General features: G+C 35.0%; 18 protein-coding genes and 1 long non-coding RNA gene across 29 annotated transcripts; 15 read left to right on the forward strand and 4 right to left on the reverse strand.

The window, feature by feature from the left end:
• The first annotated feature begins 900 nt into the window (after nt 1-900).
• LOC111807402 (protein STRUBBELIG-RECEPTOR FAMILY 7-like) lies at nt 901-7,291 on the forward strand. The gene is made up of 16 exons (XM_023693114.1): nt 901-1,158; nt 1,546-1,678; nt 1,767-1,838; nt 1,921-1,986; nt 2,624-2,695; nt 2,791-2,862; nt 3,243-3,314; nt 3,398-3,463; nt 3,550-3,612; nt 3,709-4,007; nt 4,753-5,036; nt 5,386-5,657; nt 5,793-5,925; nt 6,408-6,544; nt 6,624-6,780; nt 6,873-7,291. Exons 1-16 carry the CDS (start codon nt 1,062-1,064, stop codon nt 7,020-7,022), a joined length of 2,145 nt encoding a protein of 714 aa, XP_023548882.1. The 5' UTR covers nt 901-1,061; the 3' UTR covers nt 7,023-7,291.
• A 215-nt stretch (nt 7,292-7,506) lies between these two features.
• LOC111807082 lies at nt 7,507-10,426 on the reverse strand. Its single transcript, XM_023692659.1, has 8 exons — nt 10,387-10,426; nt 9,969-10,339; nt 9,815-9,879; nt 9,629-9,727; nt 9,426-9,473; nt 9,097-9,160; nt 7,818-8,012; nt 7,507-7,724 (listed from the first exon to the last, which is right to left on the reverse strand). The coding sequence occupies exons 1-7, from the start codon at nt 10,424-10,426 to the stop codon at nt 7,890-7,892; spliced, it is 810 nt and encodes a 269-aa protein (XP_023548427.1). The 3' UTR covers nt 7,507-7,724; nt 7,818-7,889.
• An 838-nt stretch (nt 10,427-11,264) lies between these two features.
• On the reverse strand, nt 11,265-14,440 carry LOC111807561 (O-fucosyltransferase 36-like). Its single transcript, XM_023693331.1, has 3 exons — nt 13,140-14,440; nt 12,481-12,730; nt 11,265-11,449 (listed from the first exon to the last, which is right to left on the reverse strand). The coding sequence occupies exons 1-3, from the start codon at nt 14,360-14,362 to the stop codon at nt 11,273-11,275; spliced, it is 1,650 nt and encodes a 549-aa protein (XP_023549099.1). The 5' UTR covers nt 14,363-14,440; the 3' UTR covers nt 11,265-11,272.
• A 1,282-nt stretch (nt 14,441-15,722) lies between these two features.
• On the forward strand, nt 15,723-17,329 carry LOC111807170 (RING-H2 finger protein ATL3-like). Its single transcript, XM_023692760.1, has one exon. The coding sequence runs from the start codon at nt 16,059-16,061 to the stop codon at nt 16,866-16,868; it is 810 nt and encodes a 269-aa protein (XP_023548528.1). The 5' UTR covers nt 15,723-16,058; the 3' UTR covers nt 16,869-17,329.
• Nucleotides 17,330-17,417: 88 nt separating this feature from the next.
• On the reverse strand, nt 17,418-23,490 carry LOC111807169 (pumilio homolog 23-like). Of its 2 annotated transcripts, XR_002816920.1 has the most exons (12): nt 23,349-23,490; nt 22,425-22,686; nt 21,937-22,300; nt 21,393-21,692; nt 21,070-21,237; nt 20,294-20,437; nt 19,974-20,093; nt 19,688-19,873; nt 19,074-19,222; nt 18,561-18,743; nt 17,792-18,414; nt 17,418-17,670 (listed from the first exon to the last, which is right to left on the reverse strand). XR_002816920.1 is itself a non-coding variant. In XM_023692759.1 (11 exons), exons 2-11 carry the CDS (start codon nt 22,622-22,624, stop codon nt 18,027-18,029), a joined length of 2,202 nt encoding a protein of 733 aa, XP_023548527.1. In that variant the 5' UTR covers nt 22,625-22,686; nt 23,349-23,490; the 3' UTR covers nt 17,418-18,026. The 2 variants fall into 2 exon arrangements, 1 of the variants encoding a protein (XP_023548527.1); XM_023692759.1 differs by having other exon boundaries at nt 17,418-18,414.
• A 6,105-nt stretch (nt 23,491-29,595) lies between these two features.
• On the forward strand, nt 29,596-32,763 carry LOC111807492 (pectinesterase-like). Its single transcript, XM_023693234.1, has 3 exons — nt 29,596-30,186; nt 30,929-31,451; nt 31,915-32,763. Exons 1-3 carry the CDS (start codon nt 29,647-29,649, stop codon nt 32,604-32,606), a joined length of 1,755 nt encoding a protein of 584 aa, XP_023549002.1. The 5' UTR covers nt 29,596-29,646; the 3' UTR covers nt 32,607-32,763.
• Nucleotides 32,764-38,366: 5,603 nt separating this feature from the next.
• LOC111806589 (alanine aminotransferase 1, mitochondrial-like) lies at nt 38,367-45,161 on the forward strand. Its single transcript, XM_023691965.1, has 15 exons — nt 38,367-38,495; nt 38,646-38,696; nt 39,699-39,749; nt 40,361-40,426; nt 40,505-40,566; nt 40,887-40,965; nt 41,044-41,148; nt 41,265-41,375; nt 41,478-41,615; nt 41,695-41,769; nt 41,884-42,004; nt 42,112-42,266; nt 42,953-43,027; nt 43,425-43,628; nt 44,610-45,161. The coding sequence occupies exons 1-15, from the start codon at nt 38,439-38,441 to the stop codon at nt 44,724-44,726; spliced, it is 1,467 nt and encodes a 488-aa protein (XP_023547733.1). The 5' UTR covers nt 38,367-38,438; the 3' UTR covers nt 44,727-45,161.
• A 1,621-nt stretch (nt 45,162-46,782) lies between these two features.
• Nucleotides 46,783-59,176, reverse strand: LOC111807414 (1-phosphatidylinositol-3-phosphate 5-kinase FAB1B-like). Of its 5 annotated transcripts, none has more exons than XM_023693132.1 (14): nt 58,534-59,176; nt 57,537-58,208; nt 56,421-57,164; nt 55,080-55,233; nt 54,601-54,945; nt 53,294-54,175; nt 52,867-53,198; nt 51,852-51,975; nt 51,605-51,775; nt 49,494-50,963; nt 48,883-49,149; nt 48,446-48,793; nt 47,928-47,995; nt 46,783-47,528 (listed from the first exon to the last, which is right to left on the reverse strand). In XM_023693132.1, the coding sequence occupies exons 2-12, from the start codon at nt 58,142-58,144 to the stop codon at nt 48,452-48,454; spliced, it is 5,439 nt and encodes a 1,812-aa protein (XP_023548900.1). In that variant the 5' UTR covers nt 58,145-58,208; nt 58,534-59,176; the 3' UTR covers nt 46,783-47,528; nt 47,928-47,995; nt 48,446-48,451. The 5 variants fall into 5 exon arrangements, with proteins under 5 accessions (XP_023548900.1, XP_023548899.1, XP_023548902.1 ...); XM_023693131.1 differs by having other exon boundaries at nt 46,784-47,528; nt 48,262-48,793; nt 57,537-58,194; XM_023693134.1 differs by having other exon boundaries at nt 46,784-47,528; nt 48,262-48,793; nt 51,605-51,772.
• LOC111807416 lies at nt 46,946-47,938 on the forward strand. 2 transcript variants are annotated; one of them, XM_023693135.1, is made up of 3 exons: nt 46,946-47,187; nt 47,426-47,550; nt 47,656-47,938. In XM_023693135.1, exons 1-3 carry the CDS (start codon nt 47,017-47,019, stop codon nt 47,792-47,794), a joined length of 435 nt encoding a protein of 144 aa, XP_023548903.1. In that variant the 5' UTR covers nt 46,946-47,016; the 3' UTR covers nt 47,795-47,938. The 2 variants fall into 2 exon arrangements, with proteins under 2 accessions (XP_023548903.1, XP_023548904.1); XM_023693136.1 differs by having other exon boundaries at nt 47,706-47,922.
• Nucleotides 59,177-69,778: 10,602 nt separating the features above from the next.
• Nucleotides 69,779-71,346, forward strand: LOC111807399. The gene is made up of 2 exons (XM_023693110.1): nt 69,779-70,807; nt 70,950-71,346. Exons 1-2 carry the CDS (start codon nt 70,605-70,607, stop codon nt 71,155-71,157), a joined length of 411 nt encoding a protein of 136 aa, XP_023548878.1. The 5' UTR covers nt 69,779-70,604; the 3' UTR covers nt 71,158-71,346.
• A 1,007-nt stretch (nt 71,347-72,353) lies between these two features.
• On the forward strand, nt 72,354-79,634 carry LOC111806920 (AT-rich interactive domain-containing protein 4-like). 4 transcript variants are annotated; one of them, XM_023692446.1, is made up of 17 exons: nt 72,354-72,852; nt 73,253-73,386; nt 73,486-73,957; nt 74,040-74,228; nt 74,586-74,639; nt 74,779-74,867; nt 74,966-75,242; nt 75,332-75,388; nt 75,527-75,558; nt 75,779-75,914; nt 75,999-76,169; nt 76,507-77,148; nt 77,316-77,453; nt 77,545-77,643; nt 77,835-77,935; nt 78,845-78,935; nt 79,065-79,181. In XM_023692446.1, exons 3-17 carry the CDS (start codon nt 73,805-73,807, stop codon nt 79,179-79,181), a joined length of 2,346 nt encoding a protein of 781 aa, XP_023548214.1. In that variant the 5' UTR covers nt 72,354-72,852; nt 73,253-73,386; nt 73,486-73,804. The 4 variants fall into 4 exon arrangements, with proteins under 4 accessions (XP_023548214.1, XP_023548215.1, XP_023548216.1 ...); XM_023692447.1 differs by having other exon boundaries at nt 73,266-73,386; XM_023692448.1 differs by lacking the exon at nt 72,354-72,852 and having other exon boundaries at nt 73,115-73,386; nt 73,602-73,957.
• A 4,308-nt stretch (nt 79,635-83,942) lies between these two features.
• LOC111806919 (subtilisin-like protease SBT1.5) lies at nt 83,943-86,788 on the forward strand. The gene has a single exon (XM_023692444.1). It carries the CDS (start codon nt 84,204-84,206, stop codon nt 86,565-86,567), a length of 2,364 nt encoding a protein of 787 aa, XP_023548212.1. The 5' UTR covers nt 83,943-84,203; the 3' UTR covers nt 86,568-86,788.
• Nucleotides 86,789-93,231: 6,443 nt separating this feature from the next.
• LOC111806921 (ethylene-responsive transcription factor RAP2-12-like) lies at nt 93,232-96,004 on the forward strand. Its single transcript, XM_023692449.1, has 3 exons — nt 93,232-93,698; nt 94,609-95,550; nt 95,699-96,004. The coding sequence occupies exons 1-2, from the start codon at nt 93,422-93,424 to the stop codon at nt 95,499-95,501; spliced, it is 1,170 nt and encodes a 389-aa protein (XP_023548217.1). The 5' UTR covers nt 93,232-93,421; the 3' UTR covers nt 95,502-95,550; nt 95,699-96,004.
• A 1,663-nt stretch (nt 96,005-97,667) lies between these two features.
• Nucleotides 97,668-99,663, forward strand: LOC111806923. The gene is made up of 3 exons (XM_023692450.1): nt 97,668-98,463; nt 98,590-98,682; nt 99,548-99,663. The coding sequence occupies exons 1-3, from the start codon at nt 97,924-97,926 to the stop codon at nt 99,608-99,610; spliced, it is 696 nt and encodes a 231-aa protein (XP_023548218.1). The 5' UTR covers nt 97,668-97,923; the 3' UTR covers nt 99,611-99,663.
• A 1,937-nt stretch (nt 99,664-101,600) lies between these two features.
• Nucleotides 101,601-103,811, forward strand: LOC111806924 (GDSL esterase/lipase 5-like). Of its 2 annotated transcripts, none has more exons than XM_023692451.1 (4): nt 101,601-101,892; nt 101,981-102,102; nt 102,194-102,308; nt 102,784-103,811. In XM_023692451.1, the coding sequence occupies exons 1-4, from the start codon at nt 101,628-101,630 to the stop codon at nt 102,894-102,896; spliced, it is 615 nt and encodes a 204-aa protein (XP_023548219.1). In that variant the 5' UTR covers nt 101,601-101,627; the 3' UTR covers nt 102,897-103,811. The 2 variants fall into 2 exon arrangements, with proteins under 2 accessions (XP_023548219.1, XP_023548220.1); XM_023692452.1 differs by having other exon boundaries at nt 102,194-102,275.
• A 7,002-nt stretch (nt 103,812-110,813) lies between these two features.
• LOC111806958 (phosphoinositide phosphatase SAC2-like) lies at nt 110,814-117,884 on the forward strand. The gene is made up of 16 exons (XM_023692515.1): nt 110,814-111,340; nt 111,868-112,072; nt 112,151-112,316; nt 112,952-113,174; nt 113,490-113,566; nt 113,852-114,039; nt 114,127-114,224; nt 114,385-114,518; nt 114,613-114,741; nt 114,885-115,245; nt 115,658-115,779; nt 115,868-115,981; nt 116,155-116,331; nt 116,448-116,618; nt 116,840-116,930; nt 117,215-117,884. The coding sequence occupies exons 1-16, from the start codon at nt 111,245-111,247 to the stop codon at nt 117,317-117,319; spliced, it is 2,457 nt and encodes an 818-aa protein (XP_023548283.1). The 5' UTR covers nt 110,814-111,244; the 3' UTR covers nt 117,320-117,884.
• A 2,103-nt stretch (nt 117,885-119,987) lies between these two features.
• On the forward strand, nt 119,988-123,589 carry LOC111806356. Its single transcript, XR_002816795.1, has 2 exons — nt 119,988-120,365; nt 122,846-123,589. It is a non-coding gene; the product is annotated as an uncharacterized LOC111806356 (long non-coding RNA).
• A 2,699-nt stretch (nt 123,590-126,288) lies between these two features.
• On the forward strand, nt 126,289-126,715 carry LOC111807083. The gene has a single exon (XM_023692660.1). The coding sequence runs from the start codon at nt 126,338-126,340 to the stop codon at nt 126,713-126,715; it is 378 nt and encodes a 125-aa protein (XP_023548428.1). The 5' UTR covers nt 126,289-126,337.
• A 6,758-nt stretch (nt 126,716-133,473) lies between these two features.
• LOC111807303 (dnaJ homolog subfamily B member 6-like) lies at nt 133,474-135,107 on the forward strand. Its single transcript, XM_023692970.1, has 6 exons — nt 133,474-133,771; nt 133,841-133,934; nt 134,018-134,085; nt 134,278-134,334; nt 134,745-134,960; nt 135,033-135,107. The coding sequence occupies exons 1-6, from the start codon at nt 133,586-133,588 to the stop codon at nt 135,099-135,101; spliced, it is 690 nt and encodes a 229-aa protein (XP_023548738.1). The 5' UTR covers nt 133,474-133,585; the 3' UTR covers nt 135,102-135,107.
• Nucleotides 135,108-138,672: the final 3,565 nt, after the last annotated feature.

The following is a 138,672-nucleotide window of genomic DNA, read 5'->3' on the forward strand; positions in this document are numbered from 1 at the left end:
AACCGAGAGAGTATTTTTGAACTAAAAATGTATTTTTAAAAATCCATTAAATGTTGTATGATAGTTTAAAAATAAAATATAACGGTTTTCATTCAAAATAAATGTCAAATGTATTATTAAAACTTTAGAAAGTTTATGGACATTTTTTTTAGACAAAATATAAAAGGTATTTTTTTTTTTAATTTAACCCTTTTTTTTTTTTTTTACTTTGACAAGGCCAAGGGTAACGGTGTTGACACCATCAACATACAAAACATTAGGTAAGAATAATTAAATTGGTACTAAACAATAATTAAAAATTAAATGAAAGAAAAGGAAAAAAAAAAAAAGGTTTGGAACGGTGTGTTCCTTTGCTATTTTTCTTTCAACCAAACTGATAATATAGAGTCATACATAAGTTTCTGTATGGCAGTTGAAATTAAATGTTGAATTATTAACATTAATACCATCAATAATTGTTGGTATTATTGTTTTATTGATTTGGAGGCTTAGGCTATTTAGAGTCATATCTTAGTAATTTCAATTGTTAATTGTTAAATAATCAAAAGCTTGAAATCTTATTAAACACATTTCAAATTATGAACAGAAAAAGAGAAAGAAAGAAATCACTGTGAAAGAGACCGTTTCTCACTTTCCTTTTTACAAAATTTGTTCCCATCTAATCTACTACGTTTCCTGCGATCCAAAGTAGATTACTTGCACCTACCAAGGCTACTTTTGTCTTTTCACATACTATATATATATATATATATATATATATTAATACACTAAGAGAAAACTGTGATGGAAACAGACAGCTTTTTCCGTGGCTTTTGATTCTTCCTGACTAATCGTGCCTGCCAGCTTCACTTGAGCGAGGCTGTACAGAGTATTAAAAATTAAATAACTTTTTTCTAAGTTTCACAGGAGAGAGAGAGAGAGAAGAGAGAGAGAGAGAGAGAGAGAGAGAGAGAGAGAGAGAGAGCGAATGAGATTCAGGAAAAGAGGCTGATTGATTTGAGGCTCTGGTTCCTGTTCTGAGCAGAGGGAGGAGGGTGGGTTTTGGGAAGAGATAGAGAAGGATGAATTGGAGGTGGAGGGAGCTGATATCTCTCATCCTTCTTTGCATTCTAGGATGGAAGCCTAGCTCCATTCAAGGAGCCACAGATCCAACAGATGGTCAGCTGCCTTCCCAATTTATTATCCTCTGCTACTATGGATTACTTGCTTCTACTATTTTTTTCTGTGCATTTCTTCTTTACTTCCACATAACTAGATTTTTTCGAAGATTGCGTATATTTCCCCTAGCAGTTTTCCTACGCCTCCTGCATATTGTTTGTACTACATTACGGCGATTCTTGCGGATTTGAAGATTTTTGTACTTGTTTCAAAAGAAAATGGTTGTTTTTGTTTACGGTATAATAGATTTATGAGACGAAGAACACAAGTTGCAACACTGATTTGACTTTTGGGATGTGGGTGTTTGACTACTGATTGATTGCATTCCTTATTCGCATTATACGGTTTGTGTAAAATTCTGTTCCTCATGGCAATTTTAATTTGCAGCCTCTGCTTTAAGAGTTTTGTACTCCAGCTTAAACTCGCCGCCTCAGTTAACCAAGTGGAACGCAAATGGCGATGATCCTTGTGGACAATCATGGAAGGGGATTACTTGTTCTGGCACACGGGTTACGGAAATGTAACTACAATCCTGATTTATACTGCCCTACATGTTCCCATATGATATGACATTGATGCTTATGAATGTTTGCATTCCTTATTGTTAGAAACTTATCTGGCCTCGGGCTCAGTGGATCGCTCGGGTACCAGCTTGCAAGTATGACATCGGTAACCAACCTGTAAGGTCCATAGCCTTTTGGTGGACTTCATATAGTTTCTTCTCTACTTCTTATTGATGTGGATAATTCTATTATGTTGCAGAGATGTGAGCAATAACAATATTGGAGGCGAGATAGTCTACCAACTTCCACCTAACCTGAAAAGACTGTATGCTTCTTATGTAACTTAGCTTTATTTTCTGCGTTTTACATGAAGTTATGAATTGTACACAAGCTAAAGCTTCCACTACTTACTAAGAACTAAGCCTATCCCTATGTTCCAAATGGCCAAAATCAATTACATAAGAGAGTAAGTAGTGTATGACCAGGACAGAAAATTAATAATTAAAGATATAGAGGTTTCGACCAGAAGAACCACAGAACAATGTTTGTGTAACAGCCCAAGCCCACTTATAACAAATATGGTTCTCTTTGGGCTTTCGGGCTTCCTCTCAAGGTTTTTAAAACGAGTGTACTAGGGATAAGTTTCCACACCCTTATTATCATCGAAGGATCAGAAAAAAATGGGTCCGGACCTCCCCCGGGAATGATTTGGAAGATCCAAAACAAAAAATAGTGGTATTTGCTAGCAACAACATAATGGAGGCAGTCAATCAATATAGATTGATCCGAAATCTGATTCAAATCCAATGAGGAAAGGAAAACAATTGCTAGAAGTGTAGAAATCTTTTCAGGTTTCTCACCGTTCGAATAGCTTATGAAGCATACTATAAGTTCAATAATTGCATATATGCTCAATGACTACGTTTTACATGTTATTCTCACGCCCATTCTTCTATCTGCAGAAATCTTGCTAGAAACAACTTCAATAAAGGCATCCCTTATTCCATTTCCTTGATGACTTCTCTTCAATACTTGTAAGCAATTTTTTTAACCATCAATTGGCATGCTTGTTTTACCAAAGACTTTAGCTGTTATTGATGTTTTTTCCTCTCATTTATTGAAATTGTAGAAATATCAGTCATAATCAGCTTCAGAATCCATTGATTGATATGTTTGGGCAGCTTACTTCCCTATTCACATTGTAAGATATCTTCCCCTACTTATTCATTTCTTATGAGAATTTGAACGGCTGCTGATTTGAGCTGACCGAATATTTTTAGGCCCAGACTCTTTCAAATATATCTCTATTGCAATCCCTGTTTACATGGCTTGTATGCACATTTTTATACTTGGTGGGCCAAACAATTTTAAAATTTTCCATCACCTGATAAATTCTATGCCTACTCTATTTAATGACATTTTCGTCATAGTACTTCGTTCTACAATGAGAAATTTACCATAATGCCTGTCAAGCATTGTCTTCTCACGTTGCTGAAACATATTCTTCAAGACAAAGTATGAGAATGATTGAGTTTGTTGTAGTCTTCTCGCTTGATGTATTGAAATTTGTATTTCAATCAGGGATCTGTCTTTCAATGCTATGTCAGGCAACCTGCCTCAGAGTTTTAGCTCTCTTTCTGGCATCAGCACTATGTAAGTCTAATTCATTCCTATGCTATTGACACCTGAAGTAGTATTGTCCTTTTTGCTGATTCCGTTGATCAACTTTTAAACAGGAATTTGCAAAACAATCAGTTCACTGGCACAATTGATGTCCTTGCAACTCTTCCTCTTGATAACCTGTGAGTTTAAAGCATCTAAGTTAACATGGAAGATATGCTTCTTTTCCACCATCTTATTGAATGCATTGGGTTTTTATTTTTTCAAGGAATGTTGAAAATAACCGTTTCACTGGCTGGATCCCTAATCAACTGAAGAACATTAATCTGCGGTGAGTATATCTGACATTATCATTGGCTGGTAATTCTTTTAATTGCGTACTGATTTTGACTCCATTAGCCTTCAATATGATTGAAAATTTTATCAGGAAAGATGGGAACTCCTGGAGCTCAGGTCCTGCACCCCCTCCCCCACCTGGTACACCCCCAGCCACCAGAAGGAACCGGAGTCACAGTTCTGGTGGCAGTCCATCAAGTGGTGGTTCTAGTGAAGGTCAGAAATCAGGATTAAGTGGTGGTGCCATTGCAGGAATTATCATCTCTGTGCTTGTCGTTGGAGCGGTAGTAGCATTCTTCATCGTCAAGAGGAGATCGAAGAGATCATCTTCAGACATTGAAAGGCTTGATAATCAACCCCTGCAACCTCTTAAAATGACTGCAACACAAGGTCGTGTTCTACACTATGAGATTATTATTTGCATTTTCATATTGTCTATATTTTCATGCCTTAATTTTTCCTTTATAGATTCCGTCATTTCTTGTTCAAAATAATTTCGTTAGAATATGAGAGAGATGGTCATGAAAGAACATTGGAATTTACTGTTTACAGTTGTGTTCCCTGTATCATAGCTTCAGCCTGATTTTTGGTGCACAGAATAAACTAAAAATTTAAATTTTAGGCTGTCATATCGGTTGGAGAGGGGAACGAAGCATTCCTTATAAGGGTGTGGAAACCTCTTTCTAGCAGATACGTTTTAAAAACCTTAAGGGGAAGCCTGAAAGAGAAAACCACAACCTTGAGGGGAAGCCCGAGAGGGAAAGCCCAAAGAGGATAATATCTACTAGAAGTGGGCTTAGGGCTGTTACAAATGGTATTAGAGCCAGGTTCTGGGCGGTGTGCCCAGCATCAAAGGGTGTGAATTTTGAGATCGAAGCATTCTTATAAAGGGTGAAAGGGAAAGCCCAAAGAGGACAAGATATTTGCTAGCGGTAGGCTTGGGCTGTTACAAATTTGATGTTATTTGAAGCCCGAAATGTAAAGTCCAAAGAGGACAATATCTACTAGCGATAGGCTTGGCTGTTACAAATTTGATTTGTTGCTTGTTTTCATATATTGTTGTGTAAAGTTCTAATTTTATGGCATTAAAATTTACTTTTAACACCACTCAATGCTTTCAAACATTGTAATGCAGAAATGAAGTCAGAAGAGACTTCCTCCACATTTTATCCAACAGCATTTGACACTTCTGCTGCAATTAATCTCAAACCCCCACCTATCGATCGTCATAAATCGTTTGATGAAGACGACTTCTCAAAACGAGCACCAGTCGTCAAGAAGGCCAGTGCAGCTCCTATTAATGTAAAGGCATATTCAATAGCAGACCTGCAAATGGCTACAGGCAGCTTCAATGTTGAAAATCTTCTTGGTGAGGGATCATTTGGACGTGTATATCGGGCTGAGTTTGATAACGGAAAGGTTACTCCCAAACTTAATTTTTCATATCGAACTGAGATAGGAAAAATATAATATCTAATGATAGATCTCTCCTACATTGAATATGCTAGAGATTTATTTATGAATCAAACTATTAGATCCCACATCAGTTGGGGAGGAGAACGAAACAAGGGTGTGGAAACCGCTCCCTAGCAGATGCGTTCTAAAAATTTTGAGGGGAAGCCCGAAAGGGAAAGCCCAAAGAGGACAATATCTGCTAGCGGTGGGCTTGGACGGTTACACACACATATTATAGCCTTAGCATAGTCCGAGCTGATTTTGTGTTATCTTTTTTCCTCCAAACTGCTTCTGATGTTTTGAATTGATTCAGGTTCTTGCCGTGAAAAAGATAAACTCGTCTGCACTACCGAGGGAATTGGCTGAAGATTTCACTGACATTGTTTCTCAAGTCTCCCAGTTACACCATCCCAATATAACCGAGCTGGTGGGTTATTGCTCAGAGCATGGACAGCATTTGCTTGTGTATGAGTTCCATAGAAACGGCTCGCTTTACGACTTCTTGCATCTATCAGATGAATACAACAGACCTCTAATATGGAATTCCCGCATTAAGATTGCCTTGGGAACAGCGCGCGCATTAGAGTAAGTTTTGGCAGGCACCAAGCCTTTTTAAATGACTCTTGAACTGTTCTAGTTTGCAGACATTAATGAATAGAAGTAGTGGATAAATGATTCATGTTGTTTGAAGACTAGACGCGATGATGGTAAACTTTTCAGGTATCTTCATGAAGTATGCTCCCCGTCAATTGTTCATAGAAACATCAAGTCCGCTAACATATTGCTGGATGCCGAATTCAGCCCACACCTTTCTGATTCTGGACTGGAAAGCTTTGTACCTAATGCAGATCAGGTCAATCTTGAACCTATTGAATCTTATTTTTACTTCAATATACAAATGCACACTAATGCAGCCACTCTATATTAACACTAATTGAGAAGAGATTATAAGACACTCTATAAAAACTACTACACTTCGCTCTACTAGAAACACTCGCACTTTTTATTAACACCAATCAAGAAGAAATTACAAGACACTCTATAGAAACTACTACACTTTGTTCAAGTACTACACTTTGTTATTTACAGTAGAGGCTAGACAATCTATTTCTAAAATATTCAAATCGTTTTACTAAAGATTTAGGTATCTTTATTCTTAAAATATCTAAATCATTTTCCTAAAAATAAAGATTAAATGGGTCGTACAATTATTAGGTGTGATATTTTAATAGGCACTGTAGCACGAACCTATTTTAATAGGCATTGTAACACGAACGTATTTTAATAGGCACTGCAACACGAATGGTTATTCAACTCGTATTTTGTAATCTGCAGGCACTGGATGACGGTGCAAGTTCAGGATACACTGCCCCTGAGGTCACCATGTCCGGCCAATATACGTTGAAAAGCGATGTCTACAGTTTTGGTGTGGTCATGCTGGAACTCCTGACTGGACGCAAACCGTTCGATAGGTGAATGTTTATGCACTTCAAGTATGTTGCCACATTCCATTTGTTTTCGTTCCATTGTGATGTTTTCTTGCAATTACAGTTCAAGGTCGAGGATGGAGCAATCTTTGGTTCGATGGGCTACACCACAGCTTCATGACATTGATGCTTTAACGAAGATGGTAGATCCCGAGCTCAAAGGGCTATATCCAGTTAAATCTCTCTCTCGATTTGCAGACGTGATTGCGCTTTGCGTCCAGGTATCATCATATAAGTATAGTGTAGTATAGTATCGTATTGTCTCGTCTTTAATGGTGTTTTTATTTAGACCTAAATTTATTTTTAACGACAGACTGAACCTGAGTTCAGACCTCCAATGTCGGAGGTGGTGGAAGCGTTGGTTCGTCTGGTACAGCGAGCTAACATGAGTAAGAGAACAGTTGGGAACGATAATGCAACATCTCCCAGGGGAGGAGAGATGGGTGGAGAGGACACACCATAGACACAACACAACACAGCTTCTTCAAAGCTAAAAATTGTTGGTTACTACATCATCATGAAACTGGAACACAAACTTACCTTTTTCTTCTTCTTCATCATAATTCTTTCTTCATAATAATAATTATGTTTGTTGTTATGTTGTTAATATTACATGTTTGATGTTTAGATTCCTTCTGTGGAAAAGTTTACACTCCATAGCTTTTTAGTGTATTTGAAACATAACGGTAAAACAACTCGTTTCATTTTCAACAAATATTTATTTCGATTAAATAATTCGAAGATTTTACTTGTATGAACCATTCTTGTTCACATTATTATTTGTTGTTAATTTATTATTTAAATCTTACTTGGTCGTCGAATACTATATAATAATTATGAAAGGGGTTGTAAACAATCTTTTATACAAACATTTTATTAGAGAAGATCCATGATGATGGACAATTGTAACTTTAATCTAATAATTATGTTGATTTAAACTAATTATCTACTTCAAACTCTAATAGGTTTCGATGTTAGATCAAATAGTTTAATGTTTTTAAATGATACTAAAAAACTAGATACGATGCAAAAAAATAAAATAAATAAAAGGGTAGTACTACTGACCAATATGGTTATCTGGTGCCAACCACATTTGGGTTGTATTGAGAAGAGAACTTCTTAGACGAATCCGATTGTTGTCGTCTTGGGGATGGATGAGATCGCACTGGCCAACATAATTAAAGCCACCCAACAGGGGAATCAGGCTATGCACTTCCTTTTATAATTGTAGATGTAAATTTTGAGAAGTATAACACACCATTAATCCAAGCGTATGTGATTCCCTCATTTTGTGAATTTGATCGATCATCTTTGTTTGAATGTTGCACCTTCATTCCCCTCCCATCTGAAAATTGGATCGAGCTGATCTCATTGTATCCTTAATTGTAGTTGTATCATTAGATCTCTCCATCCGACTTGGAATTTCGTCGAGTTTCTTCAATGGCTGTATATCCTAAACATAAAGATAAAAACATAATTAACTTTATCCAAGTAAGAGTGATTTCAGTTCTATGCTTGATGATCCTTTAAAATGAGAAGACAAGGATTGATGGAAAAATATGTCATATCATCAGATATGTCTCTGTAATGACCCAGCCAGATCCACCGCTAGTAGATATTATCCTCGTTGGGCTTTCTCTTTCAAGCTTTCCCTCAAGGTTTTAAAACAGGTCTGCTGTGGAAAGGTTTCCACACCCTTATAAAGATGTTTTGTTCTCCTCCCCAACCAATGTGAAACATCATAGTCCAATGTAAAATATCATAGTCTCTGAGGATAATAATCAATCAAAGAAAAAAAAGGATTGGATCAAATGTAAAATAACAAAGGCAATATATTCACATGATAGCCTATGAAATCTAAAAAATAGAAATCGAACCATTGTTTAAATACGGGGCCACCGGCGCCAATGAGGATAGAAGGGATCCAACTCCACTCATAGTACTTCTTCTCCAATCAATAATTTTAGTGTAGTTTCTATTAATTACATGCGAAGGAAAGAACAATCTGAACTTACCAGTGTGAACCTGGATATTGTTGGACTTTGTGCTCGGTTTTCATGCCATCAGAGGATGAGTAGCATATTGAACACAACTATTTATGTGAAACATTTGCACTCTTTATTAACATCAATCGAAAAGAGATTACAAGACACTGGGTAGAATACTATTACACTTTGCTTTAATTGAAGAGCTTGAGTTTCTTGAGATGAAAACCTAAGTATACAATGAAAACCTTGCTTAAATAATTTTTCTAAAATAAATATACAATGAGCTCATATAATTATTGGGCTTGACCCTATTGGATTAATGATGATATTTGAACATAGCACAGGTAAAATCTATCTGAGACCGGGTAAAATCTATCTGAGACCCACCGAAGGAGCTTTCCTATAAGTATATATGTTTACGTACATTTGAAGAGAAATGGAGAAACATTAAGAACATGCAATGAACTCTTAAAAAATTTAATAAAATCCAATGGTCAAGTACAGCTACACTAAAACATGATGATGTCCAAAAGCCAAGTACAGATGTACCTTCAGAGCTCGCCAATAAGAAAATGTGCGAACAATGAGCCTGTGGTTCCATGACAGAATTCCCCTTGTCATCAGATACAGAAAATTCACATCAGTAAGGGTCGTAGTTCTAGCTTTTGCAACAAGAATAGCTATCTAGAAACAAAAAGGACTTGAGATCATAATAAGCATTCTGTCATGGAACCACAGGCTCATTGTTGTGACCAAATCTTAAGTATACAAAATCTATAGACGTCAATTCTCGTCCCTCGGTCCAGAGAATAACACATTCTTGAATCAACGATATTTAGCCTAAAACAAACTAGGCAGATCGAAAAAAGGAAATGCACCTGAGAGAAATATGCCGTAACCTCCTGCGAACTAGCCGTGGATTCAAACTGTAATGTCGCAAGAAAACAGTGAAGTAACATAACAATTTGTGATAATAGTAACAATTTATATAATTAAGTATTGAAAAAGGCATCGGAAATGGATTTCAAGTAGATAAAGAAGCAGCAATGTTTTTAAAATAACGAAGTAAAAGAGATGAAACCTCGATCGATATGTTATTTCGACACTCGTGATATCTTTAGTTATTGACTTCAAGAATATCTCAGACGGCGTAACTCGAGATAAAAGCATCAATCCGATCCTACAAGCAGAAAAATCAATAGAGATCCAGTTGCTTTCACTAGAAATGTGACATAGGACTAATAGAATCGCGCTGGCGAGACTTTACCCGTGAAGTTTATTTTTAAACGATTTTTCAGGAGCCTTCTCAAGAGCAGTCCACGCTTTATTCATCTGACGTCCATGACGTCGCGATGTTTGATTCGATCAAAACGAATACCAGATCAAAGAAGCGAAACGAAACTGAAAAGAATATGGAGGACCTTGAAAGAGATGAAATCAGTAACAATCTCCGCATTGCTTCTACCAGTGCCGCGGGAGAGAGCGTCTGATTTGGAGGAAGAAGACGATGGAATTTTGGTCAAGAGATCCTTCAAAGTGGAAAGAATCTGAGTAGAAGCAGAATCCGAAGCGGCAAGGTCGATGGATCTGCTGAAACACCAATTTCTTCCTCTGATTGGAAACACTACCAATCTAGCTCTCCTCGTTCCAAAATTCCAATGGAGAAGAGGCTTCGTCGGTACACGAACTCCTCCCTCTGTCACATAAACACTAATCCCTAAGCAAATTGGTTTCTCTGAACCAAATGTGGAAAATGTGGAAAATGTGGAGAGAACTCGAACTCGAACTCGAACTCGAAAGTGAACGAAATGAGTCTTAAATACGCGCCGTTGCGACTACTGCAAGAACGCGGGTGAAGAGAACTCCCGCCGCATCCCATTCATTACTAATGAAATTTTATATTGCCCATCAATTTTTTATATTTACATTTTGACCCCCAAAAAATTGGAATTCTCACTTTTAGCATTTTACATTTTAAAATTCGATTTTAGTCTTTATTTAATTAATTAATTATATATATATATATATATATATATAAGAGTTTATTTTTTGGACTTTTAAATTAACACTCATCCCGTTCCTTATACAAAACCTCAAACCAAACGACCTCTAATAGCTTTTAAAATAGATCGACCTTCAATTTTATAATATATCAATTCTTTTATTCTCATAATTATAAGTACGTGCGACTATTTAAATAAATAACATATTTTTTTAGTACACGAAAGGTAAAATATATTGCTACGAGGATGCGGAATTTCAATCTTAACAAAAAGGAGTACATAATAATAATGTTTAGCTAACTTTAGTATATCCTAACTATTCATGATAATTTATTAAAACTTAAATGCTAATTTTTATTATTATTCAATGAACTTTATAACTTATAAACTACAAATGCAATAAATCTCATTAAATCTTAATAATAATTTTCACAGTCGAGACTAAATCGTTATAATCTTATAGTATAATAGCTAAATTATACATATTGATATTTATCGACTAAACTAATAGATAATTTAAAGTACATGAACGAGTAATATTACAAAAANTTTTTTTTTTTTTTTTTTTTTTTTTTTTTTTTTTTTTTGGACACGCCCAATTCTACGATGATCTAACATTATGCTACATGCCGAAGAATTTCGAGTGAAAATAGAGCAGGATTGAATCAAAGAATCGGCTTGAAACTAACAAAAATAATAATGAAAATAAAGTTGTTTTTTGGTCATTCATTTTCTGCAATAAAGTTTGGGTCCTGACCTCGACAGAGATATTCATCACATAGAGATGCTGATCGCCAGTCCTTTCTTAAACGCAAAATGTCTTCAGTAAAAGTGGAACCAGATGTTCCAATGAACACTTTCGACATTGCACAGATGGTCTTATCCAGCATGGCTTCCACCTTCCAAACATCATTTCAAAACAAACAAAAAAAACTCAATAAGTATACGTGTCTACCTAGAATGATCAGAAGTTGTGGCGTGTGTGGATTTGAACTTCCAACTATACGGAAATAAGTATACGTCAATTACTACTGAGTTAGGCTTATTTTGGCAAGGTTGATCTAAAGATTTAACCATCCCGAATAAATCCATCCTACTCGAGTAAGAAGCCATTGGTTGGCAAAATTAAGAAGCAACTAAACATTCAAATGCTAGAAATAATGCATGAGCTGTTAGGAATTACGAACCTCTATAATGGTATGATATTGTCCACTTTGAGCATAATCTAATCTCTCATGATTTTGCTGTTTATTTTCCCATAAGACCTCACACCAATGGAGATGTATTCCTTACTTATAAACCCACGATCAATCCTTTAATTAGTCGCATTACTTATAAACCTATGATCAATCCTTTACTTAGCCATTGTGGGACTCCTTTTCCAACAATCCTCAACATGAACATCATACACGAGAATCTAAGACGATTTTTTTTTTTTAATATATAAAAACCAAACTATCATTAGGAAAATAAATGAGAGAACTTTGAGGAAAACTTGAGCTATCCAAAGATATCAATCGCTACGTCTAACCCCAGTAGATGCTTCAGCCTCACAACCCACTCACCATCATCCCAAAGGGGGGGCGGCCTAAAGTACAGTGGAGGGAAAAAAAGTAATAACTTTTTGATGTCCAAAGAATGAGAAAGGAGGCGCTATGAAGAGGGATCAGTAACCATCTTCTGGATTAGATATCAATTCATAAGGTCCACATCAAAACTTTTATCCAGAAACGATTCTCTAACGCCTAATGAAGTTATCTTATACGAGCAATACCATGTGATAGCTGGGTTGGTTTGGCTATTCCTTTCTATTGAAAAGGAGTCGGTTGAGGATTTTTGGAAGAAAACACAAGGCATTTATGCATAAAATATACTACATAATTGCATTAGATCACATTCAGATTTGATTAACTAAAAATGAGTCACTCACCTGAGAATCTCCCTCAATTTCATGTCTGTAAAGTAAAGCATCCCATTTCTCAGCTGAATTTCGAGGCGGTCGTTTAACCAGTGGTATGGGCTTTCCATTCACCACAACAAGGGACTGCAGCAATCCAGTTTCGCTGTCTGCTGCGTCTGTGGAAAGATAAATGACGGGTGAATTGGACCGTTCAGCTACACTTGCAATGCAGTCTGCAGCTTGAGGAATAGGGTAAAAGCAACTTGGCCGTTTTGCATTACTGGAAATGAGCAAGAAAGAAAACTATGAGTTTTCTCAACATCAAGGCCATTCAGAAAGCACGAATGTTGTAATATTGCACACTAGGAGGAGCTGTAGTAGAAGTACAAATCTATGAGCCACATCTCCATGACCATATAATACATGCATGTCACGCAAGTGAAAAGAAAAAGAACAACAACAATGATAATGGGGGGAAAACATCAAAAACAGTTGCAGCATTATGAACATCAAAACAAAAGTCGAAAACAGATCAAGCAGTCAATGAACAACGCAAACACCAAGAGATATGGGCAGATAATGTTGAATAAAGTAAAGATGTGAGATCATAATATTTCTTAGCTATGAGATAGAATGAAAAACACAACATTAACTTAGTACAAATTGGAGCTGGGGGATGAATGAAATACCAGAACTTCAGAAATCCATGTCGTCGAAAGTGAATAGCTGTGAAATCGTTCCCCAAGAAAGTCTGAATGAAACGCTGGGCAGTGACCATAATAAGATGGCTTGGTTCAATTAGGGTCTTGCATTTGTGAGCAATAGGACCCCCTGGTTGCCCAAACCAGTCATTCTCTACATTAGCATAAAAAACATCTCCAATGGCAATAACATCAGCATCGGAAGAGAACTTGGACTCGATATCTTGAACTGTTTTTTTACTGGGATTCTTAATATCCTCATCCCAAGGAGACTCGAGTTTACCCGTGGAAACCCCTATATTGTTTAACTGCTTAACATGGTCCTCGTCCAAATAACAGTGATCAGGTTTTGAAAAATAACAGAAAAACTTATCGATCTGCAACCGTTTCTTCTGAATCTCGGAAAATTCTTCAAAAGAGACGACAACCTTCCTACCCAAGCAATTATTGACGTGATCTACATCCAACACCCTACTATACTGATAATCGACTTTGGAACTAGGAATAACCAAAAATCGATTAAGAATGGCCGCAAAGAACATGTGTTTTTCCAAGCAAATCAAATGGTTCGACATCTGTCCTGATGCGCAAATGGCAAACAAAAACTTATTCGGTTTCGGATTCCATTCTATGGTCCGTCTACGGGACAACTCCTGGTCCACCTTCCTACACCTATCGAAATCAGAACCAACAAAATCGAGCTCTTCAACGCCTACTTCATTCGATGAGTTCCCAGACTGATGTGGTGATAAAAGAGCGTTTTGGATCTCCGTATTCAGCGAAATCTGCCTAAGTAACGATAATTTGAGGTCCTCAGACGTGGAATTGGGGAGAGAACTAAAAGAATGATTCCAAATTGACAAAAGACCTAACCGCTGCTGCTTCAACAAAAACAATGCGTGCAGTTCAGATTCTCTCATTCGAAGACCGAGAGAATCAAAAACTCTGAACGACGAAGAGAGCTCCCCGGAGAAAAGACTCGTAATATCGGTAGAGAAATAGACGAGTACAAGGAAGAGAGGAAGAAAAATGGCCAAGAGATACCTCTTTCTGAACGAGAAACGACGCCGGGGGGAGCCAGAACGAAAATCGAGGCCATCGCCGACGTTGAAGACGGCGGAGCGAGGGGAAGGAGAGTTGTTGATCTCATTCTGGTGGATCAGATTCTCTCGATCGTCGTCTTCGTCGGAAGACGGATCGGGCTTCTCCATTAACGCCAGAAAACAAGGTTTTAGTGTGAGGCAGGGCTGGAAGAACAGTTTCAAGCTAAGTAGTAGCCGTTAATTGGACATTAAAATGGCAGGGGAAATGAGATCTGAAGTTGCTCAAGAACTCCCGTCGGTGACGAAAACGACGTCGTATCGGGCCACCAGACATCGATCTGAAAGCTCGCTTGTTGGGCCCAGCCCATCTACTTCTCTTCCTTTCTAGCAAAGCAAGCCTTTACGCTTCTAAATCTCATCCAATTTTAATATTTTAAATAACCATTAATTAAAAAATAATTAAATTTAATAATGGAAAAATAATTCTGAAATCAAATATGAAAATTAAGAAAGAAAATAAAATTCAAAATACCATCTTATCTAAAATTCAACCATTTTTATTTTTTATATTCTCAATTTTCGATATTTTCATACATTTCTTTGATCATTTTCGAGCATTTTTAATTTAATTTTTGGTAATATTAAAAATAAATTATATTTAATTTTGATGAATATAAATAAAAATAGTTTAGGATATTCCAAGGCATTTTGGCAACCACTCATAATTATATTGTGGAGAGTGAACTACCATCACTACTTTTAACCTCTTCAAATGCTAACGATCCTAACACGACTCAAAAAATACTCTTAAAATTTTTTAGAGAAACATTAAAACTTTTAATAATTTATTAAAAAAAAACTTCAAAAACGTTCTTACTATCACCCACGTCGAGAATGTCAACTTGAGTAACGCAAACATTGGTGAGAATCCAATGCCCCCAAAACCTAAAGGTTCCTCTGCAATGTTTGTCCACGGAAAGTGAGTCAGGGCCTAAGATAAGACCGAAAGGCGTAGTCGATGGACAACAGGTGAATATTCCTATACTACCCCTTGTTGGTCCCGAGGGATGGAGGAGGCTAGGTTAGTCGAAAGATGGTTATCGATTCAAGTACGCAAAGTGCCCCTGTTTTTTCAAGGTAAGAAGGGTAGAGAAAATACATCAAGCCAATGTTCGAGTACACTATGAAGTAACCCATGTCATACTCCCAAGAAAAGCTCGAACAACCTTCAATAAAAGGGTACCTGTACCCAAAACCGACACAGGTGGGTAGGTAGAGAATACCTAGGGGCGCGAGACAACATAGATGGAAACCGTCTATCCACACCTCATAATTTATTGGGTATTTTTTTAAATGAGTGCTAATAGTTCCACCCATATATTAATGATAAAGCTATTTTTTAACATTTTAAAAACATTCCAAGGTGTTTTTGAAGTATTTTAAAATGTTTAAATGCATCGTCGAACTTTTGGTTTGAGTGATATTTTTGAAACACGTTCGAGAGTTCGAGGGTATTTTGAAATAAAATATTTATCTATTTTTTCAAAGAAACTGTTAATATTGTTGAACGATATTGAAGTGGTGTAGGAGTCTTAAAGCAGACTGGCGGAGTCAAGAGGCAATTTCGTGAAGAAGGGGAAGACTGACTTGATGGCTTCGTGGCAAGACTTTGGTTCCTTCAACTGTCCTACCCAACAACCAAATAGTCACCACCTCTCTAACACTTCCTCTTCTTCTTTTCTGGAACTCTTCCCTTTCTTTCCTTCTTTCAATTCTTCTTTAAAGCTCCCATTTCACATTTCCAGCTCCCAAATTCCATTACCCATTTCCCATTTCTGTTCATTTCGAACCCGAGATTTTGCCAATGGAACAAGATCACGCATCGAGGATCAATCAGTTATTCGGAGGCTCATTTGCCATGGAGCTAACGGGGAAGATCATGGTTGCGACCATTTTAATACTCTTTTTGGTCATTGTCTTCGTTATGATTCTCCACCTTTACTCTCGATGGCTCCTGTCCCGCATTGACGAGTCGACACCGAATTCCACTGGTAGTCAGCGGTCTGATCAGGAATCCGCTGTCGTGCCATTGTGGAACGGGCTTGACGCTGTTGTTCTCCGGTCGCTTCCGGTGGTGGTGTTCTCGCCGGGGGATTTCGAAGAGGGGATGGAATGTGCTGTGTGTTTGACGGAGTTGGGTGAGGGTGAGAAGGCTCGGTTGCTTCCGAGGTGCAACCATGGCTTCCATGTGGATTGTATTGACATGTGGTTCAAATCCAACTCTACTTGCCCTCTCTGCAGAAACCCAGTGGCACCCAAATGCTCATATCCCACAGAACTGAACTCTGCAGAGGATTTGGCATCTGGGTCTTCAATGGAGGTCAGTTCAAGACGGGTTTGTTTGGAACAAGCTCAAACTTCATCTTCTTCAACGGCAAACACAAGGGCAGAGGGAATGGTGGTAATTGACATTCCCAACATGCCCTCTACATCTACATCCACCGCTGATGCCGGTGCCGGTGCCGGTACCGGTACCTGTTTCGCCGATGAAGAGATGAAATCAGTTGTTACTAACAAATTGAGAACATTGAGGAGGCTTTTGAGCAGAGAGAGAAGAATTGGCAACAATCCCACTTCCTCAGATCTTGAACAAGAAGGGATGGGGCAGAGTTAAGAAACAGAACAAAAAATCAGAGCCTACTACTAAAAAAACAGAGTTAGACGAATCAAATAGCATTCTTTCTGAAAATTGCAGAGTTTCAAGCCACTAACCAGAGCCTGTGACCTCCACATGGTCTGGCTGTTGCCATTGAAAAACCTGTGCAGTTCTTTCTGAAATTCAAATGGCTTGTAATCGGAAAAAAGAAAGGGTGGGTTAATTCTTCTTTGATGTGTAAAATGTCATGGAATCAATCAAAATATGAACAGAAAACTTGATTTCTCCCTCTTTTGTGGATTGATGTTGGTTTATTGTGGAAATAGTCTAAAAATCAAAACAATGATATGATGCATAAGGAATATGAACATAACCCATAAGAACTGACTCATCAGCCAAACCGAGCATAGACCATTACCATTTCAAAGATCGATGATTGATTCTCCGCTTATTGAACTAGACTACAAAGTAAGAAAGATATGAGACGGTACAAATGCAGAATTAACCAACCTTGACTTAGTAGTAAATTTTCTTTTCTACACGAAGTTGACGAAGACTAGGGTCATAATAAAAAACATGGAACTTTTTTAATATATTAGAAGGCCAAATAGGCGTCAGAAGATCTCTAGAAACTTACAAACACTGAGAATGGAAGATTTTATAGTGGAGTTGGGTCAGGTGACATCAATAGGTTGCATAATTAACGAAGAAATAAGAGAAGTTGAAAATAAAATTTAACAGAGGAAGACAATAATATGTTACTTGATTCTGCCATGAGCTGTGACCATCGCCTCTTGCACATAATGGACGAGGTCCGCATCTGTGGTGAATAAAAGACATAAACATCCAAGTCCTCCGACAACATAATCTTGGACAGTGTAAGATCACGATATCCTCCGACATGAAGGTTAATATTTTCTTGAAACATTTTGATTACTGACCTCTCATATTTCCTCTGGTCACTCGGAAGATCTTGTGAAGAATATGCTCCATCAAAATATCTTCTCCCACCCCACTAAAAATAGAAAGGCATTTCCTCAACATTCCCATGAAGTAGATAATCCAAGCTTCCACTTTCCTACTAAGAACTCTTTAAGTTCATCTTTGAAGACCTTTTTCCAGGCAATGCGTTTGTGGTGACTGCTACAGGGTACAAGGACTGTTTCTGGTTCCTAGCTACATTTTTTGTTTCCTTTTGCCCGTAGCAGCATTCTCAGACTGATCCTTATTCCGTTTCCTTTTCGAATTTTTGGTTTTCGTTTCTGAGATATCATTATCTGTGGAAGCACTAGTATATTTTTTATCACTGTGCTTACCTTTTTCTGACTTGCCCTTATTGCCAGACATCGATAGAAAGGGTACCCCAGAAGTTGTGTAATGTTCGATCTCTTGCCTCATTGTCTTCACGTCCTTTGGATGTGATTTTTGCTTCGAACTATCAGCAAGGAAACCCCCAGTCTTCAGTGATTTGGACTTGTCAGACCCAAATGTATCATGAAATTCTTTGTATGCCGATTCCCTCGATGCTTGTCTTGACCTCCATTGGTCAGGTCGGGATGCAAACCTGACATGAAACATAATTGGTAAAAAAAAGAACACTAAACTCAGCTCTAATGGCATGCTACAACATTTGATTATATAACTTATAAAAAAACATCCAACTTATGAAAAAAGGTCATAATCATAAAATGAAAAGCATCAACTGTGTACCCTTCAACATCCAACTTCCTCAAGAGATGAGGTCCTTGCTTTGTTTTGGAGAGATCGCTTTTTACAACTACCAACTCAGATACAATGGCCTCCCGTAGTGACATGTTACTGGCATCATAGCACTTTTCAACTGTAAAGGAACCTGATGACTGCATTGCAAGCTCTCCAAAGTGTCCTCGTAGCCTTTCAGTTCAGAATAGAAAAAGTTGTCATTGACCGAGAGCAAAAACTAACAAAAAATCCAATAAACTGAATGAAAGCTTCATTGATTACTCACAACCAGCAAGATTCCAATATGCATTCCAAGTCATTTGAAATTTAAAGATCATGCATCAGCAATAAAATAGATGTGTCCAACCAAATATCATAATTCAAAGGGGAGACAATAATCATAGAGAACCTTAGACATTTAGAAAGAAGATATATCAAGGACTTTAAGAAAGGCAAACTAATTCAGCGACATTATTCATAACTATATACAATAAAAGCCATCAAAATAATTCAGTGACATACTTCATAACTAATCTGCGCTTCAGTTTTGCAGAGGCGTCAGAATTTAGAAGAGCTTCAATAACACGAGCTCCACTGGAGTCTTTTGCTACTTCAAGGATATGATTATCCTCCATTGATGTGAGACTTGTAATGAAAGGCTGAATCAGTTCCTGCAACATAAAAATGCACGGTTACAGACTTGTAAACAAATCAAACTTAGAATGCACAAGAAAAGGTTCTATTAGCTAAGATTTGAATACAGGTCCACAAAATTCTATAGATGGTAGAGGAAGTTTAATCCCCCAAGTCCTTTGAACAAGCCATAGGATCCTATGAGGTCAAATTTCCCTTGGAGCAATAATGGATACTTGTTTAAAGAGATATGATCGAGACAATGCCTTAGAAGAGTGGAGAAATAGAATTCATAAAACAGAACCCCAAGGAAAAAAAAATGTAAAATCACTAATAGTAACATCAGTAACACAAATCACATAAAACCCTAAGTACATAAAACGAATGGCCAGTCCCGTAGTGTTGGGATAGACAGACCAGTAGCAGAACTGTAAAAAAATGAATGTTTTGTTTCCCTTCTAAAATTAAATAAACAAATAGCAATATCTGGGAGGAAAGCATACAGTTTGATATCGAAAAACTGCCTGTAGGATTAGAGAGCCCATGACAGGTATTTTTACTCCACAAGGAAAATTCCATTTGACTTTATCTTCGCAAGAGAAATATCTGTCAAGAAATAATATTCGAGGAACAATGCATCTTGGAGATTCGTCAGTTGAACATACAGCACGTACAAGAGCTTCACAACACTGTCAAATATCATAAATTCATAATTAGAAAAATGGACAGAAAATCAACACATCAACATTCAAATGCCTGTAAGAAAAGACTCAAAACTAAATTACAGACCTTCTGTTCATGTGTCTGAAGCCTCTGACTCGTAGCAATTAGTGAAGCGACAACTCCTGACTTTCCCATTTCAAGAAGATCTCTAACTTTTGTTCCAATCTCTGACCATACCAACTCCATCTATGTGGAAAAACATGAGCATAAAAAAGACAACTCCTTAAGTATTGACTCAACACATTCAGACTAGTCTATGAAATACAATAACGGAAAATTGTTAAAGATGCACTATATTGTGTCGCATATGTGCATGTGTATGCCTAGTGGAGGTCAAAGCCATTTTCAAATTATTACAATAAGTTTAAAAAAATGCTAATACATACTTGGTCTTTAGATCTTATGTGAGAAATTAGTGCTTGGACAGCAAAATTTCCACAGGGATGAGATGACAGCTCGAACAATGATTTCTGAAATACTTTTGTGACGAGTTCATTGAACAGATTTTCTGGAGCCACTTCCAAAATCACCTGCAAATTCAGACTAGCAGAATCAATACATCCAATTCTAAGAACGTATTATTTTTTTTCACAAGACAGGGCATGAACAAAAATTTATTGATGAAAACCATCTCATGAATGCTTCAGAAATGCAAATTAATTCTATGGAGTACATAAATTCAAAAGATGGAGCTTGGCACTATAAGTAAACATTTTTTATGTTCTCAAACCTCCTCTTTTTTTTTCTCTCTATTTTTCAATTGCAGAAGTTTGTTTAACGTTCCGATCACGCAAATGATAAAACAGAGAATTGCATAAGAAATAATCAAACTTTCACGAAATAGATTGGAGGTAGTAATCGTCCCCATATTGTTGTTTGCTTAATTCCGATCACACAAAGACGTCTGCACAAAAATATTGGTAAAACACAGTATCTATTCTGGCAGGAATGTGTAACACCTGAATGCAAAATTTTGAAAGGTAAAATAATATTCCGACCAACTCAAATTTTATGCAAAGAAAATATCATGGAATATTGGGAACTGGAGAAATCCAATTGAGTGAACAAATCGATCAACTACAAGTAATCAAATATGTGCATAGCAGGGCTAGTTTACTCCCATAAGTTCAAAACTAACTCCAACTAGGATTGTCCATCTCACCTCCATTAAATGGCTAAATGCAGTCTCTTTCATCAAATCCACAACATCTGGAACAACAGACATTTGTACATAATTTCCCTCCACAACATCTTTCTCACTACAGCCAAGAAGGATGGGTATTATATGCCTCAGCTCGTCATCTTGCCCCACCAACAACTTCAGAATAGTCTGTAAGATGGTGAAAAATAAGTCAACCATCTAGTGGCCTAATACATAATCATACTGCCTCAGCGACTACACTTCATTAAGTTTAAATTCTTCAGGTATAAATAAAAAATAATTATGAACCCACAAAATAATAGTATATTTTCATAAAACAAAACCTGAATAACCAAACTGCTGTACTGATCAACTTGCAGGATCCTGGCATTCTTTCTTGCACCTTTCAGCAACCCAGAAACAAGAAACTTCAAGATTTCTGGGAAGCCTCGACCAGTATGGAACTCACCATCTCCATTATAACGAGGTGCCTTGACATTCAACCGCTCTGCTAGAACAGTTGATTTTCTGGTATGAAATTCTGAAGACTCTGGACGTACTCCTTTACAAAGATGAAGAAGACTTCGAAGAACATGAGAACCATGACAATTACACATCACATCGAGGGGGTTTGCTACAATTTCCTGAAAAGAAATATACACTTAAGGAAAGAATTACATGTGTACAGGTATGTTTGAATGTTCATATAATAAAATATACACACACATAAATATGCAATGTCCATATTATGAAATATTCTAGTTAATGATTATGACAACCGAGAAACTTTGATGAAATGTTTTGACTGACAAATAAAAACCAAAGAAATACAAAGTCAACCTTCATGGTTCAATGCTAGGTAAAACATAAATTACTAAAATTTCACACCTTACATATTGCTGTTAAAGTATCTTCAACCAGACCATGAACATCCTCGTCCTGTAGGTGCATAGCTAAAGACTTGATAGCTGTCTCAGCAACATGTGAGCCAGATCTATCCATTGCAATAGATGGAAACTGATTGGCACAACCGTGAAGGAAATTACAAAGGTCGTCAACTTTACAACCTTCAAGAAGGCTTTGCATAGTATGACTTATGATATAATCAGTGGCAAGTTCAAACTCTTTCCCCACAGCTTCCTCTAGAGCATTACCACATATAACCGATCGCTCTTCAAAGTCAACCTCATCACTCTCAAATAAATTGGAAATCTCTGTGAAGTATTTTGTTGTTTCGGGATCAACCTGCTTCCTATAAGATAACTTCCCTCATGAGTATAGAGAACAAGTAGCTAAAAAATGCATGAAGTTGAAGAAAAGTTCAACTCTACTGCTAATGGAATGTCCAAGAATACATTAAAAAGAGGCCATGCTACCTAATGAGTGACGTTTGTGGTGCGGAAGTACTTTTATTATTGGAGAACTTATTGTTAGAGTTCAGGGTTCCACCATCCATCATCCAAGATGTGTTCTTGTGGGTGTTACTTCCATCAAAGCCATGACCTCCTTGTTCAGCCTTCCTACTCATGCCGTTTCTTTTCCTCCCACTTTTACGTGCAAATTTATCTTCACCCATTAAGCAATCTTCAACTGAGATAAAGGTTCTATGTCTTCTCAATAACCGCAACCACCTGGGCCCTGGTCATCATGTAGAAAAGAGCTCAGACCATACATCGATTTAAATCATTTGTGGCGGGGCAAAAATCAGTGCATAAAATGTAGAACTTAAGAATTTAGGTCCAATCAGATAACCATTTGGTCTTTTGTTTTTTAAATTAAGCATATAATAAACATTACTTTCATCTTTGAGTTTCTTTGTTTTGTTATCTACTTCCAATAAATATTTTCAAAATTTAAGCCAAATTATGAAAACTAGGAGAAGTAAATTTTAAAATAATGTTTTTGCTTTTATAATTTGAGAATTCAAATGTTTCAATCAAAAAGTGACAACCCTAAGAAAAGAATCGCAAGTAAACAAGAAGATGTTTCAAAAACTAAAAACGAAACCACTATGAAACTAGACCTTAGCAATTCACTCCAATTACAATAAAATTGAACAGCTTCATATTTCAAATACCAGTAGAGTTTCGATTTTGCATCAGCAAAAAACAAAAAAAAAAAAATTAAATCAATCATCTGGCGACCAACACACTTATAACTAACTACTGAAATCAATTATCATCCTTCATTCGGATAATTACGGCTCATAAATTTCGACTAAAGCATTTGGAAAACATACGAATTGAGTAAAATTCCAAGCAAACTAAACAAAGATATCAATGGCAAAAGGATAAACTTACACCGACAAAGCTTGTTTTCAGAATCCGAAATCGTGGAGCGGAAGCAAGAAGAAGATGGCGATAGACTTGGCGTAGTGAATCGCCGGGAAACTTTCGCCGTCAAAACCTCAATTCAGGGTTTAATAAAAGGTTTAGAACTTTTATTTTTCGTCTTCTATAAAAATAATTTTAAATTAAATCAAATTATAAATATCGAATGGGCTTAGGGTTTTCGAATTCTAGTGGACTTGCCGTTCCCTTCTGTTGGGCCTCTTTTTCTAATCCAATCGTTGATGGGCCTTCATTTTAATTTAATTCCCATTTTACCCTTGTAATTTGCTTGAATTTCCAAGTCTGCCCTGCCAATTATTGAACCTCCAATTTTGACCTTGACCGGCTGCTATTTTTAAATCCCCTTTTATTTTCCAAAAATAGCCTAATTTTCATTTTAAAATAATTATCTAAATCTAATAATTCGACAAATTCATACTATTAAAATTAAAGATTAGGTTTTTTTTTTCTTACAATAAAATTTTAAAAAATAAAAAATTTGATTTTGTTTTAATATTTATTTGGTTCAGTCAACTCGAAAATAAGGTTTATAAATATTTAAAAATATAAAAAATAATATTTAATGTTTATAAATATTTGATATTATCATCAATTTTAGATAAATAAAATTTTAATAATTAAAAGATAATAATCCAATTATTTAAAATTTGAGATATTCCCAAAATATTCTTTTTTTTTTTTTTCATAAATTTGAAAATCGTTATTAATTTCTAATTGTGAAGAAAATTGGTAATTCCAAAAATGTCTTTTTCGAAGATGCTTCTCTTCTCTGTTCGAAAAAGGATGAAACCGCGTCGTATTGTAAAAGAGAGAGAGAAACGTGTGGTACTAAAAGTATTCCCATAAAATATTTTAAATTAATTTTTTTATAAATAAAAAAAAATCTAAATTTTAGTTTTTTTTTTTTCAAAAATACACTTAATTTCAATAATACCTTTAAATTTAAAAAAAAAATCTTAACTTTTATAATATTATCATTTTTTATTATAAAAGTAATTAAAAATATCATTTACTTAACCATCCAAAATTTTCCACTGCTGAGTATTTTTTAAATTAGTAAGTCACGTGTTACCTCTATTTCAAGTTAAAGCAAAACATTCTTGTACAACATCGCAACTCGAGACTATGGCACATCGTATTTATTTTTTTAAATGTTTATTTATTTTATTTAATTTTTTGTTTGATTGTTTTTAAAGTTGTTTTCAAAACACGTAAGTCCATAACTGTGTTTTAAGATGAATGTGACGTTTTATGAAAATTTAATTAAAGTATTTCCATATTCCATGTTTATTATAAAATTTGAGGTTGTTACACTTTAAAATTTAAAATTTTAATTTTTTTTTTTTTTTTTTTTTGCTTTAAAATCATCGTTAAAACTTTTTTAAAAGTTTAAAAATATTATTATCGATCATATGAAACCCATTAATGGTTTAATTCAAAAAGTACTTTTAATTTTAAATTTAATTTTATTGGATTAAATAATAACAAAATTAGTTTAAAATAACAATAATATTAAATGACGAGCTATGATTTGCTGATTAGGAAGCCAACGAGATTCGGCTGTGAAGAGGCTAAAAGGGCGAAATTAGCGGTAGTTCTTTACAGTTTGCAGCCACGAACGTGATGAATTTTCATTATTTTAATTGTCGAATAAATAATTAACTTTTTAATTATTTATTATGATTAAACAAATAAAAAACAATTTTGTCTTTTTTTTTTTTATAATAACTTTGTTTTATTATGAATAAAGCAAAACCTTTTACTTTAGTAAGGACATTAGATCGATGTGCTTTTTTAACTCAAAATTGTCTCAAAATTTTAAAACAAATGGAATCAAACACATATCAAAACAAAAAAATAAAATATAACTCCGTGTTATTTCATAATGAGTAACCGCTCAAATCCGCTCCAGACAAATATTGTTAATTTTAGGTTTCACTCAAGATTTTTAAAATGGGTTTGCTATGAAGAAGTTTTTACACCCATATAAAAATGTTTAGTTCTCTTCCCTAACCGACGTGGGATCTCACAATCCACCCTTTTTAAGCTCTAGTGTTCTCACTGACACTCGTTCCCCTCTCTAATCAATGTGGGATCTCACAATCCCCCTTTCATGGTTTAGGGCTCATCTCTAATCGATGTAGATCTCACAATCCATCTCATTCAGGGCCCAACGTCCTCATATATTTAGCTTGGGTTGATTATTGTTCCCGTCTTTTACTAAAATTTGTTGTTTTTTTTAATAATAAGATAATGTTAGTATCTAATTTAATTTTAAAGATATTGTGTACTTGACAACTCGACAATTATTGAAAATTATTGTTGTTTTGTTTTTTTTTTTATTTATTTTTATTTAAATGAAAAAGCGGCTATTAAATAGTGCATATACAGTTCATTTACATTATAAATTGTGCTTAAAATCATTAATGTCACAAATATTTTAATTAAGCTGATTAAATAATCTAAAAAATTATAATTTTCTTCCACAAAATTATATATATCCCCGAATAAAGCAGGTATTATTAAAAATTAATATTATTAATATGATTAAATTAAGAGCACGACTCTATATCATGTTAAGAATCACAAACCACTCCAAATATATTGTACACTTTGAGCTAAGTTTGTTAGGAATCACGACTCTTCACAATGATGTAAAATTATATATATCCTCAATAATCGCCTCCCCTGAGGTTTATGCCATAAATTAGCCAATGTGGGACTCACTCCCAATAATCCTCCCCTCGAACAAAGTACACTATAAGCCTTCCCTGAGGCTTATGGAGCTCTCGAAAGTACACTCTAAGCCTCCCCTGAAGCTTATGGAGCTCTCGAATAGCCTCCCCTTAATCGAGGCTCGACTCCTTTCCTTGGAGCCCTCGAACAAAGTACACCCTTTGTTCGACACTTTAGTCACTTTTGACTACACCTTCGAGGCTCACAATTATTTGTTCGATATTTGAGGATTCTATTGACATAGCTCTGATACCATATTAAGAATCATGACTCTTCACAATGGTATGATATTGTCCACTTTGAGCATAAGCTCTCATGGCTTTACTTTCGGCTTCCCCAAAAGCCCTCATACCAATGGAAATAGTATTCCTCACTTATAAACTCACGATCGTTCCCTAAATTAGCCATGGTGGGACTCACTCCCAATAATCCTCAATAATCTTCCCCTCGAACAAAGTACACTATAAACCTTCCCCGAGGCTTATAGAGCTCTCGAATAGCCTCCCCTTAATTGAGGCTCGACTCCTTTCCTTGGAGCCCTAGAACAAAGTATACCCTTTGTTCGACACTTTAGTCACTTTTGACTACACCTTCGAGGCTCACAATTATTTGTTCGATATTTGAGGATTCTATCGACATAGCTCTGATACCATATTAAGAATCATGACTCTCCATAATAATTTCAATGGTTTGAAAATTTAATGAGGGGTTGTTGGAGGGAAGAAAGCGATGAATTAGGCGAAATTTGTGTTGCATGGCTTGCTGGACGATCCAAGTAAAACTAAACTTTCAAAGCAACAAATATGGAAATTATTTGGACTAAATAAATAAAACCAAATTTGCTGCAAAAATTAAATAAAAATAATTGTGGTGGGTCCCACCTTATATCTTTTCCAGCTTTTTTACCCCTATCGTCATTTCTTCTTACTTACACGCCTTCAATAAAAACAATTAATAAAATATGACGTGGCACCTACCACATATTTCTTAATTAATTAATGTTTTATATAAACTTCCATCAAACAAAAAAAAAATAATGTTTCAATTCATGTCACATTTAAGAATAACGAAGTTTCGTGATTATAAATTTTGAGTGGATTATAATTTAGAGTTATGATGTTTCATTAATGCATTTTAGGATTTTTTTATTTACGCACGTACATTGATAATGATTTCATGATTACTTTATCCTATGCAAATCGTTTGCCTGTAACTATTCAATATCCTTACAAAAAATCAATCGCATCGGAACGTTTTCGCGGTCGAATCGATTTTGAATTTGATAAATGCATTGCTTGTGAAGTATGTGTTCGTGTATGTCCTATATATCTCCCCGTCGTTGATTGGAATTTGGAAACAGATATTCGAAAGAAACGATTGTTTAATTACATTATTGATTTTGGGATCTATATATCTTGTGGTAACTGCGTTATTTACACAGTGGTTAATTATAAATGTTACATATATCTGATGTTGAGACTGTGTAAAACCATGTATGTTAACTTTAGAAGAAACACTTTAAAAATGGAGTAAAAGAACCATTTTTTTTTTTTTTTTTTTTATAGCAAATAATTAAGTTTCTTTGCAATTTTATGTAGTTTATGTTGTATGTAGAATCATTCAAACTTAACATGACCGATCTTAGCTGTAGAGTGATTCGAATCTCAAACAAGTGTTATTGTCTTGAGATGTTTGATCAGCAAGAATCATTCAAGCTAGACATGATCGATCTTGGTTATGGAGTGATTCGAATCTCAAACAAGTGTTATTGCCTTGAGATATTCGATCAATAAATTAATCTGAATCTTGCTAAAAAAAATTATATTAAATATGTAAATGTTGAGATATAATATTTTTATAATATTTTTTTTATCAGTAGGTATTAGTGGCTAGCTTGTATCCTATTTAAATCTTATGAATATTAATAAGAACACACTGTCCATCCCAATTATATTTCTGATTCTTAACCGTAAACAATATTTAATTCAACTAATTACATGAAATTCGACAAAATTTTGTAAGCAATTCTCCACATTAGTACGATATTATTCGGCTTGAGCTTAAGATATAATTAATTTGCTTTTGGTTTTCATGCAACGTCTCGTACCATTAGAGACAGTGTTGTAATGATGTTCGAGTTAATAAGTGTGACAGTTGGAAAAAGGGGAGTAGAGATGAAATTTAAAATTTATATTAAATAAATAACCTTTAAAAATTCATCCTAAATTGAGACATACAAACGTGTTAGGTGAGGAAAGGCGACAAAAAAATAAATAAAATAATGACAATGTTAAAATCATGGGAAATAATTAATTTAATATTGTTTTTTTTTTTTTTTAATGACAGTAGACCGTTGTAACCTCTGCAGTAGAAATAATAAAATTATATATTTCCAGCCAGACAATCTCGTCTTTCCATGCTATAGTTAAGTATCAAGTAAACGACGTCGTTTTCTAATAACCCTATTTGGACCGTTGTTCATTTCTGGCGGCTGAGCAGTATCCTTGTACATATTTGTCAGGTTAAATTTTCCTTTTTTCAATAAATATGAATTTATTTTTTTATTATTTAAAAAATTATTCATTATGTTCATTTTTTCTGCCAATTTTGTTTCAAAATTATATTTTTTAAAGTACTCTTTAAAAAAATAATTTAAAAATTACTTTGGAAAATAATAGAGAAAATAAATAATTAGTCGTCTAATACAAACTTGAAGGATATTTATATATATATATATATATATATATATATATATATATACTATTTTTTTTTAATAAAAAGAATATATACTTTTTAAATTAAAAAATAATAATACTTTTTCCAGGCTGTCAAGAGCCACCACTCACAAGTGGTACTTCGGATTTTTAACTTTTTTTTATTTATTATTATTTAAAAAAAGAATAATGCTTTATCTATAGTCGTGGAAAGTATTGAAAACTAAAATCATTTATTTATTTATTATTATTTTTTAAAGCTACTTTGACACCAAGTTGTCCTTAAATTATTTTATTTTATTTTATTTTTTAAAATTTTGAAAGATAAAAATGGTTTAATACCATACATCAAGTATTACTCACTTATAAATTCATTGCGTTCTACTAAATGAGTACACTAATTGTTATTGAATATAAAATATTTTAAAAAATTCAAAAATTTATTTATTATTATTCTTAGCATTGAAATTTTAAAATTTTATAATTACTAAAATCACAAGAAACAAAAAGGAAATTTTAAAATCTTGACCTTGACGCTCCGAGTCATGCATCGGCATTGCCATAATGCCATTATATAATATCTTAAAAAAAGACATGCAGTATTAAAATTTTATTTTTTTATTTATTAAATTTAAAAAAAAAAAAAACATTAAATTATTAAAAATTTAAAGTAACGACAACAATAATTGTACTGTTTCTCTCCTCCACAGTCCCTATCCTGAGTCTATATTAGCCCTTACACTCTTCTCCACTACCTCACACCACCTCCCACAAATCCCCTCTCTTATTCCGACAACATGGAACAAATCATCGCCGCCGGAATCTCAAGCTCCGGCAACCAGCTCCCAAAGCCGAAGAACAATAGAAAAAAGCTCATAATCCTAGCCGTGTCTTCAACCCTCCTTCTGGTGGGCATCGTCGCCGGAGTGGTGAGCTCGAGAAACGGCGGCGGCGAGGAGGAGGAGGCTAAAAGCCATGCCATTGTGAAGAGCACGTGTAGTAGCACGTTGTATCCGGATCTGTGCTTTTCGAGCATTTTGAGGAGCGATGGGGCGATGAAGAGAGTTGGTAATAAAAAGGATGTGATTGAGGTGTCGATTAATATTACGGTTAAAGCGGTGGAGGAGAATTATTTTAGGGTGTTGAAATTGTGTGAGTTGAAGGATATTAGTCATAGGGAGAAGATTGCTCTTCATGATTGCCTTGAAACTATTGATGAGACGCTTGATGAGCTTCATAAGGCTACTGTTGACCTCCATGAGTACCCGAATAAGAAGTCCCTTAATCAACGTGCTGATGATCTCAAGACCTTGCTTAGTTCCGCTATTACTAATCAGGTATGTCCGTTTTGAGCTGAAGTTTTGTGCGTTTTACTTTTGATTTACTCAAAACGGCTCGGATAAAGTATATTAATTGAGACTCGACTACTCTCTCTAGAACAAAATTCACCATAGAGCCTCTCCACAGACATGTGGGGCTCTCTAAACAGTGAGGCTTGACTCATTTCTCTAGAACAAAGTACATCATATAGCCTCTTCAGAGGTCTATGGAGCTCTCAAATAGTCTTCCCTTAATTGAGGTTCGACTCCTTTCCTTGGAACATAGTACACCATAGAGCCATTTCTGTGTCATGTGGAGCCCTCGTCCTCGTAATTGAGACTCGACTTCTTTTTTTAGAACAAAGTACACCATATAGTCTCTCCTTAGGTCGGTGGAGCCCTCAAATAGTCTTACCTTAATTGATGAGACCCACTCGTTTCTCTGTAACAAAGTACACCATAGAGCGACTCGTGAAGACCGTGGAACCCACAAACTTCTTTATTTAACACTTCAGTCACTTTTTTACTACATATTCAAGGCTCACAACTTCTTTGTTCGACATTTGAAGAATCTAGTTAAGGGCATGACTCTAATACCATATTAGAAATTTAGACTCTTCGTGATAATATGATATTGTCCATTTTAAGTATAAAATCTCGTGACTTTAATTTTTGTTTCTTAAATACTTAATTAACTGAATTTATTCAATTTAAATAAATTACAATAAATTTAATCTTTTATTCATATTTTCTCCGACAGGAGACATGCCTCGACGGGTTTTCCCACGACGAGGCGGACAAGAACCTGCGAGACAAGCTAAAAGAGGGCCAAATAGAGGTAGAGCGCATGTGCAGCAATGCGCTAGCCATGATTAAGAACATGACCGATACAGACATAGCCAACTACGAGGCCAAAATGGGAACAACAACAGCCAACAGAAAGCTCAAGGAAGAGAACAACGACGAGCAAATCCAGTGGCCGGAGTGGCTGTCAGCCGGAGACCGACGTCTGCTACAATCCTCCTCCGTGAAGGCGGACGTGGTCGTGGCGGCGGATGGCAGCGGGAACTTCAAGACAGTGGCGGCCGCCGTCGCCGCCGCCCCGGTAAAAAGTAGCAAGAGATATGTGATTAGAATTAAAGCTGGGGTTTATAGAGAGAATGTAGATGTGCCAAAGAAGAAGACGAATATAATGTTCATGGGAGATGGAAGAAGTAACACTATAATTACCGGTAGCCGGAATGTCGTCGACGGCAGCACCACTTTTAACTCTGCCACCGTCGGTAAGCTCAATTTTTACCCGTTTTTTCAGTAATTTTTTTTTTTTACCTATTTTTTAAATTTGTCAAATTAGTCTTAATTACAAATTAATCGATCTAAAATTGTAATTATTTTTTTAATTAATTACCCAAAAAAGTACAATTTTGACCCTCTCCACTCGATAAGCTTTTCAAAGCTTATCATTCCCAGTTGAAAGATACCTTCCATCCAATGCATGGTGGAGCGCACATGGGCAAAAGTGTCCGATATCCATAAAAATATCAAAATAAAAATAAAAAAATAAAAAAATATATTTTGTTTTATTTATTTTTTTATTTTTTATCCAGCACCGAATCAGAGTCTATTTTTATTTTTTAATCCAAATATAATTTTGGTGATTTTTTATTATTTCATTTTATAAAAAGAAAAATAATATTCTCCTTTGATCTGGACTGATGTCCGACACGTGGACCATGATTTTGACAGCTGCGGTGGGAGAAGGATTTCTAGCGCGTGACATCACATTCCAAAACACAGCCGGTCCCTCAAAGCACCAAGCGGTGGCTCTCCGTGTCGGAGCAGATCTCTCCGCCTTCTACCAATGCGACATGTTAGCTTATCAAGACACTCTCTACGTCCATTCCAACCGTCAGTTCTACATCAACTGTCTCATTTCCGGCACCGTCGATTTCATCTTCGGAAACGCCGCTGCCGTTTTCCAAGACTGTGACATTCACGCGCGTAGACCAAACTCGGGTCAGAAAAACATGGTCACGGCTCAGGGTCGGTCCGACCCAAACCAGAACACCGGAATCGTTATCCAGAAATCCCGAATCGGAGCCACCTCCGATCTCCGGTCGGTCCAGAAGAGCTTCCCGACGTTCCTCGGAAGACCGTGGAAGGAATATTCTAGAACCGTGATCATGCAATCGTCGATAAGTGACGTCATTGACTCGAAGGGATGGCATGAATGGAGCGGTAATTTTGCTCTCAACACGTTGTTTTACGGTGAGTATCAGAATACTGGACCGGGGGCTTCGACGAGCGGGAGGGTGACGTGGAAAGGGTTCAGGGTAATTCGGAGTGCCACGGAGGCTGAAGGTTTTACCCCTGGTAAATTTATTGGCGGTGGGAGTTGGTTGCGGGCTACTGGGTTTCCTTTCTCTTTAGGACTATGATGATAACAATGCTGTAATTTTATTTTTTACCACCGGTATTTACTGTGGTAACTATTTTTCTATTTTCTTTTTTTTCATGTGTTATGTCGAATCATTATTATGTGAGCGTGTAAGTTTATTAAAATAAATACAAATTTTCTATTTTCTTTTTAGTATCCTATATTGGACTTTTTTACCATTAATAATAAAAAGATAAATTTACAGATGTTTTTTCTTTTAAAAAATATAGACCTTTTTCACTTTTAATTATTGAATAAAAAATACATTATTTGTTCTCTTCTTTCTATTTCCTTTTTTACCCTCTTCTTTCTCTCTCTTATCCTTTATCTCCGCAATTTTAAGATTGAATAACTTCTAATTTTAAATGTTGGATATTTAATTTTATATTTTATAGTTTTGAATTTTACATATTAAAATATAATATTGCCCTATTTTAAATATAAAATTTATATTAAATTAATAAAAATACTTATAAATTTTATTTTTTATTTTTTTTAAAAAAAAATTAACAATATACTAAACATTTCGAAAGGAAACCTAAACAATATTTTTTGTTTTTTTTAATGAAAATGGTTAGCACTCTAATTCAAAAATATCATTTAATTTTAACACTATTTCAAAAATATGATGGAATTTAAAAAAAAAAAATCATAAATACCCTTTAATTTTGAATTTTTATTTTTATATTTTTTATTTTAGTACTATATTTAAAAAATACTCTTAAAATTTTAAAGATAATATTAAACATCCTAATTTTTATAAAAAAAAAAAAATTAAAAGAAGTCTGATAATAGATATGGATAAATAGTTTATTAACCCCTTATAAATATCATTTTTAATTTTGGAAGTTTATTAATATTTTTTAAAATGTAATATAATGGTAATATTATTTTTTTTTTAATTTTAAAAAAATGTTTTTGAATGTTTTAAACAAGAGTATTAATAAAACTTTCTTATTTTTAAAATAATTTTAAAAGTTAAAAAGTTATTTTTACTATTTTAAAAGTTTAAAACTAATCATTTTGGTAGATGTAAGTTTTTAATATTTTTAAAAGTTGAAGTAAGATTTTTTTTTAAAAAAAAAAAATTAAGATATTATTAAAAAAATTAAATTATATATATATATATATATATATATATATATATTATTTTAAAGATAAAAGGTAAAGTTTGAAAATATTTTATTAATTTAATTTGAGGGCAGTAAGGTGGGCAGACCGAGTAGGACGGTGCTGGGTAAAAGTTGGCCGCTGGCGCTGGCCCACTTTTTTCAAAACGTGGGACCCACTCTCTTATCCGGACCAACAGCCACCGACATGTTCCGATGCATTGAATAACATTAAAGTCACCCAAAAAGCCATATATTTCCTTTAATTATACGTTTTTTCTTCACATTATTTTTTATAATTACGCTAATTAATAATATCACTGTAGCAATTATTTTTATTTTCATCATATATACATATATTTTTTTTATACTAATGTTTATTATTACTCTCACCTTGAACCCATTTTAATAAATAAATATATATATATATATATTTGTATTTAAATATTATTACATGCGCTTAAAAATTAAATTATTTTGGTTTAAGTATATATATATTTATAATAAATTAATTTATTAAATATAATAGATATTTATTTGATTTATTAAGTCTTATTATAATAACAGACAAATAGAGTGGACTCTCATTGGGCCCATTGGGCCAACATAATATGAGTGTCCTGAATTTACCTTGGGCTCCACCGGGCCCATGGTTTTGGATCGAGTTTGATATTATTATTTGAAAGACATGGTCGAATTTTCGCGAACTTGAACGTAATTTTGGAGTAAATTTTTAAATATTCTTTTAAAAAAAAAGTAAAAAAAAAAAGTTAAAAAGCCATTGGTAGATTCGAAAACATACGAATCAAATATAATTAATTTTTGTCTTGAAATTTGAAAATTTTATGAATCTGGTAGCAAACAAATCGAGAGTGGTGGGGGAAGGAAAGGCGAGTGTGAACACGAGTGACCAATATGTTTATAAAACATTTAATTTTGTGTTCGTTAGATTCTTGAATTTTATATAATTTTTAATTTTGTGAAAATTAGATTATTGAAGTACTGACTGTCGATTTGAAATCCATATTCGACACTTGATGTTATTCTACGGCATACCCGGTGACAATACCACAATACTTATATATTCAAAAACTCCAAGACTATTCCCAACACAAATTATTTTGTTTCCACTAATATATTAATATAATCATTCTGGATCAGATGTCTTGATTTATTCATCACCCCTTATTTTAAAAAAATTAATTAGATACAAAAAAAAAATATAAAATTTAGAAATTTATGAAATAAAAAAATAAAAAAATGAGTAAGAAGAAGATATAAAGGAATATGGAAATTATAAATTTTTAAAAACATAAATTAAAAATCTTTGACATCGAATGCATATATATTATATTTTTATTATTTTTCTACAAGGATTCAAAAGAACTGTCATTTTCGCAATTATTTAATTAAATTATAATATAATTTTTATTATTAAATAGAAAATATATATATATATATATATATATATATATATATATATTGTAAATGACTAATTTGATAGAATGGATTAAAAATGATAATAAAGAGAATATATATACAGATAGATATTTATTTATTTATTTATAAAATTATTATTTTATTCTCTGGCCAGCAAAATTTGGCACTTATAATAATTTGGCATGGAATTTTGCGACTGCCATGTGCTTGTTGTCCACGTCATGGACCTTTCACAACATAGACAACATCAAATGTCAATTTTCCCATTTCATTTTATTTTGTCTCCTTCATTTCAATTAATAAAAAATATCCTGTACTTAAAACTTTTTAAATATTTCAAAAAATATATTTACAATTAATTTTTAAAAAACTGTTTCAAAATACAAATTTTCAAAAGTTTTAAAAATATTTTAATATCTTTATTATCAGTGTATGGACAAAACGTTCAGACTACGTTTCAAAAATAGTCTTGAATTTTCAAAAATAGACTGAAGTTAATGTTATTTTTAATATTTCATGAGTATTTATTATAAATAAAATTTAAGGTATTAATAGAATTTTTTAAAAATATTTTTGAAAGTTTAAATATTTTTAAATAAAATATTAATGATTTTCCTCATTTTTTAAATAATTAAAAAATTTAAGAATATTAATAAAAAATTTAAAAAGTTAATTATATTTTGCTCTTAATTTTAAGTTTTTTTAATATTATAATTTGTGGAGTCCAACAAATATTTGTACACGTGTCATTGACATAAGGGCCAAGTAGACGAAATACAAACGATTATAATATTAAATTTTAATTTTGAGTTATTTAAATAAGCGAAGTCTTAGTTGACTTTTGAAAATTTTAAAATATTTTATATTTGTTAATGTATAAATAACAAAAGTTTCGATATACTTTTTTAATATATATGTCATTTTAAATAAAGTTTTAAAACACCTCTAAATTTAAATATGTGGATATATATTTATTTATTGTTTTTTATATTATTTCATATTGTTTTGTCAGGTTTTCATCTCTTAAATAATTATATATTTAAATTATTAGTTAAAATTTCAAAAAAATAAAATAAAATAACAAGCTTATTAAAACTATATACTTAAAAATATTTTAAAAATAGATAACTTAAAAAACACAGCGTGGAAATAATGTTTGTAAATTTCGTTTTAAAAAATACAAAACAAAAATTCAAAATGATTATTAAAAAAAAAAAATTAATTGGGTTGGTGGCTACGACAACCTAAATAGAGTTCGGTTTTTTAAATTATTAATAAAATCATATTTATCTACGGTATATATTACATTAATAACTAAAATTTTATAAAGCTCAAATATTAATCATTCACGAATCACAATGTATTACAAATATGAAGGGTAAACGTGAAATATTTTTAATTTCATAATAATCTTAAAAATAAGGTACAGTATATGTTACATTAATAACTAAAATCTCATGAAACTCAAATATCAACCATTCACAAGTCACAATGCATCATAAATATCGGTTACAAACATCAAATATTCTTAATTTTTACAATAATCTTAAAAATAGGATTTGGCCGGTCGAGTTGACCTGACAAAAAAATGTCAATGCAACCCAAACCAAATTTTTAAAATTCAATTCATAGGTTGGATTAAGTAGTTCAAGTTGGTCAAAGTTCTCGAATCATGTGAACGCGTTGGTTACAACAAAGAAATTTGGTAGAATTTTATGTGAGAAAAGAACTTTGTAATGAATGCTTAATTAATTTTCTACTACTTCCACCATTGTCATTGTAAATTCGGACGTTCCCCATTGTCATTCATTGTCCAAAAGTCATGCACTTATTTAATTAGGAACTAATGAAACTACATGTATCTATTCATATATGATATGGAAATCAACCCAAGAGAAAGTATGGAACGGATTACCTTGATGATCAAGATCAAGAGTAAAGAAAACTCGTTTCTAAACTCGTGATTCGAATCACTCCACAAGAGGTTTGATCAATACCACTTGAATGACTCTACATGCAAGTTCTAAACACAAGAATTTGCAAAGAAAGTTTAGCTCTCAACAAAGCTAAAATAGAAATTCTATTCTTAATTCCAAAATCTGATGTCTAATCAAAGAAAAGAAGACTTTATATAGCTTTTACAACCTAAACCTATGTCATACATAACTCCCAAATTAAATGGGCGAGTAAATGAGAAATACCCCTAGGTGGGTTACCGTATAACCTTAACTCCTATATTTAAAACTAACTTAAATATGACCAACAAATAGTTAAACTATAATTAAATAATGCAATTAATAGAATGTGCTTATTAACTAGTTTCATAAATTCAGCGGAGTTCATTAAATGCAACTTAAAGTGCATTTAATTCATCTCTTTCTTGAACCTCAACTTTGCACAACATATAAAGGAGGTCTCCAGCGTCTTCTAGAATTTCCTTTGATGAGCTCACCATAGCTTGAATATAACTGTATAAGGTTTGTTGTAGCTTCTTAGCTCTCGTCCTTGTAATTAGACTTTGAGGTATGGAAATTCCTTGGTCGTGGTTCATATCAATATATGTACTTATACATGTTTCTATATATGTATCTACAAGTGACTCTTTAACACATGTATCTATTCATTCTACGAGTGACCATTCAACAGCCTGTCGAAATTATTTTTGAAATTTTAGATAAATTTTAAAAAAATATGACCACAGCATAAATGAGGAGATAAGTTACCTTATAAGAACCTTTTCTTTCCATTTTTAGCTCGTTTTTGTAAGAAAACTAAAATTTTATAGATTTAAATTTTTAATTATGATTTTTCTTATTCAATAAACAATAATAATTAAACCAGAATAAAAAACAGTTACCAAATATAACAAAAAAATTTATAAAAAAATCAATTTGTTTAAATAAATAATAATAATAATAATAAAACCGTTCGCGCCTTAATTGAGATTCATTCAGTGCGAAGGTCTGCCATGGAAGAAACTGAAATGAGCTTCAACGGCGGAATGGACGACGGAACGACGAGAAGGAGCTGCGTTGTTGCTTCTCCGTCCGGAAATTAGATGCAAACTGCAAATCAATGACGCAATCCATGAGCGGCGCCGAGATGACTTCGTCAGCTTCGACAGTGACAACAGCATACGCGTGTAGCCATGGAGGAGCCTTCCTTTTTTGCGCCCCAATAAATCTCGACGCCGAAGTTCGAGGTATTCAACTTTTGATCACTTTTGCACCTTCTCCTACTTATTTGTACTTCTTTCCTCCTTATCCGCTTCTTCATCCATTTCGATGGCCTCTACTTCCAACGATTCCCTTCCGATTTCCATTCACAACATCAACCCCAAGGTTCGGTCTATTCTTTTTCCAGTTTGATGATTTTGTGCAATGTCGGATTGAGTTTTCTTTTATAGCTAAATCGTGATCCTGTTCTCTGATATCGTTGTTATTGTCGATCATCAATCCACTGTTCCCTAATTTCTGTTTAATTTTACTTAGGTTTTGGAATGCGAGTATGCTGTTCGTGGTGAGATTGTCGCCCTCGCTCAGGTACCTTTACTGATTTTGATCTTTGCATGCTAATTAGAATGAATCCACTCTCGACGATGGTATGATCATTCTCTAAATTAACCGATGTGGGACTTTGGTCATCCAACACCTCCCTTCAAACAAAGTACGCCTCCCCTTAATCGAGCCTCGACTTCTTTGTAGTCTTAGTCATTTTTTACTATGCCTTCGAGGAGGGTTGACTACTTTTCTTTTGGAGTCTTTTGTTCGATATTTGAGGATTTACCAATCTATTGGCGTGACTAAGTTTAGGGCATAGATCTGATANATTGTAAATTCGGACGTTCCCCATTGTCATTCATTGTCCAAAAGTCATGCACTTATTTAATTAGGAACTAATGAAACTACATGTATCTATTCATATATGATATGGAAATCAACCCAAGAGAAAGTATGGAACGGATTACCTTGATGATCAAGATCAAGTAAAGAAAACTCGTTTCTAAACTCGTGATTCGAATCACTCCATAAGAGGTTTGATAAATACCACTTGAATGACTCTACATGCAAGTTCTAAACACAAGAATTTGCAAAGAAAGTTTAGCTCTCAACAAAGCTAAAATAGAAATTCTATTCTTAATTCCAAAATCTGATGTCTAATCAAAGAAAAGAAGACTTTATATAGCTTTTACAACCTAAACCTATGTCATACATAACTCCCAAATTAAATGGGCGAGTAAATGAGAAATACCCCTAGGTGGGTTACCGNTACCATGTTAGACGAACACGACTCTCAACAATGGTATGATATTCTCCACTTAGAGCATAAGCTCTCAAATTAACTAACCGAACAATCAGCAAGGTCCGGCAGAAAATCTAAGCAAATCTTGGCATTGAGTTGAGGGATTTAAGTATTACTTTGTTACCAATAAAGTTGAGATCTGAGAGCTGGTTTGGGCTTCTTTAATTAGCTCCAAAATTAATTGCTTAATTTGTGATAGTGCCATCCTTCTGCTTACTATCTTTTATCCTCTTAACTAACAGAGACTGGAAAGAGAGCTTCTGACTAATCCAGGCTCACATGCTTTTGATGAGGTTTGATTACTTTTCTCATCTTATTTCTTATTAGCATCTGGCACAGTTCATGCAACTCAATTCACTACCATTTAGAGTTTAGTTGAATTCAAATAAATTAAAAATTTATAGGTTTGGTCAATTCAATTAAAGTGTTTCTCCAAAATTAGTTAGATCGAATTGAAACAACCAAATTTATGGTTAATTTTAGTTTTTTTTTTCAACTATACATATACATGCATATATTTATTATAATTTTATAATTATTTTCTTGATTGTTTATTTATTTAACAACGATTAAAAATAAAATTTCAATTTTTAAATTGAGTTTGTCCATCTTGGATTGAGTTGATTATTTATTAGACTCCCTTGAATTGAAAATTTTAGGATNGAAAAAAAAAAAAAAAAAAAAAAAAAGTTTCATGAACTCCCCTGTTCAGGCTCCTCATTTAAGGCCATCATGGGAACGTAAACCTTTGGCTTATGCAAATTGCATGCAGCCAAAAACAGTGTCCTTTTTGAATGGTAGCGTAAGGTTTGTCTCATGCTACATGCTTAATAACACAATCTTGCTGGTGCTGATAGGTTTTTGTATGACCCAGTAACCATTACTCTATCACTTTATGATGCAGATACTGTACTGCAACATAGGAAATCCTCATTCCCTTGGTCAGCAACCAATAACATTTTTCCGTGAGGTTTGTCAGTGTACTGTATGTTGGCACTCTCCATTATACCTTGAGAAATTAAAATCCTGATTATCTTTGTTTATACAGGTTCTTGCACTGTGTGAGCATCCATCTCTTCTGGAAAGAAACGAAATAAACGGTTTGTTCAGGTACTGCAATTTAGTTAACTCATTCATGATGGAGACTGTTTAATCATGAAAAGAATTTATGTTTGAATACCCTGTTGCTTTCAAGAAAAGACTATTCCAGCTTCAGGAAAATATAATATCAGAGTACAAAATATAATATCAGCTTTAGATCGATTATGGTTTTGCTCAGATTATATATATCTNGATTGTCGCCCTCGCTCAGGTACCTTTACTGATTTTGATCTTTGCATGCTAATTAGAATGAATCCACTCTCCACGATGGTACGATCATTCCNTTTGTGCTGTTTCCTGCTTGATTTTTCTTAATAAACTTGTTGCAGTGAAGATGCCATTAAGCGAGCTTCGCAAATTCTGAAACAAATTCCTGGAAAAGCAACTGGTGCTTACAGCCATAGTCAGGTTGTGATCAGAAAAAAATGGAGTTCTAGGCTTCATAGAATTCAGCTCATCTAACATTTGATCTATTCGTCACACCAGGGAATCAAGGAGCTGCGAGATGCCATTGCTGAAGGAATTAAAGCTCGTGATGATTTTCCTGCAGATCCTAATGACATATTTCTAACAAATGGTGCAAGCCCAGCAGTGAGTTTTTTTTAATATATGTGACAACGAGTCTTTATATTTAGAAATGTTGACAGAAGATATTAACCTCAGAGTAATAGCATGTCAAAGAGGCTCTTTTATCTGTTTGTTATCAGGTCCATATGGTGATGCAATTGCTGATAAGTACAGAGAAAGATGGAATACTCTGCCCCATTCCTCAGTACCCTCTGTACTCTGCTTCTATAGCTCTTCATGGCGGTACTCTTGTACGTTTCGTATTATTTCAGAAAATTCTTATAGTTTGATTTGATTTCTTTGAGTTAACGTGTAATGATTTCAAGAAGTTGAAACTTATTGGTGGTTTGCAGGTTCCTTACTATCTTGATGAAGCATCGGGATGGGGATTGGAAATTTCTGAGCTGAAGAAGCAATTGGAGTCTGCCAAGTCTAAGGGTATTTCAGTAAGGGCATTGGCGATTATAAATCCCGGCAATCCTACTGGACAAGTATGTTATTGGATGGGTTTTGAATGTAAATCTTGGGATGAACTTATATTCTGGTTCCTACTTTAACATATGACTTTAGGTTCTCACTAAGGAAAACCAAGAACAAATAGTGAAGTTCTGCAAGCAAGAGGGCCTCGTTCTTCTGGCAGATGAGGTACATCTAGAACATTAATGGAAGCCTGCAAACATAACTTTATTGGATATATTAATTAGGTTTGGGTTCCTTGGATCAATACCAATATTGTTTAAGATCTGATGAACGGTGCAGGTATATCAAGCAAATATTTATGTTCCAGACAAGAAGTTCCACTCTTTTAAGAAGATTTCACGCAGCATGGGTTATGGTGAAAAGGATATCTCCTTAGTATCATTCCAGTCTGTCTCTAAAGGTTTGTTGTCTTAGTCCATATCTATTTTAGGCGTGGCAATGAGAATTGTGCAGAGATTAATGGTCTGATTTCATGCCTTACTTTTTTTTTTCTTTTCCTGGTATTAGGGTACTATGGTGAGTGTGGAAAACGAGGAGGTTACATGGAGATTACTGGGTTTAGTGCTGATGTGAGGGAGCAAATATACAAAGTGGCATCTGTTAATCTTTGTTCTAATATTTCTGGACAGATTCTTGCTAGCCTTGTGATGAATCCACCAAAGGTTAGAATCTTCTGATTTCTATGCATAACTAAATTCATCCCGATTCGGCTCTTTATAAGGCAAAAATGTCTGTTAGAAAGAGTTAAAGTTTAGTGCTTAACTTATTATCAATTCATTTTTCCTCGTTTGTTGAAGACTANCGGTGCAGGTATATCAAGCAAATATTTATGTTCCAGACAAGAAGTTCCACTCTTTTAAGAAGATTTCACGCAGCATGGGTTATGGTGAAAAGGATATCTCCTTAGTATCATTCCAGTCTGTCTCTAAAGGTTTGTTGTCTTAGTCCATATCTATTTTAGGCGTGGCAATGAGAATTGTGCAGAGATTAATGGTCTGATTTCATGCCTTACTTTTTTTTTTCTTTTCCTGGTATTAGGGTACTATGGTGAGTGTGGAAAACGAGGAGGTTACATGGAGATTACTGGGTTTAGTGCTGATGTGAGGGAGCAAATATACAAAGTGGCATCTGTTAATCTTTGTTCTAATATTTCTGGACAGATTCTTGCTAGCCTTGTGATGAATCCACCAAAGGTTAGAATCTTCTGATTTCTATGCATAACTAAATTCATCCCGATTCGGCTCTTTATAAGGCAAAAATGTCTGTTAGAAAGAGTTAAAGTTTAGTGCTTAACTTATTATCAATTCATTTTTCCTCGTTTGTTGAAGACTATTGATGATTTGTGCAGGTTGGGGATCACATCTATGAATCGTATTGTGCAGAGAGAGATGGAATCCTCTCATCCCTGGGCAGGCGTGCAAAGGTTTGTGGAATGAGAAAACTCTTTTTTATTATAGATATAAACATAGTAGGGAGTTAAAAAGTATATACATTAAACTAAAAGCATATATACCTCCATTTTTGTATGTGCTTTGAACATGTCTGTCGTCTATATTCTCTTAATACATAATTAAAGTCATCCATATAAACATTTAGCCAATATTTCTCTTTTTTTCTCTCACATGTTATTTCTCCTTTTTTCTTTCACCTGTTATTTGAGTTCATCTACCGTGTGCATTGTTGTGCAATACTAACATCCTTTTCCGTATTTAGTTGGTGGACTCTTATTTTTGAGTTTTTTTTTATATGCTCTTGCATATTCTTTCTTTTTCTCAATGAAAGCTCGGTTTCTCATCAAAAAATAATGGACTGTACTGCAGACATTAGAAGCTGCATTCAACAGTTTAGAAAATGTAACATGCAATAAAGCAGAAGGGGCAATGTACCTATTCCCTTGCATTAAGCTGCCTGAAAAGGCAATCAAAGCAGCAGAAGCAGCAGATACGACCCCGGATACTTTTTATTGCCGCCAACTTCTCAATGCCACTGGAGTGGTTGTCGTCCCCGGTTCTGGCTTTGGGCAGGTCTGTCTCATTGGCTTAAGCTTTCAATCTATTCCAAATCATCATCTGCAATATTTGAATTTTCCACCATTTATATCACACCAACATTTTTTTTTAGTTTTCAAAATTTAGCTTAGATTTTAAAAATGCGATTAGGAATCACGACACTCCACAATGGTATGATATGATATTATCCACTTTGAGCGTAAGCTCTCGTTGGCTTTGCTTTAAACTTCCCCAAAATCAATGGAGATGTATTCCTTACTTATAAATCCATGATCATTCCTTAAATTAGCCAGTGTGAGACTTCCTCCAAACAATCTTCATCCTCCCCACTAACAGAGTATACCATAGAGCCTCCCTTGAGGTCTATGTAGCCCTCAAAAAATCAATGGAGATGTATTCCTTACTTATAAATCCATGATCATTCCCTAAATTAGCGAGTGTGGGACTCCCTCCAAATAATCTTCAACAATCCTCCCCTCGAACAAAATATACCATAGAGTCTCCTCTGAGGACTATGTAGCCCTCGAATAGCCTCCCCTTAATCGAGGCTCGACTCCTTTCTCTGGAGCCCTCGAACAAAGTACACCCTCTGTTCGACACATGAGTCACTTCTGACTACACCTTCGAGGCTAGCGATTTCTTTGTTTGACACTTGATGATTCTATTGACATGGCTAACTTGAGCATGACTCTAATACCATGTTAGGAATCATGACTCTCTACAACGGTATGATATTGTCCACTTTGAGCATAAACTCTCAGGACTTAATTTTGAGTTTCCTCGAAAGGCCTTGTACAAATGGAGATGTATTCCTTGCTTATAAACCCATCATCATTTCCTAAATTAGCCAACGTGGGACTCCCTCCCAACAATGCTCATCAAAACGCTCATAAAAATTAAACATTGGGGGGAAGTGGGGCTTACCCGCTTAATTTTCAAAAACCAAAAATTGAAAAATGTAATCAAACCGGAACTAACCGATCCATTCTGCATCAGGTGGCCGGAACATGGCACTTCAGGTGTACAATACTTCCTCGAGAGAACAAGATCCCAGACGTCGTATCTCGCCTGACTGACTTCCATAAAGCATTCATGAACGAATATCGCGACTGAATTCCCAGAAGGGACTCCTCCTGTGTATCAAGGTGCACAACCAGTTTCCCTTACTTAATGGCAACTGTGTGTTATGCCTTTTTTCACGATAATAAATAATGTGGGGTTGTGCACCTAAACAATTCAAATATTCATTGTCCTGCAGAAAATAAAAACAACAAAGAACACAGAAGATAATCTGGAATTTCTGAATTGTGATGACACCCGGAATCCACAGGGTTATTTTTATGTTTATTATTTCCCTATGATCCCACAACAATGCACACACTCGATCTAGATGAACACAAAAACTAATAGTGAATATGTTGAACACAACTTGGGGAAACACTTTGCACTCTTTATACACCAATCGAGGAGAGAATACAATACTTTGTATAATACGACTACTTTGTATTTTTTTGGATGAAAATCTAAGCAGGTGGAGGGTATTTATAACAGAGAGTAGACAATTTATTCCTAAAATATTTAGATACCTCAAATAACTTAATCATTTCCCTAAAATAATTAGGTATCTTTATTCCTAAAATAAATATACAATGAACTCATATAATGATTGGACTTGACCCTGTTGGGCGAGTGGTGATATTTTAACGTAATATTGGTTAATCATTTTCTTAAAATAAATATACCATATTGAGCTTGACCCATGGTTAGAAGTTTATAGTGATCATTTCAAGTGTGTATAAAAAATGTATAGAGAATACATAAATTAATATATAAAACTTTAACAAATATAGTCATAACTATTTATAATACATAGGNTTTTTTTTAGTTTTCAAAATTTAGCTTAGATTTTAAAAATGCGTTTAGGAATCACGATACTCCACAATGGTATGATATGATATTATCCACTTTGAGCGTAAGCTCTCATTGGCTTTGCTTTGGNGGGATATAACTTTTTACTATACATAGCTACAGTATATTCCTAGAAACAGAACATGGAATTTAAGGAAGTAGCTCAATAAGAAATAGATAGGGAATTTAAGGAAGTAGCTCAATAAGAAATAGATAGGAAGGCCGCAAGAATTTGGATGAAAGTCCCACATTGGTTAATTTAGGGAATTATCATGAGTTTATAATCAAAGAATACTATCTCCATTGGTACGAAGCCTTTTAGGGAAGTCCAAAGCAAAATCACGAGAGCTTAGGCTCAAAGAAGACAATATCATACCATTGTGGAGAGTAGTGTTCAATTAACAATATGGGCTCCTTAATACACAAAATGTGTCATTTTCTTTGATCATGCGCATCATCACGAGTCTCATCACTTCACTTCATCGACTTTTCTTGAAAGACGACAAGTATGGATGGTTTTTTTTTTAATATTATTTATGAGATTGGATTTAAATCATCTAGAAGAAGTCAAATCTCAGTTCAAATGGTGTCCTTTCAGAGTGGTTTGAAGACAGTTGAAATGATCATTGGAATTGGGCAGTAAGGATAAGATTAAAGAAGACAGCTGAATGGTGCAGATCTGACAGCTTAATATTAAAGTGTTCCAAGTTCATACCAAGATAAATAATAATAATAATAACTATTTAAATTAATAAGAAAATAGTTTCACTTCATAAATCTTGTTATTACTATTACAACTCAGTTAAGATCTGTAATTAGTTGATTATATCTTGTTTTTCGATGAAATTTATGTATTTCCCCATTTTTAAATAGTCAAAATTGATACGAAATTCTTCCATTATAGACGAGTTTGTCCTAAAAATTATGACTTAATTTCTCGATGCATCTCTCCTTTTGTGTACTAAATTCATACAATTTTGTTAAAACATTTATTTGTCCTAAGGTTAGGGATCACGAATCTCCACAATAATATGATATTATCCACTTTAAGCGTAAGTTCTCATAGTTTTGTTTTGTACTTCCCGAAAGGCCTCGTACCAATATAATATTTAAATATAACGGGACGAATGAAAAAAAAAAAAAAAAAAAAAAAAAAACAAATTTACACTCGGGTTTCCACCTAACTTTGAAAAGACACACCAGCCACTTACCAGAATGAGAGAAAGAGAGAGAAGTGTAAAAAGAAATAGAGGTATCATGGGTTGAAGATAAGCCACATCAGCTCTCACATTACTATATTAGATGTACATTTTATAATAATGCACTATGATCAAATAATTGGAATATTTTTTTTATCTCTATACTTTATACACAAAAATATGGAAATAAACACTATATATTTGTATTTAAAAGGCACTAAATATGAAGCTTAAAGGGGAAATAGCAGAAAACAAATGGGAAACAGCTGCAATTTCTTGTTCACTGTCTCAGACTGATGGCACTAACTTGTTGTTGTTGTTCTTCTTCTTCTTTCAATGTTTCTCTTCTCAAATCTGGTCTTTCAGTTTCAGCTAAGCCTATTAGCAGAATTTGGATGCTCAAACCTGCAAAGTTTCCACTCAAGAAGTCACTCCCATTGCAGATCAGATCTTCCATTAAGAACAAGGTCAACATCTTCTTCCTTCGTGTCTCTTTGTGATTCTTCATCATCTTCTTCTGTCTGCGCAATTTCCTTTAAAACGAACGACTTTGTAGAAGTAAATAACGGTTCTGATGGAACCTTATTCTCTGGTTGATACACGATCCAAGCCATTGCTTTTGAATAGGTGACTCTGCTTCTATGAGTCATTTGATAATAACGGTTGGTGAGTACCTGATTATCAAGTTTGATGAAAAACTAACAGGTTTTCGAGGATCAATCGGAGGGAGTGATTTGCTACACAGACGAGAACGGGGAGATCGTCTGCGAAGGATACGATGAAGGCCCTCGCTTTCACCCAAACTTACCTGAAAAAGGCAACCATCAAAGGTAAATGAATCAGTATTCTGAACTAACCCATTGTTCTAAAAAGAGATTTTTTGGGAGATGTTGGATTGATGGTATATGTTTTTGCTGTCTTTTGGCCACAACTAGAGAGACAGAGATTATTGATCTGCTACTAAAACAAAGTTGGATTCATCTAGGAAGAGGTGGAGGAGAGCTAAGCCAGGCTGACAAAGGTGTAGCTGTTCAAAACGACTCGAATGTTAATGGTTTCAACTCCTTCTGCTAATCTAATTAAGGTCCTACTCTCTTTTGGATCATATGGATCATACTCAAATATAATATCGAATGTATGTACTTGGCATGTCGAATGTAAACAGACAATATATTGTTTTAATTCAAGTAGTTTCGAGTAGATGTACTTTCTTCTGTATCTGAATCGCCCCGAATTTGCATAGTTCGTCTTGCATTCATGAGGATGAGCACAATTCTGCAAGGAAAATAGGTAAATTTTGAGTCAAATTCTTAAAACTTATGGCTGAAGATGTGTGGTTGGTATTCTCTGTTCTAGCTTAGCAGCAGAGAGAAAAGAATCCAGACATTGAGATGTATGATTAAAGTACAACATTTGGAGGTAATATGTTCTGTGGAAGCATATGACTAATATGGAGAACAGAAGCTTTACACTGTAAATCTAACTATAACACTACCTATTTTATACAAAGATCCTAATCAAGAGGTGAACTAATACTATACCTCCTTCCTTAGTGGCTTTAGCGGCCTTCTTTCACACCTCACGAATTATCATCACCTCCTCTTGCTCTTCAACAATGAGATTTAGACCAAAAGGAAAAGGGGGGGAAAAGAATCTACCTAAAAGAATCAATTTACTCGAGATAATGAACAAAAAGTGAGAGGTTGTACTCTGAGATTCACTCACGTCTATCTACAACGTAACGGACACGACATCAGATTTTCCATCCTGCATGTTCTCGTCACCTAAGTCAGATTGAGATTGGCTCGGAACAATAGATTGTGGAAACCACTGGTCTGGGACCATCAGGAAGTAGGTTGTCATTGCTTTCCTGAACCTCTTCTTGTATTCCTTGGGTGAGATCACTGTTGGGGATGAGTTCTTTGCCCCACCAAGAATGCCGGTAGCCTTCACCCAAGTCTCGAGGTGCTTGTCCCACGTATACTGTCTCATGAAATCAATGATCCCGATAACCAGTTCGTGTTTCTCCTCATCCACCCCAACCAGCAACGAGTAGTCCATTACGCCGATTGACTGCATCACCACAGGTTAAGTGACGTGAGAGAATGTGTAGGAAGATCGTTTACAGAACATCAAGAAAATACACATGCTGATAAACTTACGGCAAGAAATGATGTATCATTCCAGACAGCTCTCTCCAACAATCGTTTTGCTTTGTTTCCAACGAAAATTGGAGAAGTTCGCATTGCTTCGATCAAGTTTTGGTCCAACAGAACTTTGTTATTCCCAGTTGAATCAGCATTATAGCGTGATCTTGAGGATCCTTTGAGATCATAAAGTCGGGTAACATTCCTTCTAAACAGAAGATTCTCCATAACCAGAACATCCATCTTTGTTTCTTTACCTCCTTTAAGATGTTTTGCCGTAACCTTCCACCATGAAACCAATAACAAACAGTAAATTTCAGAAAAGAAAACCTCTAGGCACAATATTATAACCATCGTAAGCTAATTGAAATGACTTCAAGCATCCGAAAAAAGTTATCGTCTTCATTTCTATTTTACCAGCATTCCAAAAGCAGGAAATTTTTGTTTTTTTTTTTTTTTTTGGGGGGGGGGGGGGAGGTAACCATCAAAATATGAATTCGCCATTTATAATAGACTACTATTAATCTATCTTGAAGAGTTATCTTCTCTCGAGCAATGGAAAATTCTCTAAACATTGTTAAATTTCATAACCTGACGATGTATTGAAGCTAAAGGATTAGAAGTACCTGGTAGATTCCAAGAATCTTTGCTAGGCATGTAGGACTTCTCGTACCAATTGATTCAGACAAATACTTGAAATATTCAGGTGCAAATTTAATAAATGACTCCAGCTCTGTCTTGGTGACTTGCTTAATTATAAACCGATCGTCCAGAGTTTTGGCAAAGAAAACATTACTCTTACCACCTTGGGCTCCCCACTTCTTACAACGACTAAGAGACTTTACAAAGTCAAGTTCTGAACAACAAATCCTCCTCAAAGCTTCAAATCGTCTAGCATAGTAACAGGTAACAGAATATTTTACTCCACCGTGCGGGCCATATTCTTCGAAAACAATTCTGGGATTAAGGGACTTTGGGTATAAGAGTGGATCCAAACTAATAGAGGTACGAGGTCCAGAGATGGATGAAACACTGTCATCTAAAGGTCCCACACTTTTGGAAGTATCAAAGGAGAAGTCATCAGAGGACTGCAAAAATGATTCTGTGTACGATAAGGAAGGCAACGAATCACCACAATCTCTCAGTTTTTCTGCCTCATCAATCAGCTGGGAATGATATTCTGGTGACATTAGAGCGTAAGCTATGATACTTGAAGGTTCATCATCATAGACCGGAACAACAGTTTCATTTACACCAAGAGGCAAGAACAGCCTAGCTCCACCTTGAAACTCAAGCTCCCAGAATGAGGACAGAAAGACAGGATTGTGTTTTGCTAGTACTTCAAGTTTCTGGCCACTAGCTAGGAAGTTTTCATTAAATAAATAATAAAAGTTTGAGGAAGCCGTCTCTAACTGGCCTGCAAAGTTTTCGGTATCATCAAGTGCCTTTGAAGGAAGCGATTGAGAAACAGCATGGGTAACCCTGTCGACATTCTGATCTTCAGAACGATCATTCCATACAGTAATATCGATACCTGATGAATCTGTCACAGTTGAATTGGATAAAGTATGGGGATTATCGTTTGTTATTCCAACTACAGAACCATTTTCACCTGTCCATGCAGCCTCAAGTGTATCTGATAGACTTACCATCCTAGAAAACTGCTGTGTCTTTGATTCTAGGGTTTCAGATGGATCATTAATGCTTTCTTCTCCTTTGTCTGAATCTGAATCTCCAACTTCTTCGATTTGAATGTCAGGTTGCGCCATGCTGGTAACAAACTCCTTTACACTACTTGATCCTTCATTACACTGTTGATAGGCAAGACGAGAGTCAGAAGATTTAAGGTCTTCAACAAATTTGCTGTTGGTGCTAATTTCAGAGAGATTCTCGCTATCAACCACAAGTCTCTCTTCGGATTCTGCAATAAAGCTGCCAGCAGAGTTCCCTTTATCTAAACTGGCTGCATGGATCAACTGCTGGTCCCATACATAAGCTTGAATGAGTAACTTCCTACGCAGATAGTTGATCTCAAGAATGTCTACAGTACCCTGGCTCTGTTTTCCTTTCTCATTCGCAGTCTTATGGAGTGATTCCTTGACCACAAACAATAAAACCAACAAAATTAGCAAGAACTTAGATAACTTCGAAATAAACTTCAAACGTAATAAAATAAGTTCTTTATATTTTTATATATAAGAAACAATTGTGGTTTTGGAGACGAGCAAAGTTCTTCATGAATACATCAGTTAGGTATCACTGAGATGAATTCACTTCACAATAAAAAAGTCGACGAGAAGATACTTACTTCTAAGGTTTGTTTCTTTTTTTAAGAAAATAATAATAATCAGGGGATGCATCAGAAAATTTTAGGCATACACACAGTATAATGGCGTAAGAAGTGTTCAACAACTTTGAAACATCCTCATTCCTTAACGATACAAGCAGGTAACACAAATGAGCCATCTAAATGGTCAAAAAGGCATATGCACCATACAGAAAAGCAGTATAATACGAGTTCAACCACTATGAAACATCCTATACAAGATTACTAAATAGATCGGGGAGTAGAAAGAAAAAAAAATTTGACTAAGTACAAAAAAACGGGCCCTGAAACTTAAGAGATTCAAACTGAAATTACAGTGTAAACAAAATGCATTTCCATAAATGTTTAGGAAGGATGGTTAGATGTCAAAGGGCAGTCTAACTTTAAAATTCACCATTTTAGGAGGCTCACCTCAAATTTGGCCTTCTCTTTTTGCAACAATGCCTCCAACCCAGCAATCTGGCGCCTTAGTTCCATTTTTCTCATGCTATTAATTGTCCCTGCACTAGATATTTTTTCTGCAATTTGACCAAGAGTATTCAACACTTCGGAAAACAAAAGCTCAGCCTGGTTCACCACCTGCTATAATCAGATAACTAAATCATCCATGTGCAGTAAAATTATATCATAAACATTTCAAATCTAAAAGTTATTGCACCTCATCCTTTTCTTTTTGTATCCACTCCTGATTCTCATAGTTGAAATCCAGTTTTGATGGTGGAAGGTATACAGAATGCACATCAGTTGAAGCATAGCGAAAACAAGCAATCATTCTCCCATATCTGCACAAGTAAAGCAATGAAAGATGATATTTTCAACTTTGGCTACTCTGATATCACCCATAGGTTGAAAAAGAAGATGCGCTAGTAAAATGAGAGACGGGTATGTTTTTCAATTTGGCTAGCTTGATATCCCATATAGGTTGGAGAAAAAAAAGAAGAAAAAAAAGAATGAGAGCTCCTCACACAAAAATGCAATATGTAGCAGCAATTAAGTTGAGACTTCAGCTTCCAGAAGATGCAATTATCTTACATAACTTATCAAATTGCGGTTAAAAGAGTGGAGTAGCTGACTTCCTCCAGTTAGTCAAGTAAAAATTTTGAGTATTAAGTTTTGAATATTTTTTGAGATCCTGTACCGTTTACAGCCTCAAATTGGATTTGAATTGGAGGCCTTTTATTTGTTCCTCTCTCGAGGCACGGGAACACCTTGTCCCATATCCTTTAGGCCGTTTTGTTTGTCCTCTTTTAATGAATATCTTTCTGTTTCCACTATTAAAAAAAAATCATTGCATTCCGGTGATATGTGGACCCTATGTATAAATAATAATTTTCTGAATCAAGTATAAAAAATAAGCACACAAGAAAACGGAAACCAATATATAAATTTACACCAATTATAAAAAATGGCCTACATAAAACTATTTATGGACTTAATTACAGAAATAACAAATTGACTTTCAGTAATACGAGAACGATCAGTTTCATTTCAGTTCTATGCTTTGATACGTCCAATGAAGACTCTGGTTTCTCTCTTTTCATGGAGGAGTCATGCATGAAATTGAGAGGCAAATTACTACAATTATGAATTGCCAGGTGTATATTATATATGAATATTGACTGATTTTGTAAACTTTTTTAAATTCAAATACTTTCTAGAAGCCAAATACTTACCCATAAAAACGAAGGCAATCTCTATGTAAGGAGTGGCCACAGCTTGCTACTCTGCTAGCAGCAATGTGGTTTGAAAAACTGAGCTCTAAGAACTTCCCAAATGAGAGTCCCCATGCAGCATCTGACATCACTACTCTTCGAGTAGCTGGGGGGAAGCCATTGTTTCGTGGGCATCGCAGGCATCTATGCCACATCCAAATCTTCCCTTCCCTTTCACCTGGCAAGAGAATTTCTGGTAACTTTTTAACAGATATCGTGAGGGTGCCCTGTCTATGAGTATAACAGTGAACATGTGCTTCTGCAGGCATGTCGCAAGAATCGCATCGGTAAGCCTGAAATGGTACAAGGACTTATCGTTTTCATTATGTACTTCCAAGTTTTCAACAGAGAGAAATCTGATGTACATAAAAAAAATAAGACAGCTCACCTGATTAAATAATTTGTCCCTTAAGAATCGGCCTAAAGGTTTATCAAAAGTCCCGTAGTATTTGATTCTAAAGAGATGCGACCTCTCACAGACACTTCCTTTCGATATGCACCTTGATGATAATGAGACCAAAATACTTTGATGGGCAGAAGATGCTGTAGGGAAGTCATCTTTCCCTGCTCCCAGTTCCTCTTTAGAAGTTCCATGCTCTTGATGATTTTGATTATTCTGTTGCGCAATTAATGGCTCTGAGCCAATTGGCAGGCCAGATGCCACTGAGTTAGCGTCTTCAGTATCAATAGAAAACTTGTTATTCCCCAACAACTCAACAGATCCTAGTTCTTGATGTTTTTGATAACCATTATCAGAAGATTCTTCCATTTCTCCCCGGGTACCCAGTGCATTTCTCTCCATAATATGATATGGAGAAGGCTCATCACCATAAGACTCTGAACCAATTGTCCACGACATGGGATCAGAAGAGAAAATTGCTGTTGAATTTGCTATGGATGAACTTGGTTGTGAGAGTTGAGAACTAGGGCCATTTTCTACAAGAGGTACAGTGCTATTGCTTGATAAGATTAGACCTGAGGTAGGTAAGCTCATGGATCTTTGTGGCTCATCAATAGATATGCTAGGTTGCTGCCCCTGACTGGCAGGGAGACTGAAATCAGGCACCATTGATATGGATCTCTCAGCAACAGATGATTTCACAGGAATTGCAACAGTAATTGGGGAGTTCAAGGGAAGCTCTGGTAGAGAGGCTCCTTCATCAGCAAGAAAAGATGTTTCCAAGGCCAAATGATAAGCAGCAAAAACTCCATACTGAACGACTCGCTTTGCCTTCTTCAACTCATCCTTGTCAGCACCTCTAAGTAAAATCTAAAAGAAATAGACATGCAAAAGTTATAACTACTTGAGCCATTGGTCTGTAATTACACATATATTCTCCAAGTAAAGCACAACAACCAACGACCACAAGTAGCTCATTCCCTGGACCACTAAAAAAAATGAAACAATCATAGATCTGAATACCGTCAAGACATAACCACATCAGTCCTACCCAAAAGAAAAGTGTGCAAGGAAAGTAATTTTGAAATCTCCAATCTGTTTTTCCAGCGGATAATCCTAAGGATGGAAATCAACAGGTGAGCTCTATTCATGCAGAATTGAAGTTCTGCCATTCCCAAGTTTTTTTCCCACCCTCTTATTTCTAGAAATTCTTGATGCATTACTTTTTATGCCCACAAAGACGCACGTGCTTTTACACATGCATAAATTTGGCGATAGATATATCAAGAACTTACAGTACAACCCAATGGCTTTGGGCAGCCTTCAAAAAACATCAATGTCTTCACCGATCTTTTCCCTCTCTGTCCAGAAGAGGTCAGATCTTCCGTGAACCTTTCTACATGAAATAACTCACAGTATCCCAACTTTGGCGATGACAATTGATCAATTGAAGGAACTATCTGTGCACCTGTACAACGAGCTATACGCTCCAAAAGGGGTCTTTTGATATTAAGAACAAGCGATATATCTTTTGCGAGTAGGTACTCTTGTGCATATCTTGATACTGATTTTTCAACTAAAAGAACATCAGGGTGGTGTGCATCAATTTTTGCAACTGCCATCTTCAAATGGTCAATCTCCTATAAAGGTTTAAATTAAATTAGCCAAGACATGGGGAAAAAATAAACAAATGAATGCATGTGTAGTACAGATTATATACAAGCACTGGCAATTTATAATTAATAATTGTAGATTGAAACTAAAAGGTTACAACCTGCTGCAAAAGTGTATCGAAACTTGATAAGTGATTGGAAACCCGTTGGTATTCAAGTGCACCTCCAAGAATCAGCAAGCGAGACTTTTCTATCCTTGAGATCATTCTCCGATGGGCCACATTCTTCTTACAAACCACCCCTTTTACCACCATACTAAAAGAAAAGTTATTGAACTACTTGTCAGAAGGTTTGAAGAGCTAGAAAAGTATATGTAACTATAGAATAAAGATGAATGAGTTATCGTGACTAGGGACGGAAATAGTAGCATTCAACATAAGTATGGATCACATCAAACTATATATATATTAAGAAAATGCTTAAAAATAAAGCACTAGCCCTTGCAATATTGGAAAGAAAGAAGAAGTTTAAAGTAATTGGCTAAATTATTCAAATCTCCCAGAACTTTAATGTTAGTTCAATTATACCCTAACCACTTAAGAAGTTCTATTTCTACCTTGACATTCAAAGTTGATTCAAATATATCATCGAACAGTTTTACTCTTAAAAAAAGTTACAGAAATTAACATGGTGCTGCATGGTAAATAAAGTAGTGGCAGACGTGGCCTTTAAAAATGAACGACAAATAGGACAAGTACCAATAACTAGGCAATAACTTTTCAAAAGACGTATGCCATTCATTTTTTAACCTACCTCTACATCAGTGATTGCACAGTGATTATTGATACTAGCCACATTCATTTTCTAAAAGCCACGTATTTCCCTATTCTGTTTACAACTCAGCAAGCACGTCAATTTTTATCACTTATTTTGACAGTAAAATTGTTCATTAGCATATTTGAATCAGTTTTAAATGCCACAGGTAATAGTGAAATTTCTTATATAATAGAATTAAAATTGAAGCTAACCTCAAAGTTTAAGGGCATTTCAATAATTTAGCCAAAAAAAATTTAACAACAGTAGGATGTAAATATACATGGGAAAAAATATTGCAGCCATAAGTAAGGGACAACTTGCTACTTCAGTACTCAGAAATAAATTTTGAAGTTGATAATTTAGAACAAAATCAAATTTATGAGGAAAAATAATGGCAGTTACGGTTAAGAACTTGAAAATTGAGTATAGAGAACTCATTTTTCCTGTCTGTTTAAGGGAAACATAATCTATATTTAGAAAGATACAGAATCATGATGCCACAAAAAGTATAGATTCATCAGTGGAAAAAAGCGGTCAAGATACAAACAACTGTGTAATCAAGCATGACAACGTCACAACATAAAAGAAGACAATAGTTTTTGTTACAAAAACGCATACACACAGAGTAAGTGAAACAAGACAGTTTTCTGACAGATCAAAAGCTATATATGCACCATAATAGTTACCTATTGCAGCGAAGTCCTGAAGCAATACATTTGACTTTCACGTAACCACCTGGGTCCATCTCACCACATCTACTCATATCTGGCTTTAGTAGTGTGGCAGCCTCCCAAGAGAGGGAAGTAATTATCTCCAACCAACTCTCTTTATCACTGATCTCACCCAAAGGAAGGTTCTCAACCTGCAACAATTGAGCAACTAAAGCCCTAAAATGTCCATCGACAACATTCTTCATGACATTCTTGTGCTCCTCACTAGACCTATCCCTACTACGATATTCCCCACTCCCAAAGCTGCTAGAGGCTCGCAAATATCCCCATTCACCTGCATCATGTCCCTCATCATCATCATCAAAGAATGTTTCTCTCTCGTCTTCTTCGTCTTCAGGTTCAGGTGGGATCCAGAGAAGCTCATTATTCTCAAAATCAACAGGTTCAGACTGAACATCATCCGTAAAGTCTAAAGAGGAATGCCCTTGATCTTCTCCATAAATAAAATTTGTGTCTCCCTTTTGGTCAAGATCGGCAATTCCTTCCAGACCTTGCGAATAAAAACTTTCCTGCAAGGGAGAGCTACTTAAACTTCTGACGTTGTTGTTTTCTTCATCAAGCTGCTCATTATGTGGTCCATGCTCATTGCCAATCTCATCAGATTCAGCTTGACCAAAGTAACTTGAGACTTCAGGAGGAGAATGGCTTGCTTCAGTATCTGACTTGTATGCACCATCATAATCGTCCTTGCCAGCACTCCTGATAACAGAGAAACCACGAACCACATGAGTTAACTAACCACAAAAGATGTTTCACTCTATGCCGAACTAATTAAAATGACTACACAGGTAAAATGATATTGAAATTTCAAAATGAAATCCAGAACATTAACTACTCTTCAATCCTATAAGACTTGGAAATATGTGGCTCTTATTTTTTCAGATCTATGGCCAGTTGATCAATTTCAAGGATCTTCTACCATTAATCTCAACCTTGAGGTTGAATCAAAATATTGATTAGTGACAAAGAGCGGAGACCCTATAATAGAGGTGGTTGGAAATGATCAAGATATTAAAGGGATTGCAGAGGCCAATCAAGAACAAAACTAAATGCGAACATGAGAGACAATACCTGTTCATGGAATAATTTTGTGGTATATCTCCTATGCTAGAAAGAATGTCTGTGCTCCTTCCCGAAGCCGATTCACCCGGTTGATCTCTGCCTGTTAAGATAACAGATGAATATTGTGGGCTGAGACCAGAATGCTCTTGAGCTTGTTGGTTGGCCTCAGAGGAGTAAGGCACAGAAGCAAGAGTAATGCTACTCTCAGCAGTGCCACTAGATCTAGTACTGGACAAACTTGCCACTGATGTTGAACTGGAGATATCCTGGTTAAGCACCCTGATCTCATGATCTGGAGCAGCTATTCCCTGATTCCATTGCTTGAAGCAATAGTTACAAACACGAATTCTCTCCCTCTCTTCACGAGGGACCCTTGAGTCACCTGATGGAGCAACTATTGAGTTTGCTGTACACTTGGCACAGAAGACTCGACCACAAAGTCGGCAATGGTGTCTACGGTTGATAAGGGTAAATTGTGCGTCACAATCGTAGCATACTCGGCAGCTCTGATCGGGCATCCAAAAATCCCTCGATACATTAGCTGATTCAGATCGCCAAGGGATCCACGACTTCCAATTACCAAGTATATCATTCAATGTCTTGTCTGGAGAATCCATTGACCGCCCACGATTCCGTTCATTATGATATGCTCATTTGATACGAATACCTGACAAATTCAACCTGAAAAATGAAAATTCAATCACCCAAGAAAGGAACCGCCATCAAACTAATTCAACCTTAACGCTAAGGAAGAACAAGCAAAAGGAAAAAACAGCGAAAAGGGAATTTCGTTGTTGCAGAAATGAAATCCACTTCCGAATTCGCCTATTAGACCTAATTCCATGCTTCGCATCGTCATTGATCTTCCAGCAATGAAAGATGAAGTAGTTTCGCCATTAAAGAACCAGACAGCAATCTCAGACATAAATTAACTCGAAAGTAATGAAAGCGTGAACTAAATACATCGAATAAGAACAGCAGCAAGATCAAGAATCTTCTCAGCTACCTTCAGTGAGTTCCAATCAAACTCCTCCGAACCGACCAAATTCAATTAGTTCCAGCCCCGATTACTCCCACCACCAGCACCTTCAGCAACAAACACATAATACAGACAACAAAAATCACAACACTACTGCATATTCAACAGGATATCTTCGTCCTCTCCAACTTCACCATCAAACACTTGAAAGTTCAACGAAATGCATAAGGTGTCCAATTCCGATTGGCCTCAACTTGAACTGAATTTGACCACCACCACCAAATCCTCCTGAGCGGAAAGGAAGAAGCCAGCTCAACTCAAAGTTGGGCTTTGGATAGAAAGAATCCGTGATTCACTACCAAAAAAAGTTCAGATAGTGTGAAAGAAAGGGTCGGTGAAGAGATTCAAGGCGAAGATGGCGTAAAGAGAGAGAGAGATTTCTCGCAGATTCCCTAAACCAATCAACACAGAATTCACCGATCATCTCCACCACAGAAATCAAAATTTTGCATTCATCTGGTCCATCCAGATCGATAAACACCTCCTGCAAATTCTTCCGCTAATCTTAAAATCTTCAGTTCTTGGCTAGTCAATCACATGCTTTTCTTCCTAATTTTGATCACTCTTTTGCAAAAATCTTTGACAGTGCCCGAAAATAAAACGAAAAAGANTGCAATATTTTTTTTTTTTTTTTTTTTTTTTTGCAATAAGAACTGAATAAATATGTTTTTTTAATAATTATTTTTTTAATTTAATTATTGTTCTTTTAAGCTTTAAATTATGCTTTATTTAATTAACGGGTCAAAAACGTCATTGGACACTGCGAACATTCATATTAATAAATCAATAAATAATTTTAAAAAATGATATAACAAATAAAAATAAACTTTTCCTTCAAACTGTAACTCTCTAAAATGTTATTTTTTATTTTTTTAATTTAATTTACAATTTAAATATTTGGTTATAAATATGAAAACTTTTTAAAAAATTAGTGATTATTAAAATATTTAATTTCAAAAAATGCTTTTGTATTCTTCAATTGAATTAAAAAAAATAAAATAATAAAAATTTAAAATATTATTTAAAAGTATAGAATAAAATTTAAAAAAATAGATATGGAGACTGGAAATAAAAAGAAATAAGAGATAATTAAATTGTAAGCTGTAATATGCAAATGCCCAAAAATAGATTTGCGGATGCCAGCTGTCTTCCACTATAAGAAAAATAATATTATAATTAATATTATACAAATCTGTCGCCAATTCGACATTATATTTAATCATTAAATCTCATAATTTCTACTTCTAATTTTGTCTCCCCATTGTCAAAATTCATTTCATAATTTTACCGTTGGCCATTTTTTTTTTAATTTACAAATAAACTAAAATTTCTAGTAATTTGATTTATAAATTAATACGCGGATCAATTTTAATAATTTTATATTATATATAAATGTAAAAAAATAAGGGTAATAAATAGTTTTTTAAAATAGAGTTAAAAGAAAAGGAAAATCGTATTTATTATTGTCTTTGTGTTAGTGTCCACACCCTTATAAGGAATGCCCCTCTGAACCGATGTGAGACCTCACGATCCATTTTCTTGGAGGCCTAGCATCCTCGTTAGCACATAGACCCTTACAAGGGATGATTCGTTTCCCTCTCCAACCGAGACCTCATAATCCACCCCCTAAGGGGTAGCATTGCTACCACATTGTATAATGTTTTAATGTCTGGCTCTGATACCATTTGTAACAACCTAAGCCCAACAAATATAAAATTGAGTAGTTATCAAATTTGGTTGGGAAAATGATTTGTTTGTTTGTTTACTTACTCAAAGGACAAGGCAAGCTTCCTTGGGGGACAATGATTTATTGAATGTCGTGAATAATAAAATATTGATTCCATAAATTTCACAATTACACGCATTATATAAAAAATAATTAAAATCACAATTATTTTACATAAAGAGTTTTATATTTATTAATTATATATATTTCATTAGAGTCGTTGAAATGTCGCTTGAATAAGGATCATAATAATTTTACGTGGATTAATAATTATATATATTCATCGATATTATTTTTATTATTGATAATGTGAAAAATAAAAGACCTACTTGATTTGACATTTTTATATTCGTGAGCGTTATAGTCAACTCTACCATTTTGACCTCTTTATTTTTCAAACGTCACTTGATTGGTCGTCCCTATTTTATTCAATTAAAAAAATGTAATAAATTTATTGTTAGACTATTATTTATAATTAACTTTATTAGATTTTTGTTGATCGAGGATCTAACACTACCCCGTGTTTGCTATATTTAAAAAAGTATTACTCTAAAAAATAATAATAATAAAAGTTGAAGAGGGTATAGTTTACCAATGTATATCTGTTTGAAGTTCGAATCTCCGACAACTTTCAACTTAAAAATAATAATAATTATTATAATAATAATAAAATAATCACCTTTTGTCTTTTGTCAATGGCAAATAATTTATTCGAACCATAGTCCCTAATAAAAAATTAAGGTTAATTTCGCGTAATATCTGTCGTGGAGATACCCAGTCGCCGGAATCTCCTGATCGGAGAGGCACCGGCGGTTCTCTTAAAACCCCAAAACGGAGATTCTTTACCAATGTGGTGGCGATCGGCCTCTTTCATCCTCGATAAGCAGCGGAAGCCCTTTCTATCTCCCCACCCGCGCAACCATCTATGGCGGAACCATTCCAAAATCTAACACTAAAATCTCTCGTGCCTTTGCTTTATGCTTCCCCAGAAGGGCTCATACCAATAGAGATACTATTCCTCACTTATAAACTCATGATCTTCCACTAAACTAACCAATGTGGGACTTACTCCCAATAATTCTCTGCAAAGTTTCTGTGTTCATTACAGGCAGCCTTAGTAGTCAGAATTGTGTCAGACAGAAGATTGTTGAGAGGGAGTCCCACGTTGGCTAATTAACAGGATGATCATGAGTTTATAAGTAAGAAACATTTCTATTGGTACGAGGCCTTTTGAGGAAATCCAAAGCAAACTCATGAGAGTTTATGCTCAAAGTAGACAATATCATATGATTGTGGAGATTCGTGATTCCTAACATGGTATAAAGTCATGCCCTTAACTTAGCTATGTCAATAGAATCTTGAAGTGTCGAACAAAGAAGTTATGAGCCTCGAAGGTGTAGTCAATAGTGACTCAAATGTCGAAACTTTGTTCGAGGACTCTAGAGGAGTTGAGCCTCAATTAAGGGGAGGCTGTTTGAGGGCTCCATATGTCTTAAGGGAGACTTTATAGTGTTACTTTGTTCGAGGGAAGGATTGTTGATGATTGTTGGGAGAGAGTCCCACGTTGGCTAATTTAGGGAATGATCATGGGCGTATAAGTAAAGAATACATCTCCATTGGTATGAGGCCTTTTGGGGAAGCCCAAAGCAAAACCACGAAAGCTAATGCTCAAAGTGAACAATATCATACCATTGTGGAGAGTCGTGATTTCTAACACGTTTGTGCCAGTCTTCTGTTTGTATCATCTTCTATGCCTTACTTGGTTTAGAAGTTGTGTCCGAGTGGATGCACGACCACGGGGCTCTCTTTAACTAAGTAGATGGACGCATTAGAATAATGAGGATTTCAAGTCTGCTAAATTTCGCTTGATTAATCTTTTGTCATCATTGAAGTTTCTATTACGAAGCCGGTGGACTTGGGTTGTTACAAATAGTATTTGAGCTAGACACTAGGCTGTGTGCTAGTGAGGACGCTGGCCTCAAAGGGGGTGGATTGTGAGATCCCATGTTAGTTGAAGAGTGAAACACTTGGGCTGTTACAAATAGTATTAGAGCTAGACACTAGGTGGTGTGCTAGTGAGGACGCTGGGCCTCAAAGGGGGTGGATTGTGAGATCCCATGTTNATTGGTATGAGGCCTTTTGGGGAAGCCCAAAGCAAAACCACGAAAGCTAATGCTCAAAGTGAACAATATCATACCATTGTGGAGAGTCGTGATTTCTAACACGTTTGTGCCAGTCTTCTGTTTGTATCATCTTCTATGCCTTACTTGGTTTAGAAGTTGTGTCCGAGTGGATGCACGACCACGGGGCTCTCTTTAACTAAGTAGATGGACGCATTAGAATAATGAGGATTTCAAGTCTGCTAAATTTCGCTTGATTAATCTTTTGTCATCATTGAAGTTTCTATTACGAAGCCGGTGGACTTGGGTTGTTACAAATAGTATTTGAGCTAGACACTAGGCTGTGTGCTAGTGAGGACGCTGGCCTCAAAGGGGGTGGATTGTGAGATCCCATGTTAGTTGAAGAGTGAAACACTTGGGCTGTTACAAATAGTATTAGAGCTAGACACTAGGTGGTGTGCTAGTGAGGACGCTGGGCCTCAAAGGGGGTGGATTGTGAGATCCCATGTTAGTTGAAGAGTGAAACGAAACATTCCTTATAAGGGTGTGAACCTAGCAGACGCGTTTTAAAACCGTGAGGCTGACAGTACTCAGTCTAGCTAACTAACTAAAGATGAAGTATTCTCCCTTTTACCCTTTCTCTAATACACGGCTGAAGAGTATGATTGCCTTTCGGTGCAACATGAAAAACAATATTTTTCCTCTCTTGTCTAGTTTGTAACTGCCTAAACCAACTGCTAGCAGATATTGTCCACTTTAACCGGTACGAACCGCTGTTATCTTCATAGTTTTAAAACACGTCTACTAGAGAGAGGTTTCCACATCCTTCCTTGTAAGGAATGCTTCGTTCCCTCTCAATCGATGTGGGATTTGACAATCCACCCCCCTTGGGGGCCAGCGTCCTCGTTGACACACCGCTCGGTATCTGGCTCTGATACTATTTGTAACAGCCCAAACCCACCATTAGTAGATATTGTCCACTTTGGCCCTAAAACGTGTCTACTAGGGAGAAGTTTCCACACCCTTGTAATGAATGTTTCGTTCCCCTCTCCAACCGATGTAGGATCTTACAATCCACCTCCCTAGGGGGCCAGCGTCCTCACTGGCACACCGTCTAGTGTCTACCTCTAATACCATTTGTAACAGTCCAAACCCACTGCTAGTAGATATTGTCAACTTTGGCCTATTACGTACTACCGTCAGTCTCACGGTTTTAAAATGTATCTACTAGTAAAAATTTTCCACACTCAGTTTTATTAGCTTTCATATTTGTTGAAATTCACTGCTAAAATATGCAGAAGGAAAACCAGACAGGACAGGTTTGTGGTTATCCAATGAGCTAGCTAAACTTGATGTCCCTGTAAAGCTCCTAATTGACTCAGCAGTAGCATACACAATGGATGATGTTGATATGGTTCTTGTTGGGTGGAGGTATAATCAACTTGATGGGCACATATCAAATTGCATTAGTAGCACGTAGCATGAACAAACCGGTGTGTGTGGCTGGTGTGAGAATCTCATATTAGTTGGAGAGGAAAACGAAACACCATTTATAAGGATGTGGAAATCTTTCCTTAATAGATGCATTTTAAAGCCTCGAGGGAAAGTCCGAAAGAGAAAGTTCAAAGAAGACAATATTTGCTAGCATTGAGCTTGGACCGTTACAAATGGTACTAGAGGTAGACACCAGACGGTGTGAATTGGACAATAATGCTTGCTTATACATGAGAATTGGACATATATACTTTACAAAATGGAACAAACAGTGCATGTTATGTTCTGCTGTAAGGTAGTTATAGTCATAAGAGTTCTCTATCTCCACTATATTGCCACCTATACATATGTAACGCCTCAATCCTATAGCTAGTAGATATTGTCCTTTTTGGACTTTTCCTCGAGATTTTTAAAACGCGTCTATTTGGGAGAAGTTTCCACATCTTTATAAAGAATGTTTCATTCTCCTTCCTAACTGGTGTGGAATCTCACAACATACCTATGACATTATATATGTCAAGTGTCTCACTCGCCAACTTGAGTATAGCTCAATTGGTATATCATTAACTCAATAGGTCATAAATTTGAATTCTCTTATCTACACATGTACGCATGTCCTAGTTTACACAGCCCTACTCATTTGACTTGATTTGTGCGAATTCTGTGATCAGGTGATTTGCTTTCATCGACAAACTTGATTAGATTCGAATTCCCTTCAGTTCAAGTCCTATAACGGCCCAAGCCCACCGCTAGCAAATATTGCCTTCTCTGGGTTTTCCCTTTCAAGCTTCCCTCAAAGTTTTTAAAACGCGTCTACTAGAGAGAGGTTTCCACACCCTTATAAAGAATGTTTCGTTCTCTTCTCCAACCGACGTAGAACCTCACAACATACATATGACATTATATATGTCAAGTGTCTCACTCACCAACTCGAGTATAGCTCAGCTGATATATCATCAACCCAACAGATCATAAATTTGAATTCTCTTATCTATAGTTTACATAGTCCTACTCGTCTGACTTGATTTGTGCGAATTCTGTGATCTGTCGATTTTCTTTCATTGACAAACTTGATTAGATTCGGATTCCGTTCTGTCGTCGGTCAAAGTCATTGCAATTAAGCACAAAAGTGACAGATTAGATAGAAAGATAGAGAGAAAAAGCAGTGCTACAATAGTTTTAGTATGGATAAGATAGATAAAGTTGGAGATTTATGAAGCTTTTTGAGTAGCAGTTTTAGAACAGCTTCTTAGTTTTAGACAGCAGTTTCTCCCTCAATTCAACAACATCAATCTCTCCGAAGTGGTTCTCAGGAATCCAGTTCCCACTCTTTGGATCTTTCATCCAAAATATGTTCTTCTGTTCAACTGCCTTGATATCATCCGAACCGCTCGTTTCCACACCTGCTATCACGTTCTTCACCGCCATCGGTGCAGTTGCTCGTGCTTTAAGTTGCTCGGATGCAACCGATGCGCTCAATCGCCTGCTATTGCATTGCTAAATTAGACAAGAACATGAAGAAAAAATGTAACAGTCAAGACTTTAAAACGCGTTTGTTAGGGAAAGGTTTTCACACCCTTATAAAGAGTGTTTCGTTCTCGTCCCCAGTAGGATATCACAATCCACCCACTTCTAAGGGTGTTTCGTTCTCCTCCCCAGTCGTATATCACAATCCACCCCCTTCTAAGGGTGTTTCGTTCTCCTCCCCAGTCGTATATCACAATCCACCCCCCTTCAGAGCCCAGCGTCCTTGCTGACACTCGTTCCATTCTCTAATCGATGTGAGACTTCCACCAAATCCACCCCCCTTTGAGGCCCATCCTTACTGGCACACCGCCTTGTGTCTACCCCCTTCTAGGAACAGCCTCCTCGCTGGCACATTGCTGGTGTCTGGCTCTGATACCATTTGGGCCCACCACTAGCCAACATTGTTCTCTTTGGGCTTCCCCTCAAGACCTTACAATGGTAGGGAAAGGTTTTCACACACTTATAACAAGGGTATTTCGTTCTCTTCTCTAGTAGGATATCACAATCCACCCCCTTCCAAGGGTGTTTCCTTCTCCTCCCTAGTGGGATATCACAATCCACCCCCTTCAGGGCCCAGCGTCCTCGTTGGCACTCGTTCCATTCTCCAATCAATATGAGACTCCCACCAAATCTACCCCTTTCAGGGCCAGCGTTCTTACTAGCATACCACCCAATGTCTAGCTATGATACCATTTGTAACCGTCTAGACCCACCACTAGCAAATACAGTCCTCCTTGGGCTTTTCCTTTTAGGCTTCCCCTCAAGACTTTAAAACGCGTCTACTAGAGAAAGGTTTCCACACCCTTATAAAGGATGTTTGTTCTCCTCCCCAACCAACGTCGGATATTACAAAAAAAAACATATAAAACCAGGCCGAGAGGAACGTACCTTATAAAGTAAACACCATTTCCAGTAAGCTTAGCCATGTCTCAAGTAAAGACCACTTCCTATATCTGGTTTTGAATGATATATATATATATATACACACACATAGAACATGAGAATAATCTGTTGCAAATTGGAATTTTATTATGAACAGAAACCCCACATAGAATTGTGTGATTGTATTATGTTATTGTGGATGCATAGAACTCTTTGGTGGATAATTGTTAAAGTATATTTGAAAGAGACAAGATTTTAATAGGAAATTGGAAGAGACAAGATTAATGTTCTCTCAAACATTTCCAAAGATAAGTCAAAAAAGTGAAATTTGGAATGTATTCTTGGAAATTATGCTGCTGCTTATGTTTAAACATTTCCATTACTGTATTCATTCTTATGATTAAATTATCATCTTCTTTATTTATTCTCAATTCAAGTGACTTATAACAAGAGCAACAAAATGTAATTTTTTGGAAAATAAAAAATTTGAGTCGGTTCGTGTGAGATCTCATATCGATTAGGGAGGGGAATGAGTGTCAGCGAGGACGCTAAGCCCTGAAGGGGGTGGATTGTGAGATCCGACGTCGGTTGGGGAGGAGAATGAAATATTCTTTATAAAGGTGTAGAAACCTCTCTCTAGCACTTAAGGTAAGCACAGAAGTGAAAGTCCAAAGAGGGGAACCTTGAGTGGAAGAGGGGACAAAGAGAGGAACCTTCAGTGGAAGCACAGAAGTGAAAACCCAAAGAGAACAATATCTGCTAACGATGGACTTAGACTGTTATAGTTCGCATAGAAGAAGAGGGGACAAAGAGGGGAACCTTAAGTAGAAGCACAGGAGGCAAAACCCAAAGAGAACAATATTTGCTAACGATGGACTTAGACTGTTATAGTTCGCATAGAAAAAGAGGGGACAAAGAGGGGAACCTTAAGTAGAAGCACAGGAGGGAAAACCCAGAGAGAACAATATCCGCTAACGATGGACTTAGACGGTTATAGTTCGCATAGAAGAAGAGGGGACAAAGAGGGAAACCTTAAGTAGAAGCACCAGAGGGAAAACTCAGAAAGAACAATATCCGCTAACGATGGACTTAGACGGTTATAGTTCGCATAGAAGAAGAGGGGACAAAGAGGGAAACCTTAAGTAGAAGTACAAGAGGGAAAACCCAGAGAGAACAATATCCGCTAACGATGGACTTAGACGGTTATAGTTCGCATAGAAGAAGAGGGGACAAAGAGGGAAACCTTAAGTAGAAGCACAAGAGGGAAAACCCAGAAAGAACAATATCTGCTAACGATGGACTTAGACGGTTATAGTTCGCATAGAAGAAGAGGGGACAAAGAGGGAAACCTTAAGTAGAAGCACAAGAGGGAAAACCCAGAAAGAACAATATCTGCTAACGATGGACTTAGACGGTTATAGTTCGCATAGAAGAAGAGGGGACAAAGAGGGAAACCTTAAGTAGAAGCACAAGAGGGAAAACCCAGAAAGAACAATATCTGCTAACGATGGACTTAGACGGTTATAGTTCGCATAGAAGAAGAGGGGACAAAGAGGGAAACCTTAAGTAGAAGCACAAGAGGGAAAACCCAGAAAGAACAATATCTGCTAACGATGGACTTAGACGGTTATAGTTCGCATAGAAGAAGAGGGGACAAAGAGGGGAACCTTAAGTAGAAGCACAGAAGTGAAAACCCAAAGAGAACAATATCGGCTAACGATGGACTTAGACTTTTATAGTTCGTGGACCTAAGAATATTTGACGTTCGTTGTCAATATTAGTAATGCGTTATGATATGTGAAAGTTTTATACTTGAGACTTATGAGATTTTAGTTATTACTGTCGAACAAATATGATTTTTTTTAAATAATTAAAAAAAAACAAGAATAATTCAACAATCCAACCGAACCCGAAAACAGGGAGTTGAGTTGTGAACTTTATTCGAGTTGCTCGAATCACCCGTTTCAATTAGGCTAAAAAAATTATCCAATCCAACATGTATACTCCTACTCGAAATTACTAACAACGTTGAAATTTAAAACATTTTAAATTTTTCTAAGGCATCTTTTCCTCTTTTTCATTGAATTTATATATATATATATATATATATATATATATATATATATATATATTCTTTTTGGTCGTGGTAAACAATATTTAAATTTAAAAAAAAAATTAAAATTTAAAAGATTCTAAACCATGATCGATCAAAATATACTTTGGAGAGCAATAAATTTGATTCTCGTCTTTATAATGAAATTTGCTTTCTTATTTATTAAGATTCGTTACGATTGAGACTGAGCAAGAAGGGAATAAGATAACATAAATTTGAAGCCAAATTTATCGAGCAAGATAATTTAAAAGATTTCATCAACTTTTTATTCTTTAAATAATATTTATTGTTTGTCGTATTTAATTTAAAAAGATAAACTTTTATAATTATAGAAAGTTTTAAAAAAAGGTTTTCTTTTTATTATCTAAAAAAAAATAAAAAGATTAACTAGTGTTATTATTTAAATTAAATTAAAAATTATTAAATAATTTGATAAACATATATATATAAAAAAAAATCTAATTATAATTTAAATAGGAAAGTCTTTAATTTAACCGGTCCGATTTTATAAATCATTCTCAGGTTGACATTTTGTTCGTTGAGTCAATGACGACCCAACACTACTTTTAAATTTATCATGAAAATTAAAATATTTGACGTTGGTAATCAAATATTAGTGTTGTATTATGACTTGTAAATATTCGATATTTGAAATTTTTATTATTAATGTAACATGTATGGTAGATAAGTAATATTTTTTTAAATAATAAAAAAATAATCGGATAATCTAATATTTATTTATTTATTATTACTGTTATTTTTTCGATTTTAAAAGAGTGGTCCATGTAATTTTTTGTAATTCTAAAACGCATTAAATTTATAATTAAAAAAATAAATCTAATAAGTTAGGTTGTATAATATAAAATTCAAAACAACTTTCTTTGAAATTCAATAAATATATATATATATATATATATTATTTTTATTTAATTTTATAATAATTATTACTTTTTATTATTTATTCTTCAACAAATTTTAAAAAATAAAATTTAGGTATTTTTAAAATATATATTAAAGTTAAGTAATAAATTTCTATTTAATAATGTCTGAAAATGAATAAATAAATAAATATTTTATAAATTAACATCTTACTTTTATTAAAAATAAAAATTTAAATAAACTACCAAAATAACTCAAACAAACTCAATCCAACAAATTTAGGGTTAAGTTGGGTCAAGTTTATAATTTAATAATAATTATTTAGATTAAAATATAATGACACAAGTTCACCCTTAACAAATATTGTCCGCTTTGACCCGTTACATATTACCACCTCAACGAATAAAATAAACAATATAAACTAACAGTGATTTTGATATATTACAAAGAGTATCAAACCAGACATTGTACGATATGCGAGTAAGGACATTTTTGCTCCTAAAGACGGTGGATTGTGAGATTCCACCTCAATTGGGAATGGAAACGAAACAATACTTACAAGGGTATGAAAACCTCTCCCTAAAAAACCACTAGAACAGTTGAATCTGTGAATGCACCATCAACACGTCAATTGGGAGAGTAGACCATGTAAACTAATAGTGGGCTACAAATAGTATCAAACCAGACATTGTATGGTATGTGAGTAAGGACATTTTTGCTCCCTGGATTGTTGAGGATAGGAACGAAACAATACTTATAAGGGTATGAAAACCTCTCCCTACTCGAACAATTGAATATCTGAATACACCATAAACACCTCAATGGGAAAGCAGACCATTAACTAATAGTGGGCTCGATCTATTACAAATAGTATCAAACCAGACATTAGACGGTATGCGAGTAAAGACACTGTGCTCCCAAGGACGGTGGATTGTGAGATCCCACCTCAATTGGGAATAGGAACGAAACAATACTTATAAGGTATAGAAACCACCCGAACAATTGAATCCATGAATACACCATAAACAGACAAGGAAGAAAATTAAAACTTGAAAGCAACATAGCATACATAAGAACAGTACATTTTCTGGGCAACCTGCGTTTAAATAAACAACTTTTTAACCTTAAAAAAATCAATGTCCTTGTCTCATTTTCCACGTTTCCATTTTTTTTATAAAAAAAAACAAACCACTCACCTTTTCCTTTGTGGATATCATTTTTATATATAAATCTGTCGTATCCAATTCCCTCACACTCTCATCATCTTCCCCTTCCCAAATTCAACACCCCCTTCACGATGAAGCACAGGAATCCAACCAATTTGAAGGCTGTCGGGTTAGGAATCCTTGTTCATCGATCCCCAGAACCAAATCTAGTGGTTAAACAATCCAGAAAGCTTGTTTTTTCACTCACTTCATCTTCTAATAACCCATCTTTTCTCAAATCATGTGTTCTTTGCAACAAGAATCTGGACCCCCATGATGATATTTACATGTACAGGTACTCAATTTTTGCTAAATTCATTACCTGTTCATCATGGTTTATGAAATAGATCGGGAGTTCTTGTGTTTGGTGATCAAATCATGGAATTTGGTCATGAATTTTGGGTTTTTTTTTTATGATGTTTGGTCGTGTGAAACAGGGGAGATCAAGGTTACTGTAGTGTGAAGTGTCGGAACCAGCAGATTGAAATGGATGAAAAGAAGGAATTAGAAGCTTCTACAAGGAAAATGGTGGAAGCTTACAGGCAATGTCAGAGAAATGAAGGAAGTGAAACTCGCCGTCTCTTGGAGGATCTCCGGCGGCCACATCACCGGCTTCCATATCTCCGGCGACCTGTTGTTTCGTAGTCTCCTCTGTTTTGAATCTAATGGAAATGGCAAAATTGTAATTAAAATGGATGGAAGTAATAGAAGCCCTAAAGAGTGTTCTCGTTTAAGTTCTTGTCCATGGGTTTCTTTGTGTGTGTGTGTGTTGTAATGATGTAAGGCTGAAATGAAACATGTTTGGGATAATGTACTAACGTTATCTTCAAACTATCTGTCGGTGTATTATTGAGGGGTTGGGATTTACGTACGGGTTGGGAGATCTTACATCGGTTGAAGAAAAGAACGAACGTTTTTTTGTAAGAATTTGAAAACGGTGAGGCTGACGGTGATACGTAACGGGTTAAATTGGACAATATCTACTAGCGGTGGGCTTGGACTATATGGTATTAGAGCTAGGTTGTCAGTGGTGTGCTAGCGAGGGCACTTGCTCCTAAACGGATGGACTGTGAGATCCTACATTGGTTGGAGAGAGAAACAGAAATATTCTTTATAAGGGTATGGAAATCTTTCCTTAGTAGACGTGTTTTAAACCTGTGAAGCTGACGGCGTAACGGGTCAAAGCGGACAGTCTCTGTTAGCGGTGGGCTTGGATTGTTACAAAAGGTATCAGAGCTTGTATGTCAGCGAAGATGCTAGTTTTTAAGGGAGTGGATTGTGAGATCGCACATCGGTTGGACAGAAGAACGAAACTATCTAGTAGACTCGTTCTAAAATCATGAGGTTGATGACGATGTAACAGACCAAAACAGACAATATAATTGAATTGTAAAAACTACTCTAAAAGGTTAAATATGAAAAATAATCTAAACGGATAGACATGAAACCCATTAGGATAGTTTAACATTTCTAACAGCTCAAACCCCACCCGACCTCTAATCTATATTGTCCACTTTAGCTCGTTACGTATAGTCATCAGCCTCATGGTTTTAAGACCCGTTCTATAGGGACACACTGTTATAAGGAATGCTTCGTTCCACTCTCCAAATGACGTGGGATCTCACAATCCATCACCTTCAGGGGCTAGCGTCCTCGCTGACACACGGCTTGGCGTCTTACTCTGATACCATTTGTTATGGCCTAAGCCCGCTGCTAGCACATATTGTTTTCTTTGGGCTTTTCCATTGGAGCTTCCCCTCAAGGTTTTAATTCGACTCGAGTATTACAAGGTCGTGCGTGAAATGGAAGAGGTATATGGAGAAGAGAAGAAGTTGAGATCTCAACACATGCTTAAACCTTCTTGAATGACATCCATCCCAAATTGCAAGAGTTCAATAACCCACTCTGGATTTCCTCATCTGTTCATCATTTCTACAGAATTTTCTCTCCCTGAAGTGGTTGGTTCATATATCAACGACAAGTTTAAAGAACTGTGTTTAAGTGCAAAATTTGTTTAAGCACATGAAGAATCACTCTTAAATATGTTCAAACTCAAAGTAGTTCATCTTAGCCTGCAAATTTTCTGCAAATCGTGAAGAAATTTGGCGAGAAAACAACCTGGAAACAAGAACAACATCAGAAAAGAAGAACACATATTAGAAACGAAGAGATCCGTTGGTTTTTTTAGGGTAATGGATATTCATCCATGGATTGAGTATCTTGAAGCAAGAAAACGGTACCGGGTTCATAAATTCCAGCCCTCGTGGGTTCGACCGTACCATTGGTTCGCTGAAAATTCTTTTGGAAAAGTAAAGAAATCAGTTACTTGTTGTAATCAAGGTAAGGTACTTTTGAAATACACTACGGTCTTATCCTTTATTTAAATTTATTTTTTGTTTATAGGGTTTTGGAATTAGCTCTCTTACTTCATCAATCAGTTCATCAAAGGGCCTTAAATTAATCCCTCAAAATTTCGCGTTTATTTGGTGTGTTTGACCTCAACTTGGAAATGCCGGAATTGGATGTATTTATCAAATTTTTTTTTTTTTTTTTTTTTTTTTTTTTTTTTTTNTTTTTTTTTTTTTTTTTTTTTTTTTTTTTTTTAACAATAATTCTGAGACTGTGAGCGTTTTGAATTTGTGTTTTCCGTGAAATATAATAGAGAGAGAGAGAGAGGAAGAAAGAGAGAGAAATATGCTTTTTAGTTTCTAATTATTTTTGGATTGTAAAATTTTTAAAGATATGAATTTAAGGGCGTAAAGGATTCTCCATCTTGGTGGACTCGAATGTTGATCTTTAAAGCTACGGACTACTTAGGGTTTTCGATTTTCCTGATTTTTTCCATTCCTTGGGCGATCTTCCTTCCTTCACTCGGTGAGTTCGTCTAATTTCATCTTCTGCTTTGCTTACTATCTTCCTTAATTTCATCTTCGAAGATTTTCATATTCTCTTCTCAATTTGAACTCTATGAAGGTTGAATTCCGAGGCCTCTTGTCGCATTCGGAAGAAAACTGGTTTTTCTGTAATCAGTTCTTCTTTTCTTTCACAACGACTAAGTTTTCTCTGGTTTTCAATTGAATTCTGAGCAGATTCTGTGTTCATATTTGTGAAGTTCTTATAGCTAATCCAGAGCTAGCAGTTCTTCATATCTATCGAAGTTCATTTACTTTCAGTCAACTCTTTGGGAGTTTAAATTATGAGTTGATGCTGGAGGCAAGGATTTTAAAGTCTCCTGTGAAAAGCTGGAGAGAGTACATTACTAGAGAGGGTTCATTGCTCTTATATAACTCCAATGGTGTTTCATTCTCAAGTTCCTTCAAGATATACTTGTAGGCTTCTTGCAATCCCCTGTGGGAGTGTTCCTGAAGATAGATTTCAGAAGGATAATCCAGAGGATGAGCAGAGATATCCCTTTCCACAATTAAATTCTTCTGGGCGTTTGGAGGTTCGAATTTTGTTGATGAGTGTTTGCTTGTATGCTCCTGCAACTACCCTGTTGTAATTATCTTTGTCACATATATTTGCAGGTCCAGGTTTTGCCCAATCCTAGTAAAGATGAGTTTTGTAGGACTATTGAATCGTATAGACCGAACATTGTTTACTTACAAGGGGAACGACTCGAGAATGATGAAGTTGGTTCTTTAGTATGGGAAGGTGTTGATTTGTTCACCGTAGAAGCGATTAGTGGGCTCTTTAGTTCTCCGTTGCCCACCACTGTATGTTCTACATCCTTTTTGAATTTTCAGTTTCGTATTTTCTTGTATCATTTTGTAATCGAGCCCCTGCAAAAGGAAAAAGTAAACAGAAACAAATAAGAACTTCTATATGGTATGATTACAGTGAACTAATGTTGTTTTAATTGGACACCGGGAAAACGTTAGCCAGTCTAGTTATCCTATCAGCTTACGTATATTTTGGATGTTGAATTTAGTGTGGCGTTTGAAATTCCACTAAGCTTGTTAATAAATTTTATGGTTTGTTGAAACAAGCCTGCTTCTGATAACCATCGCAACCTCTTATGTCCGTTACGTTTCACTCCAATTTTTACTAACGACCTTGGTGTGGATCTTCAGGTATATTTGGAAATAGCCAATGGAGATGAAGTAGCTGATGCACTTCATTCCAAGGTGAATTTCATTTAGTTCCATATTTGCCTTCTGTGTTTACTGCCATTTCTGATGTGCTTGTATGAAGTGTGAGCTATTTTCATAAACCAAGAGAATGGAACAAGATATTTTGGTTAACTGGTTGCTTACTTGTTATCAGGGTATTCCTTATGTCATATACTGGAGAAGCACATTTTCTTGTTATGCAGCATGCCATTTCCGTAATGCATTTCTTTCGGTTCTTCAGAGGTACTCCATTAGTATGACAATGCAGATTAATCGGTGCTATGTATAGATGGAAAGTAAAGGATAATTGAAGGATAACTATTTTTCAATGTGAATTGCAGTTCATCTGCTCATACATGGGACGCATTTCAACTTGCACATGCTTCATTTAGGATGTATTGCTTGGGAAACAGCCTTGTTCTTCATAACAGTAGTCATAATGACGTTAGTGAAGATCTAGGACCACATCTTCTAGGAGAACGTTTGAGAATAAACGTTGAACCCCTTGAGAAAGAGGCAGCTGATGATGAAGAAAGTTCATCGGAAGTTCCTTCTGTTAGCATACTTGATCATGATGTTGAAATGAGATTTCTCATATGTGGTGAACCAAGGTCATTGGTAAGTAGGAATGGACACGAATGTGCAAAATTCGTACCCTTCCAGTATCCTATATGGCATGACTTGTAGTTTTGTTTTCCTCTTTCTAGGATGCTTACGTATTAGGAGCTCTGGAGGATGGTCTTAACGCTCTCTTGGACATTGAAGTAAGTAGGGAAAATGCTTTATTGCTAGAACCTCTGTTTCGAATAGACAATCTATCTTCTTGATTTGGTTATGTCCTGTTAATAGGGGAAAGTGTTTTCTTCTTACTTCTTTTTCTAATACCTATTTTTTTGTTTTAGATTCGGGGGAGCAAACTTCACGGCAAGTTCAGGTGTGTTGGTTTTTGAAGTCACTTCCTGATTTATTTCAAGGTTTCTGGATTGCATCACCTGCCTAATGCATTTGAGGAGTTCTACTTTATTATTTTTTTCTATGTTGCTGGTGTTTTTATGGATTTAGTCACTGCAAAAATTTTCTGACCTCTAGATGGAGTTGTAGACTCCACATTTTATAATGGCTGTCAATTGTATTAATTCATCTGATGTGCACAGTGCCCCTCCTCCACCTCTCCAGGCAGGAATGCACTCTAATGGTGTTGTGACCATGCGCTGTGACATATCAACATGCAGTTTTGCCCACATCTCACTATTGGTGTCGGGTAGTGCACAAGCTTGTTTTGATGATCAGGTAATGTAGGAGCTCTCTGGTTAGGTTTTCATCTTATTTTGCAGCTGTCAGATCTTATACAACTTCTTACTTGTTTGTATTCAGCTATTTGAAAATTATATAAAGAATGAGATTATAGACAGAAGCGAACCAGTACAGACACTAATAGATGGTGATGGAAGCAAACACTCGCGTGAGCCACGGAAATCTGCTTCAGTTGCTTGTGGGGCAACAGTTTTCGAAGTTAGCATGAAGGTCCCTTCGTGGGCATCTCAGGTTGTCCGATCACTTCTCTTCATCTTATTTTATGAGATTGTATCCGTTGGAATCTGATTCTATATTCTGGTTTAGCATTCGTATGTTCTTGAATCAGAATGGCTGTCTTCTATCTAGCCTGAAATGCTGTGCACTGATTTCGGTGAATTTGTTTCTCCTGGCCTGGTTCTTGATTACGGAATCTAAAGAATATTAATGCTTGCTGATATTTATATATTTCCAGTGTTAGGGAATCAGAACTAAAAATCTATGAAGCAATATCTTGTATTCGTCTAGTGATGATTGATGATTACTAGCTCTTATAATGAGTATGTGCTTGTCCGTGGCTGTTTTGCAGATTTTGAGGCAGTTAGCCCCTGATGTTTCTTACCGAAGTTTAGTGGTACTTGGCATTGCCGGCATTCAGGGTTTGTCTGTAGCTTCTTTTGAGAAGGACGATGCTGAACGCCTCCTTTTCTTCGGTTCAAGGAAGCAAAGAGATTTATTTCTAAACAATTTAACCGATAGCACACCTCCAAGCTGGTTGAAACCACCTGCACCTAGAAAGAGATTAAGAAATGTGAAAGACATAAGCCTTGGTTCTCATGATGTTATTCAACATCTTAAGGTTTCGTCTGGTAGCAGAATAGACGGCGAGAACATGGAAATAGGATCGAGGAATGGTTTCAGCACTCCCATGTTTCCACTCCCGAGAAGGAGAGGAATGAAAATTGCCGCAATGAGGCCCATTCCTCACGTTAATCGCCATAAAATGATATCTTTTCGTGGAATAGCTGAGACAGGTGGGCACAATGGAGGCCTGTTTAAAGCTAGTGTTTCTTCTAGTAATTCAGCGAAGCATGTTACTGTAGGTTCAGCTTCAGTTTTGCAACAAAAAATGTTCTCAAGTGCATCTCAATATAAACAAATTATTCCCATGAATCCACTACCCTTGAAGAAGCATGGTTGTGGCAGAAGCCCTATACAGGCTTGCTTTGAGGTAGTCGCATCTCTTTGGAACGCTCCTAGAAAATATGTGCTTAAAGAATATAATGTTCAGGAAGTCAACTTTAAGTTGTTGCTAATCCTCAGGTGTTCGACCTGAATATTTAGATTGATTTCGACTTAATTTTTCTTGAGCTAATTTTTTTTCTTGCTCTCACGTAGGAGGAATTTTTGAAGGATTTGCTGCAGTTTCTTGCTCTTCGAGGTCATAATCGACTTATTCCTCCTGGTGGGCTTGCTGAGTTTCCAGATGCAATACTCAATGGAAAGCGTCTCGACCTTTACAACCTGTACAAGGAGGTAAGCTCCTTTCTCCATTAGAATCATGGATATTGAGTGTACTGTGTTCTGATACTGATTGGACTATTCCCGAACGGATGCTGCTGATCAGGTGGTTTCAAGAGGTGGCTTTCGTGTTGGAAATGGTATTAACTGGAAAGGACAGATCTTCTCAAAGATGCGCAATTACACCATGACCAATAGAATGACTGTATGGCTCTCATGTCTAATAACACAATTCTTATCCTGATTATCATTTGGTTTGTCGTAACTGTTTATTCTTGAATATCTAAAATGATTTATATGCATAACAAGTAATGGAAATGTTGTTCTTGATTTTCATAAGGAGATATAGAGTAGATTTCTGTGTGTGATAGACAATAAGAACTAATTCTCTGGCAGGGTGTTGGAAACACGCTTAAAAGACATTATGAAACTTATCTTCTCGAGTATGAATTGGCGCATGAAGATGTAGATGGTGAATGTTGCCTGTTGTGTCACAGGTTTGTACACTTTCATTCCACTCTCTTCTGAAAATATTTCCTTCAATGCACTCTTAGGAGGCAACATTCTTGTTTGATTCCACGTTGGTTGGAGAGGGGAACGAAACATTCCTTATAAGTGCGTGGAAACCTCTCCCTAATAGATGTGTTTTAAAACCTTGAGAGGAAGCCCAGAAGGGAAAACCCAAAGAGGACAATATCTGTAGCGGTGGGCTTGGGCTATCACAAATGGTATCAGAGCCAGTTATTGGGCGATGTGCCAATGAGGATACTATAGTTAGGTTGTGGCACTGGGCCTCCAAGGGGCNAGGGAAAACCCAAAGAGGACAATATCTGTAGCGGTGGGCTTGGGCTATCACAAATGGTATCAGAGCCAGTTATTGGGCGATGTGCCAATGAGGATACTATAGTTAGGTTGTGGCACTGGGCCTCCAAGGGGCGTGGATTGTGAGATCCCATATCAGTTGGAGAGGGGAACGAAGCATTCCTTATAAGGGTGTGGAAACCTCTCCCTAATGGACGTGTTTTAAAACCTTGAGGAGAAGCCTAGAAGGAAAGCTCAAAGAGGGACAATATTTGTTAGTAGTGGGCTTGGGCTGTTACAAATGATATCAGAGTCGGTTACCGGGTGGTGTGTCAGCAAAGACGTTAGGCTCTCAAGGGGGGTGGATTGTGAGATCTCACATCAGTTAGAGAAGGGAACAAAGCATTCCATATAAGGGTGTGGAAACTTCTTCCTAACAGATGCGTTTTAAAATCTCGAGTGGAAGCCCAGAAGGGAAAGTCCAAAGAGGAAAATATATGTTGGCGATGAGCTCGGGCTCATAAGCCATCTTTCTCTTTCCTTAATGTTAAATTAGATAAACTTCATATGTTCCCTTACACTGAAATTTTGGATCGATTTAACAGTAGTGCAGCGGGGGACTGGGTGAACTGTGGCATTTGTGGCGAGTGGGCTCACTTTGGTTGCGACCGAAGGCAGGGTCTCGGCGCATTTAAGGTATCTTCCCCGTCCTACTACATCATCCCACTGATACACAAACTGTGTGAAAAGATTAGAACAAGGAAAAATTCCATTGCACATACAAACCTCTATCTCATAATGATGCATTGTGCATGATTTTCGCAGGATTATGCAAAAACTGATGGATTAGAATACATATGTCCACACTGTAGTGTTGCTAATTACAAGAAGAAGAAAGTTGGTAATGGGTTGTCTCCAGGCTTATCCTCAAGACCAATATGAAAGATGATTTGATTTTGAGGTCAAATTTATCTCTGCAAACCTATAAGAGATCCGAACCGTTGCGGCCGTACATATAAAGCTCAACGCCTTAACTACATGTATCACTGTGCTATTAACCTAAATCTACAAGTATATATATATATATATATATAACGTATCCAGGAAACCAGAGAAAAATTAAGTAGAAAACTATTGATTTTTTCTGTATTGTAGGGTGGGGTTGAGTAATACTTGGATAATGCCTTAGGAAATAGAAGGGGAATGATTACTACAGTTCTCCAACTTAGTTGAGGGCTAACTTAGATCTTATGTAGAAAGAGGATGAATTGGATGATCCACTTGAAGTTACATGTAAGCTACCGATTTTTCCCCTTTTGACAATCAACGTGTATGCTTACAAGGTGAAGGTTTTATGATAAATCAAATGGATTGAATGACAGCACTTCTTATTTAGTTTATACTCTTTTTGACAATATTGCACCTCAACAAGGGGCTGGTTGGGATGTCGAGTTGGATTATGAGATCTGAAGTTAATAAGTTGGTGGAGTCGTTTGTTTGGGGTACGAAGTTCTGAAGTCCGAGTGTAGGAAGTATGTGTTTAAGGTGTTCAATTATGATTCTGACTTTTTTATAAGTTTGTAAGTCAAAGATGGTGGATAATGCATGTTGCATAAGTCCGGATGTAGATTAGAATTTACAAGTAGTTAATTGCTTATTAGGAACAGAAAAAATGAAAAAGATGACTCGACCGGAAAGAAGATAGGGAGAACACATAGTCGAGGCGAGAATGCAAGGGGTGTAGGAGGACCCATCTTTAGAACCCCTACTTCAAGAGCTATCAGTAAATGCAAATCCAAACCCGGCCGTAGGAGTTTTCCCACCGGGATCACTTGGTGCAATCCATGATGCTTCAAGAGCATCTAATATGGGTTCGATGATGGGAGTGATGCAATCCTTGACACATACATTTTGAGAGGAAACACAAAGGGAAAGTTTAAAGAGGACAATATCATTAGCGGTGAACTTGAACCATGAATGTGAATGTCCCACACACGAGGCAAGAACGGGGAAGTTGACCCCAGCAAACAAGCAACAGTGGAAGGCTTGATGGATGCATTAAAGGCATCTCTCCATCTCTCCTCTCCTGTTGGGCATTTATAAACTTATAAACTAACACTAAGAGGCCCCATCCCCTCCCTTCTCTAACACTTCATTACCAACACTAATTATGACAATGCCACTGACTGCCCCTTCTTTACTCTTTTTTTTCCATAGGCAATGTGACTTTATCTTAAAANTTTTTTTTTTTTTTTTTTTTTTTTTTTTTTTTTGTGTGTGTGGAGGGATTCCAACATTCCACTGCAAAGATGAGTATATTTTAATTTATGTGGAGCATGCTTCTAACAGCCGAAGAGCCGTTATTAGATATTGTCCATTTTGGCTCATTATATATAACCATCAGCCTCACAGTTTTAAAATACTGTCGGTTAAGGAAAAATCTCCACTGCTAGCAAATATTGTTCGTTTTTGCCTATTACGTGTCACCGTCAACCTCACAATTTTAAAATATTGTCTATTAGGGAGAAACTCTCCACTGCTAACCGATATTGTTCGCTTTTGCCTGTTATGTATTGTCATGAGCCTCACAGTTTTAAAACACTATATGTTAGGGAGAAACTCCCACTGCTAACAAATATTGTCCGTTTTTACCTGTGATGTATTGTCATTAGCCTCACAGTTTTAAAATATGTATGTTAGGGAAAAGTTTCCACACCCTTGTACCGACGTGGGACCTCACTATATTCATGTTGACATTTTTTTTTCAAGCAAACATCTTTTTATAGATTTATTCTTATCGTTTGATGTGTAGTCGTTCAAAACGATCTATTCTACCCTTTTAAACCATAGATATTAAATTATAATTTTTCTCAAATTAAATATATTACTTGAAATGAATGGTAAAATAATGAGGGTAAATTAAATATATTACTTGAAATGAATGGTAAAATAGATATGTAAAAATATTGGTGTCTTTTCTTAATCTCTTCCTTTGACTTCATGCTTCTAACCAAATCTTTACTTATTACCTAATTTTAAACTTTATTGCTACAAAGTGGATGCTTTCCCTTCTTTTTCTCACTCTCCTCAGTGCCCATTGCTGGTTGGAGAGTTTTTCTTGGTTCCGTCTTACGTTGGACTCTTGTAATGTCGTTGCCACTTGCTAGGTGTAACAGCTCAAGCCCACAGCTCGTAGATATTGTCTCTTTTGGGCTTTTCCTCAAGGTTTTTAAAACGTGTCTGCTGGGGAGAGGCTTCTAGGCCCTTATAAAGAATGATTCGTTCTCCTCCCTGATCGATGTGGGATCTCACAATCCACCCCCTTCAGGGCCAGTATCCTCGTTGGCACTCGTTCCCTTCTCCAATCGATATGGGGCACTCAATCCATCCCCCCTTCAGAGTCCAACGTCCTTGCTGGCACACCATTTCGTGTCCACCTCCTTCAGAACTCAGCCTTCTCGCTGCACATCACCCAGTGTCTAGCTCTAATACCATTTGTGACAGCCTAAGCCTGCCGTTAGCATATATTTTTCGAGCTTCTCTTCACAGTTTTAAAACGCACCTATTAAGGAGAGATTCTCACACCCTTCTAAGGAATGTTTCGTCCCACTCTCCAACCGATATAAGATCTTACAACATTCTAAGTTAGGTTCTAATTAAGACACTCGAAAAGGTCGCACTCTCTTCCATCATGTGCGAGTTTCGGGAGAAATGGTTACCTGTCGTACATCACAACTTGAAACTAAAATCAACCAATCCAGTTATTGAAGTGTGATTAATGGAGCTTTTAATATTACGTACCCCTTGGTTGTCTTGCACAACTAAAGATTTGTGGGGCACCCCTTGTTCTTGTCTCCATTAACATTCACACAATTGAATCTCTTCCCTAACTTATCTTCAGTCTTGGCCACCCAATTCATTTCTCTCGATGTGATATTTCAATGCAAAAGCTTAAGCTCACCGTTAGTGGATATTGTCCTTTTTCAGTTTTTTCTTTTAGGCTTCCTCTAAAAAAATGTTTCGTTCTTCTCTTCAACCGATGTGGGATCTCACAATTCACTCCCTTTCAGAGCTTAGCGTCCTCGTTGACACTCGATTTCTTCTCCAATCGATGTAGGACTCCCCAATTTATCCCCATTCGGAGCCTAACGTCTTTGCTAGTACACCGCCTCATGTCCACTCCCTTCGGGACTTAGCCTCCTCGCTGACATATAGCTCAGTGTATGACTCTAATACCATTTGTTAACGACTCAAGCTCACTACTAACAGATATTGTCCTCTTTAAACTTTTTCTTTCGAGTTTTCCCTCAAGAATTTTAAAACATGTCGCCAAGGAGAGGTTTCCACACCCTTGTAAAGAATGCTTCGTTCTCTTTTCCAACCGGTATCGATATCAAATATCACAATAATCTATGAATCCACTAGCATATTATTTATAATATATAAATTAAAATTTCAAGAAAAAGTGGAAGAAACGGGAAAGGGAAAAAAGAGTAAATGGAATAATAATATTTAAAAATTGTCTGAAAGAAATGAGAGATTCTTTCATGGGAGTTTCTGTTGAGAATGTGTGGGATAAAATTATTGAATTAAAAATCTAAAATGCAGACACGCATCTTGGTAGCCCTGCGCTGTTTGTCTTTCTCCGCTTCACTTAAAACGACACCGTACTTTATATATTCCTCCCTCCCACTATTTTACTTTACCCCTCCTCACCACAAAACACAAATCTTTTATTTTTTTTTAATTTTTTATTTTAATTTATATCATAAATACTATAAACACCACACTCGTAAAATTATTTGTTTTGTTAACCATTATCTACTCACGTTTAAAAAATTAATTAAAATTTTGAGTAATATATTCAAAATAGTAAACAAGCTTAAATGTTAAAGAAATTAATAAAAATTCTCCCGAAGTAGTTTGTCTTTAAAAAAAAAAATACTATTGAATTTTTAAAAAAATTTCAATATTAATATCCTACAATTATTTTTAAAAAATTTTAAATACATTTTTTTTTACTATTATAATATATTAAAAAAATATCTATAAAATTTTAAAAGTAGCATCACGTATATTTGTAAAAAAAAAATTCAAACTTTTTTACAAATTCAAAAATTTTAATGTTATTTTTAAAAGTTTATGAGCATTTTTTAATAATGATATAGTAAAATTCAACTTAAGTTTAAGTGTATTTTTTAGAATTTTAAAAAATATAAAAATAAAACTTTTAAAAATTCAACTATATTTTAAAAAATAAAATTTTCTAAAGTTAAAAGAATATTTTTGAAATAAAATATTAATTTTTATTTAAAGTTAAATTTTTTTTTTTGTATAAGTATATGTTTTTTAAGACTTTTTTTTTTTTTTACTTTAACATTTTAAAACTTAAAAATAGTTTTGAAGTAAAGTGAGTAAGTTAAAATAACTCATTTTTATTAAATTAGCAAACACAAACACAAAAAACAAAATCACAGAATCACCATCAACCTGTAGCTATCAAACTCACTTCAAAAGGTAGTTCTTAAATTTTTTATTATAATATTCAGAATTAACCCAAAGAATATATAATTTAAAAAGTAAAAGAAAAGAGGTGAATTCAAAATTTTAAAATTTTACCTTTTCTGGGGGCACTCAAAATTTTCAATTTTAACAAGTACAGGCCACAGGGGTATGGTGTGGTATGGTATGGTATGGTGATGGATTATAATGGAGTCTCAAAACTAAATTCCAAGGAATAGAGTGGTAAAGTACTCCCATTTACCAATTAATTTTAACCCAACCCCAACCCCTCTTCAATCTTTACTGCTTTCTACGCGTTTTATTACCACATTTGTACCCCTCACGCACTCCCACTACACCCACTTCCTTTTTAAACTTTTCTTCTTTCACTGCCACTGTCAAAGCATCGGCAGCCCATTGCCACACCACCGCCTCCTCCTCCTCCTCCTCTCTCTCTCTCTCATGGCTGCTCTTCTTCGAGTGCTCTGTCTCTTCTCTCTCCTCCTCCCACTTTCTTCTTCTTCAATCGATAATTCCAAGAAGACCTTCATTGTGCAGGTTAACAGAGATGCCAGCAAGCCTTCCATTTTCCCAACACACAGGCACTGGTACGAGTCCTCTCTGGCCTCCATCTCTCCCAACAAGCCAACACCGTCACAACCAGATGCTTCTGGTAGCGATGGACCCATCATTCATACATATGAAACCCTCTTCCATGGCTTCTCTGCGAAGCTCTCACCTTTTGAAGTTCAGAACCTTCAAACCCTTCCCCATATCGCCTCCGTCATCCCTGAACAGGTTCGCCATCCTCATACAACTCGTTCCCCTGAGTTTCTTGGCCTTACGACCTCCGATAGTGCAGGGTTGCTTAAAGAGTCCGACTTTGGATCTGACCTTGTAATCGGAGTTATCGATACTGGTATTTGGCCGGAGAGGCAGAGCTTCAATGACCGCGATCTGGGTCCAATTCCTTCCAAATGGAAAGGCCGGTGCTTGGAGTCTAAACACTTCCCAGCCACCTCTTGCAACCGTAAGCTTATTGGGGCTCGATTCTTCTGTAGTGGGTATGAGGCCACCAATGGAAAGATGAACGAGACCACCGAGAATCGCTCGCCGCGTGATTCCGATGGTCATGGTACTCACACGGCGTCCATTGCTGCAGGTCGTTATGTGTTTCCAGCTTCGACTTTAGGCTATGCTCGTGGTAAAGCGGCCGGAATGGCTCCTAAGGCCCGTCTTGCTGCCTATAAAGTCTGTTGGAACGCTGGCTGCTACGACTCTGACATTCTTGCAGCTTTTGATGCTGCCGTTTCCGACGGTGTGGATGTGGTATCACTCAGCGTCGGCGGTGTGGTTGTGCCGTACTATCTCGATGCCATCGCTATTGGGGCTTTTAGAGCGGTGGCAGCCGGTGTTTTTGTCTCGGCATCAGCCGGTAACGGTGGCCCAGGTGGGCTCACTGTGACTAATGTAGCACCATGGGTTACAACAGTAGGAGCTGGAACCATGGATAGAGATTTTCCTGCTGATGTTAAGCTGGGAAACGGGAGGGTTATACTAGGTACTAGTGTCTACGGCGGACCGGCTTTGGTTCCTGGTCGTATGCATCCTCTAATTTATGCAGGAACCGAAGGCGGTGATGGGTATTCTTCGTCTCTATGCTTAGAAGGCTCATTGAACCCAAATCTAGTGAAAGGGAAGATTGTAGTATGTGATAGGGGCATAAATTCAAGAGCTGCTAAAGGTGAGGTTGTGAAAAAGGCTGGAGGATTAGGAATGATTTTAGCAAATGGGGTCTTTGACGGTGAGGGTTTGGTAGCTGACTGCCATGTTCTACCCGCCACTGCCGTCGGTGCAGCCGGCGGCGACGAGATCCGCAAATATATTGCAGAAGCAGCGAAGTCTAAGTCACCGCCAACAGCTACAATTTTGTTCAAGGGAACTCGGCTTGGAGTCAGGCCAGCACCGGTTGTTGCTTCATTTTCAGCTCGAGGTCCTAATCCAGAGTCCCCTGAAATAGTGAAGCCTGATGTGATTGCGCCAGGATTGAACATTCTTGCCGCTTGGCCTGATAAAATTGGGCCCTCCGGAATTCCCACAGACAAGCGTACCACAGAGTTCAACATACTTTCCGGCACTTCCATGGCCTGTCCTCATGTCTCTGGCTTGGCTGCTCTGCTTAAAGCGGCACACCCAGGATGGAGTCCAGCCGCTATAAAATCAGCCCTAATGACCACAGCTTATACCTTGGACAACAGGGGTGAGACAATGTTAGACGAATCTTCAGGCAATACTTCTACGGTCTTAGACTTTGGAGCTGGTCATGTTCACCCACAAAAGGCAATGGACCCTGGCTTAATCTATGACCTGAACACCTATGATTATGTAGATTTCTTGTGTAACGCCAACTACACCACTAAGAACATCCAAGTTATTACGGGGAAGATTGCAGATTGCAGCGGCGCAAAAAGGGCTGGCCATACTGGGAATTTGAACTACCCTTTATTGTCTGTGGTGTTTCAACAATATGGTAAACAAAAGATGTCTACGCATTTCATTAGAACTGTGACCAACGTTGGGGACGCTAATTCTATCTACAAGGTAACAATCAAGCCACCAAGAGGAATTTCAGTGACTGTGGAGCCAGAAAAGCTGGCGTTTAGAAGGGTTGGGCAAAAATTGAGCTTCTTGGTTAGGGTCCAAGCAATGGCTTTAAGACTTTCCTCTGGAAGCTCTAGCATGAAGAGTGGTTCCATAGTTTGGACTGATGGAAAGCACGTAGTTACTAGTCCTTTGGTTGTCACCATGCAGCAACCCCTGCAGTAGAATCCCATAATTTTGTTCTTCCCAAGTACCTAGTTTTCTTCTCTGTATGTAAAATGGAAATGCTTTTCCTCTTCTTTTCTTCTAATATTTTTGCTCTTTTTTTAAGTTTTCAATATCAGAAAACTGGTGGGGTTTGGTTTGTAAACACACGACGGGTTAAGGATGATGAATGTCTTTGGTTGTAAGACTATGGAGATGAATGCAAAAGTCTTTCTCCGGAATCATGTTGTGGGTTGAATTTCGCTTTCCATCAAAAAACTACTTTATAGAGCAATTATGCCTTGGCAATCCAATTTTTTAGTCAAAAGAACATAGGCACACGTATGCTGAAAGCATTAACAGCTTGAAACTACAATGGGGACAGTCATTTAGACAGAAACACAAGTGGGGCTCGGTGTAAAGGTAAATGGCCTATCCCACTAACTCCATTGTTTATTGACTCTTTGTAAGCTTGTAGTTGCAACTCCTTGCCTTTCGGCTTTCCCTTTCCACGTCCAGCAAACACAAGAATGTTCCTATTCTATGTATTGACACGCTAGTAATATAGAATTTGGGATATCATTTCTTTTCACATGGATCCAGAATCTGTTTTTATAATAATGAACACAATATGAGATTGACTATGGTGAAGTGTAGTGCACTCAAATTTTCATCAGTCAATCCGTGTTTCAAGCAAGTAGTAAGAGATAAACAAGAGATCACGAACAGTTTGATTCAATTTCCATCAGTAAGTTCAAATTGCGAGAGATGAGAAATACCTGGCGATGGTCCTCCATCGTCAATCATCAGTGTAAAAGACTGAATCTCAGCAGTTTACGATCTGGAAGAACGTGTAAAATCATAAGCTACCGCCGTATACGGAATTGAATACCATCGAAGAAAATGGAAATTGAAGAACCAATAATTACGAGGATAGAATCACACTTGCCTTTCCAGCTATTTGTTGGAATCAAAACAATGATCAATAATCGTTTCGCTTTTACGAAGTGAATTTTCACTGTGAATATAAATTATGAAAGCAAATTAACAAGGAAACAACCACCAATCCATAGCTTTTGCTTTATACTCGTGACCATTAGAAACGCGTTTTCATGATGATTTGTGTTCTCGATTCTTCATATTCTGAGAAACAAGAAGGAAACGTTACCTCGTCTGTACTCTGCAACCTCAAAACTCCAAACTGTTCTTCCAGTTTCAACCATTTTCTACTGAGTGAGATTTTCCCTCCATTTCTTCTCCCTCACGAACATCATCGGCAACATCGTTTTACGCAAGAGCAACCAATTTCACGGCTCGGTCTAAATTTGGGCCTACGTTGACCCGGCCCAATAAAACACTACGAAAAATGGGCTTTGTATCACATGTGGCCCAATCAATAAATTCAATTCTACTTCGGCCCGGCCCAATAGATATATTGTCTTTTTTTTTCTTCTGGACTATTAACCTCCAAAGTTGTTCACGTGGGCTCGCCTCTCTATAAGATTTATTATTATTATTATTAAATTTATAGCTTTTAAAGTTCAATTGTTAATTTAGTAAATAATAATAATAATAAAAAATAAATCTCTGTATTTTTAAACCCGACGTTTTAGTCCTTAAAATTTGGGATAATTACGACTTTATCCCCAAGACTTTCACGTCATCCATATAAGGGTGTCTTATCTTTATCTGAAAAATAAGTAGCACGTGACTTACGTATTTAAAGAAATGCACAGTAAGTAACTACACTAGTAGGGTCGAAAAATGCAATTACGTGTAATCACCTGATGCAGAAGCATCTCTCCTAATAAGATATGGTTCGGGGTGAACCACGTGAAGCTGATGAGCATGCGACACCCGAGTAAACGAGGAGTACATAAATGAATCGATACGGTAGTAAAAGTGTTGGGCCGAAGCCCAACTCAAATTTACGTTGTGTCGTTTAACCAAATGGGCCACTAATGGATCAAGTGGGTTGATCATTTTCGGTAAAGTAAAAACAACAATGACGGACACATGAGCTGTGACGTGTATTTTTCGACAAAGGAGGTCTTCAATCATACATGACGTGACGTGATGTTATTGGATGGTGACCAAAAGGTCGACACTGTCACTGTCACTCTATCATCAAAGATTATGGTTTTCAAAAGCCAATCCGAAGGAGATGGACAAAGGGCGTGTATTAATTCCTGTGGTCCCCACCTCCACGTCGGATGATTCATCTTGCCGACCTGATTACACGGTGCTTTCATCGTGGCCGTACATTGAGTCAACATCACCGAGATGTAATTTTTCCCTAATTTTTAGCGTGGAGAGAAAATAATTGAAAGAGATATGACCGATGTCTTGTAATTATAAAAATTATTTTTAAAATAAATTGCTAATAAATATTTTTAAAGCTATTACTTTTACGGTAAAGGAAATTTCTCGGTGCTCAAACACTTGTCACATCAAGCTCGAGTATGGTAATGTCTTTTAAAAATGAGCTGTTAGAGGACAATGTCAAATGACATGAATGTGTCGATATTCCGTCACAATCCATGTATTAGAGGTTGATCTATGCACCCACTAATTGGTAGAGTATCCGTAAATAACGCTACATAGACACAGAGAGTTCATGCCTCGCTAGAAGCTGGAAGGATGGATGTTTGGGATGTCCCAACAATATAGTTGGCTCGTGATGTTAACTCTTGGTAAACATATCCAAGCAAGCTATGATAGCTGAAGATGTCTCAGAACTTGAGATGACATTACGATACGTAATTATGTTGTTGGAAATCAAGATGCAGTGTTGGTCAAACCGAAAGACTTGACCTAGAAACGAAGCAAGTTGGCTAGAGTCGAAAACGATTGAACATACATGGACAGGCGATGTGTGTGGTCAAACAAGCTATATATATATATATATATATATATATGTTTAAGCATAACAATAAGATGGAATGTCAGGTGAACTACAAATTATTATTCTTATTTTGTATGGTTTTATTTATTTCAAAGTAATTAAAAAAATATATATAATTTAAAAGTTAAAACCAACTTGACCCATAAAATAAAAATATCCGAAAGTCAAATCATATGAGCAACAAAAGATAATTACAAGTTCATCCACATCTGATAAATTAAAAAATCCAAGTGGTATTAAATTATAATAATCGAATAAATCGAATAAAGATTTTCGGAGTAAATAATGAACATATATCTTTTCGAGGCTTTGAATCATGTGTTTAATGCTCCAACTCATTATCTTATTAATTAAATATTTCATTTTTATTTTATTTTATTAATTAATTTTTTTTAATTTTCAAATTTTAAATTAAATTAAAAAAAAAAACTCTTAAATAAGTAAATAAACTCGAACAAAGATAAACACGAATCGGTGGGTCCCACGTACGAGGGGGGCAAAATCGGCAAATTCTAAAAAATTGCTGATAATTTCGAATGAGACGCCATTTTGATACACCCACTTGTGCCACTTGGCTTTCTTTTAACACCCGCACGCCCTGACGTGGCGCTAAGTAACGCAAGTTGCCGCACTACAGACAAAACAAAAAAAATAATAATAAAATAAAAAACAGCGTATTTCTTTGGGCCTGAAGCGATGTTGATCCAATCCACCATGTGACGATGTTGGGCCCATTCGTATATTTATAGTCGAAAAACTCCCATTTTGTCGTGTGTTTCAAGCTTAATATCTAACTAATATCAAAATAATTAAAGAGAAATAATAATAATTATTAATTAATTTATTGGATTAGTTGGGGGAAGTGGGCCCTACCTCCACGCATATATTTTTTGTCGTGACATGTGGAGTGGGTTAGAATATTGTAATAATAAAAAAATATTATTGGAATATTGTGAAAATAAGGTATATCTTCAAGTGCATGAACGTCCTCCCAAATTTACTTTGCCGACGTGGCCTAACAAAAATATTAAATATTAATAAATAAATAAATAAATAAAACTATGCCAAAAAGTTAGGACGGCGCGTCGTCAAATTTGGCGGCTAGTGAAGCCATATGAATTTTCCAGCCGGCAACATGGTACTTTTTTTAATTATTTTTTAATATAAAATATATATTTTAAATTTTTTTGGACGGGTTAAAAATAAATAAAATTATTTATTTATATAATAATAATTTAAATGCTGTAAATAAATATGGGCGTTGTTTTTTCTCCCTTTTTCGAGTTTCTTGGATTTTAATTATAAAGAGATAAAAAATAGAATATTTGTGAATTACAAGTCAATAACGCGTCCTTTCTCGTTCTTCTGTGGTTTGGCATTCACCCAATCACCCACGCTAATTCAACGTAATTATTTAATTATTTAAATTTTAACTTAAATTAATAAAAATGGCTATTTATACTTTTTAAATAATCTAAAAAAAATCTTTAACCGTCAATACTTTATAAACATTAAATTTTTTATTAATACTTTTTAATTTTTTTAATTTAAAATACATAAATTTTTTAAAGATTAATTAATATCCTTTACTTTTATAAAAATAAAAATACTTTTTTTAATTAATATATGAACGAAAACGGTTTATCGACACTACATAAATTATATCTAAAATTATTAATGTTATTTTTTAGACGTGGTATAAAATATTTTTTTAATGTTTAAATTTTTTTAAAGGGTTTTCTTTTAGTTTTTAAGTTTTTTAAAAATATTAATGAAATTTTTTAAAATTCAAGAATAATTTTGAAATTTATTTATAAACTCAATAATATATTTTTATATAAATGTTAGTATATATATTTTTTAATTTTAAATTTTAAAGATATTTAAGATTTTTTTTTTTTAATTCAAGAGTTATTTTTATTAAAAACGTCTAAATTTTATAAATTAAATTAAATAATACTTAGGAAAATAATATCGATTTGATTCAATTTAATTTAAAATAAATATTTTATTTTTTTAATTTTTGTTTAGTAGGATATTTTCCGAGAGAGTAATTATTTTCTTAGATATTTTATTTGACTGTGCATTCCATTTTTTTTAATAATGGTGAAAAATCAACTGTTTGACCAAGATTTTTGTTAATAATAATAATAATTTTATGTGGGTACGTTAATTTGAAGAACAATTTCACGTTATAAAATAAAACAATATTTCTTTTAAAATATGGAATATTAAAAAAATGCATGCACGTAGACATTTTCATAACACTAATTTATCAAATAATATAAAATCTTCTATTCATATCCAACAAATCTACGATCAACGATCTTATATCTTATTTTTTACGATATTTAAAATTAATAATAAATTTGGGTGAATTGAATCCAGCCCACTTCGGAATCCAGCATCTTGGCTGGCACTCATACCCCTCTCGAACCAATGTGGGATCCTCATTTCATCTCCTTCGAGGTCCAACGTTCTGGTTGACACACTACCTGGTGTCTACCGAGGATCTCACACTAAATAAGTTCGTAACCTAATCCAAACTGTATGAGTTGACTACAGTTGATTGAAATTTTAGTGTCGTGTTCACACACGCGTGTATATATACCCTTCAAATAAAAATAGGGAAATTTTTAAATAGTCATTGTTTTGGTGCAGTCAAGTCTGGTAAACTCTTTTTTTTTTTTTTTTTTTCTTTATCATGAACCTAAAACATGACTATAAGGGCATAAAATTAGGCAGACAAGCCCTACGGCTTTGAATCCCACAACCCATGAAGAATGTCACATGGAAAATGCTTCAAAGAAAGAGAAAGAGGAAGGGATGTGCTAGAGAATATACCCATAACTCCGTGTCTACCGAACTTTCCGATGATACTCGAATTGATTATTCTTGTATACTGTTATGAGAGATGGGTTAGAAAATAAAGTTTATAATTTACTGTCTCGAAATTTGGTCAATTTGAGCATATCTCAATTAGTTAAGACATGTAACTTTGATCAACAGGGTCACATGTTGATGAATTAAAAAACAGAAGTGTACACGAATTCAGTTGAAAAAATATTTTGGACCGATCTGAAATTTTTAGTTTAATTGAATTAGTGACTCGAGCAACCTGAATAAAGGTTTCATGGTTANTACTGTCTCGAAATTTGGTCAATTTGAGCATATCTCAATTAGTCAAGACATGTTACTTTTATCAACAGGGTCACATGTTGATGAATTAAAAAAACAGAGATGTACACGAATTCAGTTGAAAAAATATTTTGGGCCGATCTGAAATTGTTAGTTTAATTGGATTGGTGACTCGAACAACCACAATAAAGGTTTCATGGTTAGATTAAATTAGGTTGTTCGGTTATTTTTTTTAATTATTTTAAAAAGTCATATTTATCTATAATACTCAAATTTAAAGATATTATTTAAATTTTTAAAAGTTAATAAGTATTTTTTTAAATAAAATACAAAATTTAGCGATATTTTTATTAATTTATTATATACGAACGAATGGATATTAAATTTATGTATCATGTATTTTTCCTTAGAATAAGGTACAATAATGTAACGCTGTCTCGTTCTATTATTTCTGAAAAGAGAAAAGAAAAATAAATAAAAAATAAAAAAGTTCAAATAATTCATATTTTTGTCGTGGCGTCGACGGTGGAAGGGAACAAACTGTGGAGTTGACGGCATAAAGAAAGGGGGGTAAAATGGGTATTTTACATAAGTGGGCCCCACTTGCAAATGTGCCTACTTCTTCTCACCTTCTTTCAGGAAGAACTCACCCACCTAACGTTTTTGATTAAAACCCTAAAGAAAGAATCCCTTCCGCTTAAAATTAATTCACTTCCCAACAACTAAATTTTTCATTTCAATTCCAAAGTTCTTTCAGTTTCTCTTTCAAGAATCGATAATCTCCCAACTTCTCTGTCAAAATCCTTTCAGTTAACTGTCTTCTTCTTGAAGAATGTGTGGAGGTGCTTTAATCTCCGGTTTTATTCCGACGACTCACTCCCGGCGAGTCACCGGCGAACATCTTTGGCCTAACCTGAAGAAACCTGGCTTTGGAAATCAATTGTCCAAGCCGGTTAAGTCTGATATCATTGACATTGATGATGATTTCGAGACGGATTTCCAGCATTTCAAGGACGATTCCGATTTGGAATTTGATGTGGAAGAGCTCGTTGATGTCAAATCATTTGCCTTCTCTGCTGGTGGAAGCCCTGCCGTTCCTTCTGCTCGTGGTAACTTTCTTTTCCTAAGCTAAGCTTCCTTTGATTGCTGTTCTGATGTTGATTTTACGCCTTACTGCTTCTTGTTCGGTAGTCTATCTAATTTCTGTTCAGTGACTTTTATTGCATGGCCTCCGCTTGTTCTCTTTCTGTTTTCGACATTCAGCTGGTTTGTGGTAGATCCGTTACTGCCTTCTTGATTTTCATAGATGTTTAGGGGAGCATGTTCTTTCATGTGGAAATTCACTTTCTGATCATTAGGTTTCGACTGCAGAAACGAATTCTTTTGAGGAATCAACTGAGAACCTTTTTACTGATTTAAAAAAAAAAAAAAAAAAAAAAGGACGGGAGTGATAGATCTGGCCAATAGCCATGGATTTACATTTTTTATTTGATTATAAATCAAGCTTCTATGGCTCAAATTTTTAGATTTTTCTTAGTAGTTCCATAAATATTGACGAGATTACCACATGATCGAATTTGTTATATGATGTTTACTGCTTTACATTTTTTTTTTTATTTTTTTTTTAATTTTATTGTTCTCAATTTTTTTGGATCGGCTAACGTAATTGCCAGATAAGTTGTGGCTTAGTGGTATTCATCTTATTGGTTGAACATTCATAAAATGCTTTGAACCTAATTTTTGTTCTTATTATTTTCTTTCTGTTCCTTTTTTGTTTGTTTGTTTTGGTGGTCCTTCCAATTATTCATCTTATCGTAGCCAATGGATATTTGAAAAAAAGTGGATGATCAGTTAACTTTTCCTAACATTTTCCTCGTTCCTGTCGTTTGTAGTTTCTGGATCCCTTAAATCCTTTTATTTCTGGACAGGGATGGATTCAATTTGCTATGTTTTTCCCTCCTCCCGATCTGTCTATTCTTTCTTCTTCATTGATTTTAAAAAGATTTATACACTTTGCAGCTTCAAAATCTGTAGAATTCTCTGGACAAGCTGAAAAATCTGCAAAAAGAAAGCGAAAGAATCAGTACAGGGGAATCCGACAGCGACCATGGGGTAAATGGGCAGCAGAAATTCGTGATCCACGGAAAGGAGTCCGTGTGTGGCTTGGCACTTTTAATACTGCTGAAGAAGCTGCTCGAGCATACGATGCTGAAGCACGACGAATTCGTGGAAAGAAAGCTAAGGTCAATTTTCCCAATGAAGCTCCACGAACTAGCGGAAAGCGTTCATCCAAGACAAACCTTCAGGAACCAGTAGTTAAAACTAGTTTGGCAAAGACCCAATCAGATCAAATCCAGAACAATGGTTTCGTGAACAACTCTGATGAAGATTACTATAGCACCGTGGGTTTCCTGGACGAAAAACCGCTTACAAATCAACTTGTCAACATGAATTCATTCCCTGCTAACACAGATGTTGCAATAAAAACCAGTCCACCTTCTTCTGATGTTGCACCTATGTACTTCAATTCAGATCAAGGGAGCAATTCCTTTGAGTACTCTGACTTTGGATGGGGAGAGCAGGGTGCAAAGACTCCTGAAATCTCGTCCTTTCTTTCAGCTGCCATGGAGAATGAAGATTCTTACTTTGTGGAGGATGCATCTCCAAGCAAGAAAGTTAAGTATAGCCCAGAGACTATGGAGGTTTCTCAAGGCTCTGGAAAGACTTTATCTGAGGAGTTATCTTCTTTCGAGTCTGAGATGAAATACTTCCAGATGCCATATCTTGATGGCAGCTGGGATGCATCAATGGATGCCTTCCTTGCAGGCGAGACAGGAAACCAGGATGGCGTAAACTCAGTCGACCTTTGGTCCTTCGATGATTTTTCGGGAATGGTCGGCAGTGCCTTCTAAGCAAATCTTGTCCAGATTGCTAGGTTATGTAAATAAAAGCTACATATTAGTGAGTTTTTGACATCTTTATCAACTCCTCCCTAAATTTTCCAGCTTTTTAAATAAAAAAAAAATGTATACTCCTTCCTTCCGGATGATGATCTCCTTTGTTTGTTTTGCTTGTAAAAGCTTGAATTTCTTACATAAACTTATTGCAGGAACATTTGTCCTCTGTTATGGCAATGGACGTGAGAGAGATCTGCCTGCATAAGCAACGGCTTAACAACAAACATGGCTATTGGTTTGTATGTTGTGAGGACATGTAGTACTACTTGCTTGGTAGGCTACATTTCATGTGTCGAGACCATAATATGGGAATCTCAAAACTAATATATGCTTGTACTGATGATGATAAACTACATGTAGTTGGCTTGCTGTGGATGTTGAAAACTTGATGAATCTCAATTCTGCCTTTTGTGTTTGTGTGAATGAGAATGGATGGTTATGCTATTCTTTTCTTTTCAGATTTCTTCCATACTACTTTATAGTTCATAAACCGAAACCGAGAGGTTCGATTATTGTTTTGTACTTAGCAAATATGCAATGAAAATGTTTGTTCGTGTGCGAATGAAGATGTTTACAGTTTTGAGCTAGAATGGTTGTGCTATTCTTTTCTTTTCAGATGTCTTCCATACTTCATTGTTCATAAACCGAAACCGAGAGGTTTGGTTATTGTCTTGTACGAAGTAAACTTCTCTGATCCCGTACCTATATCTTATCCTGTTTATGTGAAGTTTTGAGCTAGAATTTTTGTAGATCATGTTTATTGTTTCATCTGTTTCTATGTGTTTCTTCTGAAATTGCAGCTTTGAAAGATGATGGGATTGTGAAGATGTTTAGGGTTTGTAATGGAGGAGGAGAAAAGCGTGGGATCAGTTTGGCTCTGGTTAGGTCAAAGTCATGGATGGGCGGGCCATTTGTTGAGCATGGCATCCTCGTTTTGTGGTTTGGCCCTATTCTCCCACTCACATGTTATTGTAAGTGCAGAGCAAGTTCCTATTTTAAGCTGTTTCTTGCATGTGATTTCATTCGACCTTTTTTCTCAAAAGACTTCAACTTTTCAAAATTAAGGAATAAAATACTGATGGTTTTTATCATGATTTTAGATTCAAATAGTTAATTTTTTTTTAACATATTATCTAAATATATAATATAATTAATAAAGAAAATCATTAAAGTTAGATTTACAAATAAGTTCATTTGGTGGAATCACGTCTAAGGTGTTCATATAACCTATAACTCGACCAATTTGGACTAAATAACCCAAATTATAAATGTTGGGTTGGGTTGGGTTGAATATTCGCAAAATCAAAAATTCAGTTTAGTATTTTATTTATTTATTTATTATTATTATTTAGAATTACAACACAACATACCAGACTTACGTTTAATGTTGAGGATTATTGAGTGTGAGTCCCACATTGGTTAATTTAGTGGAAGATCATGGGTTTATAAGTGAGAAATACTATCTCCACACGGGTATGATGCCTTTTGAGCTGGATATGATGCCTTTTGAGGAAGCTCAAAGCAAAGCCATGAGAGCTTATACTCAAAGTGGATCAAAGTGGATAATACCATACCATTGTGGAGAGTCATGATGATTCCTATCATGGTATCAGAGTTATGCCCTAAACTTAACCATGTCAATAGAATCCTTAAATATCGAACAAAGAATTGTGAGCCTCTCGAAGGTGTAGTCAAAAGTGACTAAAGTGTCGAACAAATGGTGTACTTTGTTCGAGGGAGAGCTCCATAAGCCTCAGGGGAGGTTTATAATGTACTTTGTTCGGGGAGGTATTGGGTGAGTCACACATTGGTTAATTTAGTGAAAGATCAGGCAAAGCTATGAGAGCTCATACTCAAATTGTCCTCGGGGAGAATGGTTGAGGATTATTGGGTGAGTCACACATTGGTTAATTTAGTGAAAGATCAAGCAAAGCCAGGAGAGCTCATACTCAAATTGGACAATATGATACTATTGTGGAGATAAATTAACCCAAAAATTGTCCCTCTTTATTCTATGTTAACTTCAATATTTTCATAATTATATCTTTTGAAATATCAATCTTCCAATTACGGCATTATAGGCAATTATTCCATGTACCATCAGAAAAATAAAATCTAATTATCTCATTCATTCTGGTGATTAAGTTAAGAACACTTGTAATTTACTTGATTATTATTTAAATGAAAAACAGATTCCTAATTTTGTTCTCAAGAATACTACGAAAATTCGTTGCTTTTACATCAAGTTGCAAGCCTTCGAAGAACAATAGAGAGTTTAAGAATCTTAAGCAAGAAATCAAATTCCAAATTCCGCCATTAGAAGTTGCTATTATTCTTGATTTAATCCGTGTTCTTCGTGTCTCCAAAATGGCCGTCAATGGATGTTCTCGCATCTGGAACTCGATTTTCCAATCGCTTTTGCTGCCACCAGATCTGTACGCTTTATACTCTGAAACGATTCTGCCTTTTCCTCCTCTTCATCGCTCTCTTCTCGATCATCGCGATCGCCATCGCCGCATTGCCTGTAATCTTCCTATTAAAGCCTCGACAGCCGATCTTTTCTCTCGAATCACTGCGATTGGATTGGTACAACATTAGCCTCAACTCTGCCTCTCCATTTATCTCTTCGGTTTTCACCTTGACTCTCAACTCTCGAAACCCTAACAAAATCGGCATTAAGTATAGTCCGTCGAGGCTTCTCCTGATCCACGATGGAAACGCCATGATCGGAACCATACGAGTCCCCGAAGTGTTCCAGCCCGCTCGTAGTGACGATCGGAGTGTTCGAACTCGTCTTCTGCTGCATCGATTCAATGTCGATTTGTTCGATGCGACGCCAGAGTTTGTTGAGATGAAAATCATTGGCGATGTTGGTGTAGAGCTGTTTGTGCTTCATATGGCTGTGATCAAGATGAAGGTAAGGTTTATTTGTTATTTGCATTCAACTCTGGAGCTTCCATGGAAGAATTTGCTGTGTTGATTTTGAAGAATTCGTCTGTAAATTCTCCTTTTGCGGATTGAACTGTTGAGGATTTTGCTGTAGGTTGCTCTGAACTGCAATGTGGATGTTCATTACAGAGGGCTTAATTTCAGAGAACAATTACTCGGCAATGGAGCAACCGTTGCAAAAGCTTTGGTACGCTCATCTTCCTCTCCCCTAAATATGTTTATGTTTGTGTGAGGAAATGATCCTGAGTTTATAATAAAAGAATACTCTCTACTAGAGAGTCGTTCTGGGTAAGCCCAAAGCAAAGTCATGAGGTCTTATGTCCAAAGTGGACAATATCATACTATTGTAGAGAGTCGTGTTCGTCTATCATGGTATCAGAGTCATACCCTAAACTTAGTCATGCCAATAGATTGGTAAATCCTCACATGTCGAACAAAGGACTCCAAAAGAAAATGAGGAGTCGAGCCTCGATTAAGGGAAGGCGTACTTTGTTCGAGGGGAGGTGTTGGATGATGAAAGTCCCCCATCGGCTAATTTAAGAAATGATCATGGGTGTTGGATGAGGCCTGTTGGAGGAGCTCAACTCAAAGTCATGAGAGCTTATGTTTAGAGTGGACAATATCATACCATTGTGGAGAGTCGTGTTCATCTAACAGTGTTCATATGACTTGATAACTCAACCAATCTCGACTAAATCCAAATTATAAAAATTGGGTTGAGTTAGATCTTTTTTTTTTTTGTTCGAGTTAGGTTGATTTTGAAAATTTTAATTTTTTTTTTTTGCTATGGTCAACTCGACCCACCCGAAAATAGGTTAATAATCCAACACAACCTTAGAAGGTTGGATTTATAAGTAGAATTTTTAAATAGTTAAAAAAAGCAACCGGACAAATCCAACCTAACTGCGTTGTCTTGTGAACTTTGTTCGTGTTTTTCGAGTTATGAACCCAAAATTTGTGAGTTAGTGGATTTTTATTTTCATAAAAGCAATTATTTGTAAATAAATTATGATTATGAAGGAAATTAATTTACTTAGTTTCTTGATTTTCAGGATTCATTTCCTTCCAACACCAACACAACGGCCACAAACTGTGGCGTCGCTTTTTACTTATGAAGATGCTTAACTCACTAATTAAGTAATTAGTGGTTAAGTGTTTTGTTTAATCTCTTTTTGGATTTGTTTGTTTTATTTACTAATTTCCTTCCTCACCCAATTATTTGGATTTTTCTTTTTCTAATGTATAATTCATTTTTTTAACCACAATATAAATAATATTATTAGTAAAACACGAGCGTTTCTTTAATTGACTATTATATCATTTCGATTTCATAAAAAATTATCTAATTAGTAGGTCACTTTATCATCTTACTGATGTCGTTAACGACACGAATAAAACTAGGGGTGTACACCCAACTCGCTAACCCGAGAACCTAACTCGAATGATAAGAGTTGGGTTGGGTTTAAAAAGACTTCGGGTTTGGGTTGGGTTCATTTTTTGGAATCCAATCTGATTCACGTTGTGTTTGGGTTTAAAATTCAAATGAATGGTGCAACCCGACCCAACCCGAAATTCTTTTAAAAAGAGAAAAGCCCAAGCCCACGCAGCCCACCCAAGAGTCGTGTTATTTGACCCTGCCACGTGGCACACATGCACTCTTCATGTGCAGCTTTCTCTCTCTCCTCTTCCACCATATGAGATTGAGTTAATAAGTTGAATGATGATTCATCTATCTCGTTGTCTCTCTACTCTTCATCTTCATCGTTCTCATCTCATAGTGTTTGTCTTCTCCATTGACGTCGTTCTCATCTTCATAGCAGTTGTCGATGTCACCCGTGAGTCACCTCTTTATTTCTCGATTAGACTCTCGTCTCAACTCCCATTTCTCCACTCGACTTCGTCTATGTGTTTCTTATCGGATGTCGTCGCCAACTATCTCTCCGCTTGACTTTTTGTTTCATTTTTGTCGAACTTAAATCAATAATTTTATTAGATAGGATTAGATTGCTTTTATAGCACAACCTTAAATTTTAAATTTGTTGGGTTGGCGACTTGAATAGAGTTCACAACTCAACTCAACGTTGAGTCATAGCCACAACTATATAATATAGTTGACAAAGCTTGGAAGTAAGCTACTGGCTCCTATCGACAAGAACTAGGCGTGGCTTGGTTAGTTTCGACTCACTGGCAAAAACTCCTTCCGGCGGAGAAGCTAGAAGCCTTCTCGGTCTATGAACTACTCGAGTTCTAAACCAACAATTCCTACCTTCATTGTTTGACTTCTTATCTTTCACACATATTTGAATTGAATTGGGTCGTATTGGATTGTCGAGTTACACTAATAAATAAAATCTCATAAAACTTAAATATCAAGCATTTTCATCCAACAAGAGCTACAGTTAAACATCGTTTCAATTAATCTTCTTCACCACACATCTTTTTTTTATATCTCAAAATTGTACCGAGATGATTAAGTTAGGGGAAATGACTTTAATACCCCTATTATAGATAACGACTCTCTACATTTTTTTACAATAATATGATATTGTCTATCCTAGGTGTGAGCTCTTATATCTTTGATTTTAAAATTAATAAAAAAAAAATTTTGCACGTTAAATAGAGACATTGTGATATTATCTTACTTACCTAACCTGACATTAATAAAACAAATAACTATATTATTAGCGTTTGAGTTGGAAAAATCCTTTTTAGACTAACTTAACATTTTAGGTGGGTTGGGTTGAGTTGTCGGATTAAAATATTTACAAGTCAAACATAAGTTCTATTCTTTCTTCTCACACGCATCAAAGCGGCTTCGCTCCTCTCCATCGTCAACTCGGTCGATAATCTTTTCTTTCCTCTCCATAATGGTATGATATTGTCCACTTTGAACTCTCTCGTGACTTTGCTTTCGGTCTCTCAAAAGGTTTCGTAGCAATAGAGATAGTATTTCTTGGTTCTAAATCCATAATCATTCTCTAGATTAAGGGCATGACATGACTTTGTTACCAGGTTAGAACACGACTGTTAAATTTGGTAAGTGTTAAAATTTTCGAAAATAACATATTTCTAAGAACACTTGATTCCATAAGAACACGAGAAGAATCCGTCTCCATCGATCAGTTTCCGAAGATGAACACATCAAACTTCCCTTTCTTCTTCTCGATCTTCTTCACAGTTTTCTTCATCGCACGAAGCTCTCGAATCGCCGATGTTTATTCGTTGCCAAAACACGTCGCCTTGTTCGTATTCGGCGATTCCTTTTTCGATTCTGGAAACAACAATTTCCTCAACACTACCAAGGGGTACCGCGCCAATTTCATGCCCTACGGCGAGACTTTCTTCAAATATCCGACCGGAAGATTCTCCAATGGCCGTCTCGTGCCAGATTTCATCGGTGAGTACTCGAAACAGAGATTGAACTAAAAATCGTACTCGCTTCAGTTTCGTATCTCTTTAATCTTGAAAGAAATTTTACCTTACAGCGGAGTATGCGAATCTGCCATTGATTCCGTCGTATTTAGATCCTCGCACCAAACGTTACAACTACGGCGTGAATTTTGCATCCGGTGGAGGCGGCGTTTTAGTCGAAACTCACCGAGGATTCGTACGAATCAGTCGATGAAATGCATTGATTTGTTGTTTTGCGATCTTCGTTTTCTCTGATGAATGTTGAATGTATTGATTTAATTTTACAGGTCATAGACCTTGGAACTCAACTCAGGTACTTCAAGAAGGTGGAAAGATCGATTAGGAAGAAGCTCGGAAGATGCAGAGCCCGTAGATTGCTTTCGAACTCTGTTTATCTGTTTGGTATCGGAGGAAACGATTACATCTTTTCTAATTAACCTCTCCACTAATACTCGTTCTCTTCCCTAATCAATGTAGGACTCCCAATCCACTCCCCTTCGGAGCCACCGTTCTTGCTAGCACATCGGCTCTTGTCCACCCTTTTCAGGGCTTAGCCTTCTCGCTGGCACATCACCCGTGTCTGGCTCTAATACCATTTGTAACAGTCCAATCCCACCGTTAGCACATATTGTCGTCTTTGATCTTTCCCTTTCAAGCTTTCCATCAAAGTTTTTAAAACATGTCTATCCGGGAGAGAGATTTCCACACCTTATAAACAATGTTTAGTTCTCCTCTCCAACCAACGTGTAATCTCACAATAGTATCTCTTATTTGCATACCAATGATTCTTCTCTCAAGCACAATTCGAGTGTATATATATATATATATATTTATTTAGTTTGAAGCTGGATTAAACCCAAACTATTTGATGTGGTAGGAAATATACAAGAAAGGAGGAAGAAAATTTGTGGTTGCAGCGGTGGCTCCAATAGGTTGTATGCCAAACACGAGAGTGAAGACAGGGAGGCAGTATGGAAGGTGTTGGGATGAGCCATCGGCGCTTGCAAGGCTGCACAATGAGCTTCTTCCTATTGCTCTGCAGAAGCTTGCTAACAAACTCAAAGGATTCAAATACACCGTTGCTGATACCTATACTGTGCTTCAAAACAGAATAGACAACCCTTCAAAATATGGTAACCCCCCAACAATGTTCTTCATCTTTCTTAAATTCTCTTTGATTCTTAGTATATTGGTAAGGTAAGGCAGAGAGTGACAGCGTATATTTTTTGATTTTGTGCTTAAAACAGTGTCCATAGAAAGAAATGACAGAGTAGAAAGTAGGAACACACCCTAACCTAGTTTAACTAGTTAGGAATTTGAATTTACAATCCTGGTGGTTGTTGAATCGAACAATTTGACACGTATCTATAACTATCTGGATGAGAGCTTTCGTGTCATTAGCTGATCGTTAAGGTTAAATATAGTAGACTCCTTTTTGTCTCTCTCACGTAAAGAGAGTTCACGTTGTCTTGGGAATTGGTATTCTTGTCCATTGTATAATAAAGTCTCCTAAACACCACATTCGGTAAGTTAGGATTGAAAAGAAGTAGGCAATGTGTAACGGCTCAAGCCGACTGCTAAGAGACATTGTCCTCATGTTGTTTTGGGAACTGGTATTCTTGTCCATGGTAGAATAAAGTCTCCTAAACACGTCATTTGGTAAGTTAGGATTGAAAAGAAGTAGGTAATGTGTAATGACTTAAACCCACTGCTAACAAATATTGTCCTCTTCCTTTTAGGCTTCCTTAAAGGTTTTTAAAACAGATCTACTCCGGAGAAGTTTCTGTTGAGGATTGTTGGGAGGGAGTCTCCTAAACACCTTATTCGATAAGTTAGGATTGAAAAGAAGTAGGTTTTTAAAACGCGTATACTCGAGATAAGTTTCTGTTGAGGATTGTTGAGAGGGAGTCCCACGTCAGCTAATTTAGAGAATGGTGTGTGTGTGTTTCGAAATACACGAGAATAGCTCGACCGTAATTGAGACATATTGTATCTTTGGAAGACGAAAATTTAAATTTTCACCCATATTGAAAAAAATATCCATACCCTTCTTTATCGTTCTTTATCGCTTTTAATTACTTGAAGCTTTAAAAATACACGTTAATTTATATTTATGAAATACTAAATTGAAAGTTTTTTTTTTCCTAAATCTTTGATTTTAATAGTTTTAAAAAATTTTATTTCATTGATTTTTTTTAAAATTAGATACCAATAAAATTTTAAAATTAGCAATAAAACCTTTAATTTTTACAAAAATAAAAAAAAAATCAAAAAAGTTTATACAGTCAATATATAACAGGAAATTGTTTATCTACATCAAATATATTGTCTTAATTTTTTTTTCTAACGAAAATATTAATGTTACTTTTGAAACCTTACGTGACCATAAAAATATTTTTAAGCTTTTAAAAGAAATTCTAAGAGTTGTTTTAAGTTTTTATAAATATTATTAAAATATTATGATTATTAATTAAATAAAATATTTTAATTGTAAAAGTATTTTTAATATTTTATTATTATTTCTTGACTTTGAATCTGTTTCATTTATTATATTTGTTGGGAAAATTGTGAATAAATATCTAACATCTCATTTAATTTATTATTATTTTCTTATTTGTTTAATAAAAAAACGTGTTCCACAGCTGGAAAAATCTTTTTTTTTTTAATTTTGAAAAAACGTTTATTATTAATTAACTCATAGTTAATCATATCTCGGAAATAATGCTAAATACCAATTTATTTTATTTTATTTTATTTTTACCTTATTCTATTCTCAAATATAATTCACAATAATTGTTTAATAATTAATAGATTGACCATGGATGAGAGTATACTCATTCAAATGTTTAGGTACAAAATATAATTTATATATTTTCAAGCGATTAAACATTTAAATTTAATTTTATTATCATATTTATATTATTCATACGAAAAAAACAATTAATTTAATATACATATTTACTTACGATATCAAATATCATAATAAATTTAAGCATCGTGCTAAATTATATTAATTTAATGATATGTAACAATAATATAATTTATATTTTTAAAGTAAAAGCATCGTATAACTTGATTGAAAGCATAGGATAAAATGAAATATATCTCATAATAATTTTGTTATTATATATTCCATTTTAACTTGAGCTCAACGTCACTAAAAGATTTGGAAGAAGTAAAATGATTTGAAAACCGAGAACGTATCAATTCGAACTATCTAACTCACTTTAGATTGAATTGGGTTAGATTTTTTTTCAATTTGAGTTGGGTTAAGTTTTTGAAAAATCGAAAATTCGGGTCGATTCACACATTTTCATTTTTGTATCGGGTCAACTCGACTAACCCGAACATAAGGTTTCAACTCAATCCTACTTTTACGATTATAATGATAACTAAATGTATTTAACGTTTGAGTTTTATAAGATTTTAGTTTTTAATATTGAAATATTTGCCAAAACAATCGCACCTAGATGAGTGAAATTTTCTCTTTATAATAATCAAATAAATTAAAATAAAATAAAATAAATCAATAAATAGATACAAGATATTGGATATATTCGCTAAAACAACAGTCAGAACAGTATACAATGAGAATTAAATAAATTATAAATTATATGAAAGAGCTATAAATGGAAAGAGTAATTAAATAAGTCACACCTAAACCAGTGAAAGTTTTCTATTTATATTCATTTACAGAGCGGAATAAAGTATTAGGTGGGAAGAGTAATAAATTGATACAAGATATTTGGCTGTAATAAGAGGCAAAATATGATACCTATTGTAAGGAGGCAAATATCACGTCAAATATGATACATAAACCCTAATTTTGAAGTCTCTATCTTGCGTCTATATAGTCCACAGCCCATCGTTGCTTTTCAACACCTAACTGCAGATAGTTCTCTTTTCTTTGATTTTTACTCTCTATGGATCTCTCGTTAGTGCCTTTCAGTACTTGACCATTACACGCTCAGATATTGTCCATGCTGTCAATTCTGTAAGTCAATTTTTGCACGTCCCTACTCCATATCACTTTCCCGAGGTCAAACGTATTTTTCATTATCTTAAGATTATCATTTCATTCCGGAACTTGTTGTCGCTGGCAAACATCACATATAGTATGTACCTTCCCATCGCCAGGTTTTGGTTGACATCTTCACAAAAAGTGTTTCTCGACGTCTCTTTAAATTTTTTTGATCCAAGCTTCACGTGCATTCAAATTCGACGTTCATCCTGAATTATGGTTTATCATATATATCATATTTGACCGTTTATTATAGGCAAATATCTTGTATGATTGAGAATATTTTGTCTTCCATTACAGTTTAACATAGTTACCATATTTGATTTTTTATAGACAAATATCTTATATGATATTTAGCCTCCCATTACGGTTTAACATATGTATCATATTTACCATTTTATTATACGCAAATATCTTGTATTTATTGATTACTCGCTCCACTGTAATTTATTTGATTCTATAAATGATTATAAATTGAGAATTTAGCCATCGTTTTGGTGCGATGGTTTTAGTAAATATTCTCATGGTATCACAGCAAATATTTGATTGTACTTATCGAAAAAAAAAATTAGGGTTGCTAAACCGACGGAATTTTGATATCACGAGAATGTTTGCTAAACTCACCTCACCTAAATTGTGGTGAAATTCTCTATTTATAATAATCAAATAAATTACAAAAAAAAAAACAGTAAATGGATACAAGATAGTTTCTGTAATAAAAGAACAAATATGATATCTACAAAAAAAACCGTAATGGAAGACAAAATATCCTCAATCATATAAGATATTTACCTATAATAAAGGGTTAAATATGATATATACGGTAATTCAGTACTAAATATCCTTAACAACTATAATAATACAGTAAAGTAGTGATTTCTTTAAATTATAATAAATAAAAAACAACCCGATAACTCTACAACAAAAATAAAGAATTGTGTTATATTGTAAACTCTATTCAAGTTGCTCGGGTTATCAACTCAATAAATAAATAAAAAATTAATTGATTCAAAAGATTTTTCTAACCAAACCCAACTCGGATATACTGGAGTGGGAGTTGAAAAAGTGGAAGGAGAGCCGGGGCGGGGCGGAGGATCCCGCTCTCACCAACCCTCTCTATTTAAGTATTGGTTTGTGTGTCATTTATTAGGTAAATCATTTAAACCAAAAAAAATTAATTTATTTATTTTAACAAATTATTGGTTTCAGACTTCCAATATTTTTAAAAATATATAATATTAACTCAAATTTTGAAAAATTCAACCAAAAAAAATGTTAGTATATATATTTTTTACACATCTGTACCTTTCAATTTCCTTGTAATATAATATTATATTGAAAAAACCCAAATAGAAATTTCTCAAGAGAAAATTTCAAACAAATTTTCTATTATTATTTTTTTAATTAATTAAATTATTAGAGAGATAAAAATAAGCTAAATTAATAAAAATATCCCTAAATTTTTTTTAAAAAAAAATTCAATAGTATCCTTAAATTTTTCTTTTAAAAAAAAATTACAAAATACTCTTACCATTAATTTAAATAGAAACCGTTAATATTTTGTGTAAAATACTCTTAAAACTTTTTTAATATTATTTTTGAGATTTTAAGAGCATACAAAGGTATTATTTTATTTTTTTTAAAAAATTAAAAATATTTTTAAAATTTTAAAAAGTTGAAGGGTATTAAAGAAATTTTTTCCAAAAGTTTCCAGATATTTTTTAAAATTTAAGAATATTTTTAAAACAAAATATTAACTGTCTCCCCATAGTATTTTTTTTTATTAATTTAACTTTTGATATTTGATTAATAATAATAATAATAATAATAATAAATAAATAAATAAAAGTGACATGGATTTGCATATGATGGGGAGGAATCACTTAAAGTTGGGATCCAAAAAGGAAGTCTATTTGAATACAAATAAAACTTTGTTTTTTGGTTTCATATTAAAAGTGAGTAAAAGATGCGTTTTATTATTTATTTATTTATTTATTTATTTATTTATTTTATTTTCCCACATGTAACCAAACACAAATTACATTCTACATGTAATCTCCAAGTCAAAGTTTTATTTTATTTTTATTTTTATTTACTTTTATTTATTTATATTAATTTATTAATTTAACGTCGGGCTTCCTCCACTCTAAATTATTGCTTCATATTTTATTGTCTACCGTCATTTTCACTTTTAAAGTTATTTTTTATAATTATTCAAAATTAAATGGGTTTTATTAGTCTCACACTTACCTACCAAAAAGTCGCTCACCCTCACTCACCTGATTTTTATGAATTTATTGCCTTTCTTTTCTTTTTAATATTAAAAAAAAAACAAAAAAAAAAACAACTCAACCTTAAAATAAAGTGTTGGGTTTTATGAACTCTATTCGGGTTGTTCCAGTCATCTATTAATTATAAAATTATTGTAAATTTGTTATTAGCTGTAAAAAAAAAATTAAATTGTTATTTGGATATAACTTGTAAAAGTGGAATAGTATTATTTAAGCTCATGCTATTAAAAAAAAAATAAAAAATAAATAAAAGATAGCGTGTGAGAAATAAAATAAATAATTAAAGTGGTTAAATGTACAGTCAGTCACGGACACACGCCGCTCTCGCCACTGCCCACAGTCGCCCAACTGACACGTTAGCTGACAAATTATGGACATGCTTTGCTTCATTTACCAGCAATTAATTTAACATTTTATTATATACTTTTTTTTTTATTTTTTATTGATTCAAAATTATTGTAAATTAATTATAATTATTTATAAAATTAAATTAAATTAAATTATTGTAATTTTATTTATAAAATGTCACGTTGTTTCTCAAGGAAAATATTAGATCAAACTTCATTTTCTCAATCAACGTGATTTACGACGACAAAAAAGGGGGAGAAAAGGCTACGTGGCACAAAAAACAAGCGAGTAGGAAAGTGAGTTCGGTAGACGCGCGAGTGGGATATAAACTCCCTATCATAGACACGACACGTGGCCTCATTGTCGGTTGAAGAAGAAAGACAACAATTAATTGTGGCTTGCACATTTTCACGTTGTGGAAATTAAGAAGTCTACGTATTGGCCACATCAACTGCCAGCTGTCTCTAGCCACGTTTGAAGATGTCAATATCTTCTTCAAGCCCATAATCCCCTCGCCGTTCGATCGAGATCATACGGTCGGATTTTAACCACCTCAGTTTCCTATGCGAATTAACTAATATTATTTTAAGGTTTGACTTAAATAATAATAATAATAATAATAATAATAATAATAATAAATGAAAAATAAGGAAATAAATGTATCTAGAAAAAGATTGAAGTGGTAATTAAATTAAATTAAATTTGTTGGCCAGCTTTGCTTCCTTTTATTAAATTTAAAAAATTGATTAAGCATCATTGTGCAAGCAAAGGAATTTCATTTTCATAACCAAAAATTTGGTTGCCATAATCATGACAAAATGATTATATTCAAATCATTAATTTCTAATAAATAATGTTAATAAAATAAAACGTTTAATCTCCCGTAATACAAATTAATAGTTTATGATAAAATAATAATACTAATAATGTGGGATTTACCTTATTTAGGTTGGGTTTAATTTTTTAAAAATTATATATTTGAGTCCGTTTGCAAGTTGATTTTTTTTCGACCCACTTGAAAATAGGGATAAAACTCCACCCACTCTATCCTGTATTTTTTGGATATTATGAATATTTAATATTTGTAATTGATGTTCGTGATGCATTGTGACTAATGAGACTTTAGTTAATAATATAACATGTATTATGGATAAATTTGATTTTCTTAAATAATTAAATAAAAACAACACGATAACTCAGCCTAATCTAACCTAAATATTTTTCCAATCCAACTTACTGTATTTTTAAAAGAAATAATATATTTAAGGTATGTGATGTAACAAACCACCAATGATAAGGATGTGGAAACCTTCCTCTAGCAGACGCGTTTTAAAGCCTTGAAGGTAATCTTGGAAGGAAAAGCCCAAAGAGAACAATATGTGCGACTTGCCTGGGCCGTTACATGTAACCAATTAGTTACGGATGGTGACTAGTGAAATTTTAGTTATTAATGTAATATGTACGGTAGATAAGCTTTTCGTTTAAATAATTATATAAAGTCGGGTTGAGTTATGAATTATATTCGAGCTGTTTGGGTTACCAATTGAATTAACCCGAGATTTCAAGTTAACCACATAAAATATTTTTTTCAATCAAACTCTGATATTAGTCGTCACGACTCGGTATATATAAGTCTACTATTAATATATTTAATGATAGCTAATAAGAAGACTCCAAGCAAGCCAGATGGCATAGGCATATTCGCTTTTATCTCTCAACGTGTTTATTTATTCTTTTTTCTTTAATTAATTAATTGTTAAATTATTGACTTCTTTATATTAAAAAAAAAACAAATTACTTTTAATTTTTTTTAAAAAAAAGTGAATTATGAGAACATTCTTCCACGCAATGGTGGAAAAATTATAAATAATTGTCATAAATGAAAAAGACAAAATACCCCCGCAAACGGAGCAATAAAAAGTGAAAAAAAAAACCGTGCTACAAAACGTGAACCCTTTCGCAACCCGACAAAACACTGGGTCCGAGTTAAAAATTTGACTCGGACCAACTCGGACCGGTTCGACTCAGTGGTTCGGGAGACTCGGTAATTGAGTTACCCACCAATGGAGGTGTTTCCAGAAAGAACACAATGATTGGGCGGCCTATAATTAGTATAACGGCGAATTAATTACGATTTTATAATTTAATTTACTTATAAAAGGAAGAAAATTAAAAACCCCTAAAAATTATATTTGTTTTTTTTTTTTCCTTCGCTCTTTTATCAATTATTATTATTATTATTATTATTATTACCATAATTTGTGTGGATACAGTCTTCGAAGCTGTTTTCTGCCATTTTTCTGCGGCAACCTCCTTTCTTCTTCATCCTTGCTTCTCTTCCCCATACGACTACGATCTGAACTGGTTTCATCTCTATTTCTTCAAAAAAGCTGTTCATCTTCGTTCTTCCGTTAGTGGTTTGACTTCTTGGACTTGTTCTGTTGCGTCATTTTTATCCTCTTCAATGTTGTTTTGATTCCATGGCGTCTACTGTTCTTGAGCATTTTCTCTTTCGCCTTCGTCTTCTGAGGGTTGATGTGTGAGGAGTGTTTTACTGATTGAGGTTTTTGAGGATTTTCCTGTAGCGAGGGAGGTTTGCTGTTGAAATTGAGTTTTGTGTGGTTGAGAATTTGGTTTTTGGTGGCGAGGTTGGGACTTTGGGTTTGGAGATCGACAGTATGGGTGCGGAGATTGAGGAACAGAACTGGATTCATGATAAACCTGATCCTAATTCTCTCTGCTTGCAGAAATTCAGGCTCTATGAGACGCGTTCGGTAAATATCTCGTGCTTGAATTATTGAAGACACGCTTTCATGCATCTTTAATCTGATTCCATATAATCTCTGTGGTCATTTCCATACGTTTTTTCAAGTTCTGAATCTATTGTTCATCTTGGTTTTGATTCAGCACGATTTTGTTCTTGATTTGTTGGGTCGACTAGGGTAATTTTCGTTTAATTATTCCCATGGGTATCTCGAAATGGATCTATGGCCTCCTTGAGCACGATTTGTGTGATTTGGTGTTGGAGGATCCAAGTAGAGGAGGAAATTGACATCTTCAGAAGATGCGCTGTTTCAATTTGAACAATAATTTGCCCATATTTGAACCTGTGTACAACCTTCTCAAAGATTTGCTTGTATGCTTTGGTTGTTTTAGAAAAAAGTTGAGGTTTTAAACTTATAAGACATTGTTTCTGAAAATGGGATGTTTAGATATATCGTTGCTGGTTTCTTTTGTTTACTCTCCAGTCTCATACTACAAAAATGCATGACATGACCATAATCCTTTTTGGGTGTAACAGAACTTTTATATGATTGGAAGAGACAAGAACCGAACGTTCTGGAAAGTGTTGAAGATCAGCAGATTGGAACCTAGCGATCTAAACATTCTTGAAGATTCTACCGTATACACGGATAATGAGTGTTTTGACCTGCTGAAACGAATAAACGAAGGAAACAAGTTAACGGGTGGGCTCAAATTTGTGACCACTTGTTATGGAATTGTTGGTATGTTATCGACATGTGTTGTTCATGCACATTTTTCGGTCTTCTTTCTTCAGAACTTTATGGTTTCTCCCGTTACAGGTATCATCAAGTTTTTGGGACCGCATTACATGTTATTGATAACAAAGCGAAGAAAGATTGGAACTATCTGCGGCCATGCAATTTATGCAATTACGAAGAGCGAAATGATTCCAATTCCAAATTCTACTGCCCGGTCCAATTTGGATATTTCTAAGGGTGAAAACAGGTCTTTAGTCCAATTTTCATGTAAATGTAATATGTCCTTGGTTCTTAAGGAGACCTAAGGGTTAGCTTTCAGAAATAGTGTCCATATGTATTTCAATTAGATTTTTGTTGTTCTATATTCTTCTGATCACATTTACAATTGAACTTTGGGAATTAATTCTTTTATTTGTCATTTGTTAGGAATAGTTGAGTTCTACACCGTGGAGGTAATATATTTGTAGTTTATTTTGTCGATTCACCCTTCGGTGTAAAGTTACTGATTCAATTTCTTGTACAAATGATGCCATATTTCTCTTTCTTTTCCCCTCTTCTTTCTTTTGGAGCATAAGTGGATCTTTCGTATTATAAGTTAGTAGTATGATTATCGCTCTCTATGTATATCCTTATTTTTAGAAGTTTTATATAAAAGGAAGTACCTTTTATTAATTGCCAGTTACCAGGATGTGATGTTTATATTACTTGTGGAATTAACACAAGGTAGTATGGTTTGATTGGGGAAAGTTACTTTCCTTCTTCTTTGTGGTTTAGCATTTTTAATAATTTCGTCTTTTCCATTTTCTCTTTCATCAAATTTATAATTTATTTTGTTAATTTGAAGCTAATATGTTTCTTATTGTCTCCTTCTTATTGATTTAGATACAAGAAGCTCTTACGCACTGTGGATCTTAGGAAAGACTTCTTTTTCAGCTACTCATACAATGTCATGCGTTGCCTCCAAAAGAACATTTGTGATAATAAGACAGGACATTTGCTTTATGATACAACGTTTGTCTGGAACGAGTTCTTAACTCGTGGAATCCGGAACACTCTCAACAATACCATCTGGACTGTTGCCTTAGTGTATGGTTTCTTTAAGCAGGTATGCATTTTTTATTTATGGATATTGCACATTATTGGGTACTTTACATAAGTAAAAGATTTTTGCTTTCTGTAACTTGTAATGGGAAGGGGACTATTGTGTAGCTAGCAGCCGTTACTGTTACCATGAGGGATTGAAGGGCCTTTGCTTGTTCATATTTTAGTTTTATAATTGTGCTCATCTTCTACTCTGACTGCATTTTTTGTGCATTATTCTTGTCACATTCTCTATCGAGCTCTTGTGCAGGTTTCATAGCATTTTAATGCAACATCAGATGTGTTTAGACAATGAATACTTTGTGCTTTACTTGTCCAGGTTGATCTTTCTCTGTCTGGCAAAGATTTCAAGTTGACACTCATTGCTAGACGATCACGTCATTATGCTGGTACAAGGTATATACTATTGCATTCATGCACACGTGCAATAAGATTAAGTTCATGAAATTGTTCATATTTGACTTTTTTGGTCGTAATCTGACTACAATTCTCGTGTTGTGCACCTCCAACCAAGCAGGATTCATCTTCTATCTTGATCTCTTAGATCCTAGGATTAACCATCTTTCCTCTATATCCAATTGTCTTTTAGGCAATTGTTATGGAATTGTGTCTGTATGTGCTGCGGATTATACATTTTCTTGCAAGCCATATTATATTTTGTTGTTCTGTTATTTGGTGAAGATTTCTAAAAAGAGGCGTTAACGAGAAGGGAAGAGTAGCTAATGATGTTGAGACAGAACAGATTGTTTTCGAAGATGCTTCCGATGGTCGACAGACTCGAATAAGTTCAGTTGTGCAGAATCGAGGATCGATCCCCTTATTTTGGTCCCAAGAAACCTCACGGCTGAATATTAGGCCTGACATCATATGTATGATTGTAACATGTTTACGTTGTTAGTTGTATCTTTCATTGGTAACTTCTCTAATCCGTCGCTGCAATCTCTTTTTCCTTCCAGTGTTAAAGAAGGACCCGAATTACGAAGCCACAAGACTACATTTTGAGAATCTTGTTTTGAGATATGGGAATCCAATAATTATATTGAATTTGATTAAGGTATTTCCTATCAATAATTTTGTTTTCATGTTCGATGCTAAGTTACTGCATTCGGTGTTTATGTTTCCCAGGCCTTGTTATTCGATCTTTTAGTCTACTTTTTTCTTTCAATAGTTTTACTCAATTCTCTTGACACTATTTAAAATCATTCGTGAAATAGACGCGCGAGAAGAAGCCACGAGAAGGTATCCTCCGTGCTGAGTTTGCAAATGCTATAAGACATATAAACAAAAGTTTACCTGCAGAGAACCGCCTAAGATTTCTCCATTGGGATTTGAACAAGCATGCGAAAAGGTATTATAGCCATTCTATACTTGGCAGTAACGATATTCTATTGAAACTGATTAATTATGTGTGATTATGATTTTTCTGCGAACTCTCTCTGCAGCAAAGCTTCCAATGTTTTGATGCAGCTTGGTAGGGTTGCTACATATGCATTGAACTTAACTGGCATCTTCTACTGTCAAATAGCATCCAATTCAAGCTCAGAGGAGCTTTTAAGCTGGACCTACTTCAAGTAAGTTTTACACAGTGGTTTATTAGGTGCATGAAGCTTATTTGCTCGTACTTGCCAATTTGGATGTAAGGATGGTTACTAGTTTATTGCCCCATTTTGCATAGTATGATTGACCAACATTGCCTATGTTTTGAATGAATCAGGAAAAATCAGGGTACTGATTCTTCCATGGAGAACCTATCCACAGAAGAAGAAAATGAAGAAAGCCCAGAAAAAGATGTTGGTAGTAGGGCGTATGGCAATGGTATACTTGAAAATCATCCAGTTGCGATGTTTCAAAACGGTGTCCTAAGGACCAATTGTATAGACTGTTTAGATCGGACAAACGTTGCCCAATATGCCTATGGGCTAGTTGCTTTAGGACGTCAATTACATACGTTAGGGCTTACTGATTCCCCCAAAATGGACCTGGATAACCCTTTGGCGGAGGAGTTGATGCGGGCTTATGAGAACATGGGTGACACCCTTGCATTACAATATGGTGGCTCTGCAGCACATAATAAGGTACCTCTATATGGATCATACAGGCTTCTATAATTTTTTATTAGAATGAAGAATCTTAGTCACGTATCAATTATGTTTCTTTAACAAGTTGTTTAGTTACAGCTATATAGTCATATTTGAGTTGGTCAACTTGAAATCCTGATTTAGATAGGAAAAGAGAAGAGAAAGTTCTATTATACTGGGTAGAAATTGGCTAATACTTACGGTGTTATCATGTGATTCCCTAATGTATGGATCTTTACGCCCCATTTGTTCGTGGCAGTATTGATAAAAATGTTTAGAAGACCATTCATATTTTTTGGTTGTGAACTCCCTAATAAATAGGCTTTAGCATGTCCTATTCCATTCATGCTTGTGTATTGCCACTGTGAGTTGGTCGTTATCCACATATTTTTTAATTCACACCCAACAGATATTTTCCGAGAGGAGAGGCCAATGGAAAGCTGCAACACAGTCTCAGGAGTTTTTCAGAACACTACAACGTTATTGCAACAATGCATACCTAGATGCTGAGAAACAACGGGCCATTAACGTGTAAGTCAGAGATTCATATAGTGTTCGCATGTTTTATAAACTTTGCACCGGGAAGAAATGACGAACTATTTGACATGTATTTCCTCAGGTTCTTAGGTTACTATCAGCCACAGCTGGGAAAGCCAGCTTTGTGGGAATTAGACTCTGACCAACATTATGATCTAGGCAAGCGCGTTACTGATCTTATTGATGATAATTTCAGGTACATATTTATGCAATATGAATTTAATAGACATTCTGCAGAGAGCATATCATGTGTAGCATAAAATGAGAGATGACAAATAAAAGAACGCACTCTATGTTATCTTTGTTATAATTTGTTAAAGAATTGAATGGTACTTAGAATTCTTAAATGGGATTTTCACCCTCCTGAAGGACATCTTTTAAAAGATCACTATCAGATGGCAATATACTTGGTCAGAGTGAGTCTGATGTGTTGAATACACATGACGGAAGCAGCAGGCCCTCTCCTCATTTGAACGAAGGATGTACTAAAGGCTTCTCAGAGTCTGCACCAGAGGTCTCAACTTGCGAGGATATATCTCTTTGCAGGTCTGTCAACATCACATTTCCTATGGTTTTCCTTCTTACATTGTTGGATTTAATACAATGGTGTGTGATAACAAAAAATGTAATTATCCTAAAAAAAAAATTGGTCTTTGTCATAGGTATACTCCCTCTGTGTGTACTAGACAACTACAGGAAAACATGCAGGATGATCAAATGCTTGATCATATTTGCCACGATGAGCATGGGGATTCATGCAGCTGCTCTAATTTTCTGGATATGGACTGGATTTCTTCATCTGGGAATTCTTGTGAAGATGAGTTGTGTGAAAGGTATTTGTATTGTTGTGCATTCTTATAGCTTTTGCTTTCCTCTCAGTTCTCAAAGTCGCTAGGATTCTGACATTTGAAGGCTTGATTTCCAAGAAACAATGAATAATCTGACAGAATTGAATCACCCTTTGATTTTTGCTGGTTTTCATTGCCTTCTGTAGATTTTGGTTACTTTTACGCTTAGAGGGATCTGTTTACTGATTATTGTACGTGGTTGATAGGTCTGTCACCAGTCTTTCATCGGAAAATGTTGCAAGTGAGATGAAGATTGACTTTATCTCGTCTGCAAGTGAGTCTGGATCAAGCTCAAAGGTTAGTAGTTTATTTACTCTCACTCGTTTGGTTCTTGAAAAATCAATTCTATATGCTTTTATCAGAGGATGGAAATCAATTTCATCGAATTTGATACAATTCTTCCCAATCAAAAAACAAGGAAATAAGACGAGATCTCCCGGCAATCCTTGCATCATCACTCTTGGTGTAGAAAATCACGTGTTCATCTACAATATTTAATCCCTACTTTCTCTATGATCATCATTATCACGCCATACTGCAAATCCAAACTAATTAAGCATCTACTAATCTGTCTTGTTTAGGTAAAAGAACGGTCTGGAACTGACCTTAGTCGTGACGATATCGTCACTGAATACTCCGATCATTTTGTCGACTGGGTCAGCCATGGTGGGATGCTCTTCTGGTGAAGCTTACTCGAAGTTACTAATCAACATTGACTTCTTTCATCGGAGAAATTACATCCAAAGGGTGTAGTTTCTGTAGCCAAAAGTGAACAAAATAACATTATCAGTCAGCTCGGTGAGGCAATAAATGAAGGACGGTAAGATATCTGGGNAGAGAGAGAGAGAGAGAGAGAGAGAGAGAGAGAGAGAGAGAGAGAGGCATAGTTTGTATTGTGCAGCAAATTTTGATGTTCAGGTCATCTGTGAGTAGCCAGCAGCAGCCATTAACGGACTGTAGAGAGCTCTGCCAAAGAAAAGCTAGAAGATGAAGAATAAGAGTTTGAAGAGCTAACTTTGTATCTGGAGGGGAGCCACACACACAGAATGAATAACTCACTCCAGGTTCTTGATTCTTATAGTTTTCACATTGTAAATATTTGTAGGCAAATCTATTATTCCATTGGATATCTCCCAAATTAACAATTGCAGATACATCATAGTGTCTCTTCAATCCCCCTGTTTGTGAAAACAAATATCATCAGATCATGTATAATTCTGTGAAAAAAATAAGGTAAATTTTTCATCTTTAGAAGAAGGGTTCTCTGGATTCTTATATATGCTGCTGCAGGTTCATCACAGCAAATCCTCCTGAAGCCCACCATTAATGGGGCAACAGGATTGCATTAAGACAGAGAAAAACCAGGTTATTTTTGTTCTCTACCAATGCATAATCTTCATATATTTTGATGTGTGTTCAAGATCAACAATTTTAAATAAGCAAAATGCATATTTTAAAGTTCAAATCTAATGAAAATAATAATAATAATAATAATAATAATTAATTTGTTTCATTGTTATTATTTTTATAATTACTTTTACAAATTTATTAAATTTTAACTCAAAACAAAATTGACCGTTGCAAAATAAAATTGAATAAATGTTGTTATTTTTTGAAATAAATATATGTTTAGATTTAATCCATACTTGTTTATATATTTAAATTGCTATAATTATCTATTTAGATTTCTTTCAAGTTTTTATTTTTAAAATAACATAATTAGTTAATTTTTTTTAAATCACCCATCAACGTGTTTGTATATGGGGAAAAGGAAAAATGATTATGGTATGATAAAATAATTTTTATGTAAACTGTATTAAAAGATCTTTTAAATTCAAATTCTCATTCTAGTTAAATTAAAAAACAAAATAGTTTCGTATTTATTAAGATTATATTAAATATAATGTGGAATTAAAAATTGTATAATTAATAAGGTTTTCATTCATATATTTTGATGTAATTATTAATTCTTCTATGAAAATAATATATATATATATATATATATATATTAATTTTGATTTTAATCTTACTTTTAAAAAATTCTCTCTATGAATTATTTATGTCATCTGAATTTATTCATTTAAAACTCTACATTAGTTTTCTACCTTCGTTAAACCTTCATTCTTGACGTTTTTGTAGAGTAATCTAGTTATTGATTCGAGATTGAGTCTATCCATAAACAACTTGAATGAAACAAAAACAAAATTATGCTTATATTGAACATTGCTTGTGATTCTTCTGGTATATATTCGATGAAAGAAATTAAACGGTAGATCATAAGAACCTTGCCCGATAATAAACTTAGCTTTAGATTTTATGAGCTTTCTTATGCTAGATGAACACAATTCTCCACAATGGTATAATATTGTCCACTTTGAATATAAGGTCTCATGACTTTGAGGTTTCCAAAATGCCTCATACCAATAGAAGTAGTATTCGTTCATATCCAGCCTTTTAGATATCCAGCCTTTTAGACAGAAAAACTTAGATGGATGGATTTTCTATTGTACTCCTGTTCTGATTATCCTATAAATAAAATGAGTTGGTCTATCTTCTAAAATTCATTTGTCAATTGCATATCTACAGATTAAAAGTTAACTGCATGTCGTCGAAACTCATTTTCTTGAACAAACACAAATTACAAAATCGCAGCAGCTTAACTTAAAACTGATTCTGTGCGAATCGAAATTTTTGTTGATATCATCAACTCTGTGACCTGATATGACCACATCACTCGAGAGTTCTTCATATCATGATTGATAATAGGACTCTTGTGAACAGATAATACATTAAAAAAATTGTTGAAGATTGAAAAACAGTCTTCCGATGCGCGAATACAATGAAAAAAATGTTAACAATCACATTCAGTTGATACTTGAAAATCCTTCACATCAGATCTAGCAATGCATCCAAATTTGACGAACAAAGAAATGCGTAAACAAACAATCTATGATTCCTACACTACATTCAGCCAAAATCCACAACTAAGCAAGAACGAAAACAGAAAAATCGCCTTGGAATTCCAGATTTCCATAGAAGTTAATCAATAATCAGATCGCGATGTGAAAATGATCCTAAAATAATAGAACTAACAGATGAATCATACCGTCATTACTGCTGCGATCCCTTAGGAAGTCGCCGTTCTCGTGCAGCGAGGCGCACGATCGCACTGGTTACGCGCTGGTTAAAGTGGCGCACCGCGCTTTTCTCTTTTACACCGGTATTTATAGCAGTGAGTTACACATTTCCGTATTTAAAAAATAAATAAATAAATTCTAAAAATAAGAACTTTTAAACCATTCAATGGGCCGAACTTTAGGCCCAATTTTAGGCTAAAGCGGGCCATCCAATGGGTTTCAAGACTAAACACCATTTGCCCTGAGCTTGCTAAAGCCCCGTCGCCGCGAAGAACTTCTGGAGCTCTGCAACAATGGCGGCTTCTAAACCCAACATGGACGACATCGATACTCCCAAAGCCAACATAGTTACCTTTCCCTTCTTCAACCCCATCTTCAGGGTTCAACGATGTCGATTTTCGCAAACAAGGCCCTCTCAAGCCAATCAAACACCCAAAAAAAACCTAAACGAACTCCAGAGCAAGAACCCACCAAAACCTAGAATCCAGAAGCTCTCAATCCCAAAAGTAAGGAACGGCCGATAAGGTTTCGGCATTTTCAGTCATGGTGGGAGATAATCCATTTACCAATTTGAGATCACTTGATTCATTGTTAGGTAAATTTTAGGGTAATTTTGTTACATTTTATGATAAGCTTGTTGGGTTTTTCATGTTTTTTCTTCATTGAGCATGCTGTAAGTTACAACTTTTTTGCCTTCTTATGGCCTAATGTCTTAGTTGTTCTTGTTTTTTTGCATCATGGACATTCATTTTCATTATAGAGAAGCATTTGAATTGCTTGTTTTTGAAGTTTTATATTTGTAGCTTGATATTGACTAATGTTTATTGTTTAAACGTCTGTTTGGGTTTGATAGACAAGCAAAATGTAGGCTTGTCTAGAAGAGCCAATGTCAAGAACCCAAAACTATTATCCCTAACAGCCATAGACATTGCAACGGCCCAAGCCCACCACCAGCAAATATTGTCCTATTTGGGTTTCCCAGGGAAAGGTTTCCACACGCTTATAAAGGGTGTTTGGTTCTCCTCATATGGGATCTCACAATCCACCCCCCTTCAGGGCCCAGCGTCTCGTTCTTTTCTCCAATCGATGTGGGACCCTTACCAAATTCACCTCCTTCGGGGCCTAGCGTCCTTATTGGCACACCGTCTCATGTCTACCCCTTTCGGGGAACAGCCTCCTCACCGACACATCGCCCGGTGTCTGGCTCTGATACCATTTGTAACGGCCCAGGCCCACCGCTAGCAGATATTGTTCTTTTTAGGTTTCCCCTCAAGGTTTTTTAAACGCGTCTCCTAGGGAAAAGGTTTTCACACGCTTATAAATAGTGTTTTGTTCTCCTCCACAACCGATGTGGGATCTCACAGACATTGTATAAGCAATCTTGGATTGTTAGACTGACAGATGAAGAAGAAGAGTTATGATTATGTAATCTGTTGTTTCACAATGAAACGGGTTATTTTAGTTAACTCAATGGGGGAGGCTTTGATGGTTCCTTGGACACCATATTTTGTTCTGAAACAGTAGTTTTTGGTTCTTAAAGAGATGGTCACATAGAAAGTAGGGAAGTGCCATGCATTGACAGGCTTTGAAGCGTTGATGGAACTTTTCATCTCAAGGTGGCATCTCTAAATTGTGGTATCTGTTGTACAGTAGAGTAGTGACATTTTAGTTTTCGGGTTAGCTTATCGTAACGTAAACTTAACTCTTACTTCCTCGTTTCAGTTTGTTGCCTGATCGGAAACTGAACAGTTTACTACAACGGCCGTTTAATCATCTTCCTGATACAAAAGATGGACACTCTCTCTTACTATTTTGGTATTGGGAGGAATGCTTGAAGCAAAGGTACTTTGCACTTCAATATATTTATGAGTGGGACGCCTCATTCTTGTTTGTTAATACAAGATCCCACATTGGTTGAAGAGGAGAACGAAACACCCTTTATAAGGGTGTGGAAACCTCTCCCTAGCAAACCTTGAGAGGAAGCCCAAAAGGGAAAGCCCAAAAAGGACAATATATGCTAGTGGTGGGCTTGGGCTATTATAAATGGTATCAGAGCTAGATATCGGGTGATGTGCCCGCAAGGAGGCTAAGCCCCAAAGGGGGGTAGACAAGAGACGGTGTGCCAGCAAGGACGCTGGGTCTCGAAGGGGGTGGAATGGGAGGTCTCACATCGATTGGAGAAGGGAATGAGTGCCAACGAGGACGCTGGGTCTTGAAGAGGGGTGGATTGTGAGATCCCACATTGGTTGGGGAGGAGAACGAAACACCTTTATAAGGGTGTGGAAACCTATCCGCACATTTCAGATGGTGGCAAAATTCAAGTGAGACCACATAAATAGCTCTTCCAGGCGGTACGGAAGATTGGTCCGTTCCGAGCTTTTCGGTTCACTCCACCTTGCATTACCTTGATTCGGTTCTTATATAAAGCTTTTTTACATAATCTTCTCCATGTTTTTCACTCATTCTTTTGTATAGGCTGTGGTAATTCACGAGCCAAGTATCACGTTGTATGTATATTTTACTTCCCATACTCTTTGAAATTGTTTATGGAAGACCTTAGCTCAGACCCCTTTGCTGTAACTTTTTATATAAGATTGTGAAGCAAATTAGTTAACTATAATCTTTATTAGATTTTGGAAACCGAAGATCATGATTACAATCAAAGAAATCCAAGAACAAGAAACAGACCAGCTTGGATGATTGATTATGAGATGGATTATGATTCGAAGTTCTGATAGGGCTTGTTTTGCATTCTTTATGGATAATGATCCAATTGTCTCAGAACTCGAGTCATAATCCATCTCATAAAGTATCATCCAAGAATCAAGTTGTTAGTGACCGCTTCTTGCATGCTCTGTACTCCGGAGTTATTACCTTCCAGCTGCTATGAACTCTTCAAAGGCAAGCCCAGTTTTCGTTTTATTTTGGAACTGAATTATTGATGGTTATCACTTATTCTTTTTTGTTCGTTATACAATCTTTTGCCCGTGACGTTTTCGTGTTCGTTTTTTCTTTTGAGCAACTGCACAAACGTTATCTGAATTAGGTAGCTGACTCATATTTTGTTTGTATCAGCTTGACATGAACAACCATTTAATTGGACCAGAAATACATTAGCTGAAGAGGATGTGCCCCCAAAAGATCTTGTGTTCCACAGGTTTTATACATGAACTCCTCAAAGAAAACGAAGAAGAAAAAGAGGAGGCTGTTGATGATTTGGTCGGTGAGGCTGACGACAACGACAATGCTGCCGAAGATCTGTTCGACATTGACATGGTTGGTGGGGATGAGACTGAAAATGAAGAAATCGAGACGGTGACTACGACTACAATGACTTGGATCGAGTTGCCAATGAAGACAACAAAGACTTGGTTCATAATATCAGTGATTAGCAGTGACGACAACATAGGACAAAGAGCGGAAAACAAAAGCACCATCATTTGCAAGCCTCGAAGATTACGAGCACGGTGTTCATAAAAACAAGTCTACTAAAGAGAAGACGAAGTCGAAGCCAAACTCGAGGGCAAGGAAGAGGAGGAGAGATTGGGTTCGGTTGGTAAACAAAAAAACGACAGAAACGAGCATTGTTTACATTCATTTCGGCTCGAATCGACACAAGAATCAACAACAACACCATGTGGGGGTGTTGGCTTCCAACATCAGGTTCTCTAAACAATTCTCTTTCAAAATTATATTTAATCCACTTTGTCTCAACTTGTGTGCACATCCTAAAGATCATGGTGAAGTTTTTGTTTGTTTCTATCATATTCATGAACCCCATATTACTGATTGATCAATCTACAAGATTCTGAGCTGCAATCTCTGATTATATATGGGTTCGATATCGTTGTTGTTTCGATATGATAATTAGTGCAATGATTGAACCGAAACGATCCAATCTATTGTATTGGGACCGAGCTGTAAAGTTGGTTCACCAAACACAGAATAAGGACTAGAAGGCTTTTGTTAGGTAGCTACCAAAAGAAAACAAAGGAAAAGCTTAAAAGGAAAGCGAGGAGTTTACAACATTGTATATTGGATAACAACTTGTCACAGATTACTCTTATAGATCCTTTCAAGTTTTTCTGTTTTTGTTCATTTTTCTGTCGTCTTCATTTGGACCATCCAATGTCTTTTGTATTGGAGTGACAGGCAGCTCTCTATGATTAGCTATGGAGCTGAGAATTCGAGTTTTTTTGTTTGAAATTTACACGGAACTGAAATCTTATCGATCTTATCGTTATGTCAGTGATACAACGCGTAAGTACGTAAGTGAATAGTGTTGGGTTTAGGACCTGTCAAATGTTGAAGGAACGAGTGTGTACTTGTGTCCCACGCACTAGAAAGCGTTTGAAATTCTTCCGAATGATGAACAAAACGATCTAAAATGCAGTAACACGGAAAGACCCACCACATTGATTGGAGAAGGGAACGAGTGCTAGCAAGGACACTGGGCCCTGTAAGGGGGTAGACCCACATCGATTAGAGAAGAGAACGAGTGTCAACGAGGACGTTGGGCCCTGTAAGGGGGTAGACCCACTGGGGAGAAGTAAGATCCCACATCGATTAGAGAAGGGAACGAGTGCCAACGAGGATACTGGGCCCTGTAAGGGGGTAGACCCACAGGGGAGAAGTGAAATCCCACATCGATTAGAGAAGGGAACGGGTGCCAGCGAGGATGTTGGGCCCTGTAAGGGGTGGATTGTGAGATCCCATATTGGTTGAGGAGAAGAACAAAACAATTTTTATAAGAGTGCAGAAAACATAAAAAGACCGACTATGAGTTCCCACATCGATTGGAGAGAGGGTCGAGTGCCAATGAAGACGCTGGGCCTCGAAAGCGATAGATTGTGAGATCTTACATCAGTTGGAAAAGAGAACAAAGCATTCTTTGTAAGCATCCTCAAAAGAGAACAATATTTGCTAGTGGTGGGTTTGGACTATTACACTAACACCATTACTTTCTTCTTTCGGTATCGGCCCGGCACTGTATGGTTAGAGGAACGCAACCTCGAGAAGGCAATATTACATTGAATTTTGATGTGTGGTAGTAAAATTGACCAAGGGGTTGACCGGTAAATGCCAATAATTAGGAGAAAGATCCCATATTCATTAAAGGTTGAAAGAGACACTAATGTGTTACTGAGACAAGACAAGAAAAAAGACTATGGATTTTAAAGATGTTTGGTTGGAAAAATGAAAAGCTGAGGAGGCAAATAACAAAACACAAAAAATTAAATAAATAAATAAATATTTTCTTTTTCTTTTTCTTTTTTTTTTTAAAAATCAAAAACGTATTTTTAAAAGCTGGATGGCATTCGCAGATTACCAATTATTTAATTTCTATTTTTATTTGAATTTAAAAAAAAAAAGAAATTATTATTTTTATTTTTTGCACGATTCCTTTTTCTGACATTTTGATATGCTTAAATATTTGTTAATATAATATAATATAATAATCCCTTTATGTTTTTAATGCCCTTTCAACGCCAACTGTGTCTTCACTGGCATTTTCCCTCTCTTATCCCTTTTTCTTTTCCCCCATTTTTTCTCTCTCTAAATAAATTTTCTTTTTTTTTCAATTTAGTCCTCCTAATCTTCCTAACTTTCTCCTTTCACCCCCTATTTTTGTGAAAATTACGTTTAAATTAGTTTTGAACTCGACTTAAATTTAATAGTTCGAATTGTTCGAGTCATCGTATCATATGAACATTTGTAATTTAAACTGTAGAAAATAAAATTAATCAAAAAAATATGTATTACACAGTTAACATTGATTAGATCATTAAAATTAAATTATGATTTATAAATTATAAAGATTAAATAAACGGTAGTTAAGAACTCGCTTAATATCAATAATCAAAGCAATTTGTCTATATAATATAAATTAATAAAAATACCGGCTTTATATAAGGTTTCAAAAATATTAAAAAAAATTCTTACCGTTAGTTTTGGTTGAAAATCGTTAATATTTTATTTCAAAAATACCAATGAACTTTTAGGTGTAATATTAAAACATTTATAAATAATTTATATATCGACAAAATAAATTTTTAATTTTTGTTAATAAAGGTAAAAGGGGCGTTAATAATACTTTTAAAATTTTACGAGTATTTTTTAAAATATAATAACGACGTAAATGAATTTTTGAAAATTTTCGTTTATAAAAAAAAAATTAAAATTCAATGGAATATTTTTTTTTAGATAAAATATGAAATTTATAGCTATTTTTTTAATTTATTAATAAAGTTGGTGAAAGTGGAAACATTGCACGCGTCGAAACCTGGTACGTATGCGGATGATTATGTCGTAATTCTAATTATATGTAATTAATTAATTAAAATGGAATATTTTGTAATAAATATTTAAATTTAAATTAAAAGATAATTTATTTTTCTTTTTTTAATTTAATATTTTGGCGTTTTATATTTACCAAAAAAATGCGTGGGCCATGCACGTAGCTCTTCTTCTCTTCTTCCAATTTTCCATTGTTTTATATAACGAAGCTTCCCCTTCTCTTTCCCTCACCCTCCTCTAACCCTCTCTCTCTCTCTACAATTTCAAGCCATGGTCAAAGCTGGAGGAACTCTCACCAAGCTCAAGTCCGCCATTAAACGATGGCCCTCGATCTCCAAGCTCGGTCGGAGCTCTAGCTCCGTGTCGGTTGCTGCCGTGAGCGACGGTGCCAATATCGTCGAGGACATCTCTAAGGAGCTTCACACAGTCTACGTCGGTAAGTCTCGACGTCCGTATTTCGTCAGCTTAGATGTCATAGCACACCCTCTATTTCAAGAGTTGGTTGATAAGTCAGCGTCTGACAATGACGGTGCTGTGGTCGTCTCTTGTGAAGTGGTCATGTTTGAACATTTGTTGTGGATGTTGGAAAATGCCGCAACCCAATTGGGGTCGACGGAGGAACTCGTTGAATNTCCCATTTTATTTTAACATATAGTTTTCGTAACCGAACATTAATAATGTTGCGACAATATTCAACTATGTCTATCTTATTTTATTTTTTTCATTTTAATTTTATAATAATTAATCATGATTAATTAAACAATATAATTAAACATTGCTACTTACATCATTTAATCTTAATTCTTGGTTTTTGTTGTCGTGTTTCTATTATTTTATTTATTTAATTTTTTTTTTATTAAAATTAAATAATTAAATGAACTCTATCCAACCAATAGGTGAACTTGGACTTTTGTGAAGAATTTAAAAAAAAATACATAAATATCTATTTAAATTATTTCAATCAATTTAGCGTTAAATTATTCGGTTGATTAACGACTCGACTTTACATATAAATAATATTAAAACATTTCAATTTTAATTTTGATTTCTAGGGAATTAAAATTAAATATATAAAATTAGTCGATGACTCGATGACTTGAATAAGGTTGTCGGATGACTCATTTTTTTAATTATTTTTAAAATCCTACTTATCCATAATACATGTAATATTAATAACTAAATTTTCTTCCAGTTCAAATATCAAACATTCATCAGTCAACAAAATGCCAAATATTTTTAATTTTCATAACAATCTTACGAGTAGGGTTATGTTGGGTTGTAAACCCTATTTTCGAGTCGATCGAGTTAGTCAGATTGACCCGATAAAGCAAACCGAAAATAAAACTAACCCAACCCAACTTTTATAATTTGAGTTGATTAGTCTAAGTTGTTCGGATTATCGGGTCATGAACACACTTACTTAATGTATGAGTTTGTCTCGTGACAATTTTATAAATTATTTTTCGAGTAATTTAAAATATGATTTATCTTTTTAAGGTAATTGTTTTTTTTTTTTTTTTAATGAGAAATCCCTGATTGACAATAAATAGTTACAAATCAATTATTATTATTATTTTGAAACAAAAGTTAAATTTACATTATTGACTTAAGAGGTCATCATAAATGCATTAATTTCATTTAATTTTTCATATTTCCATTTTTATAATGTTGGTCAAAGTTAGAGTTACATTTTTAGTCAACTCTTTGTGTGTTTTTTGTTTTCTTTACGAATAAAAAGTTAATTATGTTATAAATGTATTAAATTTTTAGGTCAAAGGTAGAAAATTCTTTTTCAGTCACTATCTTCAAAATCCTCCATCAATCAAGTTGGAGATTCTTCTCCAATTAAAATTATTTCAAAGGAGATTAGCTTAAAAATAATGCAAAAATAACTTTACAACGAACTCGTTTATATACATAAATTAAATTTTTGTCGTGGTGCTTTACGTCTTGGTACACGAGGACGCTGGTTCTAGGAGAGTGGATTGTGAGATCCCACGTTGGTTGGAGAGTAGAACGAAACATTTTTTATAAGGGTGTGGAAACCTCTCCCTAGAAGACAAGTTTTAAAACTGTGAGGCTGATGATGATACGTAACAAGTCAAAGCAAACAATATTTGCTAGCGGTGGGCTTGGAATGTTATAAATGATATTAAAGTCAGACACCGGGTGGTGTGCCAGCAAGGATGTTGGGCCCTAGAAGGGTGGATTGTGGACCCACATTTGTTGGAGAGGAGAACGAAACATTCCTTATAAGGGTGTGGAAACCTCTCTTTAGTAGATGCCTTTTAAAATCGTGAGGCTGATGACGATACGTAACAGGTCAAAACAAACAATATCTGCTAATAGTGGGCTTGAACTGTTACAAATTATATTAGAGCTAGACACCAGGCGGTGTGCCAGCGAGGACGTTGGGCTCTAAATGGGTGGATTGTGAGATCCCACATTTGTTGGAGAGGAGAACGAAACATTCCTTATAAGAGTGTGGAAACCTCTCCCTAGTAGACGCGTTTTAAAACTGTGAGAGTGACGATGATACGTAACGGGACAAAACAAACAATATCTACTGATGGGCTTGGATTGTTACAAATGATATCAAAGTTAGACACCAGGCGGTGTGCCAGTGAGGACGCTCAGCTCTGAGGGGGTAGATTGTGAGATCTCACATTGGTTGGAGAGAATAACGAAATATTCCTTATAAGGGTATTGAAATCTCTCCTTAAGAAACGTGTTTTAAAACCGTGAGACTGACGACAATACTTAACTGGTAAAAAACGGACAATATCTACTAGCAATGAGTTTGAGCTGTTACAAATGGCTCAAACATAATTTTTATGTTTGTTGACTTAGATGTAAAGACAAAACAGTTTGAACGAACCTACGTTGGTCTATAAAAATTAAAGCAGGATTATCGAATGTCTTAATTACCTTAATTACTTTGTTAATTATGTACATTAATTACCTTTTCAACTTTGCTTTTAAATTAAGAAGTGATCATAATTTTAAATTTATGTATCAATTTATAATTATTATAATACGAGAAATTTAATAAATGACAAAATTCACCCTCATTTACACGTTTGTCTAATTCAAAACGTCTGTTTTTATTTATTTTAAAAAACGATTATGAATACATATAATTACCGTTAAACTATTACAATTTTCGAGAAGATATTATACATAATTAAAATGAAACTTAATTTACAAGATTACTATTAACGAGGAGAGCCATCAATAAAGCTTTATACTTGAAATTAAAGATATACCAAAACTAAATTCGAGATGGATTTAAACGATAGCTACGCATTATAAGAAAATTACAATGAAACAAGCCACGAACTTTTAATGATCCATGTCCAAAATTCGAATTCGGTACCTGATAGCATCAACATTTCTCTGCTTCTCCGAGCAAATCGTTTAACGAACTTTTGTAATTCTTATAATCGAGTCATCGAATAGGAAAGAGTATTTCTCTTTCATTTGAATGTGACATCGATTCATTTATGTACTTCTCTTTTATTCGAGTGTCACGTGGTTACCAGCTTTTGAAATTTGCGGTGGGAGTAATCGTGTGCGACGCTGACACATCATAGTTTATTTTTTAAATTAATTTTATTGAATTTAATAATATAAACGGAATTGTGAGAGATCAAATCTGGTCAGTGAACACAGTAATGTGATGTCTGAACCTAAAAATGGCCAATTGGGAATCAGCAGCGGAATGGGTCTTTAAACCGTGTGCTCTAACCACACCCTTTTTTGCCCATTGGATTTATTTCTCAATATATTTAATAATACTCTATTTATTTATAAATATATATTTATTTAATTGGTTAACTAAGCACGGATCGACTAATGTAATCATATAACTCGAGAACCCAAATAACCGATAAACCCAACCAACATCAACTTAGGGTTACAATCCACGTGAACTCTATCTTACTTTTAAGATTATTAAGAAAATTATGAATATTTGAGTTTTATAAGATTTTAATTATTAATATAATATGTATCGGAAAATCTTTTTTTTTTAAAATAATTTAACAACCCAATCTCAACTCGAGAATAGAAAGATAGATTGAGTTAGATTGGATTGTAAACTTTAGTGAGATTGTTTGAATTATTGACCTAAAGTTTTCGAATTTGTTCAAAAGAATTTCCCAACTAACCTAACATAATTCGTGTTCAGCCTAAATTTTTAACTAAAATGTCTTTATAAGGTGTGGAAACTTCTCTCTAGTATTCGTGTTTTAACACCGTGAGGCTGACGGCGATACGTAACAGACAATTAACTGTTATAAATGGTATCAGAGTCAAACATTAAGCAGTATGTCAATAGAGAAGTTGAGACACGTTTTAAAATTCTTAGGCTGACGATGATACATAATGAGTCAAAGCAGACTAGTGTAAAACTTGTAAAATGGTAGAGTTATTACAATTTGAAAATAAAAATAATTAAAAATCTAATATTTTGTAGGACATAGGTTGAACTAGAGGCCATGGGTTGTGTATTGTGGCTAACCTGGATCTCATTAAGGCCCGTACAATTAAATTAAAATCGGCCCAACATATTTAATGCCTTATATAGTATAGGCCTATAATAAGCATTTTTTTTTTCAATACAAAATTAAATACGCACTAAGACATGAATTTTAATTTACGATAATATTTTTTGAAAAACTAAACAACTCGGGCTCGAGTTAGATTTTTTTCGGTTGGGTTGGCTTTGATGTTTCGAAAAACTAAAATATTAGGTTGACTGAGAATTTACAATTTTTTAGTTCTCATCACGAGGGTACGAACGCGTACACCATTATGCAGGTGAAGTAACATTATGTTTTACATAATACTGTCACGACGGTTACTAATTCTAATGGTTGTCCTGCATGGAGAGGTATCAGAGCAGGCAAGTCAACAAGAAAAGGGGTCCAGCGGTGTGTGAAAATGTCTGGTGAGCCCATACTTCGAAACGGGCGGCAGGTGTGATCGAGGCGACGGTGGGTGCACGCACGTGCTCGGAACGGCTGGCGGGGCCCGTACGGACACGTGAGAAGGAACGCGATAGACGTGAGCGTGCAAGCAGAAGCGATTGCCATTTGTAAAAGAAATGAAGAAAAGAGCGAGGAGAAATTGAAATAACAAGTAAAAGAAATAAATAAAAAAAAATGGTGCAACACCGGTACTTTCCAAGTGGTCGAGTCAACCCAACCAATTTAAAAATAAGGTTCCAATCCAACCTTAAATATTGAAAATATTTAACATTTAAAGCTGATATTATTAATTTAACATATATTTTAGATAAATATAATTTTTTAAAATAATTAAAAAATAGAATAATCCAACCACTCATTTAGTAACCATTTATTATCTTTGGACTGACGAACGAGTAGAACAGTAAAAACTGTTTACTGCTCGTATTTACTTCCTTCATATATATTTTTTTTTAACTCAAAAGTTAAAATGTATGTAGAATAAAATAAAAATTAAGAAAATAGGAAAAAATAATATATAAAGTTAATTGATTTTATAAAATTGGAGAAAAATTATGATTGGTGTTGAGACCATAATTTGAGTGTGAAAATGACTAGAGAGAATGAAAGCTGTTGAATGGCGCAGGGATAAGATCCAGTACAATTTTGTTACTAAACATGACAGCTACTCATGGTCAGAAATACCCTCACACACCCGACCTTAAATTTTTAATATTTTTGTCGACAATATTTATTAAAAATATCTCTCGTTTCATGATATGATATTATCCCTTTTGAACATAAATTCGGGTGATACTCAATTTTAAATTTTATTTATAATAATATGTTATATTTTAAAAAGGAAACTGTATAATTGTCTGTTTTTTTAGTTTAAATAAATAGTGTAGAAATTGCAAATTTGTTTGAGAGCAACCGCACAATGCCGCATAATTTATAAACATAGTACGACGTCGTTTTGGGGAATGGGAATGTTTATAATAATTAATAAAAATAATAGTTAGTGTAAAATGTTTCTGAAAAAACTTTTAATATTAAAAAAGTTTTATTAAAAAGGAGTACACTATCTAAAAATGGATATTAAAATAAAATAATAAAAAAAAAAGCCTAAATTAATAAAAACTCTCTTACACTTTACCCTTTACCTCAAAATTTTATTAAACTTTTTAAAAATTTCGAAAATATTCTTAAATTTTCAAAATAATATGTTTTTTTTTTTAATGTGAAACACTTTTTGAATTTTTAAAAAAATTAGTAATATCTTCAAATTAATAAAAAAAACTTTAAAAATTAAGAAAATACTATCTTCAAATTTACGAAGTAGGAATAGTTAATTTTTGTATTAACAATAATATATTTTAAAAAAATTATAAAAATAACTCTTAAAATTTTATGTAAAATATATTACAATAACCTAAAAATTAGTTTAAGAATATTTTAATTATTTTTATCTTAAACTAAACATAATTTGTTTTAGAGAAGAACATATAAAATTTATGGATATTTTTATTAATCGGGAACGAGTAGAAAAGTAACGGGCACGTGAGTTGGAGGACATTGGAACGTGAATTCACGTGGGCTTACAAAATTAGACCATTAATAAAATGGACCACTTTTGGTTCTCTTCTGACTCTCAACTTCTTCTTCTTTCTTCTTCCTCTACTTTTGGACTCATTTTTTGGGCCTTTCCTTCTCCCAATTAAATTTTAATTTTTAAATTAAATAAAAATAAAAATAAATACCTGTCCCCTATTTCTGGAATGCTGTTCTACGAACATTGCCAAATATATATATATATATATATATATATATATATATATATATATATATATATATCATTATTCCACTTCTCCTTTTCAGATATTATTTTTGTCCTGCTCACCGCCACAAACTCCATTTCCCTTTTTTTTTTTTCCTTTCTTTTTATATTAAAAATAAAATTTTAAATAAACTACTCGAACAATAATTATTTAATTATTTAGCTTAAAAAATTATATGTAATTATTATATTTTATTTTAAATGGATAGGTTCCATTTATTTATTTAATTAATTAATTATTTATTTTATTGTATGGTAAAGTGGCAAGTTGATTAACCGAAAGCTAAAACCCGGAGGCAAATTGCAAGTGGGACCCACGAAGCGGCTTCCTTATATTATCCATCATATTCACAACTGGGACTAATGCCTTAAATTAAATAATTAAATAAATAATACGCGACCTTTTGGCAGTAAAAACAGAAGTTTCTGGAGACATTTAATTCATAAAAATAAAAATATCCAACTCTCAGATTCAATCTCAGCCGCACATCTCCACCTTATCCCCCCTTCCTCTAAACCCCAATATTTCACACATTCTAATTATTTAATTCCCAAAAAATATTTAAAAAAAAAAAAAAAAAAAAAACTATAAAAGGGCCATGGTTCTGGAGTGTTCTTGAGCTGAGCCTCTAAGCCAATGGCCTTTCATCGCCTATGATTCTTCTCCTGAGAGTTCCGTTTTCGACATGTCGTTCTCTGCCATCACCATGAATGATCGTTCCGATTCGTCGTTTAACAGGTTTGGATTTCTGTAAACCGAACCAACCTGAGCTCTGTTTTGAAGGAAGAGATATGGCGGGTGAGAATCACAAAAACGACGATCTGTATGCCGTTTTGGGGCTGAAGAAGGAATGCACCGAAGCGGAGCTTCGGAATGCGTATAAGAAACTTGCTATGGTAATTAATTAAGCTTCTCATTCTTTGATCTATCAGTTTTTTTGAGGTTTTCGTTTGGTTCGGTGTTAGATATGGCATCCGGATCGGTGTTCGGCGTTGAGAGATTCCAAGTTCGTGGAAGAAGCTAAGAAGAAATTCCAAGCTATACAGCAAGCCTATTCTGGTAATTTCACTAATTTTAATTTATTTATTTAATAATAATTGTCGTTTTATTTTTTGTTATTACGAGGCATTGATTTTGTACAGTTTTATCGGACGCGAACAAACGGCTGTTGTACGACGTTGGAGTTTATGACAGTGATGATGATGATAACGTAAGCTCCTCCACAGCTTAACTACGGTGCACCTTCGGTTATTTATTTGATTAAAATTAAATTTGGGTTTGGTTCATAGTACAAAATAATTAAGTGTAGAAACTAATGAAGCGTTGAATTTGGGTCAGGGAAATTGGTGGGGCCATCATCCCTCAAATGTTAAGACTCTGTTTGGTTCACTTTCATTTGCAGGATATGGGTGACTTCTTGACCGAAATGGTTGCCATGATGGACCAAACTAAGCCTAGCGTAAGCCCCCTTCCTCTTTTTTTATAGCAAATTTTGATCGTAGAGACGTCAATTTAACTTCAGCTATAGAATTCCCGTTTAAACTCATAATCATAAAAGAGTATGATTTCAAATAAGGAGATAGAGACAGGAACGAAAACGGTAAAGGGTCTCTGTCTTTGCTCGGGTCCGTTAACATCAATATGAGAAGAGAGAGACAAGTAAAAGAGAAAGGAAATGGGTCGTATATTACTTATAAATTAATCATAAACAAAGTACACCATATAGCCTCTTCTGAAGTATATGGAGGCTTCAAACAAATTGACATGACTAAGTTAAAGACATAATTCTAATATTATGTTAGGAATTGCGATCCTTTTTGGTAGAAATTAGAATTATAATGATTTTATTGGACAAAATTAAAACGACAGGAGAACGGAGAAGAAAGTTTTGAGAAACTTCAGGAACTATTCCAAGAAATGTTCGACGATGACGAGGAGGAGGACGGTTTGGGACCGAATTCACCGACAAGATATTTCTCGTCCTCATTGTCCTCGTCGTACTCCGAATGTTCCAGTTCCGGCAACAACAAGCGAAACTCGTCGGATATGAACAACGTGAACTCATTCCAAAGCTTCTCCATGGGGGTTAGTAGTACTCTAGATTATAATTATACTCGTAAAACCTTTCTTAATTTCCTCTAAATTATTAAAATTCAGAGTGGAGGAGGCGGCGGCGGCGGCGGCGGCGGCGGCAACAAGGGCAGGAATTGGCGGAGGAAACGGTAGAAGAAGGAAAAACACGGCAAACGAAAACGACATAGGAAGTTGTCGTTTTGAATCAGCGAAGCGGCGCTGATGGTAAAATCTAGTGTCGTTGCCGAAGCCAAAAGGCAACAACATGGGCGGGACAATGATATGACGATGACGTAATCGTCATATTTACTGTTTTTTTTTTTTTTTTTTTTTAAATATTTATATTTCCATTTTATGTAATTGTAAACCTATATTTAATTTAATTTAGAACTTTTATTTTTATCTCCAAAATTTTATTCACGTCATAAATCATTAGAATTTCACAAAAAAAAAAAAATTATTATTATTACGTTTTCAAGATGCGCACGTTTATAGGTGGCAGTTTTGTGGTTTTGAGGTATTGTAGGGGTAAAATTGGCATTTCAGGTCTAGAAGCACGTGGGTATGGGCCCCACATTATTAAATTTCAAAAGAGAAAAAATGAAAAGCCTTATTCGTTTTGACGATGGATTTTGGCGCAGCCGAAGCTGTGGTGGCCCACATTACTTTTTTGAGTTTGAAACATAGTGGGGCCCACCGCTCCCTGCAACTTGCAAACCAACTTAAACTACATTTATTAAATTTTTAAATAGTAAAATTACAATTTTATCCACCACCTTTTAAAAATGTCCTCATTCATTCATAAAAACTTTTCTATAAATTATATGGATTATTTATTTATTTTATTTTATAATTATTTGATATGAACCAACAAACATCAATCATACAATATATTTCAACGAAGATGTGAAGAAAAGGTTGTCAAAATTATCAAAAGATGTTTCAATTCATACCACATTGAAGAAGAATGAAGTTTGATTGTTATAAATTTTAGGTGGGCTACAATTGAGAGTAATTTAGAGTTATTGTATTTCATTAATGTATTTTAACACATTTTATTTACTTTAGGTTACATTTACATCCTGACTAATTATGGTCATTAAGTATTAATGTTACAACTCTTGTAATGTTTTTAATAGACTTGGAAAATATAGTAAAATAAGCATTTGTGCTTTTCTTTTACCCATGACTAAGTTTATTTGCAATTCTATGTAGTTTAGGTTGCATGTAAAATCATTCAAGCTCGAAATGATCAATTTTACTTGTGGAGTGATTCGAATCTCAATCAAGTGTTCTTGCCTTGAGATATTTGATCAACAAGAATCATTCAAGGTAGACATGATCGATCTTGCTTGTGGAGTGATTCGAATCTCAAACAATGTTCTTGCCTTGAGATATTTGATTAACAAGGTAATCCGAATCTTACTCCCCTTGTAGTGATTCCTTATCTTATCATTATTTGTTCGGGTAATTTTTAAAAAATATATATTGAAATCGAGTCGTAAATTTTAACAGAATGTTTGCGTTAACTATCGATTTTGATTTTATTAAAAAAATTAAATAAATAATCCAAACAATTCGAACCAACTTTTGGATTGAAAAACATTAGGACCCGATCGTATAAAAAGGGTATAAAATTGGGAAATTAAATAAATAATTAAAAGAGCAAATGGGTTATATTTGTGAATTTAGGGGTGTTTGAAGAATTGGGATAATGACAAGCTGGGGGACAAACAAAATCCTTCCAAAAGTGGACAAGTTGAGGAAAGTTCTTAANTTTTTTTTTTTTTTTTTTTTTTTTTTTTTTTTTTTTTTTTTTTTCAAAATTACTCGATGTGGTTGTTGTTCCGTCCTCGTCTTATCTACTTTAAGAACTTTTTTTTAGGTGGATGTGGACGTGGTTTTATTTTAGTTCAAATCACTCGAAATCTTGAGTTAGCTGCGTCGGTGAACCGAGCAATACGAAAAGCATTCACAACTCAACCCGAATTAAATCTTCGATTGAGTTGTATATTTTTTAATTGTTTAATAATTACAAATTCATAAAATTAAATGTCAAATATTTATAACTTAACAGTTCATCGTTAAAATAATAATAATAATAATAAATAAATAAATAAATAAATAAATAAATAAATATATATATATATATATATATATATATATATATATATATTAAATTTCGTAATAATCTTAAAAATAAAGTTGGTGTAACTTGTTTTTCAAAATTATGATTTTCTTTATTATTATTTTTTTTATAAACTTTTATTTTTGTTTAAAAAATACATTTAAATTTTTAGCGGAATTTAAAAAATAAAGGATAATTTTTAAAAATTACAGATGAGTTTGATAATAATTTGGCTTCCTCACAAATTTTTAATGTGATTTTCAAATTTATTAATAGAAACATTAAAATTATTTTATAATTTAATTCCGTGAAATTAAAATTTTAATGTTTGATAATAATTTAAACCCTAAACCCTAATATCAGAACTATGTTCATGGGCCTCGTTTGGGCCTTTCTTGCAAACTCGAGCCCGTTCAAATGTTAATGGGCCTCAGAAATCTTTTGGAAGCCCAGATTTTCACCAATATATATTATTTTTTTTAAAATAATTGGCTTAATTTTAATTTCGTGTTCTTGGCCTTTATTCTCTTGTAATAAGTGAATTTTATATAATTGTTTGGTTGCGCGTTCTGATTTCTTGTTGCAGAGGAAATCATGACTGCTGTTCTTCACAAGCTATGGGACGGAACGCTGTCAGACACCGGCTTCGGAATGCTTCGCAAGCATGATTCCTTTTCGGTATCGGAATCGCCTCTGGTTAAGATTTCCGGTGACCTTCCTGTAACTCGGAGCATCTTCATTCTCAGGAGTAACTCCGATTTCAGGAGCTTCTTGGATGATCGTAATGGAAGGATGATTGATTCTCCCGCGGGAATAATCTGATTTCACTCGTGAGCTTTTCTGTTTTTGAATCTATTTGATTGATCGTTTATTATTATTTTTTTTTTTTGTATACTTGCAGTTAAATCTATGCGTATTCTGAAATTTTTAAACCTCCTATTAAGAGGATATTTTGCGGTGATAATTAGTTAGAATATATCTCAGATATTTAGGGAGTTGTTAGTATAGATTTGATTAACGGTATATTTTATTTATTTACCAGATTTAGTTAGATATATATTTTTTCTATTTTTAGGTATTAGTTGATAGTTTGTATCCTATATAAACGTGGTAAACCTGAATGAAGATCATACTTTCGATCCCAATTCTATTTCTATTTCTCATTCTTAACATGGTATCAGAGCACCGATCTTGGTGTTCTTAAATATCAAAATTTCCTTTATGGCGGAATCAGCCAAATCCAGCTTCAAAATTTCGGATGTTGATTTAAAACATCCGTACTATATTCATCACTCTGATCAGCCAGGATATTCACTTGTTCCAATCAAATTAAATGGAGCAAATTATCAATCCTGGAGTAAATCAGTTATGCATGCTCTTATTGCCAAGAAGAAAATTGGCTTCATTGATGGCACAATTGAGGAACCGTCCCAAGATGCAAATTCAACCGAATTCGAACTCTGGAATCAGTGCAACAGTATGATAATATCTTGGTTAACTCATTCCGTTGAAGCAGATATCGCTAAAGGCATTATTCACGCCAAGACAGCTCATCAAGTGTGGGTTGATCTTCACGATCAATTCTCACAAAAGAAT

This window comes from Cucurbita pepo, chromosome LG12 (assembly GCF_002806865.2).
Source record: "Cucurbita pepo subsp. pepo cultivar mu-cu-16 chromosome LG12, ASM280686v2, whole genome shotgun sequence".
Taxonomy (NCBI): Eukaryota; Viridiplantae; Streptophyta; class Magnoliopsida; order Cucurbitales; family Cucurbitaceae; genus Cucurbita; species Cucurbita pepo.

Excerpts from the sequence above, each read along its gene's own strand:
- LOC111807402 (XM_023693114.1), top strand. The coding sequence starts at position 1,062 with ATGAATTGGAGGTGGAGGGAGCTGATATCTCTCATCCTTCTTTGCATT. Across the intron at positions 1,679-1,766 it reads GGCACACGGGTTACGGAAAT|AAACTTATCTGGCCTCGGGC; the intron begins GTAACTACAATC and ends CCTTATTGTTAG. Across the intron at positions 5,926-6,407 it reads TTGTACCTAATGCAGATCAG|GCACTGGATGACGGTGCAAG; the intron begins GTCAATCTTGAA and ends TGTAATCTGCAG.
- LOC111807082 (XM_023692659.1), bottom strand. The coding sequence starts at position 10,426 with ATGGGATGCGGCGGGAGTTCTCTTCACCCGCGTTCTTGCA. Across the intron at positions 9,880-9,968 it reads CTGATTTCATCTCTTTCAAG|ATGAATAAAGCGTGGACTGC; the intron begins GTCCTCCATATT and ends CATGGACGTCAG. Across the intron at positions 8,013-9,096 it reads CTTATTGGCGAGCTCTGAAG|GATATACAGCCATTGAAGAA; the intron begins GTACATCTGTAC and ends CTTTATGTTTAG.
- LOC111807561 (XM_023693331.1), bottom strand. The coding sequence starts at position 14,362 with ATGGAGAAGCCCGATCCGTCTTCCGACGAAGACGACGATCGAGAGAAT. Across the intron at positions 12,731-13,139 it reads CATGGATTTCTGAAGTTCTG|TAATGCAAAACGGCCAAGTT; the intron begins GTATTTCATTCA and ends GCTCATTTCCAG. Across the intron at positions 11,450-12,480 it reads AAATTGAGGGAGATTCTCAG|GTGGAAGCCATGCTGGATAA; the intron begins GTGAGTGACTCA and ends GATGTTTGGAAG.
- LOC111807170 (XM_023692760.1), top strand. The coding sequence starts at position 16,059 with ATGGAACAAGATCACGCATCGAGGATCAATCAGTTATTCGGAGGCTCA.
- LOC111807169 (XM_023692759.1), bottom strand. The coding sequence starts at position 22,624 with ATGGGTGAAGATAAATTTGCACGTAAAAGTGGGAGGAAAAGAAACGGC. Across the intron at positions 21,693-21,936 it reads CTTTAACAGCAATATGTAAG|GAAATTGTAGCAAACCCCCT; the intron begins GTGTGAAATTTT and ends ATTTCTTTTCAG. Across the intron at positions 19,223-19,687 it reads CAGTTTTTCGATATCAAACT|GAACTGATTCAGCCTTTCAT; the intron begins GTATGCTTTCCT and ends TTTATGTTGCAG.
- LOC111807492 (XM_023693234.1), top strand. The coding sequence starts at position 29,647 with ATGGAACAAATCATCGCCGCCGGAATCTCAAGCTCCGGCAACCAGCTC. Across the intron at positions 30,187-30,928 it reads GTTCCGCTATTACTAATCAG|GAGACATGCCTCGACGGGTT; the intron begins GTATGTCCGTTT and ends TTTCTCCGACAG. Across the intron at positions 31,452-31,914 it reads TTTTAACTCTGCCACCGTCG|CTGCGGTGGGAGAAGGATTT; the intron begins GTAAGCTCAATT and ends TGATTTTGACAG.
- LOC111806589 (XM_023691965.1), top strand. The coding sequence starts at position 38,439 with ATGGCCTCTACTTCCAACGATTCCCTTCCGATTTCCATTCACAACATC. Across the intron at positions 41,616-41,694 it reads CCGGCAATCCTACTGGACAA|GTTCTCACTAAGGAAAACCA; the intron begins GTATGTTATTGG and ends ATATGACTTTAG. Across the intron at positions 43,028-43,424 it reads CCCTGGGCAGGCGTGCAAAG|ACATTAGAAGCTGCATTCAA; the intron begins GTTTGTGGAATG and ends ACTGTACTGCAG.
- LOC111807416 (XM_023693135.1), top strand. The coding sequence starts at position 47,017 with ATGGCACTAACTTGTTGTTGTTGTTCTTCTTCTTCTTTCAATGTTTCT. Across the intron at positions 47,188-47,425 it reads GATCTTCCATTAAGAACAAG|GTTTTCGAGGATCAATCGGA; the intron begins GTCAACATCTTC and ends AAAAACTAACAG. Across the intron at positions 47,551-47,655 it reads GAAAAAGGCAACCATCAAAG|AGAGACAGAGATTATTGATC; the intron begins GTAAATGAATCA and ends GGCCACAACTAG.
- LOC111807414 (XM_023693132.1), bottom strand. The coding sequence starts at position 58,144 with ATGGATTCTCCAGACAAGACATTGAATGATATACTTGGTAATTGGAAG. Across the intron at positions 54,946-55,079 it reads TCGATACACTTTTGCAGCAG|GAGATTGACCATTTGAAGAT; the intron begins GTTGTAACCTTT and ends AAACCTTTATAG. Across the intron at positions 53,199-53,293 it reads GGGACAAATTATTTAATCAG|GCTTACCGATGCGATTCTTG; the intron begins GTGAGCTGTCTT and ends GTACCATTTCAG.
- LOC111807399 (XM_023693110.1), top strand. The coding sequence starts at position 70,605 with ATGAAGCACAGGAATCCAACCAATTTGAAGGCTGTCGGGTTAGGAATC. Across the intron at positions 70,808-70,949 it reads GATGATATTTACATGTACAG|GGGAGATCAAGGTTACTGTA; the intron begins GTACTCAATTTT and ends CGTGTGAAACAG.
- LOC111806920 (XM_023692446.1), top strand. The coding sequence starts at position 73,805 with ATGGTGTTTCATTCTCAAGTTCCTTCAAGATATACTTGTAGGCTTCTT. Across the intron at positions 77,644-77,834 it reads CCATGACCAATAGAATGACT|GGTGTTGGAAACACGCTTAA; the intron begins GTATGGCTCTCA and ends ATTCTCTGGCAG. Across the intron at positions 78,936-79,064 it reads AGGGTCTCGGCGCATTTAAG|GATTATGCAAAAACTGATGG; the intron begins GTATCTTCCCCG and ends TGATTTTCGCAG.
- LOC111806919 (XM_023692444.1), top strand. The coding sequence starts at position 84,204 with ATGGCTGCTCTTCTTCGAGTGCTCTGTCTCTTCTCTCTCCTCCTCCCA.
- LOC111806921 (XM_023692449.1), top strand. The coding sequence starts at position 93,422 with ATGTGTGGAGGTGCTTTAATCTCCGGTTTTATTCCGACGACTCACTCC. Across the intron at positions 93,699-94,608 it reads TGCCGTTCCTTCTGCTCGTG|CTTCAAAATCTGTAGAATTC; the intron begins GTAACTTTCTTT and ends TACACTTTGCAG.
- LOC111806923 (XM_023692450.1), top strand. The coding sequence starts at position 97,924 with ATGGATGTTCTCGCATCTGGAACTCGATTTTCCAATCGCTTTTGCTGC. Across the intron at positions 98,464-98,589 it reads TGGCTGTGATCAAGATGAAG|GTTGCTCTGAACTGCAATGT; the intron begins GTAAGGTTTATT and ends ATTTTGCTGTAG. Across the intron at positions 98,683-99,547 it reads CAACCGTTGCAAAAGCTTTG|GATTCATTTCCTTCCAACAC; the intron begins GTACGCTCATCT and ends CTTGATTTTCAG.
- LOC111806924 (XM_023692451.1), top strand. The coding sequence starts at position 101,628 with ATGAACACATCAAACTTCCCTTTCTTCTTCTCGATCTTCTTCACAGTT. Across the intron at positions 101,893-101,980 it reads TCTCGTGCCAGATTTCATCG|CGGAGTATGCGAATCTGCCA; the intron begins GTGAGTACTCGA and ends TTTACCTTACAG. Across the intron at positions 102,309-102,783 it reads GAACTCTGTTTATCTGTTTG|GAAATATACAAGAAAGGAGG; the intron begins GTATCGGAGGAA and ends TTGATGTGGTAG.
- LOC111806958 (XM_023692515.1), top strand. The coding sequence starts at position 111,245 with ATGGGTGCGGAGATTGAGGAACAGAACTGGATTCATGATAAACCTGAT. Across the intron at positions 115,246-115,657 it reads GCTCTGCAGCACATAATAAG|ATATTTTCCGAGAGGAGAGG; the intron begins GTACCTCTATAT and ends CACACCCAACAG. Across the intron at positions 116,931-117,214 it reads AGTCTGGATCAAGCTCAAAG|GTAAAAGAACGGTCTGGAAC; the intron begins GTTAGTAGTTTA and ends TGTCTTGTTTAG.
- LOC111807303 (XM_023692970.1), top strand. The coding sequence starts at position 133,586 with ATGATCGTTCCGATTCGTCGTTTAACAGGTTTGGATTTCTGTAAACCG. Across the intron at positions 133,935-134,017 it reads TATACAGCAAGCCTATTCTG|TTTTATCGGACGCGAACAAA; the intron begins GTAATTTCACTA and ends GATTTTGTACAG. Across the intron at positions 134,335-134,744 it reads TGGACCAAACTAAGCCTAGC|GAGAACGGAGAAGAAAGTTT; the intron begins GTAAGCCCCCTT and ends TTAAAACGACAG.